This window comes from Coccinella septempunctata, chromosome 3 (genome assembly GCF_907165205.1).
Source record: "Coccinella septempunctata chromosome 3, icCocSept1.1, whole genome shotgun sequence".
Taxonomy (NCBI): Eukaryota; Metazoa; Arthropoda; class Insecta; order Coleoptera; family Coccinellidae; genus Coccinella; species Coccinella septempunctata.
The window spans coordinates 39,851,152-39,995,330 of NC_058191.1; the positions used below are offsets into that span (position 1 = coordinate 39,851,152).

General features: G+C 36.5%; 7 protein-coding genes across 14 annotated transcripts; 3 read left to right on the top strand and 4 right to left on the bottom strand.

Annotated features, from left to right (window-relative positions):
* The first annotated feature begins 3,693 nt into the window (after nt 1-3,693).
* On the top strand, nt 3,694-54,376 carry LOC123309783 (ras association domain-containing protein 9-like). Its single transcript, XM_044893051.1, has 7 exons — nt 3,694-3,812; nt 36,181-36,212; nt 52,036-52,235; nt 52,679-52,804; nt 52,885-53,105; nt 53,210-53,432; nt 53,761-54,376. Exons 3-7 carry the CDS (start codon nt 52,050-52,052, stop codon nt 54,274-54,276), a joined length of 1,272 nt encoding a protein of 423 aa, XP_044748986.1. The 5' UTR covers nt 3,694-3,812; nt 36,181-36,212; nt 52,036-52,049; the 3' UTR covers nt 54,277-54,376.
* A 187-nt stretch (nt 54,377-54,563) lies between these two features.
* Nucleotides 54,564-63,367, bottom strand: LOC123309782. Of its 2 annotated transcripts, XM_044893049.1 has the most exons (7): nt 63,006-63,367; nt 57,082-57,224; nt 56,587-56,985; nt 56,018-56,110; nt 55,250-55,465; nt 54,856-54,999; nt 54,564-54,792 (listed from the first exon to the last, which is right to left on the bottom strand). In XM_044893049.1, the coding sequence occupies exons 1-7, from the start codon at nt 63,225-63,227 to the stop codon at nt 54,615-54,617; spliced, it is 1,395 nt and encodes a 464-aa protein (XP_044748984.1). In that variant the 5' UTR covers nt 63,228-63,367; the 3' UTR covers nt 54,564-54,614. The 2 variants fall into 2 exon arrangements, with proteins under 2 accessions (XP_044748984.1, XP_044748985.1); XM_044893050.1 differs by lacking the exon at nt 56,018-56,110 and having other exon boundaries at nt 63,006-63,364.
* A 1,371-nt stretch (nt 63,368-64,738) lies between these two features.
* On the bottom strand, nt 64,739-79,115 carry LOC123310582 (protein croquemort-like). 6 transcript variants are annotated; one of them, XR_006537378.1, is made up of 9 exons: nt 74,849-75,151; nt 72,768-72,893; nt 72,224-72,538; nt 67,849-68,058; nt 67,580-67,791; nt 67,141-67,308; nt 66,884-67,081; nt 64,935-65,346; nt 64,739-64,880 (listed from the first exon to the last, which is right to left on the bottom strand). XR_006537378.1 is itself a non-coding variant. In XM_044894128.1 (8 exons), exons 2-8 carry the CDS (start codon nt 72,885-72,887, stop codon nt 65,103-65,105), a joined length of 1,467 nt encoding a protein of 488 aa, XP_044750063.1. In that variant the 5' UTR covers nt 72,888-72,893; nt 78,961-79,115; the 3' UTR covers nt 64,739-65,102. The 6 variants fall into 6 exon arrangements, 5 of the variants coding, with proteins under 5 accessions (XP_044750063.1, XP_044750062.1, XP_044750064.1 ...); XM_044894128.1 differs by lacking the exon at nt 74,849-75,151 and adding an exon at nt 78,961-79,115 and having other exon boundaries at nt 64,739-65,346; XM_044894127.1 differs by lacking the exon at nt 74,849-75,151 and adding an exon at nt 76,392-76,693 and having other exon boundaries at nt 64,739-65,346.
* Nucleotides 78,348-83,422, top strand: LOC123310581 (piwi-like protein Ago3). Its single transcript, XM_044894125.1, has 5 exons — nt 78,348-78,547; nt 79,686-80,037; nt 80,116-80,993; nt 81,527-81,873; nt 81,950-83,422. Exons 1-5 carry the CDS (start codon nt 78,542-78,544, stop codon nt 82,977-82,979), a joined length of 2,613 nt encoding a protein of 870 aa, XP_044750060.1. The 5' UTR covers nt 78,348-78,541; the 3' UTR covers nt 82,980-83,422.
* Nucleotides 83,423-83,841: 419 nt separating this feature from the next.
* LOC123309683 (60S ribosomal protein L39) lies at nt 83,842-84,918 on the bottom strand. Its single transcript, XM_044892907.1, has 3 exons — nt 84,780-84,918; nt 84,561-84,664; nt 83,842-83,936 (listed from the first exon to the last, which is right to left on the bottom strand). Exons 1-3 carry the CDS (start codon nt 84,780-84,782, stop codon nt 83,888-83,890), a joined length of 156 nt encoding a protein of 51 aa, XP_044748842.1. The 5' UTR covers nt 84,783-84,918; the 3' UTR covers nt 83,842-83,887.
* Nucleotides 84,919-85,050: 132 nt separating this feature from the next.
* Nucleotides 85,051-86,790, bottom strand: LOC123309212 (leucine-rich repeat and death domain-containing protein 1-like). 2 transcript variants are annotated; one of them, XM_044892198.1, is made up of 2 exons: nt 85,379-86,790; nt 85,051-85,310 (listed from the first exon to the last, which is right to left on the bottom strand). In XM_044892198.1, exons 1-2 carry the CDS (start codon nt 86,577-86,579, stop codon nt 85,150-85,152), a joined length of 1,362 nt encoding a protein of 453 aa, XP_044748133.1. In that variant the 5' UTR covers nt 86,580-86,790; the 3' UTR covers nt 85,051-85,149. The 2 variants fall into 2 exon arrangements, with proteins under 2 accessions (XP_044748133.1, XP_044748132.1); XM_044892197.1 differs by having other exon boundaries at nt 85,051-85,328.
* A 13,988-nt stretch (nt 86,791-100,778) lies between these two features.
* LOC123310430 lies at nt 100,779-107,230 on the top strand. Its single transcript, XM_044893896.1, has 3 exons — nt 100,779-101,100; nt 101,188-107,120; nt 107,208-107,230. Exon 2 carries the CDS (start codon nt 101,916-101,918, stop codon nt 106,677-106,679), a length of 4,764 nt encoding a protein of 1,587 aa, XP_044749831.1. The 5' UTR covers nt 100,779-101,100; nt 101,188-101,915; the 3' UTR covers nt 106,680-107,120; nt 107,208-107,230.
* The last annotated feature ends 36,949 nt before the right edge of the window (nt 107,231-144,179 follow it).

Here is a 144,179-nt window from a genome sequence, read left to right on the forward strand (position 1 = left end):
AAGAACTGTATTCAGCCAAAGTGCCCAATTTCTCAAATTTCACAGATATTTTTTATTTATGAACATCAAATAACTCGAAAACGGCTCATTATTCGAGAAAGTATGAAGAATACCTACTTTTATTTTACAATACGTTCAAGTATTCATTATATAGCGTCCAACTTAGTTTCAAGAGTTGGGTTCTTTGAATTGTTGATATTTTCATGGTAAGTAATGGCCATAATGTGAAAACTGGAAGACGTAAGTGATATCTTGTGTTCGAAAGATTCAACAAATAAATGAAAAATTATATGAATGAAATTCATTTCATTCAGTAAAACCGTTTTTAAGGTTTCAAACCAAGCCTATTCAGAAAAAATGGTGAAAGAAAAAAGCGTTTCTTTTGACCTCCAGAATCTATTGTTGAAATATTTGTACGAGTCAAAGACTCACCCTGTATATAAAGGGCAAGACCTCTTAAAAACTGAATGATATAAATCTCTTCATTTGTGTTTCCTCCAAGTATTTGAGCATCAACTATCATTAGATGGTGGAATAAGAGGAATGCGAGTACAATTTTTGTTCTATCCATTGCTTTCTCTTCTGAATATCAAATCCACGAAGATTGTATAGGCAAGATATAACACAGCAATGTTGAATGTGTTGCCTCTCAACCATTTGGCGCGGCGTATAATAATGAGCTCTACCAGAGACATTGTATAAAGACCGCTTTATTCAATGCCAGAGACAAGACCCTTTCTCTGTGGTCTATAAGGACGTTGAGCAAGTTTAAGGGCAAGTTTAAGGTATAGCATGAAGTTATTGCACTGAACTGCATAAGACTTCTCTTACTTCTTCATCTTTATTTCATAATAGGTAATCAAGCCATGGTGTCTAGATTGAAGGTATGTTAGGTAAAATCAGGATTTATATTAATTTACTGCTCTTTGATTTAATTTTTTTCTGAGATTTTGAATTTTGGTGTATTATTTCTCCGAACAAATGTTTGGAGAGCACATGGGCGTCCCCAGGTAGGAGCAGAAGAGCTGCTGGCCCCTTATAGATACTCGAAACCTTTGAACTTTTGAATCAGTATTAAAATATGAAAATCACAGTACGTCTTTGTGCTGATTTTTATTTCGAGCATTCACTTCTTCTATACAGTTCCCTAAAGAAGGCATTATTGGCATTTGGAGAGAAATTTGCAATTTTCTTCTTGAAAACCAGAAAATTTGTTTTAGTTCGCATTTACCAATTTATAGATTTCAGAATTCGATTTAGATAGTCAGTTGATAGGTTCAGCTCGAAAACTACTGCATGTTACTAGAAATATGTTGCATGAAAATGACGAGAAAGTATAGTAAGTAGTATAGTAAGTAGTAACAACAGTTAATTATACAAAACGATCTACAATTTGGAAATAGGGGAACCGAGCCAATCGTGGTTTTGTTTATTTCATTTTTAATGAGAGAAATAACGAGTATGAAATATACTTGTTAGAAAAGTTTTTCAATATAATTCTTTGGACATTTTTCAATTCACGTGATCACTATGGAAACAAACTCTTAATCTACTACGAACTGATGAACAAAACAGGTTGTCCTGTTGTCTAGGGTATGTCTTCAGAGTGAGATTACATTTTAATCAATTCCGTTTCTCTAACGGCGATGAAAGGTGCAAAATGAGAAATTTCACCCAGAATCCAGCAGAGATACCCAGTAACACTCTTCAATAAACTCAGGGCCGTAAATCAACGAAGTCAGAAGTGTCAATCACCCGATATATGTAATCAATTACGAAGTTGATTTGAGCGTTGTCGCCCCAATAATAAATCGCGAACAAACAGATGGAGGAATGTAGACAATAATTTATTGGACTTTTTGCGGGATAATTGCATTTTCAATGAAAATTTCCTCGGAGGTGTAAGGGGAACAGGTTTATTGATACATGCTATATCGGTAAAACATGGACAAGTTTGTATGGTACTTCTCAATTCGGTTCAGGTTACACAATCGGAGTATTATGTTTTGTTGGAAAACAGGAGGTTTCACAAGGTGCAAAAAATCAGCGGTGCGAGTATGTGGCGTAGGTACTTAAATATTGCCGTATATGGGACCCGATCTTTCGAAATCTATTAAGTTTTTGAATTTCATACTTTTATTCTCCGTGTAGTTCTGCGCAATTAAATTTTATTGGTGCGGCTGAGATAGAACGACGACTGCAATCTGTGTTCGAATAGGTGGTTCTTCATTGTTGTGGCAACAGGAAATGTATACAATGTGTCCCAGGATTAATGGGAACAAATTCGGATAAAGGTTCAGTACCTCAAAATAAGACGAAAAGTACCTATGGAGTCATCCGTATGAAATATTTCTCAAATACACAGTGTGAGTCTTTGACTCGTACAAATATTTTGGCAGTAGATTCATGAGGACAAAAAAACCTTTTTTCCTACACCATTTTTTCCGATTCGGCCCTGATAAAAAGATATAGCAATTTTGAGTTTTCATAATGAGCTGTGCCACCGCTGGAAAAACAAAATAACCTTCAGAATAACTAGCCGAGTGTGTAGATCTTTCACACAGAGTTGAATTCAGCAAAAGTACCCAATTTATCAAATTTCATAGATGCTTTTTGATTTTTGGACATCAAATCACTCGAAAACGGCTCATTATATGAGAAAATATGAGGAATAGGTTCTTTTATTTAATAAAACGTTCAATTATTTCTTATATAGCGTCCAACTCAGTTTCAAGAGTTGGGTTCTTTGAATTTTTGGTATTTTTATAGTAAGTAATGGTCCTAATAAGAAACCTTGAAGACGTGGGTGATATTTTTTGATCTGAGAAAAAGTTTATTCCGAAATTCATTTCATTTCGATAAAATCGTTTGGGAGATAAAACCAAAACAACATTTTTTATAGTTTTTGGGCAGTATCGACTGTATCTTTTGAACCGAGCAAATCCGGAAAAAATGGTGAGCGAAAAAAGTGTTTTTTTTTTACCTCAATAATCTACTGTTAAAATATTCGTACGAGTCAAAGACTCCCCCTGTATATGGTAGCAAGAAGAAAGACTTTTTTTCTGAAACTCTTTAGGGTTTTCACTCCCAATCTCTGGGAGTTATGTTTTTATATGTTTGCTAGAATATTGTGTAGATGAAAGGAGACAGGAGTTACAGTGTGCATACTCCCAATCATTCACAGCAAACAATATTTTAGGTAGACGGAAAACAGAGGATTATGGAAGGTAGTGCGAAGATAATGAGAATCAACCTTTATTTTCTCCCAGCTCCAAAAATCTATGCTTGACATAGAAGAAATGTTTTCAATTCTGTTGGAATCATTATTGGCGTAATTTTTCAGTAACCACAAACCTATCAGTCCTGGGTAAAAGTGTAGAAGACAATAGGTTAGATATAATTTTTTGCATAGATCTGTACTACAATATCTTTTTTCCAAACTGTCCATATCTTGTGCCAATTGTAAGTTGTCTGGAAGGGCAAAAACAGCATCCATTTCCTCATCCATAAATACACACGTAAAAAACATCCATTGACTCGCAATAGCTGGTGCTTTGAATGAAAAGCTCCACAGTTCTGTCTACCGTGACTGATCTGCGTGTTGGAAGTCTTTCAGCGAGACACAGGCAGATCCTACCTCGTGTTTCAGAAGACTCCGGGCCCCGGATTGCCATCAGTTTGTTGTTTTCTTTCGAGCAAAGCGGTAATGCCGATCAGTTTTGTGGCGGTGCGATTTTAACGCGGTGAACTGTCATATTCCGCGATATACTGGATGTTGTTTTTTGTTACTCCTTCAATTTCATCCTCAGAGGGTGAGTTAGACAATTTTATCATTATTTCGAATGTGGAAAAACAGCATTAAATATCGATATCAAGATTTGTTTGAATCAAGTAGAATCGAAATATATTTCTTTCACAATATACTGTGTTATATGATGTGTAAATGACAAGTTGTGTAGATACTCTCCATTCAAACGAACCTTTCTCGAATAGAATAGATAAAATTTCCATTTTTGATCGGTTCAAAATCCCTTTTTCCCATATTTTCCTTGAAATTCTCACAGGATTTTCCGCATACTCACTATCAATCTGATTAGTTGAGGTCATCAAACAGAAGTAGGCGTTAACTGAACATCTTCAACAAGAACCATCGTCATTACAGCTAAGCAATCATGAGATCATCTCAACTCATTTAAATTAGAGGTCCAGTTATCATAATAAGGTTCTGAAACTAATGATGTTCATGTGGGAAATCAGTGTGTGAACAATCACGGGTTGACATCCCAAACATCAACATTTCTTTGTATATGCAACATGATAAATGCGTAATCTGATGAACTTTGATATCTGATAGGAAAATTTGTCTTCTTCCTGATGCACAGGAGAAAAATAACTGATTATAAGTGGACTTTTCCTGAGGGAAGTAACAGTGATGAAGGATTTTCATGTTAATACGATCTCAAAAATGAGAGATGACTATCCCAGTGATTTCTCCAAACTGATTTTTATCCCAACCCATGGGAAATATCAATCTGTATAAGCAAATTGAAACCCTGAATCAGAAGCTTCTTCCAGATGTTTATACTCTTCTTTTCCCTGTCCCCAGTTTCTAAATGGAGTGAGCAATGAAAGATGTAAGAAACCATCGAAGTGACCATTGGAACCTTTAAAAAATGGGACATATACGAAAAAATCTAGTGTCATATAGCAATGAGTAAAGTGGAGCACGAAGAGAACAAACATCAAAATCCAACTACAATCCAGTAGCAGGTCCATCCAGTCTCTCATAACTTCCATTTCCAAAGAATTTTTGGCAAATGAGATGGTTTAAAGTGACGTATGGACATGAATGGAAAAGCACACATATCTCTGCTGTGTATCATGACTCTGGAAAAACCCAGTGTCCCTCCTTTAGACTCTTTTCTAATTTTTTTCGAGGTGTTTTTAGACTCTACCAATAGTTTTCGCTTCGTTTAGATAGCTCTCAATGAACTCCTTCTGGTTCATACTATGACTAATAAGCAAATTATTCTCGTCACTATCGTCCCTTCGACTACGTTTTCTCTGCCCATTTTCCAGATTTCCCCATACAATTTGCAACACTTCCTCTGTTTCAAAACGACTACTCAAATTTCCTTGAGCCCACAAACAATCACAGCCACAAGGAGAAGATCAAACAAGGATCGAGAAACACCGTTAATTCACAATATTAGATGGGTACCAATTAAATTTCTACAGGATTGGGTATGAATCAAGATCCCCAACACGATAAATGCCGAACTTTCTGTTCATAGGTATCTCCACCATTGTTTCCGCGATTGAGCATACAGCACTCAAGGCAAGGCGTACTTTTTCCCAGAGGTAGCCTTCGGCCAATCATCGTGAATTTCGATGAAAAATTGCAACGAAGAATCGTTGACCTACTTAGCGATCGAAGACTGAGCGTTTATCTCCCAATTAACAAGTTTGATTTTCAAATGGTTTAATTGCAGATTTGTGTTTACTGGTAGGAAATGTGGTGAGTCATAAATGAGGATAGCAGAATTCAAGGATATCTAGATGAGGTGCCATCGAAAAAATGGATTTGATGGATGTTAGTTCCTCAGCAGTTGTTTTTCACTTTTCGACTTAATATTGTTGTATTTACTCGAATCTTATCGAGTATTTTGTTACTCAATTGTTAGATTATTGCTGTTTATACGTTTTCTTTTCATTATCCTTTTCATCTTCGAGTGAACTCCTCTGTCAACTATCATTATTATGATTATTTTAAGAAAAGCTTTTTATGATTAGTTACAATTTTTATTTTCAATTTTCTGTGTCTGATATTAAGGGAAAACCAATAAAACTTTTCTGTGAAATGCATGCACCTCTCAAAGTGTCCCTTGATCAATATTTAACGAGAAGAGACTTCGAGTATCATTCATTACCTCTGCTTTTCATGAGTCATGATCCCTTCCAAGACGTGGATCTTCCTACGAGGCTCTTATGATCGGAAACCAATTATAATATCGCAACTAATACGTGTCAAGCCAAATCCTGTAATAAGTGAACACGGTGATTTAAAGGGCAACGGAAACAATAATCGAACAATAAATCACACGGGTCTCTTGTTTAATGCATCATAAAGCTGGGCGATAAGTGGGCAGTAAGACACAAATAATTGTAGGTGGTACCTTTATTCATGGCTCACCGGTACCACCTCGATATGGGATTATGCGTCAACGTCTATGTACGGGGGAATCACCCAGTGGCGTCCCTTTTTTAATATTGTCGCTAGTGAAAAATTAGGGTCAAACATTCACTATTGAGGTAAACGAGAAAGATTCATTCTTCATCACTGAAGATTTCTCGTTACTGAAGCTACTCGTTATTTCATCTGAAAATGATCTTTAGATGCTTCAATTTCATTCTGGTAATAAGTCGTAAATCTTCGGAATGTGAGCTCAAATGATGCGAAGAATATTGTAATTCCATGCGAAAAATAGGCTTCCACCACCTATTATTACTCTTACGTACTTGAAATTTATGTTTGCTGAATATTTTCGCATAGTCTGTAATCTTATTCGATTTGGTACTAACTTAACATCCACATATGCTGTCATCATCTCATTTCGTGATTCTGCGAATCATGAACTCGGTCCAGTTTCGAAATATCCCTTCATTTCTATTTCGACATATGAATATATTGAATGTGAAACACGGCGATGAAGAGAATGTGCTTGTCCCAGAGAAATTGAAGCCGAAAATTCATCAAATCGAACATTACCTATGGCCTTCTTCAGGGAAATTGAACTATTTCCAATAGTTGGATACATTTATTACAGCGAACCTGCAACGTCTGTAGACCTTTCAAAAAAATGTTTCTATTTGTTCTGCAAACCAGACCACCACAGCTTTCAACACCTCTTCGTTGGAAGAAAATTTACGACCTTTTAAATTATTTTTTCCGTCGAGGAAAGAGATGACAGTAGGATGGAGCCAAATCTGGTGAATAAGGGAGATCTTCTAGTAATTCAAACCCTAAATCACGAATTTTTTGCATGACAACATGAGATTCGTGTACAGGGGCGTTGTCCTGCAAAAACAAAACAGCTTTGGATAGCTTTCCGCGTCTTTTCTTTTTAATTTTTTCTGTAGAGTGGTCAGTAATGTCGAATAGTAATCTCCGGTTATTGTTCTACTCTTATCCAAAAACATCAATCATGATTACTGCATGGTAATCCCAAAAAACCGAAGCAAGAACTTTTCCAACAGATTTTTGGACACAAAACTTCTTAGGTCTTGGAGAACCAGAGTGTCGCCATTCCATCGATTGTTGCTTTGTTTCTGGATCGTAGAAATTTACCCAAGTCTCATCCATAGGAACAATTCGGTTCAAGAAGTCTACTTCTTTTTCAAATCGAGCACAGATCGAATGAGATGCTTCTACCCTTGCACGTTTTTTGTCAACATTCAAACATTTGGGGATCCGTTTTGCAGCAATTTTTCTCATGTCCAAATTGACGTGAAGTACCTATATGTTGAACGTCTTCGTGTGTAATATTCAGTGCTTCAGACATCCGTTTTAGCCCAATTCGACGGTTTGATAAAATCATGTAATGAACTGCATCGATATTTTCGGGGACTGACACAGAAACTGGCCTTCCCATTTTTCACGGTCGCATACGAAGGACATTGATCACCAAGGGTATTAAGCATATCTTTATACATCTACTCACCTCTTAACCCTTTTAAATACAGGTACTTGATGATGGCTCGATACTGCAACTTTTCGATTTTCACAATTTCGGTGGACATCTTCTTTCTTTTAATTTATTGCTGGTTTACTTTTTTGACCTCAAACTTCACACTGACACTTCTAATGAGTTATTGTTCGTTGCTATGGTAACGCAATATTTTTTTATGCATGGAACTGGTCTAAGATAACTAGATATCAATACATCCTCGTACATCATCCAAATCCATTCAACTAAGCCAGAGTTAGGTAAACCTATAAGCCCCACTAATCGTTCCGCCCCTGTCCTAATGAACTGATTCGAGCTAAATGAGCCAGCTCGACTAGAAGCCCTTCGACGTTCTGCTAATAACGAATATCCGCTTCCGTTCTTTTTCCACGTCATGCAACAGCAGACCAAGAAAACTTCTTAACGATATTTTAAAACAGAGGTGCACTGAGACTGATCTCTGAAAAAAAGTCAGCGGTGAGATCGCTCCGCTAGCTACAGTCGTCCAGTTCTTCTTCTTCTTCCACGCTCCTAATGTCTTCATCGCTCCTTGGTTAGCGAAATGACATGATAGATACTAATTTGATGAAACGGTCGGTAACCGGAGTAGACTATAGAAAATTGTTGTCGGGATCAGAAATATGTTATTGTGAACACGTTTTTGCGCGAAGTGTTATTAGATGAAGAAGTATATTATATTCCCGCCACATACAGACACGTATTTTCAGCCAGAGTGTCGATTTCTAGGTGTTGGGAATGGGAACTTTCGTTCTTCACCGTATTAACTGATGAAGGTGGAATTGTTGACAATTCTCAGTTCAGAGACGAAGCACAAGTGTCACCTGTGTGCGAAGCATAAGTGTCATCTGTTTGCGAAGCATAAGTGTCATCTATGTGACGATCGATGATCAGAGAAAATTTACACTACTCACAGAGCGGGGTGTTTTACATCGATGAGACTTATGAAGGGGCGTTCATTTTTTACCATCGGAGAGATGGCGGATTCTTTCGACACGTGACCGTTTATCACATGAGGATCTCTCTTTTTCGAAGTTAAGGTGAAAACAAAAGATGTATTAACTGGGACGTAGACCGCCCTCATGCACATAAAGACGATAAAAGATATCTCTCATTGCTAAAGAAATATTCCGTTTGAAAAAACAGCTCCTGCGAGTTAGGATGAAAAATTTGTCTACCCAATATCTTCACAGAAGAAAAACTGAAGGTGAATGTAATTTTGTGGACAATTGACGCATAAATAATGACAGTTTTGACATTTTATAACAGTGAAATCTTCACAAGGTGGTGAAATCATATACTTCGAACTTCGAAGGAAAGGAAGTTAGTATTATTATTATTACAGTAAAATAAACAATAAAAATTCATTTCACTAAATAATGTCTACCATAATAAAATTCAGAGTTCTACGCAGTGTTCAACCATCAAGGTAATGCTTATTTATGGACCTTAAAAATCTATTGTTGTGGTAATACAATTAATGATATGTAGAATTCACAGCTAAATCGATCTCAACACTCAATAGAAAGTAAATACTTATTTTTCTACAATGAATTCATAGTCGATCACCCACAGCTAGTTATTGCGAAACTATTGTTTTCATTATGTGTAAAAAGCAGTAGACAATAACCCGATTCATTCGCGATATATCTGCTACGGTAATTGATCTAGATTTTTCTCCGATTTCTAATGAACAATGAATGTATCACAAGTCGATTTGAAGCTCCACTTCCTAAGGTACTGGCGTCAATTTAGTTTAGTTTAGAGAGATTGAAGTTCAGAAAGAGAACTCTTCAGGAGGTAGGTGGTCTGGCCGCTTCTTAGAAAGCAATTAGCAACTTCGTACCTTCAGATAATGAGAAACGTCTGGCTAGTGCTCTATTCAGGTGATGATAAGGTTATTGAAGGTTATAAATTTAGGGGGCTCCGCAGTATAATCTGGGGAATTTTGGAAATGCTAGTTCTGCTCGTATAAGAAATGATAGGATATGATTCATGAAATTAGATATCCAAGAATTCTTACTCACTTTGCAGTTTCTCTGATTTTATGTTGATGTGTCATTCTAGTTATGAATGCTTATTGTAATAAGAGGATGTATTGATATCTAGTTAGTCTAGACCAGTTCCATGCAAAAAAAAACCATTGCGTTACCATAGCAACCAACAATAACTCATTGGAAGTGTCAGTGTAAAGTTTGAGGTCAAAGAAGTAAACCAGAGTTACGCAATAAATTTAAAAAAAGGAAGATGTCCACCGAAATTGTGAAAATCGAAAAATTGGAGTATCGAACCATCATCAAGTACCTGTATTTAAAAAGGTTTAAAAGGGTAAGCAGATTTACGAAGATATGCTTAATATCATTGGTGATCAATGTGAAAAATTTGACTGCAAGTTTCAAAAGAGGTAAATTTTCCATTGAAGATGATGACCGATCGGAAAGGCCAGTTTCTGTGTCAGTCCCCGAAAATATCGATGAAGTTCATGACATGATTTTATCAGATCGTCGAATTGGGCTAAAAAGGATATCTGAAACACTGAATATTTCATGCGAACGCGTTCATCATATACTTCACGTCAATTTGGACATGAGAAAAATTGCTGCAAAATGGATCCCCAAATGTTTGAATGTTGACCAAAAGCGTGCAAGGGTAGAAGCATCGCGTTCGATCTGTGCTCGATTTGAAAACGATGTAGACTTCTTAAACCGAATTGTTACTATAAGACTTGGATATATTTCTACCATCCAGAAAAAAATTAAAGAAGAAAAGACGCCAAAAGCTATCCAAAGGTGTTTTGTTTTAGCAGAACAACGCCACTGCACACAAATCACATATTGCCATGCAAAAAATTCGTGAAGGGTTTGAAATACTAGAACACCTCCCTTATTCCATCCGACTATCATCTTTTTCCTCAACTGAAAAAAAGTTTAAAAGGTCGTAAATTTTCTTCCAACGAGGAGGTAATAAAAGCTGTGGAGGTTTGGTTTGCAGAGCAAGAAGAAACTTTTTTTTGAAAATTCTAGGGACGTTGCAGGTCTGCTGTAATAAAGGTATCCAATTAAGAGGAGAATATAAATAAAGAATAAAATATTTTGACATTGAAATCTTGCTTGGTTCTATAGTAGTCTAAGAATTTTTCAAAATATCCTCGTACATATCTATAGTTATAATTTTTTCGCCGATATGTCTCATTTAGTTAATGAAAAAAAAACATTGTTGTTTCCTTGTCAGGATGTTGATGAAGAAAAACGGTAATATGAATATTTCACGAATAATTTCTGGATTGAAAATCATCACCGACTATGTATAATTGCCAATAAAGACCCTTAATTATTAGTTTTCTTCATTTCACTTCAATATAAGCAAGAATTCTTGAAATAATATTGAGACTTCAACGTTGGGTTAAGCGACGAAATGTATATTAGTTCAAGTTTAACATGGGTTAAACCAAGTAATGGCATAAATAAATAAAGGAACGAAAATTTAACATTTCTTTTATAATTGTCAGTTCAAGAAGAGATAAATAATAATAATAAGAGATCTCCTTCAACTGAAAATGCAGCCGATTCAGAGTAAAAGCTTACTAATTTCTGTTTGAACCTTTGTCAAACCTTGTCCTTTTCTGAATTATTAGGACTTCATCAGAAATTCGTCTACAGTGTGATTCCATTACTTATTACGCTTTTAGTCATGTTTTTTTTGTTTATTTGACCTCAAAATGCCTGTTTAAATAGGCCAGATAAAACGACCAACAAAATACCTAATATCACCAAGAAGCTTCGTAATATAATCATAACTTATGCACGGAACAAAATAATTCTTTTGTTCTTTAGCATTTAAATGACGAAAAAATTTAATCTCATTTCGATTGCATAAGTTTCGTGAAGAACCAAGATCCATTACGTTCTTTTTCACGGAAACGCTATATAGACAACCATTATCGAATTGTTATCTTCATTGTTTACTCCGCTTAACTGTGAGAAATTTGCTGCATTCGTCAATGGAATGAGGTTATTTTACGTTCTTCGAATGGTGTGAGGAACAAAACAGTTGGTATTTCTATTTTTAGTGAATCGGCATCTGGTTTTTGATTTACTCCTTCCAATGGTGTACCTACGTTTGAAATGGAAAGAAAAATATTAAAAATACCCTCGGAAATGTTCAGTTCTTTTTCACATACCTACTTAGTGTTTCATGTGGCCAGGAACGACGTTTTTGAAAGAAAATATAAGGAGCTCAACACTTGATAGGGATCATGTATCAATTTATCTCTTCTCGTGGTTTGTTTTTTGTAACTTCTGTTATACGTGTGTTCTTTTAGGGAAAATTGGGATATTTTCAGTTCTTTTATCATATTATTTTCTTACTTTATCAATCTCTTGTTCTCTGAAATCGATTAATTGTAGTAATCTGCAATACCATGTGCTGTTTGTTGCTAAACATGTTGTGTTGAACTCACTTTTCAATTATTTAGTTATTTTATTATTTTTGAAGTTTTCTTCTCTATGTCATGCTATGAAGTATAGAGCCTAGGTAGACGAATACATGAGTTATGAACAGTTCCACATCCCAAGACAAGCTAATCAACAAACAAAGCATCCCATGGTTAAATGGCTCAGCAGGTTTTATTGAAACTCTCGTGGATAATTCAATCCGGCATAATAAAACTACCATTAATCATGACATATTATAATAATCCACGAGAACAGATGTCAATAGATCTCATGCTATAAAAACGTCGTATATATTGTAAAGTTGTTTTATTTATATCCTTAGAGATTGTTCAATCCACACAATCCATAGATTCGAGGCTAATAGCTTTACTATCCTTGTGGAAAATATGTGTGAAATGGACTAACTGGAAGTCATTGATAGTGGAAAAGTGGAGAAATGTTGCTGCGGAATTATCGATTGTTGAAGAATTTCCATAAGTCATGTGGATTATGTATATCAGGACGATAAGTATGAGGTTCTTCTGTGATTTATCTCGAATGGTGGTTATTATTCACAATGAACCATTTTCTTCTTTTAATGAGATTGTTCTAATCTACTTTCGTGAGTAGGTTTGTTGCTGTTTCTTTTATTATGGTGGAATATGTATTTCCCTTTCTCACCACAAAAACAAAATTATCAAAATTTAAAATAGACTGTAATTCATTTCAAATCTGCGTCATTCAAACCTTTGCTGTTGGACAAAAATTGGCAGATCAATTTTTTTTACTAACGTCTCTTTCCTTCCAAATTTTCGATAATCTTCATCTTTTAGGTGGATTTTCCTACACAAAAAGGTTCCGGGCTCACAAAAATCTATAAATCTTCTCATTTTGTGATGAAAATGATCGATTAAGCACCAATTTACGTTTATACCATGATGAACGTCCAATAAGTTTGAAAACATCATCCATCTTTTAGTGAAACTACACCTTTGAAAATGTTTTCTTCCTTTGGTAAATAGCAATGACAACAACATTGTATGAACTTCTCTCGAGAAAAAAGTCTCTGATTCGTACAAGTATTTTAACAGTAGATTCTTGAGGTTAAAAGAAACACTTTTTTCCTTTACCATTTTTTCTCCAGGGGCGGCATAGCTCATCATGAAAACTTAAAATGGCCATATCTTTTTATCAGGGCCGAATAGGAAAAAATGGTATAGGAAAAAAGTGTTTCTTTTGACCCCAAGAATCTGCTGTCAACATATTTGTACGAGTCAGTGGCTCATCCTGTATAGTTCCTCTTCAGTATGGGGAAGCTCGTACATTCAGCAAATATAAGACTCGAAGGATATCTAATGAGTCATCTTTGTATTATTCCTCCGATTCCGTAACCTCTACTCGAATAATGATCCAGTAATTTATGAACATCGCCGTCGACTAAGGATGCTTCCAAGCAGAACTAATTTCGCTCTTCCATATCTGGAAATGTGTACACGTAAGATCACTCTAAATGCTATTATGCAACCACTGGTCGTGACGTTATATATTTATTAGTTACTTTTCGCGATCTGTATAATGTTTTTCTTTCGGAATATGTTTCTGTAATTCATTTTACTGAGGGGAGAGAAGTTTTTCCGCATGCCTGACTTATAATTGGGTGCAATATGGCAATCTGCCTATATGTCACGTATAATTAATTCGATGGTACAGATTTTATTGCTTTGGAATTAACATTTCTTGCCATATCGGTGGTTTTCTAGGCCGGTTCTGTAATTATTGTGGATTTTTGACCATCTGAAAGAATGCATATGAGCACCTGACGCTGTATGGTATGTACAATGGTCACCATATTATATTTCATAGAGCCCAAGAACCATACTGACGATTCTCTGTTTACTTTTAAATGGCTTCTCGTTTGACTGTCTAATTTTAACTACCGTGAGAAAAATCATAGAGTTTTTTAACAATACTGTCACTTGTCAGTTGTCAATCGAGCAGCGAGCAATGAGGACCATAATGTTGACCTATCGTTCGAAATATTCTTTCTCCCAGATGAAGACTTTCATTGTAAAAATCTTTCTCTACCCTAAAATGGATTGCTACCAAGATCTCGCTCCTAGATTTTATCAGCCAATATTTAATGCCTTCAAAGTATATCATTTCAATGTTCCGTTCAACTCTCAGAATTCCGTCACGTTTCTTTCACTGCTTACACTATGAGAACCGTAATATAGGTAGCTATGAACTACCTGGTGTATTTCTGAATTTGTCGGGTATATTGACCTTTATTTCCAGACGTGAGTTATGGAAAGTCGGAGCTGCAAATTAGGGACTCATTTGCTGCTGGATGTTCATTTTGTCCACATGAATTATCGGTTTACATGCATAAGCAGTAATGCAAAATGTAGAGATTAATCTTTGCCTACACCTACTTTGCAACTATCGTAATAACATTACACTGAAGAGCGGTAATATGCTAGAAATCAGGGGCGAATTATAAAGGCGAATACCCAATTTTTCCTTGAACTTCACACAGTTTCCCACCACTAAGTCAGAACGAAGCATGACTGAAGTAATTTAACAGTTTGCAATAAGCACACAGTCGTGAGGCATGTCCTTCTATTTCCCTGTATGACTTATGTCACGGTTGACTCTTTTTCAACATAACCATTTGATGTATCTACTCTGGTAATGCTGATCTACTGAACAAATGCTCGTAAAATTGTATGTCTTGCAAAAGAACGAAGTGAATGTGTTCCTATATGGATTGCGCCAGAATATTCGTTGGCCACTTAAACGATGGGACAAGACTGGGTCATGAGATGATTGTTATGAAAAGTAATTAACAGGATTGTCCTAAGTATGATCAATTACGCAGATAAGAGATAATTTACGCGATGACTGCTTGTTATTTCATTTTGTAATCGTGTTCTATTAACACTGAGAATTTGAGAAAACAATGAAGCCATCAACCTGGTTTTTATTGAATTTGAATCTCAACTTGTCGTATGATTATTAAGCTACACTAGATGCAACAAAATTATCTAGAAAAGAAAAAATTAAAATAAAAGTATGGAAATATAAAGAGACATAAAAATAATGAAAATAGACTCTCGATGAGGAGTTGAATTTTCTCAAATGGCACCCCTAACCAGGTGTCCATTAAAAAATCCACCATCCCTGGTATGGATGCATATCCCTTTAATTTTAATGCTTCCGTTAGCCTAATCTTCAGTGCGACAGCTTTGAATTTGATTATGAAGCTGTCTGTTACTCTTTTATATCAGAAGTAGACTAATCCTAGAATTTCTATTGATAAAGTAGATCAATAACTGATTACTGAATCAATGTCCATGGACAGAAATGGAAATTTCTCGTTAAAATGATTAAACCACCTTATGAACGCATCGATCAAAAATAATTTCGACTCTGTTGACGTATAATTGATCTTAATTATTTCAAAGTGACAATTCTCGTCTGCAAACATTTCAATTGCCATTTCACAGCATGAGCTGGCCAGAAAATGTGTTATGTTCATGACTAATAACGCTAATTTTCTGGCCATAAATATGGAATCCAGTCGTAAAATACACTTAATTGCTGAATTTAATTATTCGTTTATGCGTTTCATATCTCAATATTTTTTTCGGGGATTGTAAAGGGCACCAGTATCTGTATAGTTGGAGAAATCCACTGAATTGCACATTTATTCAAAGTGACGTGAATTTATAACGAGCAATCCCTTTCATTCACCATAGAAATACTCATGTTCATGTTATACTGTAAATGAATAATAACCTTTTAACACGAGATAAAACTTGCAATGATGCCACGTTATTATAATATGCACCTTTCACACCACACGTCCGATCCTATAACACATCATTCATTGCTTCTGTTCTACATAGATGTAGGATATCCAGAAGATTAAATTGGTGGCGTACTGCTTCTGAGAAAGTCTAGTTTCATCAGAGCCTCGTTAGATTAATTATTACTCTAGTCTGATTACACACCACTTGACTTGCAAATATTGTTTTTGTTGGGAAAGCACCTTTAATTGCTACCGTGAAGCAACCGTGCTGAAGATATACACAATCATTGACGAACTGATTTGATATACAAGGAATGATTGGGTTTTCGAAGAATATTAATGATGGTTGATAGAACATTTGTGTTTCAATGAAAAGTAGGGGTTTCCATTTGAAGTATTAGATGAGAATTTGCATGAAAATTCGACATTTGTGTATACCAAGTAGGATTTTTTTGACAAATTCAAACTGAAAACATATATAATGGCTTCGATAACAATTCCTGACAATTTATTTCTCCAATGACCCTCTACAACTACAAGCTATACCGCAAGATTGCTCTAAGAATACAATATTGTTGGATCAGCGTGGCATGGACAAGACCAAGCAGCGGTTCCTCAAGAAAATAATTTCAATTTAGATAATTAAAAGATAAAAAGTCAATGGGGAACTGTAAAATGACTTGTCAAATCTAATAAATCACGATTCGGAAAAGTGGAGCAGCCATAATAGAATGATTTAATCTGGATGGATCTGAAGCGACTGAGCATAAACAGAGCGAATTAGATATAATGTGAACAGGTCAGAAAAGCACAGATAATGACAAAAACTCGATTCTATGCATGTCGAGCTCTTATCTAACGCTAGACATCAATTAAAACTGAAATCTCCACTAATCAGAATCAATGTCCTGTTTTTTAGGCTGTTTCCAGATTGTAATGGCATAGTTTGAGAAAAACATTATCGGAGTTCATTTAAACACTTCATTCTTTGGTCTAGCACATTAATTATGCAACATTTTTGTACTAGTCAGTTTTTATATGCTCCTTGAGAGCACCTTTTCGATGGTCATTCCTGTATATGATTCTTTTAACCAGATGATAAAGAAAAAAAGAAGTTTCTCAATTTAAATACTCCTCGACAGCTTGCTTGATGTTCAGTATACAAAGATCTGATAAAATAGACCGTCTACAGAAGTAGTTGGATTTTCAGTTCCAGATATCTAGCAATTTCTCCAAGTATTCAAAACTATACAACTCTTACAAAGTTTTGAACGGCCTATCAAGTATTCGCTGCATTTAATTGCACATTAGATTACTCAACCTACTTCACACAATGATGCATTTGAAAATGGTAGTAAACGATTAACCATTGCGGATAAACTGCTGGAAATTCCGATAAGATATCCAATCTATATTGTTCATTGTTACCTCGTTGTGTTCTCTCTGATTTATTTTGTTCCATTTCAGGATTATCAATCCATATCGCCTTGAACCTACTTTCCATTGTGGATCGTTTTTTTCTATTTCAAGACTGCCGATTGTCTGTGAAAGCAAAAGATACGTTGAAATAACGCCTGGTTATCGAGTACCACTAGGTTTCATCTCAATTAACTGCTCAAGATACGTTTTTTCTTGGGAATTTCAACAGGGGAAGTGGACACGTTACTGACAACGTGATTGTGGAGTACTTGAGTGAATATGTTTTTCTGGAATTTGAGAATTTGCGAGAAAGATCTGAAATATTCTTAAATTCGTTATGATTAATGGTATATTCCATCAAATAAATTCCATTGCATTGAAATGAACGCATATCATATCTCCCAGAAAAATCATCGTAGATCTAAATATGCTACATAATCTAAGAGAGCAACTCTTCCAATAATAAATCTCAGCTATATAGATAGTTCAAAAATACTGATGAGGACAGAGATTCGCAGGTAAAAATATGAAATAGATGGATGGTCCGAGATCCTAAACAAGGTTAGACAGCTTGATTCGATACTATAATTTTTTAATGGACCAATAAATGCAATCTAGGGATATCAGAATGAGAAAAAATAATAAAATTCTTGGTATGTCATTAATTATTTTTGCATAAATTAGCTTTTAATGGCATTTTTCAACGTGCTTCGGAGCTTATGCTAGATTTTTGATTCCCAGAGATTGCGAGATGCCCTTCAATAGTTTTTTAGGCTGCAGAAGTGAAGTTTCATAGACCATAGTTCAAATTCACGTATGGGACTGTTTGACAAAAAGGGAGGTGCTAGGAGTTAACATAAAATTGCAACGAGGCTTTCAACCCACATGATTTACAGCGACATAAAGAAACCTTGTGATTATAAACAACCGCAGGCGTTTATTATTCAATGGACAAAGGTTAGGGATTAGTATATCATCAAATTCGAAGTATTCCAAATGGTTAGGTATTAGATACGGAATTTACAACAGATAATATAGATTTACTTTCATTCGGCCTTCCGTGGATAACCTTGAAGGCCTTCTTCAACAGTCGATTTTGCATGTTAAAAATATCACAGATGATATGATGAAAGTAAGAGGGAGTTCCTCATCAAGATTGTGATTGCCAAACAAATTGAATGCAAGAGGAAATCCTGGGTTGCCAAATAGGAATTCTGCTCTAAGGTGAGAGAACTTTTTCGTTTCGGTTTGTCCTTCAGTTGCGGACTTAGCAGTCCTTGCTTCATTTGAAATTGTTGGAAAATAAAGTTTTTATTGTACTAAATACAGAGTGAACAAAATGTAGATGTAGAGCATCAAATTCATGTCTTGTATTTTCTATAGTGTGCTAGAGCAGGTCGATGTTCATTCTTGATTAAGCAACTTTTCATGTATACAAGGATATATCGAAGAATTTTTAGCCTACTATAGAACCAAACAAAATTTCAATGTCAAAATATTTTGTTACTCAACATATTCTCCTCTTGATTGGATACCTTTATTACAGCGAACATGCAACGTCTCTAGACCTTTCAAAAAAAATGTTTCTTCTTGCTCTGTAAACCAGAACTCCACAGCTTTTATAACTTCTCGTTGGAACAAAATTTACGACCTTTTAAACTTTTTTTCAGTTGAGGAAAGAGATGATAGTCGAATGGAGCCAAATCTGGTGAATAAGGGGGTGTTCTAGTAATTTAAACCCTAAATCACGAATTTTTTGCATGACAACATGAGATTTGTGTGCAGGGGCGTTGTCCTATAAAAACAAAACACCTTTGGATAGCTTTCCGAGTCTTTTCTCTTTAATTTTTTCCCGTAGAGTGGTCGGTAATGTCGAATAGTGATCTCCGGTCATTGTTCTACCCTTATTCGAAAAATTAATCATGATTACTCTATGGCAATCCCAAAGAACTGAAGCAAGAACTTTTCCAGCAGATTTTTGGACACGAAATTCTTAGGTCTTGGAGAACCAGAGTATCGCCATTCCATCGATTGCTGCTTTGTTCCTGGATCGTAGAAATGTACCCAAGTCTCATCTATAGTAACAATTCGGTTTAAGAAGTCTACATCGACACAGATCGAACGCGATGCTTCTACCGTTGCACGCTTTTGGTCAACATTCGAACATTTGGGGATCCATTTTGCAGCAACTATATGATGAACGCGTTCGTATGAAATATTCAGTGCTTCAGATATCCGTTTTAGCCCAATTCGACAGTCTGATAAAATCATGTCATAAACTGCATCGATATTTTCGTGTTTTTGAGGAGATTACAATCACTACCCTTCGAAGAAAAATATTCTTGATGACAATATCAATCACTCCTTAAAGTGTATGACATTGACCTCGAGATATATTAAAACAGTGGAAATTCCAATTCAATAAGTTTCTAGATCTTCGAAGAACTTACAAATCATAAAAGACCGAACCATATCAAGATCTTTCTATACTTAGAAAGCATAAAAATTATCTGATTATGAAATCTGCATATTGAAAAGAATTCCAATATTTTTCATCAGATTTAGTAAAAGATTATGACGCATAGTTGGATACTTGATACAAAAACTGAAAGTGCAATCGAATAACAACTTCGTACGTTGAAAGGGGGAGGAGAAATTACAAATTGAAAAATTCCCGCCATTAAAACGTGAGCGTTTAATCCTCCATAGAATAACTTCCGCGATATAGAACGTCAATCTCCCCTGTTCCCATAAAAACCAAGTGGAAGTCTGTTAAACCGGAAGCGACAGTTGCCCTACGACAACAGGTGTATTTGATTAAATTCAAACCACTCGCTTTCAACCTCCTGGCTAACGGATATAGCATTTCTACAAAACGACCAGTGTAATTTCCCAACAATACCCACGACCAGCTCATCTCTCGTTTTCTCTGAAATTCAAATGGCAGGAATGACGATTTGAATCGGCTACATTTTATAGGCTTCATGACCAAAGCTGCTCGCTAAAACCCATATGGTTCCGTGGCTAACGGTCCATGGACTCGTCGTCCGTCATACTCAGGGTTGCCAAGTCTTTCTGCTGAAAAAAACAATATATTGCAGCCCCAGAAAGCACCCACTGAGAATAGGTCTAGTTGTCAATATTTATATCACAAATATCTACTGCATTTTTCCATGTCAATGATATTCCCTTGGATGTAATGAATTCACTATTACATAGCAGAAATTTTCCTACAGTATGGTCATGCATGACCTGCTTACCCATAAGTACCCAAGTTCTAGTTCAGTCGTTTAATGGGGGTTAGATAGCATTTGACAGTTCGCGGTTCGATGTACTGGTATGATTACATACATCAGTCCCCCACAATAATGATACCAGTCTCAAACAGAGCAGGAACACTTTAAAAATAACTAATTAGATCCCCAGTTTTAGCCATGTCCATGTGCCTTATGGCGCTGTCCTACAGTATCTAATTTCTGTTGAATTTTCGTTTCATGGTTGTCTGACCAGCGTGAGAACTTGTCCAATCCTACACAATCAGGACCACTCAAGTTAGAGTATTCCATATATCCTTCAGAGTTCGTTGGTTACAAAATGCAGAGTTGGGCTTCTCTTGAAGGAGAGTTTACTGTTTTGTTTTTTCAATAGGCAGTTACTTCATTAGGAACTTGCTTTTTATATCATTTTTCTTAATGCAACTCGAATTCAATCGAAATAAACTTCACGTTCAAACAGTGAAGCTTATGAGGAGTAAATCTAAATCAAATTCGGACAGAGATCCTTTGAAAATGTCAATGAGAATGACAAGGCATTTTTTTTAATATCTTCCTTCCTGTACCTCTAATCGTTTCCGTATTCATCGTGAATGTTGTAGATAATAAAATTCTTCACAACTTTTGTCTGAAGCCATTTTCCATGCTCTTAACCGTTTTCGAGTTAGAGGGCGAGGAGCTTAGCCACGCATGCGAAAGGCCAAGGTCAATGTAGAAACCCAGTCTAATGTACATCCATCGCTATATATCTCAAAAACGTTCAAACGTAGAAAAAATTGCTTCGGACAAAATTTGTAGAGAATGTTATGTTCTACAACTTTTATGATAAATGCGAAAACAATTCGAAGCCCAGGAGAGGAGATAATTCAAAAAAACTCATTTTTGTGACCTTCATTATTATTTTTATTGTTTCAGCTTGCTGAAACTGTTAGTTTATATTTTTTCTGTTATTCTCGAATCATATGTTATTATATCACAAATGAGAGATAGTTTAGAAGAAAGTTTTGATGAGTTTTTCAAACTGCCACCAGATGTGCCATACTTTGATCATGTTATCATCCTAGTTAGAAAATGCTCAAGTTACCAGAAAGTAGCACAAATGATGGGAGACAAAGAATTCGAAATCTTGCTATTTATGCCTTGTGTCAAAGGCAAGTTACAAAAAATGAATCAATGCCTGGCTTCAAAAATGGAGTTAAAATTAGTCAGATTCCAAAACGATCGTAGCATATAGCTTACTTTTGTTGAACTCTATACAAATATAATACAAGTTTGTGGTCATCAGAACCTGCAGAAAGATTGCTTCTTCTTGTAGGTGTTTTGTTCTTTCCCCAACAAGAAGCTTATTGTCTGATAGTACATTCAAAAATCTGGTATTTCTGAAAGAAAATTATTTTTTCACCGATTAATCAAGTGGGCTGAATTAGTTTCAGTTTATTTACATAAGACCTGACTGTTTTTTATAATCTGTATTTTGTATTTCAATTGAAAATTGTTGAAATACTGTATTTTGTTAATCCCCACCTGTTGATATAAAGAAAGTACGAGTAGTCACCTAGGCAGTGAGGCATTTCTTCTCTGGCTCTCAACCGAAGTGCCATATATTGGCATACCGCGAATAACTCAAGGATTTGTTTGAGTTACGACAAAAAATGCTTCGAGATGTTCGCGGCTACCGGAAACAACGAAATTCCTCTGCTTCTGGTATTCGCAGGTCTTGAACTACTCGGACAATTTGCAACCCGAGATAATTATTCGCATACACGTTTGAAAAAACATTCGTCTACGAACTTAACATATCCCATGTTATACCCAGACTTGTTCTGAATGCTAAATCCCCTTTATGACAATGGCAGCTCACACCAGGTCGAAGTGACAAAAGAATTCATTATGAGTCATCAAAAAGCGCCTAAAGTGTTGTGTACCTGCCCGCAGGATTGTGTGTGTGTTTGAACACTTCGATAAGTGCAGCAATAAAAATTCTTCGGAGAAGAATGAAATTGTAACATCGACAAACGCGAAAGTTCCTCCAACGTTTGTCTTGGCTGGGCTAGATATTCGTGGTATTTTAGGAGTGTCATCGAAGAATAATAGAAAGAATTCAAATGGGATAGCTACGCTGCAGGCTGATTCTGAATTTGGAAGATATGGATCTTCAATTATTCATTGCGTGAAGGATAATTGAGTTGTCCGATGAATTCAGGATAAGGCGGTGACAATTCGGGTGCTCCGCACAAGTGTTAGATTTCAATCGGGAATTCATTCTTTTCGACGGATTGAGCATGCCTATATGAAGCATGGGAGCATTTTCGGTAATCTTATTCATTGATTAATGATTTGCAGAGAAGATAACATATCTGGCAGTTTCAGTAAACCTAAACAATAAAAATTGGCCATAAGTGGCACAAAAAGAAGTTTTTTTTGAATTATCTGCTCTCCTGGGCTTCAAATCGTTCTCGCATTCATTATGAAAGTTATAGAGTATAATATTTTCTACAAACTTTGTTCGAAGCAATTTTTTCTACGTTCAAAGGTTTTTAAGATATATGGCGATGAATGTACATTGTACTGGGTTTCTACAATGACCTTGGCTTTTCCCATGTTTGGCTAACTCCTCGGCCTCTAGCTCAAAAACAGCTTAAAGTATGTAAAATTACTTCAGATAAAAATTGTTTGGAATTTTAACATCTACAACTTTCGTGATCAATACAAAAATGATTAAAGGTACAGGAAGATAGATATTTGAAAAATGTTTTGTTGTCATCTTCAAACTGTCAGATTGAGAAAACTATCCTTGACTGGTGTCAGATTAATGGGTCAACAGGTCTGCAACACCAAGAATAACCCTCTGTATGAAAATCTGACACGCTAGAGTATGTACAAGTAACGATTTTTCTTTCATCCGCTGTAACCTTGCGTCACGTCCGAATTGTCAGTCTTTTGAAAAGTAGCTTCCTTTGGGTCCAATAGGTTCAATAGCTTCAGAACATTAGAGTTGTTTTGTTGTACTTGATGGCAAAAATCTTCAAATAAAATTATTTCCACTCTGAAAACCATCAAACTGGACCGAACACTTTCAATAATTCCCAAATATTCCGACCACCACAATCAGAACGTTTCAATTCAACCGCCAACAATGCCAAATTCATAATTCATCGTTCCTTCAAAGGTAAAAACAAACACAAAGCTTCTACCTCGTCACGGTATCTTCCCATCTACGTCTTTCCCTTCACGCTTTCTACACCAAGAACCACGAATCCAATATTGCACCATTCTGCGGCACACACTCCGTTGCTTCCGAGATTTCAGCAACGGCCACTTGTCCTGAATGGGAATTATTCAGATTCGGGGAACCACCGGCCGTAGAAACGGCCGTTGCTGTTCGACGGAATGGAACCGAAGAGAATGGCGGGTTATGCTCAGCTGATCGCGAGACCCTTGCTCTTAACGGCCACCTTTTGTTGGTCAACAGGTGCTCTTCCTACAGGGATTCGCAGGTGGTTTTTAAGATTCGTGAGTCCTTGGGCGTTGGATGGGTAATTAGTTTCGTGATCATCTGTGTCGTCACCTGTAAACCGTGGATATGCAACTGCCAAAAGATCGTTGGGTATGGAAATAATCAAGACGATTTGTGAGGTTAACTGCTGCTGCCTTGTTGGGTGACATTATGGACTATTTCGTCAGAAGTTATTTTCTCCTCAGAGATCTATTCTTCAGTTCTTTAATTACACGTTCACTATCGTTCGGCCAGAGGTTGTTTTCCATTTGAGATATTCATTTAGAAACATTGCCATTATAAGGACGAAGAGCTGGAAGCGTCAACAAGACATCGCAGTTGTGAAAATCAGCTGCAAAATTGTCGACAAAGAAGAGAGGTATCTCGCAAACAGATTTTGCCCAAAAACTTCTAAAGGCTTATGAAGTTCAGTTAGTACAAGAGCTCAATCCTATGGACCATCAAAAACGTAGCATCTTGGATGAATGCATGAAAATAAACCTGAATTTCTCTGATAAATCATCAGGTATGGGCGATGATACACAATCAAACATGATTATTGACAATCCTCCTCATAGTAGGTAAAAATGAGCATATGTTGGGCTAAATCCGAAGGTTATTCATGTGACAACGTGAAATTTTGATGATTCATCTCCAAAGAGGAGGAAAAGAACAATAAGTTAAACGACGACAAATTATAACCCCTACCTACCTATTGTCAGTGTCAGTATCACTCTATCGCGAAGTAGCGCGTGCGTTGTTAGCGGTATTTTGGGGATGCGTTGTAAAGGCTTGTCCCGACTATCTAGCGAACCTATTCAGTATTAAGTATTGTTTACGCTCAGGTGGCAGCTCATGTCATACTTATTTGAATCCAGTCGTATTCGCGACCGTCAGTGGTGACAGTAAGCTTGATGGAGAGTTATCGATATAACTCGCGGTATAAAGAGTTTTGAACATTTTGTGAAATATCGTTCGGTTTATGCAAGTGCGTTGGATTTTTCCGCAATTTCTGGTAAAAGTGGAACGATTGAAGGTAGGCTGATTTTACGAATAGTAAGGTAGATTTAATTCAGCAGGTTTTTTTCAATTGTAATTTTGATTGAGTAATTTGAGGGGAAAGTTGGCATAATCTCAAAGGACGCTTCACAACTTGAAATATTCAAGTGGTTGTTGCCAAATGGTAATGGTAAAGGGGATGTTTCTTTCATTGACTTCTCAGTTATACTTATTCTTCCAAATATTTCTTGTTGTTATATTAGTAACCTTCTTTTAATACCTATTATAATCCAGATTCAATTCATACGGTAAACATACTCAGTTATGACCGGATTTTGAGTTTTTAGGAGCGAAATTTAAGAGGATTCAACATGTAAAAAGAGGGGCTTCCTGGCAAAAATAAAATGTCAAATGTAGATTGCGCATTAACTGCAAAAATATCTTCATTGCGTTTCGGAAGAAATAATTTCATGTTTCTTCGAATTAATACCTCCTACCATATATGATACAAAAATGGTCATATTATTGATATAGGGGTGTCCTTCCCCAAGCTGTTAAAGCTATAAAAATTGGAAATTCCATTTGAAAGACAATGATGGGTCTACCTCAGCAGATGAGAACCAATGAGAGGTGAGATTTCTCTTTGAATTACACTATTCTGAAAAATAGAGGGTTATACCCACTTATAAGGTATCGATTTTGTCCGTAAGAAGATTTGAAACCTAATTGAGTTTATTCCTTATGTTAAGGAGATTTTATGTTCCAAGAATTCGCGAATCACCCTACACACTTTCCCTTATAATCTGTCATCACACACCTCTGCTCAATTCACAACTGATGAAAGCCTCACAATAGCACATCTTTGACGAATCTAAACACAGAAGAACGAGATGCAAGCACCACTCGCTCAAAGCTCATCTAAAAAAGATGAGATTTTTAATGGCTGTCTTTACTGGACCTGGTATGGTCGACGAAATAACCTTATGATCGTAGCCCATCTAAAAAGATGAGTAAGATGGTGTTATATAAACCAAAAACACAAAATCTCAGTTTGAACCAAATTGAGATTCACCTGGTATGATCGATGAAACCCTTCGCAAACGTTGTCTTTGAGGAAACGAGAATACTAAGGGCTATCCTGCTGCTCTGAGGCAGATAAAGTTAGACTCGATGTTTTTGGTGTCCTTAGACTGATCTCTGTCATCTAAGGATGAGATTAAAAGGTGATAAACTCACAAAAATCATTTCTGGAGCACAACAGACCGCACGTGTCGTCTGTCTAACCAACCAATCAGCAACAACAACCTGTAGAGAGGTGTTAAGAAGAAGGATATACGATATATCATCTACTGAACCCTAAATTGACGATTTCAGCTAACTTAAGTCGTACTGAAGGACTCTTAACCTAACATAACCGACCCATAAGCATCAACAACCTGTAGAAAGGTGTTAAAAATAAGGATATACCATATATCATCCACTGAAGCCTAAAAAAAAAGAATTTAAGCTAAATTAAGTCTTACTGAAGGACCCTCAACCTAACCTAAGCGACCAATAAGCATCAACAAACTCTATAGAGGTGTTAAGAAGGAGGATATACCATATATCATCTACTGAATCTTAAAAAGACGATTTCAGCTAACTTAAGTCTTACTGAAGGACCCTCAACCTAACCTAACCGACCAATAAGCATCGACAACCTGTAGAGAGGTGTTAAGAAGAAGGATATACCATATATCATCTACTGAAGCCTGAGAAAGACGATTTCAGCTAATTTAAGTCTTACTGAGGGACTCTTAACCTAACCTAACCGACCAATAAGCATCAACAACCTGTAGAAAGGTGTTAAAACGAAGAATATACCATATATCATCCACTGAAGCCTAAAAAAGACGATTTTAGCTCACTCAAGTCTTACCAAAGGACCCGACATGAACCACGATTCAAAACATTATTAACTCATGGGAAGATACCGAAGATTCGAGGTCTAGGCTCCAAGGAATTCCTCTCCATAGTCAAATAAAAATAACCGCAAAAAATGAAGCAGAACTTCAAACCTCTGCTGAACATGAGATGTAGCATTTGGTCAATTGTATGTTGGGTTTCGTGCAGCAAGACAACTGTCTTCATAAAACCCCTCCCACCCATCTTTCGAAGCCAGTAGCCACGTACAGATGTAGTATCAACAGGACGCACCACGCTGTGCTTTGTCTCTCCGGTAATTTCCCATAGCCACGAGGAAAAAAGCCGAAGTCGTCATAACACATGGTTAAGCTGCAATTTGGACTGCCATAAAGTATATTCATTTATGAAACATTGATATATTTCTCCGTTTCTTCACCAACTTACCGGTCTTGCGGAGTGTACGACGGAAAGAAATTGCGCCCGTAATCTATATTTATCCCTGCGTATAATTATGATGAGAGAGGGTTTGCCGGCAAAGCAACATAAATAAGACTGCTTCTGTTCTTTTAATTTTTGGAAGCATTAAAATGAAATCAGTAGTGTGTAATTACTGCGGGCGATCTCTTTCCACGTTTCTTTTGTGCGCTGGTTGAAAACGAAACCTACTGAAAATCTGGATACGTTGTGGGTATGTGGTGCGTGTCTTTACCCATATAATTTTCGTCGGTTATTTGTGCATACACGGTTACCTATGCGATAATTAAATCCGTGTATGAGGCTGGCTGCTGGATTTATCGATTACGATGTGGTAGTTTTGAAAGACGCAGCAATGTCAGTTGTGAGGATCCAACGATTACGATTACGATCTACAAACAGAAAAATTTGGATGCCAAGGGTGATGAAAAATACTGATCTGAATATTTGTAAAGTTTGAAGGTATTTTGTGACCCGTTTCGAAAATAAATTCTACGAAAATGTGTGACGAAACTATTGAATAAGTTACTGTAAAAGGAGCGGCTAATTTATCGTCAGAAAAACAGACAAAAAATTATTTAAAGTGCTTCAAAGAATTTTGTACTTGGTGCCTGATGAATTTCTTAGCAATAGTGTGTTACTAGTATACAGAGTGGCCTAAAATGAATGGATAAGCCTGGTCATAGTAAAGCACTAGACTTCACTCTTTTTAATGTACAGGATGATTCATCGTGATGTCCTATTAGATTTTATGGAGACCTAATCATAATTTTTTGCTGAAAATTTGCATATTGTGCATATTGATTGACTTTCTCCCTGAAATATTTCGAGGTCTTGATCAGTCTACTACTGAACACCACCGAAGAAAACTAAAATTCCGATCAATAATTGTGACATCTCATGAATTTTATCTACTGAATTGTTTGATGAGATTATTCAGAATCCATCAACAATTCATGAAATGTTAAAATAATTAATGGAAACATCGAATTTTCATTTAATTCTAGTTTCTTGAAGCGACAGACTAATCAAGAAGTTGTAAATTGTTGTTTTCCCCTTGTTTCTCATTTTTTCTTGATAACCCCCTCTTTTCCGACATGGAATCGACTGAAATAATGACAAATATTGGTTATAAATTGAAAAAATCTCAAGTTCTGATGGATTCAATTTGCTAATTTTCTCATACAGATGTACATATCCTTTCCAAATAGTCCTCCAATCTCAACCTATATTTTGTATAATTCATTTTTATAGGGATACCACGAAACCTAACTTATCCTAACCTAACCTAAACTATCTTTTGTATGATTCATTTTTATAGAGATCCCACGAAACCTAACCTATCCTATCCTAACCTAACCTATCCTATCCTAACCTAACCTAACCTAAACTATGTTTTGTATAATTCATTTTCATAGAGATCCCTAACCTAACCTATCCTGACCTAATCTATCTTTTGCATAATTCATTTTTATAGAAATCTCACGAAACCTAACCACTCCTAACCTAAGCTAACCTAACCTAACCTATCTTTTGTATAATTCATTTTTATAGAGATACCACAAGAATGTCATCTTCATTCTTCTGTTAAAAATCACAAAAAATGAAAATACCGTTCATAATAGGTATGGCTTTTATCTCTGTTTCGAATAGAAGAACTTCTATAAGTCATATGAAAGTTGGCCATATGTATTAACTCCCAATATACGACTTCCTTGTTCTTCCTAACGACTCTTCAGTTATTAAAGTTGCAAAATAGCGATAGAAGGTGCTAAATTGACGTTGTGTTGAGCGAGCACTTGGCAAATTGAGTATTTAACTGGAATCGTTTAAGTAACGGCTAGTCATTTCACTGGAGAATTAGATCGAGGAAGTTAAAATTTATAGAGAGTAATGGATCACCTTCAGTAGATAAGAAGTCTGACTAGTTTGAGATATAATAACTCACTACATTCAAGAAAATTGGTTACTTTTAGAGAATGTCTTTCATCGACAACTGTTATAAGGGCACACTTATAATCGAAAAAGTACAGAATTTAGCAGAATCTGAAACATGAAATTTGATAGTTGCTAATTTATCCGGAAATTTGGGATCTTTTACTGCCTTATAGCATATCAAAGTTATGGAAGTTGTTTCGAGGTTTCCAAAAACGAAACAGTTGACTCAAATGTTGCTATTCTACTCAAAGCTCTCGAAAGTGAACCTAGAAATGAGAAATGGAGAAATGAAGAACTCAGCTTTCTCAAATATAATGCCAGAGATCGGAAACCTTAAGAAAAAAAGTTTTCTCGATCTATTGCAAGTAAAATCATTTTTCATTAGTTCCAAGCCGGCACTGGACGAACTTTGTATCCATATACGCGATAAATGATCGAAAAGTCATGAACAACCATCGTAAAACAACATTGTTATTACAATGGTTTCACCTTTCGCCATCCTATCAATAAAATTTCAATTTTATAGATAGAACAGGTCGATTTAAAATATTTCAACTAGATAAAACCATGTTTACAGTGCGATAGAAGCTTGTTTGTACAAATATTGTTCCACATTCTTGTTCTGCAGAAGATTGCTGTTATTTCAAAACAGAAATACACTTTCCTCGTTTGAATTGATGTCGAATGAAACTCAAATATCCAATAATTCAATCAATAGATTGAATCATACAGGTTGTTTTTAAGGACGAGCCTTTTTTTGAAAGAAGGTAGAATTGGTCCAAATAAACCGAGCCCTTAATTCCTTAGGATACATCTGCAACTCATATTCTTCATCAAGGATCTAACTATGATGTGGGTGTAAGAACGTTGACTCTGAGCAAAATAAAAAAAAATTCGAATCGAAGAATTTGCCTTCTGAACAAACCGTCATGATTCCAGCAATAAATCAATTTCAGTAAGACTTTTATACATTTTTATACTGTGGGATTATCGAGTTGAGTCACAGGGGATACGAATTTTTTTTTAATGACTTCATTATTTATCCAGAAATGACTGAAATGACAACGCCTCAGCCAGAGGCAATATTATCCTTGGTTATATTTCAATTTTTATTGCAGATTGTGAATTCCAACCCTCTTCTGCTCAAGTGTAAATGTGTAGGCATAAACAAATTTATTTTATAAGGTTATAAAATTCGGATCTTAAAATTTTAGGGAGATTTTCACGTTTTCATGTTTTAGAATAAATTGTTTTACCTTCATCCACCTGCAAATGCTATTGTGATACACTTGTCTTGGTTCAGAAATTCATTTTTGTTCAGTTATGGAAAAGTATCCATCATATCAATCCTATAAATCAGTGATCATCTAGAAATATGGAAAATTATCCCAACTCTCTTCTACTAACACTACTAACAGAACATGTTTGAAATAAAATTAGCAAGTTGGGGTGAAGAGAGCTAAGCCGAAGAAAGTTTCCTGTCTATTCGAATAGGCGACAAGAATACGAATAATGGAAAAAATTCCAAAAACATGATTTCTCGAGATAAAAATTTAAATAATTGATATTCGCGACTTTCACTATTTTCACTTGTTCGTATTAGGTACATGTTATTTCTTCATTTAAAAACGCTACATACATAATCATATTTGTCACCGTGGAAAGTGAAAGCCCATCCATAAATTCAATCATTGGAATCCAATCGATATTATACGGGTTTGGAGACACCCTGTCAATCATTAACGACACCGAATGGTAATCAATGCGCTTCTATCTCGGTGGAATAATTCAATAACACGATAAATAAAAAATGTAAATTCCGTCGATCGAATGAATGAAAAAATCATTGAATTGGATTCTTAGGAAACAGGTTTCTTCAAAATCGTACGTTATTAATATTCCCAATTCATTTGCTGGCATCGCTTTGCATTTTGATATGCATTAATTTATTCCTATTTCATTCTGCATTGTGTGGGTACTATACAGTTAGTCCAGTGCTTCGGTCAACTGGCGTATCAGGGAATATAAAGGAGGTATTTGTAACTTTTCGTTTCACTTCTTGGGATATAAGAACACTTGTCTTATAAATAAAATAAAGATCTTTATTCTCTGCTACATATTCGATTATTTTTATAGTTAATCTCTCTCGAACAAAATGAATATAATGAAAAATATTTCAGTTACGAACGAAACTCGACAGCTTTTAAAACTGTGATAAAATTTCTCAACTTCCTTAACTTTTGTGGATATATTATAATTATTATAAAAATAGTGTCGATGGAAGTGAATTTTTTTTTCCGTTTTTGTTTCCGAAAGTTCATAATTTCATCGACGAATAGTCTCCACATTCTTCGAGATGGTTTCGAATGATCGGCTGCCTATAACTCTCGATCTCCTGATTATTTTCAGTAAAAAATGCGAATCATCAGCCTGTTGCAGCATCAAAAGCTACCGACTGATCTGCATTATGACATATCAAAGTAGAAACCATTAAGTTTCCGTTACTAGCGAGATTCATCATAGATTCCTGATGGCTTAATAATTGCCCTGTACAAGATGATGGAAGAGAACACCAGGTTAAGATAATAAATACGGAGGTTGGCCAGAAAAGTAAAAGTATACATATGCTAGATTATACTATCTACAGGTCTTTTTATCTATCGAATATCTTTCAATATTTTTGGAGTCTGCAGAACGAATGTTTCAGGAAAATACCACTCGATTTGGTATGAATAGACAATCCAATAATGGGCTTGAAAAATGACGTTACTTAAAGACATTGAAAACACTTCAAAGTGTACTCAAAAAGGAAAAATGGAGAAACAAAAATATTATTATTTATTATTATTTTCTCCAGAACAGGGCCAAATATTTGAAATTCCGGTATTAAAATATAGGTTTTCGGACACGCTGAATCTATTGCGCACAATTCCGAAAGCTCATCTCCCTTCGTTTAGATTTTCATCGATGAAAGGGCATTTTTTAAAAATTACAAATTTTAATCTGCGATATCTCCTGTTATATTTCTCCGATCTGATTGGGATCTCCGGTTTCATTATCAGCACTGGCAGAGCTTTCACTCTAGCAGAAAAACTGGATTTCGAAAATTTCGATTTTTTGGGTCAAAAATGAGCAAGGGGTTAGACCCCACTAAAATGAGCTATTTGCTCCTCTGTCTAAAAATCAGGGTATTCTATTACTATTCTAGGATATGGAGTGCATGGAAGTTGTTTTCTAGATTCGAGAAAACCAAAAACTTGACGATTCGATAAAGAATTGCACTCTAGAGAGCCCCTCAAAGTCAACTCGAAAATGAAAAGTGGAAAAACAAAAAAAAGTATTTTCTCGTAAACAGTGATTGATATTTGAAAGTTTGGTATGAAAATATGGGTTTTCAAACACGCTGAATCTATTACATGTAATTTCAATGGCCTATTTCCCTTCGTTCAGATTTTCATCGTTGAAATGGCATTTTTCAAAAAATTGCAAATTTCAATCTTCGATATCTCCTGTCATACTCTTCCGATCCAATTGAGATTTCCGGTTTCGTAATCAGCACTAGTCAGGCTTCAATACTAGATAAAAAACTCGAATTCGAAAATCTCAAATTTTTGGGTCAAAAATGAGCAAGGGGTTAGACCCCCCTAAAATCACATATTTGCTCCTCTTTCTCAGAAGTACGGTGTTTAATCATTCCTCCAGAGAAAGAAATTCATACAAATCGTTAAGAAGATTCGAAAAATCCAATGAGTTGATGAGCCAATGCAAAATTGCACTGTGGTCAGCCTTTCAAAGTGAACTCGAAAATGAAAAATGGAAAAACAGAATATTCGTTTTTTTCGAAATCTGCGTCCTAAATCCAAAAGTTTAGTATGGAAATATAGGTTTTCGAATACGCTGAATCTATTGAAAGCAATTTCAAGGGCCTATCTCCCTTCGTTCAGATTTTCATCGTTGAAATGGCATTTTTCAAAAAATTGCAAATTTCAATCTTCGATATCTCCTGTTATACTTGTCCGATCCAACTGAGATTTCCGGTTTCGTAATCAGCACTAGTCAAGCTTCGATATTACATCAACAACTCGAATTCGAAAATCTGAAATTTTTGGGTCAAAAATGAGCAAGGGGTTAGACCCCCCTAAAATCACATATTTGCTCCTCTCTCTGAGAAGTACGGTGTTTAATCATTCCTCCAGTGAAAGGAATTCATACTAGTTGTTTTGAAGATTCGAAAAAACCAATGAGTTGATGAGCCAATGCAAAATTTCATTGTGGACAGCCTTTCAAAGTGAACTTGAAAATGAAAAATGGAAAAACACAAAATTCGTTTTTTTCGAAATCTGCGTCCTAAATCCAAAGGTTTGGTATGGAAATATAGGTTTTCGAATACTCTGAATCTATTACAATCAATTTCAACGGCCCATCTCCCTTCGTTCAGATTCTCATCGTTGAAATGGCATTTTTCAAAAAATTGCAAATTTCAATCTTCGATATCTCCTGTTATACTTGTCCGATCCAATTGAGATTTCCGGTTTCGTAATCAGCACTAGTCAGGCTTCAATATTACATCAAAAACTCGAATTCGAAAATTTGAAATTTTTGGGTCAAAAATGAGCAAGGGGCTAGACCCCCCTAAAATCACATATTTGCTCCTCTCTCTGAGAAGTACGGTGTTTAATCATTCCCCCAGTGAAAGAAATTCATACTAGTTGTTTTGAAGATTCGAAAAAACCAATGAGTTGATGAGCCAATGCAAAATTGCACTGTGGACAGCCTTTCAAACTGAACTTGAAAATGAAAAATGGAAAAACACAAAATTCGTTTTTTTCGAAATCTGCGTCCTAAATCCAAAAGTTTGGTATGGAAATATAGGTTTTCGAACACGCTGAATCTAATGCGGGCAATTCCGAAAGCCTATCTACCTTCGTTCAGATTTTCATCGTTGAAATGGCAATTTTCAAAAATTGCTAATTTCAATCTACGATATCTCCTGTTATATTCCTCCGATCCGATTGAGATCTCCGGTTCTATAATCAGCATTGGCAAGGCCTCCACCCTTGCATAAACTCGATTTCGAAAATCGAAAATGAGCCAAAGCGTTAGACCCCCTAAAATAACCTATTTGGTCCTCTGTCTAAAAATCCTAATACTGTCCTACAGTGCACTCCAGAGAGCCCTTCAAGCACAATCGTCCAAAATATAATTCCTCATTATCATTTACCTAAAAAATGTAATTTAGATTCTCATCCATTCCACTAAAAAAATCATACATCATCTGTTCATTATTTCCTTAATCGACATGCTTGCCACTGAAATGTGAAACTTGTGACAGTGATCAGTGAATCGCCTCTAGTTATTGGTGAAATTGATTGTTAAGTCAAGCAGAAATCTTGTCAAGATCAAATCAAGTCATGCTCGTATCGAAGGATAATCCAGTATCTGCATAGTTTATTGAAATAATGACCTGTGGTTTCAAAATGATGGGAATAGGGTAGGAAATTTCATTGTTTTGAAGAAATTCAGGCCATGTGACTCATTCGATTATGGAGATTAAAAAAAAATCGTCTTCATGTAGCCTCTGAAATTTTGGACAATTTCTTGGTGAAATTTCAACCGAAATTCATAATTTCCATATGTTGAAGACATGAATCTTGTATGAAACGAGGTGTTATGTTTTGCGTGGTTTCAATTAGGTAAAAAAAAACTTATTTCAGTAATATCACTCTAAGAATCTCGATATATTTAATTCTCTATAATTATTGAATTTCTGTGGCCATTACTCCATGAAAATCCACTAAACTAAAGGAACTGAATCATATGCTTTTCATCAGAAAGAGTTCCAGGTTTCAGAGTTCTCTTTCACTGAAGCTGTTGCTGAAAATGTCCTCCGCTTTGCTCACTTCTCACATCTTCTTCTGACAGATTCAAAACTTCATTTAATATGGAAGGATCTGTTTCAAAATTGTGTGATATGTGCCAACAGAGACTGCAGCCACTTAAAATGAATCCCGAACAGATTCTCGTGGAGCTTCTATCATAAATTGATGGATGTGTAGAAAAACATTTCATGATAGTTTTGAGGAACGTTTTCAATGGGTCATGTATATAAAATCAACTTCAAAGCATTCCACGTGTGAAGATAAATGGGTTCTCCCAAAGCAACTAAACTGGCACGAGTGCAATAAGACCAAACGTACTTGGAAAAGGATACTTTATGCCTATAGCTGTAATCAATGACACTAATAATTGCCTTAAACGTACCATTTTGTTTTATTATGTTTTTACGACAGTTTAGGTTCTATTTGTGTTTCCTTTCCAGGTGCGGTAAATATACTGCGGTATCAATCATGTGTTGATTTTCTCTTGTAGAAAGAGCCCCGGCTGTTGAGTACATTAACATGTCGTCGAAATTGTCAATGTTAATTGATGTAATATAAATTGATCCGTTCCTTGATTGACGATGATCAGTAGAAAGTTATCGATACTATAGATCTCTCTATACTTGTACCAATATCTCCTTTAGTCGTTCACAAAAAATATGATGATAATAAACGAGATACAGGACGAAATCTTTCAGCTGATATGATTTTTGCATTCACTTTTTGAATCTGCTGTGTGATTATCTATATAAGTTTCTATTATGAAGGAATTTGAAAGGAATAATAATGATTTTTCTTATTTGTTTCAGGAATATCGAGTAATTGAAAGGAATAACACATGGTGAGTTGATGTTACTTGTCGAAGATGCTTTGAAACTGTTCACAATGGGGTTTTGCCAATTGCTTTTGCCTTATCGATACGTACAACATTTTGCTACGAATTTGGTTGCCTATTTTCCATTGTCAATACCGTTTATAACAGTTTTCGCCAATCGTTGAGCAGTTTCGTTCTTCGAGACTGAATGAATGACATACAGACTGGACTGGTCCGGTCTACAATCTAGAAACCTCTCACCAATTGATCACCCACAGTCAGATGTAGATTTCCCCCATATCCTATTAAAAAAAAACATGAATTCGTTCGATCTTCAATCATGTCGAATGCATGTTTCCTATAACACGCCTTTCTATCTATATGGGCTAGAAATGCCACACAGAGCATGACTTTGTAATTGCAGAATCGTATTGATCCAGACAATAAACTTTTACTTTTTCCGTTGGTCGATTCCACGTGAGATCATAGATCACGAGTTTGCCACTATAAGCCAATGCATCAATAGATATGACGTTATTTTCTTAATGAATGGGAGTGAGCTCTATGCTGATCGTGAGGGGGTTTTTCTTTTTCTTATTTTCATCGAGGGACTTTTACTGTTGACTGAAAGTAAGGGCCTACAGCAACTCTTTATGTTCTAACAAACCAACTACAAGAGTTTTGTTGAAAGCGCTGTGGTTTTATTGGATTTTGAAGGAAATAATGAAATACTGTAATCAAATTGAATCATTTAATTCTCAGTTCAATGTTTAGTAGGTACATAAAGAAGAAAAAGTAAAAAAAAAACAGAAAAACAAAATACACAAAATCATTAACGTTTACAGTGATCTAAATACTCCTGCATATTCTAAGGTACAGTTTCAATGAGGAAATTGAATATTTCTCTTTCAAAATTCGTAAGATTTTCAATTTGTTGCGTGTTTGTATTTCCTAAATTGTTCATTCATATATCTAGATGATATCAAATTTATAAGAAATATCAGATATACAGAGTGAGTCTTTGACTCGTACAAATATCTCAGCAGTAGATTCTTGAGGTCAAAAGAAACACTTTTGTCCTTTACCATTTCTTCCGACTGGGCTCGGTTTAAAAGATACAGGCTGTTGAAAAACCATAAAAACATGCTATTTTCAGTTCCATCTCACAACCGGTTTATCGAATGAAATGAATTTCGAAATATAGTTTTTCATTTATTTGATGGATCTTTTTCGAACACAAGATATCACCCACGTCTTCTAGTTTTCACATTATGACCATAACGTATCATAAAAATAACAAAAAACTCTTGAAACTAAGTTGGACGCTATCTGAGGAATATTTGAACGTTTCTTGAAATAAAAGTACCTATTCCTCATATTTTCTAGTTAATGCGCCGTTTTCGAGTAATTTGATGTTCAAAAGTAAAAAATATCTGTGATATTCGCAAAATTGGGTACTCTGGCCGAATGCAACTCTGTTTAAAAGATCCACAAATGTGTAGTATCATAGATTTAACTTCTTGTTGTTGACAAGTGTTGTTAAGACGCAACCTTCCCAGAAAAATTCCCGAATACTTTTTTAATATCAATTTCCCCGAATACAAAACATTTGAAATTATCGGTGTCAGCGAACTAGATACATAACAGATTTTTATCTGAACGAATCGAGCTTTCGTTATTGGTCTATCACGAAATATCATGAAAGTATCCCGTTCCTTCCTAGAATTCGCACTAGCAATTTGTAACCACAAGAAAACTAAATAATTATTGCCTCGTAATTATGAAAACATGTTGACGAGCACGTACAGAAGACGATCATCTCTACAAACGGTCGTAGCCTAGGAATCATCGAGCCTTTAACTCTGAGCAGCTCAGTTCCGAGCCTTGATTTGACATAAATAGGACGATTTGGTCGTTTATTTACGAACATCGAACGGTAGCTAGAAAACGTCAAGTTTTTGACGTTTATCGTTGTTTATCCGTGTTCCCGTCAAAAGATATGGGTATCATGTTTAAGATGTTGACGACAATTTGTACGTGTAGTATTAGCCAATTAGGGTAATAAGGAAAATGCAGTCGAATGTCAATAAGGATATTGATCTGGTTGACGTTAAGGCAGATATGTAAAACGTTTATGCTGATTTCGCGAAATTATAACGGTTTCCAAGATTGATAAGCAGTTTATGATCGGTTGATAGAGGTGTTCATATCTGGAAGGCAGTGAACCTTGCAATAAATAAGATATACAAGTTTTTCACTCACCTACCTGAAATTTACCACTCGAAATCAAGGAGAAACTCGAGACTTGTTTTCTAAATACTCCACACATTTATGTGTTCGCACATTTCACGAATACCAAACAAGCGATACGCCCCCTGGTGTCAATTTTTGTAAATAAAAAGTTAATGCACTTCTGTTTGTTTACATCGAGGAACGAAGAATTTTTTGATGTTTTAATAAGAGTTTTCATGAAAAATATATATTAATCTGTTGAAAATATCTTCATCTATCTCGTGACAAATGGGAAAGCGTAGTGAAGTTGTCAAAATTTGATTCCTTTGAGCAAATCTTCGATTACGACTTTCTTGTGAAGCTGATTTTACTATTTTCCACGATTAAATGAACGTTTAGTCAATGTTTGGACATATATATCTCGTCCTTATAGCACGGTAAATTTTTTGTACATTTCAAATTGGTTACGAAGAATAGAAGGAGGATTTACTGAACTTGATATATAATCTCAAAATGAAAGGATTTACACAAAAAACAAATCTGTTTAGCCCAAAGAGGACTTTTCCACCTAGTAAGTTGATATACATATGAATTTTGATAGTATGCACACGAAATTCATTCAGATAATCATTTCAAATTTCCAGTTCAACTTGGACAAGTTTTCTTAGTATCAATGTTGCAATTTTAGCCATTATATATAATGGAAAAGATAAGCTCTCATAGTTATGGCTCTCTATATAATCAATTTCCTTCTATAATGTAAAGAGCTAAAAAGTTCGAAATCAAAAAGTATTGCTCTCTTTCATCAGCTGATTCAGAACATAGTCGGAATTTATCGATGAATACTAATACTTCATAACATTTATTGACCTAAAATTGATAATAATTAACACACTTGAACCCAGTTTCGACAACCAATCATCAAAATTGAGAAAAAACGACTATAAACTGAGAAAAATGGAAGAACATCTCCAAATCTCCTTCAAAAATGACAATGACTAAATTAACTTTTTAGTTCGAACTGTCATCACCATGTCGCTGCAATCTACATTTGAATTCCCAATAGTGGATGATGTTTGTCCCTCATTCACACTGCTACAAAATAGATAGGGATCTCGTATACATTGTATATTCTTGTCATCTGTTACAAAGAATACAAAGATTTATAAACAAACTCTATAATCTTTGATCTGTTATACATAACATACAGTGGGTTTCATAAAACTTTGATTGTAAGATCAACGATTTGACAGTCACTCGATTTCTAAAACGAAATTACTGAAACCTTTTCATTTCTGAATATATTGAAGAAGTAGCAATTGAGAATAATCTAATGGACGTATAAACATCATAATTTGATGCGAGAATGATATTCTGATTGATCATGACTGAATTATCGATTGAAAATAAGTTGACGTCTATTCGTCAATCAAGCGTTGATTCCCCGATCAAGCTTTATGAAACCCGGAGATAAACTGTAGAAACAACATGAATGCATCTCTAACAAAACGTTCTCATCCATTAATTTATTCCATCAATCTATTTGAGTAATTTTGTTCTATGACTATAAATGGATGGAAAAATTGATATCGATTTATCTCTCACAATATATGTATATAAACAGTTGAACTTATCATTACTGGAACAACAACTATAATCACCTACTTAAATACTTAATCAGGAATACAAACCCTCAGCTTGCTAGAAAATCAAGCAAACATGTTCGAAGGATGTTTGTTCATGAACGGACATTTATTATTAGGGAATGTGGTAAATAAGATAGTCGTGATCGGGAAAAGAGAAAAAAAAACATTTGTTTCGTTTACGGGCACGTGCCTTTTGCTGGCCGCCTACGATGTAGTGGTAATATTCACCTAGAGGCCATCACGGCAACATCTATGATCTTTATCATGACTCTTTGATTTCCTAGCCGGGTACGGACCTAGTTTCGGCCACAGGGCCGGCCCAAGGGGAAATCCTGCGAGAACAAACATATCTGAACAGTATAATGAGCTAATTTGAAACAGAAAGGGCTGACGATGAAGAATGGGGAGCTTCGATGTAAAAAATTTAGTTTTTCTAGTGGTAGGATTTAATTGGCTATTTCCTAACCGAAGAAGGTTTCCTTTCCAGTTAAACTTCATTACTGTATTAAAGAAATAAAAAAGTATATGTATGTCTTCATACGGTTAGAGAGCAAGACTGCTTCAAAGCGACAACATAGTAGAGAAATGAAAGAAAGGAACGCTTTTGGCTATTTCACGCTGAGTCCGATTCTGTCACCCCAGCTTTCAGTCCACTATAAATCTCTTTTCGCCAAAAATGAACTGAATTGTATACCTATACCTGGACCTCTCGTCTGTGAATATTAATTTCGCTGACCTTAAGCACTCTCAAAACCGTTACTATAAAAAAAAATGTTAGATGCTCTATTACATCTTCCAAATAAGGCACGAATACGAAAAATGTTATAAATCAAAACAGAGCCACTCAGCTGGTAGAACAATGGAACCATGATGAACAATAGAGAAAAGATTTGAAGCAATAAATATCATTTCACCATCACAACAAACTTTGAAAACCTTCTATATTGCTTTCAATTGAAATCATGACTCGATAAAAGAATTTCATAAGTTAGAAAAAATCAAAACTGATATTATCTATAAAAAATTACTTAGGGTTACTGCACTCTCTCGTAAATGACAATTACCTTATTTGAACTGTCTTTGAGGTAGTAATTATAGCGGGTACAATGATTCATCAATCAATTCTAACCTTATAATTATAACTTGAGTTGCATGTCAGAAGTATATACTTATTCGAAAAAAATCCAATCAAGGATTTCCTTTCTTGGGTGTGAAAATACTTTCATACTAACCGACCTCACGTTTGAGAAATGTTGGACATATTCAAAAGATTTCTAGGAGGAAATCGAAATATTCATTCAACCTATTGAAATGCTGCCCATATCTGGATAAAACGCAGCATTTAATTACATGATTGCTATGACAATAGCTTCTTCAGGTGCGTGAAAGTAATAGATTCATATAAGCCAAAAAAACTCTTAATTAGATCACATTTGGTTGCAATATGGTCATCATCGACTTGTTCAGTAAGGCTGCAACTCATTTGTATTAACATAATTTTCATCTTCCATCTCATTTGTACACCGAGACGTGTTCTACCAATCAGAGAGGTGAAACCCATTGATTATTCTTAATTACGAACATATTGCATTTCGATAATTGGTTGTTTACGAACGCGTCTCACCTGATTAATATTCAACGTTTAAATTTAAGCATATTTTATCACGCATTACATTACGAGAACTGCTTCTTACAAATGGCCACAATAAGATCATGATCAGAAATGGGAGTTTTTACATGAGAACGAATGAATTGGAATTTTGCAACTTGACCCAATCCATATTTGCCATTTTAGTCCATATTTTTAACATTTATATTCATAGTGTCGTATTCGATGTTTCCCAAAGAGATTAATTCGTTATATTTCAACAATCTCCATGGTGGCTACTCCTATAATGAATATTTATGATCGAAACATTTTTTTCGTGTTTATAGATGAAAATAATTATGCAAATGCGTCGTTGACAAAGTCCACACTTTCTGATGGATTAGGATGCAGATAAATAATCCTGTCAGCGTTTAACAACGCGGACATTTTCATTAGTAGAGTCGTAAAGAGAAATATGTTGTTGAATCGAATTAAGTCATAAATTCACGGTTTGTTTTGCATAACCCGTAGATGCAATTTTATCGAACATGCAAATTTCGTCCCTGATATGATTTCGAAATTGATAGGATCACTTTAATTTAATTGCTACGGGCTTTTTCCTTTTTCAATCGAAGTTTTGAAAGAGCAAAATTGAGTGTTGGATTTGGAAAATACTGCTGTAAAAATTATGCTATATGGAGTAGCATGTCGAGTAAACGTAAAAGCAATGAGCTAGATTTTCGTGTGGAATTTCATGAAACCAATCAACGTCACAAAAATAATAATACATCGCATACATTTCGTCCTGTTTTTCGATGCTAAGGCATAATCACGTGAACTTTAACATCGAGTTCCAGATCTTCAACCTGAAATGCAAAAAGAAGATACCAGCAGATGGGGAATTCATGGATATCTTCGATGACCCAACCCAGTGACCTATGGAAGGGAGATAAAAGAATTTACTGAAAGTATTTTGAGGCTATATCATCGCTACTTATCATTGGCGGTAGGGAAAGAAGAGACTGTTTTCTTGAGGGCATGAACTTAATGAACACTGAACGAACAGCCAACTTTTTGAAACAGTATTTATAATATACTCCATTCACTTTTATTTTAGCACTCGGTTGGCCATGGAAATTTGACACATTTCACTCTGTATAGTGAAAATGTGGGGTTATGACGCTTGTCAAAACATTTTTGGGTTTTAAATCAACGCTATGTTGCCCGTTCTACGTGAAAGTTTCTGTTATTACGTATTTTATCACAATGTCGAATCTCTTCGGAAAATATGTGACGAACATAATCGAAGTTTATAAGTTTATACAAACTGATTGAAGCCATACCAAATCCAGTTATTTGCATGGAAAATACAAGAGATCAGTATAATATCATAATATGCTTAAGCTTGAGGGGAGTTAATGTTCGTTATCTTCTTTGGCTAAAGTTTGAATACGTTACATCAGTTGTAGATTTCAAAAATATTAACCCGAAGATGAAATGCATATGATGCAGTGATTGGGAATGGGTATCTCCTGAAGGAATTAACAGATAATTACAAGAATGTTAAATTCTTCAACAAAAATCATCTTGCATCAATACAAGTAAAAGTAAGTTTCAAGTCAAGATGAACTTCACCTTTGAAAAAAAATTTCACATGAATGAGCAATTAACAGGACAACTGGGGCGTACTTGTGGATGTTCATCTTAATACATCGATATAATGATAATAATTTGGTATTTATTGGTACCTTAAGACATTTACAATGTATAGGACAAGTCGAATGAAAAACAGAAAAATCAATTTTCGGGAACTCATTCTACGATAGCATTCATCGAAAATCCTGTAGTAAACTTTTCGCATTAATTGAGTCAAACATAAAATTCTCAAATGCCACCACTTTTTTGGGTCTTCCGATAGAAGGAAATTCTTTGTCATCCTCTTCATTCACAATTTTTCTGATTGTGGAAATATTCAGCTGAAATAAATATAAGTCGTTCAGATTCAGATGAAACATTATATAAATTCTCTTACATTGAATAAGTTCGCTACCGTCTGACGTATTGTGGATTTTAGAATATAGGTAAGGGTATAACTATTTGAATGAGCGAACCTGAATTCTAAATAGCACTTCCTGAAACCCTGTCTCTTTTTTCAATCACTTTCGGCATTTTCGTAATAAAAATTGATATTAGTTGTGGCAACGGCGTTATGACATTAACAACATTTCATGAGTGCCAACCTTACTCCGTTCTAGTTACAAAAACTTTAGAAAATTATTTCATGGCCAACCGACTGCTAAAATAAATGTGAATGGACTATAGGTACTTCGTATTTGAATATAAAATTCTGAACTTCACTAAAATTGATTAATCATTTGTATTTCAGAAACCTTCATTTGTAATTCAGAAAGTATAAAAAGTTCGAAGAGTATCCAAGGTTATGTACGTGTTATTTGTCTTCAGAATTCATTCGGAAGCTCACCTACATGGTGATTATGAATGCCCCTTCCCTCTCTGTAATTTTTTTGTGCCAATTGATCATGTATTTCTGAATTACAACTAGAAATGGCTCAGAGCTTGTCAGAGTCAAAACTTTGATGTAATGAGATCTTAAAAACTTTTTGAATGTGGGTTGATTCCAAGTTTGAAGCTTTTATTTAGAAATACATTTAAGTAGAATCCGTACACCTTGTAAAATCGGCATTCCAGCTATATTGAACGTTTAAAATCGTAAATTTTGAGTAGCACAGTTACGGTAGCATATTTTAAACTGCACAGTGAATGTTCGTCATAAAGTCTGGAAGGATAATTGATGATTGGGTGGAAAATCCAATTCTGCTGCTAACAACGACGGTTTACCATTATTAATCGAATGATTTGGTGGCTATCAATGGTGAAGACATAACGATATTTTTGCTTCACGTTCAAGCTTGCCGGTTATACCGTTGGGTTTTATCACTGGTAACTATACTTTTATTAGAGGTTATATCGTTAGACGTTATGGTCATGACCATATCGGATGAAATATTCCAGGAAGGGAAATTATCAAATCCTCATTTTCGATTTTCAGTTTGATATACGGGATGGCAATGACTGTGTTATTGTCAGCTGCGTATAGTTGTACGTAGACAGTCCATTCTTTCGTTTCTTAGGATATATCCAGCTGAAGAACCAATTGAGAGAGAATTACATGAGTGCAGCCCTTATTCACCAGTGGAGTGTAGCCTGAGGTGGCCAGAATTCAATTAATTGGAAACATTCAATCATTCATTTCCCTTTACCTTAGCGAGGAAATACCCCAGATGTCAGTTCTGATAATAAATCGAATTCGAAATCGTGAATAAACAGAATTCCTGAGAAAATATTCGCCCGCATGTTCATCTACACCCACAACAATCCCAACAGTATCATTTTTATAGATTATCTACCGTTGTTAACGTTTGTTTTACCGGGAAATGATCCGTTGTTAAGTATGCCATAATATTCGAGCAATAAAAAAGCCATTTTGGCCTTCTCAACCCACCCGCCTACACGATTAACAAGAGCGGGCTCGCAAAAATTCCCCGGTCATTTTTATCGCCGAATTTATGTCGGAAATTATTGTTGTTGGGCATTGTGGGATAAAGTGGAGTCATTTTTATCGGCTCGGATTTGGGTCAGAGTCTCCACCTCGGCCTTTGCGCGAGGAGGTTATGGATGTCGGTATTCTTGCGATCGAGAGATACGGTTTATCTGATTGCTTTCTGCGTTTTGCGATTTTTTATGTTGGCCGGAATGTAAATGGACGATTTTATGATTAAGTCGATATCTCAATTCGGCTTTGATGGTAGTTTGAATGGTGGTTTCGTATTGAACAACTCGACAGGACTGAAGATTCGGAATTGGTCGAATCATTTCACCCCAAAACCGGCCGCAGTCAATTTCAGCTTCATTGAAAGTTTGGATCGTATCCACGTGTTATTAGATGTGGTACATAAATACACAGAAAATTCAAAGAACCCAACTCTTGTAACTAAATTGGATGCTATCTAATGAATACATAATATATAGAGTCATTCGGGGCAACTGTGCGCACTTTTGCCTTTCAAGCCATACCCTGTTTCAATTGTTGAAGCTAGGAAAATTAAAACATATTCATAAGATAGAGAATTTTCTAATCTATAAAAAAACATCAAAAAGCAAACAAACAAAAATGTTTTCTTTCCGCAAAAAAGAATTTAATAGAGAAAGTCGGAGTACGTTCACATGCCCCGTATTGCGGGTAAGTGTGCTCACCCTCACGGGGTAAGTGAACGCAGTGCTTAGTGAACCACATAATCAAAACAAATTACAAAATAATGTCATCAAAATGTTACAATATTAGAGAAATGCTGTTAATTGTCAATACAGAAGCGCCTTTTTACAAGCAGTGCATTATTGTTCGTGCCACAATTCTTGGTGAACACAACACTTGATACATTCCCCTGTTGGTGGCTGGTGGCTCTTCATATTTTTCTGAACAAATAGGACAATATTGATCGAGTCTTAACCAAGAAAATCAACAATGTCATAATTTATTCCTCACTGAACTAATGCCCATATAATGAATCTATGCGCACACTTACCCGCGCACACTTTCCCCAGTAAGCCAAAATTTGAATTGACGCTCTTATAGAGTTGAGCAGCTAAGTGAACCTAAAATTTTTTATTATATATTTAGATTGATATGACCATGATCGAATAAAATATTGTTTAACACTGAGGGACTCGGAACTTGGACCTGGCAGAATGTGCAGAGATGCTAAAAATGAACAAGAAAACTAGTGAATTTGATTGATTTCAAATGAAAAGTTAAAGAAACGTGGCACGGCGCACTCCTATGAAAAACTAATATGGCGATTCTGCGCCCTTGCTTCACCCAAATGAACCCCTCTTTCATACATTGCATAGTCGAGATATACGCACTGCGCACACTTACCCACTGCGCTCAGTTACCCCGAATAACTCTAATGATATAATATATAATGAATAATTGAACGTTTTGCGAAATAAAAGTAATTCTTCATATTTTCTCGGGTAATGCGCTGTTTTCGAGTAATTTGATGTTCAAAAAAAAATATCTGTGAAATCCGACAAATTGGGTACCTACTTTGACCGAATGCAACTCTTTTGAAAAGATCCACAGATGTGTAGTGAAAAAAGTGTTTCTTTTGACCTCGCAAGAATCTACTGCTGAAATATTTGTTCGTGTCAAAGATTCACCCTGTATATTCATGTGGAGCTCTTGCCTTTTGAAATCGATTAATTTTAGTAGGCTAGCAGAGGGTGGCATAAGAAACTATGTGGTATTTCTTGCTGAACCTGTTTTTCCTCGTTTGAACGCATAAGCTCGATTTGAGTTGACAATAATTGAAGAAATGATAGCAATATTGATGCATCAGTCAGAAGAAGTTTGACTTCCGTGCAACTTGACCAAATCATACGGTAGATACAGGAATGGTTTTCCCAGAAATATTTTCCCAGATTTACGAAGATATGCTTAATACTCTTGGTAATCAATGTCCTTCGTATGCGACCGTGAAAAATTGGACTGCAAGCTTCAAAAGAGGTAAATTTTCCATTGAAGGTGATGACCGATCGGGAAGGCCAGTTTCTGTGTCATTCCCCGAAAATATCGATGCAGTTCATGACATGATTTTATCAGACCGTCGAATTGGGCTAAAACGGATGTCTGAAGCACTAAATATTTCATACGAACGCGTTCATCATATAGTTCACGTCAATGTGGACATGAGAAAAATTGCTGCAAAATGGATCCCCAAATGTTTGAATGCTGACCAAAAGCGTGCAAGGGTAGAAGCATCGCGTTCGATCTGTGCTCGATTTGAAAACGATGTAGACTTCTTAAACCGAATTGTTAGTTTGGATGAGACTTGGGTACATTTCTACGATCAAGAAACAAAGCAACAATCGATGGAATGGCGACACTCTGGTTCTCCAAGACCTAAAATGTTTGGTGTTCAAAAATCTGCTGGAAAAGTTCTTGCTTCAATTTTTTGGGATTGCCATGGAGTAATCATGATTGATTTTTTGGATAAGGGTGAAACAATAACCGGAGATTACTATTCGACATTACTGACCACTCTACAGGACAAAATTAAAGAGAAAAGACACGGAAAGATATCTAAAAGTGTTTTGTTTTTGCAGGACAATGCCCCTGAACACAAATCTCCTGTTGCCATGCAAAAAATTCGTGATTTAGGGTTTGAATTACTAGAACACTCCCCTCATCAGATTTGGCTCCATCCGTCTATCATCTCTTTCCCCAACTGAAAAAAAGTTTGAAAGGTCGTAAATTTTCTTCCAACGAGGGGGTAATAAAAGCTGTGGAGATCTGGCTTGCAACGCAAGAAGAAACATTTTTTTTGAAAGGTCTAGAGACGTTGCAGGTTCGCCGTAATAAATGTATCCAATTAAGAGAAATTTTGGTTGGTTCTATAGCAGGCTAATAATTTTTCAATATCTTCTCGTATATGGAAGAATGAAACTTTTTTTCACAAAGAAATAGTCCAAAAAATCCTTTTAAACATTTTCGTCATTATTACCACAACCTTTACCTGAAAGAGCTAATCAAGTATCGGCAAAATCATCTTAACGAAATATTTATGATGTAAAAAACTCCATATTTCCTCGAACTCCTAATGAAAAACTATATACCTTGAGAAATACCTCATGAAACACTGCAATAGAATGATATTAATAATTTCAACAGTTGACATTAACGAAAGCCTAATAATAAACATTTCAACAACTCCGAGTCCCATTTAAATCGACAACCATAAAGAGCAATAAATGTGTGATAAATTGATTCGATCAAAATAATCGTTGAGAAAAAACCAGGAAATTATGAATGTATTCATTCATCAATATTACGACCTTTTGATTAACGTGGTACGAATTTAATTATGGCAATGTTGTTCTAATTCTATCGCTGCTTGTCATTATCATTTTCCTTGGTTACGATCGTAACCAATTAGGTGTCTTGGGTTGGTCTTGAGTCGGTGATTTACCGGGTTGTTAACATAAAAACTATTATTGTGGGGGGACTGTTGGTATACGCTGTTTAATTCCTAATATATGCTTCTGGTTATGAGCCATTCTTGCGAGATAAACAAACGAATAGTCTGGTAATGAGGTAGCTTGTACTTCCTTTTGTTCTTGAGCCATTTTTTTATTTCATAACTGTATACGAGTGCAGAAGCAGTCATGTGGATATAACTATGAGAGGTAATTGGTTTTATTCGTGAATTTTTATCTTTATGATTCACAACATACAATGGAAAAAAAGGTCGTGAACTTGGAGATTCAGTTCTGATCCTCGAATTCATTTAGAATCTTCGGGGATTCTTCTTCATTGCAGAGACTATGTATATTCATCAGATAAAATGATGAGTCAAAATTACAGATCCCCTCTTGATCCAATGCTCAATAACTCATCATGTTCCATCTTCGCTGATCATTCCGTGTCTAAGTTGAAACATGTGTTGGCTGCAACGTTACCTTGATGCTCCTTTCGGAGCATCCAATTTTCTCCGTTCAGCTACAACCGCTAATTCACCTACCTATAATAGCCATATCCTGACTATCTTTTAATTTGAGATCGCACCGAAGTGAAACAGTAGCTATAGGTAAACATCGGAAATCGCGTGTTGGGTCCAAGGTTATGGTTGAATGTTTTGCTCATCTGCATAAATGGACCAGATCTCGTGTCAGTTTGTGGTAGTCCCAAGGTATTATTGCCAGTTTTTTAGATGTTTCGTTCTTTCACGAAAGGTCTTCACTAGATGATTTTTTCTTTGGGAGCATAATGGGTTTTGAATTGGCAAACCCTACCCTCCTTGAAATCTACAAGCTTCAATGAATCATATTTAGGTTTTTAGTTTTAGAATTTTAAAAAGTTTCGATGGTGCTGGAGTTTCAATGTAAAAGTGTTTTTCATGGAGAATCCCACGTTTAGTTTATAATAGAAGTCTTCCATTCCACACTCGGTTAAAGCATTTTCCAAAAGGTTCCAAGACACCTGTATTAGTTTTCTTTCGCATTATACCGGATACCGAAGATGATATTAATCTGTAAACCCAATTAGTACGCTGTTGAACTACTGTTGTAGACCTAACTTGTTCGAAGAGGGCATTTCTCATAAGGCTGGTAATCCTGTAACAAGTTTTTATAAATTATGTATTAAAAGTTGCATTTTTACGCCTATACTGTGTCTACAATATTGCAGATCTACGAGGTTTAACTCGGGGAGATTCTTGATTTGCATTTTGTGGCTGAAAACTTGTATCAATGATAAGATAGGTGAGAAGCTAGCAGTTTTTCGAGTGCGTTAACAATGAGTTCAGTCCTTTGACAGCCAAAACTGTCAAATCTACGATGAAAGAGGCACATTTTATTAAAAAAAACCTTTGGTTTTAAATCGTTCATAATGTTCTTATTATACTGAGGTGATCACAAACGATAATCATCCCTTAATGATTTATTTTGTGAAATTTAATGTTGACCAATTGTTACTCTAGTCTGTCCAGTTTCAAAACTCTCTGATATTTTGTTTTTTGCGAAATTTTCTTTCAAATTTCTACAATTCTCAGGGGTGGTATATCTCATTATGGAAAAAATTGCTATATCTTTTTATCACAGCCGAATCGGAAAAAATGGAATGGGAAAAAAGTGTTTCTTTTGACTTCAAGTTGAAATATTTTTACGAGTTAAAGACTCGTCCTGTATATAAAGCTCTAAATCACTGTAGCTGAAAACCTTCTGATCCAAAATATACCCTAGAATTTCTTGCAGAAAAGTACTTATTCTATACATTACCTCTTTTTGCCGAGCACAGCTGAAAATTTAGGGTGCTTTTAAAAATGCAGTGGGCAGTTTTAAGTTCAAAACCGTTCATCAAGGAGCAGTATAGATCAATTAAATGCCAACTGCTTGTTTGTCAGAATAAAATTTACGAAATTCTTTTCACTCTTGATTTCCCTGGTAGATAGTTCACATTGGGTTGACGACCATCAAGATCCCAAGATTGAATGCCATATTTTTACTCCTCATTTCTAATCGATCAACCGTGTCTTGTAGATTATAAGAACGTCAATAAATATGGGAACCTAATATAAATTCCCACCGCGTACACCGGAAACACGTAGAGAAGTATTCTTGGACAGAGATAAGTCTCACACTTTGGTATCCATTCATTCATGAAACATTTTGATGGAATACTAAATTGTTCGACGATTACTCGTCTAAGGAAAGAAGAAGTTATTGTCTTCTACTCAGAAAAGTCGGTGAGAAAGATTGATTGTTTCAGAATAATATCGATGTCTATCGATATTTTTGAAGATGATGGAAAAACTACGTCATAAATAGGTAACTAGTAGCGTTGTCAGACAGTCGAAAGTATCCCTCCATTGTTCGAATTAACATCAAGTGAATACTGGAATACCCCAAGGCTCTGTTCTGTTACCCACCCTCTTCCAGGCCTATAAAAACTATCTTTTATATTCAATTGAGACCCACATTGCCAATTGACGGCTTCATTCATCAGGGACAACATCGAATCTCACCATCATAGATACCTGCAAATCGATTGCATGAACGTAGATTTCAGGAAGAAAACAAATAGGTCTAAGAAATTCTGGTCTTCGAGAATCCAGGTTAAAGAGACCTTGTTATCCTTGCCTATTTCGTTGACTACTTTGTGACATATAATACATAATATTCTAATGGACAACAGTGGCTGGTGCAGTATATTCCTTCAATTTTGAGAAAAATAAAAAATACCTAATGAGATGAGAATTTTTCACCTCTTACGGTTCATCTTGTGATACAAGCCTGCAAGTATTTTCCTTTAGGCTAAATATGTTTTACACTAACAAAGCTCCGAGTTAATAACATAACCATTTCTTTCAATAATTCTGCGGATCATTTAAATTCAATCGAGAAATTGTTGATCGACAAATCACTTCCTTGTCTAGCGGAATTGTGTCCCCAGGAAATAGGTCCAGACTTGCAATTTTGCTGTTACGCTTCAGAGGTTTGAAAACCCAAAGATTTTAACAATTAGATAACGAAAATCATCTACGTTATCTGTGATATATTTATGGATATTTCTTTTAGTTTGGGATGAATTTTGTAGATATCTGTTAGCAACGATAGTATGAATAGAGAGAGTATACTTTCGTTTTTGGTTCATTTATAATTGTTTCTGAAACATGGGTACAATTTGGGCAAAATATATTGTTTATATTTGATCGTGTTTAAGATATTCAGATAGAAAACCCATAAAAAGTTTATGTGTACACGTTCATTCGCTCAGACTATTTAAATGAATATTATTTTGTTTCAGATACGTCCACCAAGATGATGTGGCTAGAAGACAACAAGAATATTACAAATATCGAAGATTCTGACAGTGACGAGAGTGATTGCAGCACTGAAGAAATTCCTATTTGGGTGAGGGGAGAACAGAGATGGGTGTCAGGAATCATTCCTGAAACTACATGCCAGGAGGTTGTCCAGGTTCTCATACAAAACGAAAAACTAAAAGTGAGTAAGACTGGATAGTTATCAAAACACTTCTACAACCTATCTACCTATCTATAACTCTCTACAAGTACCTCCCCACAAGTAGTACAAGTACCTCTCCTCAAGTGCCTCTCCACAAGTGCCTCTCCACAAATACCTCTCCACAAGTACCTCTTCTCAAGTATCTCTCCACAAGTACTACTCCAGAAATGGCCTCACAGAAATACTTCTCCAGTAGCACTTCTGCAGAAGTACCACCCCAGAAGTACCTATCCAGAAATACATATTCAGAAGTACTTATCAAAAATACATATCCAGAAGTAGGTACATATCCAGAAGTACATATACTGAAGTACCTCTCCGAATGGATAAAGCTCTGGCCAGTTGAACATTATTAGATATATTCAAATATCAGAAAATTCTCGATATGAATTGGGCTATATTGAACGTATGATTTTTTTCAGGGTAAACACATCGGTGAACCAGAAGAATACCATATCACAGAACGATGGCGGGGTGTAGAACAGCCCTTGGATCCAAACTCAAGGATTCTGGACATTTGGAACGCTTGGTCTTCAGCTCAAGAAGAAGTAAGCATTAGTGAATACCTACATACATTAGTCTGGAACACTTTTCACAATTTCGAATTCTAACGAAATTTTATCTTCAGATAAAAATATCGCTTAGGAGAATTAGAAGTGATAGGACATGCAATAGGAGAATGAGAAGGACAGACTCTGCCACGTGGTCAGACAGAAATTCCTGGAAAACGCTACATCCAAAAAGATTGGCAACTTTGCAGAATGAAAAGGAACCGTCCAATACTGAAGAATTACTCAAATTAGTTTTGGCGCAAGGGGAAGTTATAAGAAGGCAACTGAAGAAATTGAGGTATGTCAAGTGATCTCTTCAACACAAGTAATAAAAGAGAATTCCCAATTATTTCAAGAGGATTTTACCGTTATAGAGTGAATAATTTAATTTTAATTTCACAGGCATAGTGAACATCAAATTGGGTATCTCGAAGATAAAACTCACAGGGCTCGTGTAAGAAAACATGGAAGTAACTATCTCTTGGAAACTTACCTGAAAGGCCTTCCAGAAGCTGTCAATCCAGAACAAGAAGAACACGCCATCACAGACAAAAACAGTGACAGCGGGGTGGTAACAGAGGGTGATAGTGAGCAGTCAAACAACGTGAAAAAATCCAAGTCAGAGGTAAGAAAAATTTGGCAGCACTGTTTATGAGCGATACTTTCGATCTATTCATTATCAATATTTCCTTGCTTATTTGACAAAATTGGTTCAGTTTGTGAGCAAAAAGTTTTACTCTTTCACTTGCAAGGATACACTTCAAAGGTAGACCTATTGTCTCGTTTAGTTTCATTTTTTCCCTTCGTATGAAGATATAAACTATTTACCGATGGTTTTTAAAACGTTTTTCGCCAGGTGGCGCTAGGTTATTCATAATACTATTTACTCTCCTCCGATGAGAGCTGTATTTTTGTATATTATTGTGATTATTCAATTCATATTTTTGTTGTAGAATACCATGGAGAGGTTTTCACCATCCTCCGAAGAATTCGTCCAAGAGGACATAAAAGATGACGATTCTAGTTCGACGGTTAGTGTTTCAGCTCTGAGAGAGCATCGAGAACTCATGAAAAAAATCTCCAAAGTGAACAAACAGCTTCTCAAGCAGGAGGAATGCTTAGTGCGGTTAGAGGTGAATTTAAAAAAGTACGAAAAGTATAAAAACGTCACCGATGACGTTACCGAGTCTCTGACGAATCTCAGAACAGAAATGGCGAAGAGTGCTTGTGAAATGCAACACAACGAGGTGGTGCTCGAAGAAACGAACGAGCTCATCAACTCCAGGAGGCATTTCCTGGAGAATCTACATAAGGACATCATGAAGGAGGAGCAGGAGCACGAGATGCTTCAAGCTTTGCTCTTCAGTGCAAAACATCAGAGGCATCCCGCTCCAAGCCAAAATTTCATTCCCCATTCCCATAATTATAAAAACCACAATACCAAAGAAATGTTAGATACCTTAGTTTAAGATAAAAGATCTATTTATACCAAAAATGCTGTACCTAAAACCCCAATGTCATTTGTTTTATGTTGATGAATGAGATGTATAATAAATGTTTTTAAAAATGTTTTCTTGCTACCCAGGTTTCATATCATCACTTGGATCCTAAAAAACAACCTACACCACATAAGAAAGAAGTCACTGATAAAGTTCTTCTATAATTTATCCTAATACAGATTCATATTTTCTGGTCTGATAATCCGAAAGTCTATTTTCTCCTTTAGGTACACTTAGATTCACAAAATTCAAATTGATATAACGTAACAAACTTTATTCGAACACCTTCTACACTCCTATACAAAACGTCATCTTTTGGAAAGCTGCAGTTCGAATAAAACATCTGACATAACTATCAAAGCAAAACAAAAACAAAGAACAGCACAAATGTAAAAAATTTGCGATAGACATCCTTCATCACTCCAATTTTTGTACGTCCGTCCAACTTTCCGCTGAAGGAAATTCAGGAAATTCTCGGGTTGTATTCTGTAAAGAAAAAATTAAAACAATTACTTCAGGGTTTCGTGAATGAAGGGATATTATCCTAACCTCTTCTCAATTTGTTCTTTGGTTTCATTAGGTTCGTCGGAATCATCACAGCCTGTTGCGTTTTTTTCACTTTGTGAATCAGAAAAGTCATAGTTGTTCTCGTCCACCATTCCTTCTTTGATTTTGTTCAGATCAACGCCCAAGCTGGAATATGTAAGAATTAGTATTGTTGAATCCATAAATTAATTATCAGGTTGTTTTTTATCATTTCTAAGCAATTACGAAGTTTACGATGCATGCTTTTTCAAATTTATTAGCGAATATATGATCTGAATATCTACTCCCTCTTAAAAGATGATAATTATCTCCCTAACGTCTATGTTATGCTTAAATTAATGTTCTTGATATCGTTGAAATACAAAAAAAAAGGTTGGAAGTTACAGCAATGGCTTACTCCATCCGACTAGGCTTAGCCAACTTCTGCGTAGCACTTGTCCGGAAAACTAACTCAGAAGTCCTCCTCAAGAAATTCTTTTCCGAATTTCTCTGTTCTTGAAGCATTGCCAGTGATATGCTGGCTCTTCTCTTCGTTGAGAAATGATGGTGTTGAGATCCTTTATCATCCTTCGAAAGGAGGTCTGTCTTTGAACTTGAACCCTGGAGCATTTTTCTGAAAACATAATCTCTACTGCAATCGGCTCATTTACAGAAATTCAGGAATAAAATATACTGAGAGACATAGAAAACAGAACATCCAGTATCGATATTTCTAGAAATATGTTTGCTTAAGTCAGATCATATTCTGTTTCCTATGTCAGTATATAGAAAAATATTTCCGAGAATAGTGAAGCTGTACTAAAGCACAAAGTCTGTTTAAACATATATACCTATATATGATATACTTTTAACTGCAGAATTTCACATCAACTTCTTCTATTATACAATATATAACTGTTCAATCAATTCTGACCTAAAAATATTCACCCTAGGTGTCCAAATGGAGCTGCAAAAGCTTGAGTTTGAGATAAGATCAAAATTTTCTCTAATGAGTGTCTAGTTGTGCGAAAATCATGCGGTAAAAAGCATTATATGAAGCATTTTTCTGACAATACGCAGACAAACCCCAAACATATATCCTGCAGCCTCTGGATACAATCTCTATTCACAGCAGCAACAAATAAAGGCACGAAACTGTAGAACAATATAAAGAAAGTGGATCTACCTTCGACGTGGATCAGAAGATCTGCATATATAATGCAGTGGCGTCGATACAGATGATTCACCAGGGCCAGGAGGAGAAAAAGGACTGAAATTTCTGAAATACCCGAATTCCACATTACATGGCAGTGTCGCAGAATAATACAATAAGGAAAAGAAAGTAGAAACTCTTCGATTCGAAAATATCTTCTCTTAGTGTGGCATTCATCTCGCTATTTGAAGGGAATGGGCCTTGTTTTGAAGATGGAACTATACCCAGAGATGAAAAGTATTTACCCTTTCATAACCTGAAGTGAAATTCATTCTAGAAGAATATTTTCAGCGAATTTAAAAGGTTCCGCCAAGGTTCATCCAAATTGGGAACTTTATCATGAGTATCTGTAAGAATTTCCCTTACCCAAATTTCGAAAAATCCCACCGAATGTTTCGGCTAGTATAGATTGGAAATGAAGAGAGATAGACATATTATGCATAGATATAATCAAGGACAACGGGATACAAACATCAGGATGTTTGTCCCATTGTGCATAATCTAGGCCGCCCTTTGTTAAGTTCATATTCAAATTTACCCACTTCGTGTATTGAAGCTGCTTCCGGCTGAGATCTCTCTGCTGCTTCAAGGTGTTCACGTGATTGATCATCAGCTGGACCGCGTCCGCCAGCCTCTGCTCGTGCTGCACGGCCCCGTATCGCTCAGCAGAAGACGCTGCTAAGGCAGAAGCGTTCGTCACGACATCTATCTGCGCCAGCAGCGAAGCCAAGAGTTCCGTCGTTTCCATGTTCACGCACAACTTCGTCAATTTGTTCACCCGTTGCGTCAGTCTTTCGATTTCTTTGGCTAGGTTGTCTTCCGTCTGGTTTCTGTACCTCTTCTGCCGCTCGCATCTGTCTGTTATGGTGTTGGAGTCGATGGAGAAGGCCAGCGAGAGGGTGGCGAATTTCTGTTCGAGTTCATCTTCTGTTTGCAGTTTCCTGTAAAGATATCATGGGAGATTAATGATACATCCACCAGAGGTCGTGAAATAGAAAGTACTGACTAGGGCTAGGCTATTCTCAGTCTTATCTCACCTTGCTTGCTCCCTTGTGAGTCCCATTTCTTCCAAGACATTATCAGGTAAACTAGGGAATATTTCTACAGGTTCTATATCGTTCAATTCCTCACTCAGTCCGGAACATGAATGCGATCTCTCTTCTCTATTGTATTCTGGAAACTGAAACACAAAACAGAATAAATTTTGATGATTACGAATAATGTATGACAATTCAAAGATGATAACAATGTATTTTTTCAAATATCTCCCTCTCTGTATCTCTTATGATTTTTGTATTCATTATGAAAGTTGTAGATAATAAAATTTTCGTTGGAAGCAACTTTACACACTCTTAAACATTTGCCAGCTAGAGATGAGAAGCTTAGCCATACATGCCAAAGGGCAAGGTCAATGTAGAATCCCAGTCTCATGTAGGTACATTCATTGCCATATATCTGAAAAACGTTTAGACGTAGAAAAAATTGCTTCGGACGAACTTTGTAGAAAATATTATTCTCTACAACTTTTATAATGAATGCGAAAACGATTTGAAGCTCAGGAGAGCAGATAATTCAAAAAAAACTTATTCTTGTGACATTCATGACTAACTTTTATAGTTTCGGCTTGCTGAAACTGTCAGATTATATCTGACAAGCTCGACTATATCCCGAATTTCACTATTGGGCTCCCGAACTATATTGAATATTGTTCCTCTTAAACTTATGCTTGGTAGAAAAGACAAATTTAACCTCAATACTGCGAAGCACTGAAGCTGAAGCACAAAAACTACTAAGCTCCACCAGGGTCACTTCATTGGATTTACTCTTCCAATTCCACCTTGAAAGCAAATTATATAGTTAAATATTTGAGATATGCAAGCGCACAATTTTTCTTAATTTCCATCATACATGAAAATAGATAGATCCCAATCTAAAATCGATTGAGTAAACACATCTAAGAATTCCGACACACACACTGATCTTGCTAATCGAAGGTTCGAATAATAAACAGAATGAATTTCGGACGCATCCCAATTTTTTAAAGGTCTATTTCATACAACGTATTTATAAACCGGCAGAGCGTTGACAGATATATTTCTTTCTTGGTAGATCAAAGGGCGAATCAATGAAAACGATGAAAGTGTGGATGCTTTGATATCTGGCCACTTTCTACATGAATTGTTGTTCAATTCAATTCCAATGAACTGTCGTTCACATAAATATTAAAATAGTGATGGTAGTAGTTTCCTTATTCAGGCAACACTGCAAATTTTCTCTGGAGTTTCCTTTTCAATTTTTGAGCAGTGTATTTCTCTTCAATTTCATGATAATAAAGAAGCTTCAAAAAAAGAAGATCATGATATAAGCAGAATATCGTCGGACGTTTGATCGTAGTTTAGGAAATGATACAACATTCAAACCGCCATTTCCTGTTTTATATCGCTTCATAAAATAAGTTCATAAAATAACCAGTCCATAATCCTGACAAGTAAAACGAAAATAGAAGGGGACCAGTTTTAAACAAACGTTTTCCAATTCTTTCCAATTTATTGTAACCTTCATTTTTCTTCAAAACAACTCCAATATGAAAAAACGAGATTTGAGATTGATAGGACTGAGAGCATCAATATTCATTCATAATTTACTTTTCAATTCAATTCAAATCAACAACTGGATACAAAAGTGATTGAAGCTATGTACACTAGAACTGTTCTCTTTCCTATCATCCAATGATGTATTTCCCGAATCTACAGATATCTTTCATAAACCCCTCAGAAAACCTGTATATCTATAATTATTCCTGCTTCTATTTGTAGTGCCTAGGTGTTGAATTGAACCTGCACACTCTGGTAATTATTCCTCAAACATAAAAGTAAATATATGTGATTATTTCACTGAAGATGATAAAAATTCGTACATTCAAATATTTGTCGAGGAATTAGACAGTTCAGTTTTGTCTCGATAAGTTGCTGGAGCAAATTATCTTGTATAGTTTCTTATAATTTATGAGTTTCAATTTGGAAAAGTCTTGAATTTCAAACAAACTCTATCAGTTGATTTTCTGTACTGGAAAAAGATTGAAACGAATTTTCAAATTCATGTGGAAAAATGCTATATTAACAAACCAAAGAACTGATAATGACTAATGACCTCAATAATGTTAAATCGACTCGAGCAGTATAGTAAAAAGATTTTGATTAACTAGCTAATTATGTGTATAAATCGCTACTAAACATCCTTGATGAGACGTATTAAGCATATTATTCACTGTGTTATCTCTATATGTAATTTCGTTGTAGAATGAAAATCAAAGCAAATTTCCCCCCCCCCCTTTGCATTGCTTGAGGCAGGTAAACATTTTCAGTTATCAAATTTTCAATTCTCGGCAATATGTTAATTATTTAATTAGTTGATAAAAGCAACAACTTCGACCAATCATCTAAGGGATAGTAAGCTTTGAATTATTCAAAGCATTACTATGAATGAATAATTATTAGATTCATTGGAAGCATGTTAAATTTTCATATCAAGTTATTTCGACTGCAGGTATTTCACCTCATAAGAGTACATTCATACAAGCCCAGCTCAAATACTCAAATTGCTGATTTGTTTTTGGGTCCAAACTTTGATCAGAGGAAGTTTGAGTTTGTTTTCATCAGTATTTTCCAAATATTTGCTCATCAAGAACGCATGATCCCACCAGGATGTCAGATTGTGTTCATATTTTCCGTCCAAGTCCAGACAGATTGCAAAAATGCGAGATAAGACTTAGATGATTAAAAGGTCATCACTTAATCAATATATCACCTCACATGAGGTTAATTCTTCTCATTCATTATTGGCTAAGATGAATCACTTAAGAACGTACGAGTGTTTATCTTACAATAACAAGGGAACTAAAATTCCAAGGTGGTCATAAAGTTCGAAAAACAATACCCTATCTATGGTCTGATGAGTTGCAGATTGAGAAGAAACTCAGTATGGTTAGCAGGTTAGTTCATATCAGATGGACATGTTGAAAAAACAAATTTCACTAAAAGTTCAATCACTATCGATGTCAAAGCAATGTCAACAATATTAGTATTTATTTGATGAACATGCACTCATTTAACTGACATGATTTTTATTGATGATAACGAATTTTTCCAATTCAAAATGAATGAAAGGGTATTAAATTGAAAATTATAATTATAAAAACAATAAAAAAGAATGTAACACGAGAACAGGCTTGTAGAAGCTCCAATAAATTAGTTAACATTGGAAATGTTTCACAGAATTTTTTTCCAACAGAATTTCCTGTCTTTATTTTAAACTATGATACAAACAAGGTATCCTGGAGTGGAATAATACTCTCATATAAATGAAAATAATTGAAAACTAATAGGAACTAATCTCAGCACTAATTGATTCATATGTAAACTACCTGTACTCAAGATTTTTAATGCTGGATGCAATATTTTTCAAATTATGTTTAATTTTCAGTGTCGTTCATCTTCGAACGAAGCTTACTACGTCCGGAAAATTATTCAAGAAATTGAAAAGCGCTGTTCTAATTGCACTAAGTTCACTCGTGTAAGGTATATATCAAATTGTTTTACTGTGAGGAAATTTACCAGCCCATTTAAGAAATTGCATGTGGATAAATGGTAACATTTAAATGCAATAATTAATACCTTGACGAACAGGTGGGAAATCATTGATTTGCGAAGGTTTTCTGTATAAAAGGGAGTTATTCAATGCAATCGAGAATGCGATATCGAATGAATAATATGTAAACATTGGTATTGAGTATCATCTCATTTCAATGTGAACTCACCATAGCCAAATTCGAGTAATCTAAATGTCGGAATGGACACAGTAAATTCACGAAAATCTAATACTGTCAATAGCTATTTTTCAAATACAAACCATATAGCGGGAGCTGTTTTCTTAGTTGGAAATATCAGTGTTAGATGCCATTAATTCCTCATTAAGATCTCAGATTTCTAATCGAATTGAAGAGAGTAAATGCATTCTGTAACGTACAGTTACTTCCAAAGTTCAATGATATTGATTATCTGTTTATATGTGTAATAAGATCGGGTTGTTAGTGGGTATTATTTTCTTGTGTTAGATTCGACGAGAACGTTTGCGAAGATAACGGAAAACTGGAATACTTTTTGACCCCAATAGCAACTCATTTTGGAAAGATCCCAGCAAAAATATATACTTGACAAAATAAACAATAACAAACTCGAACAGAGGGTGACCGAACACAGTTTCTTTCTATAAATGTTCAGGAGAAGATTAAATTTTTTTCGAACACTATTGCAAGAATCACTGAGTGAGTCTAAAAAGCTCATGTCATGCGTGTGGTCTTTTAGAAAAGCGAACAATTTATATTTTCTGTGTGCAGAGAATTCAAATGAATTTGGATGAAAAGAATATTTCTGAGGATGACAATTTCAAACTTATATAAATGAATTAAAATAAGAACTATAAATGAAAAAGTTTTAATTGAAACTCGATAGAGAGAGCAATTTTCATGAATATCGTTAACACATTCTACTGAATGAATTCAATTCGAAAGTAACGCAAAATATTCAACATTGAATTTTTAATATTCGCACCTATTCGTATTTCATGAACAATAAGGTTATTCTATTGTTAGATTCCAATGAAGCCGGCCAGTTTTCAGCGTATTCCCTGTATTCCGATGATCTTTGAGATTTTTTGGAAGGAATTGTGGTATTATATGATAATGAGTTCTCAATGATAACACGAGATAAAAGGCAATGTTTCTAAATGAACTTGGAATTTTGGGAAATTAAATCCTATAAATCAGTTTTTGTGATATGATACCTAAGCATTCAAATTTCAAGGGTGCTTCTCAATTTCGCTCTTTGTGTGTACCTAATAAGATGATCAGTGAGTGGACAAAATTCTTTCGATGGTTTCGGAGTTAAAGACGCGTCTAAAAGGCTCTTTTAATAAATATATATTAATAAATATAAATTTAAAATAGCTATACGATGCAATTGAAATTCAGTAACTATAGGTCAGATACAAGGAGAGTGAGAGATTTCATGATTATGCATCACTGAAAAATGGAAAACTCTGTATCTAAGGGCCTTCTGGAAGTACAAATTAACTGACAAAATGCCTGGCCTTCTGAGGCGATCCAAGCTGAGATTCAATATTCTATTTCTGCGACAGAAGTGACCTGCTGAGGTGCTGCATATGTAGAAGAAACCAGTCATCATAAGGGCTGTCATAGCACCTATCAACGTCTCACTGTTCTGTTCATAAGGCGCTCATGCTTTTGAATGATTCCCATTGATTTCAAATGTACGGAAAATGCTTATGCATGATTCTGTAAGCGCCCCTTCAGATGACTCGGATATTCATCTAGTAATGCCTCCAATTCTTGGTCTTCGAGTTTATTATTTGCTGTCCTGAGAAAGGCTTGTCTTCAACACTAAAATCACCATTTTTAAATGGTTGAAAGCATTCCCTAAATAAGATATCAGTTGGGGCATTGTCACCATAAACTTCCACAAGCATTCGATGCATTTCAGCTTCACTGAAATATGGAATATCCCGCAAATGCTGTTTAGTTGGAGCATAATCTACCAATATATGCAGTTGCATGAAATTAAAAGCCATTTAAACTGAATATTATGGACCGCTGTCTAACTTATCTGAAACAACCAAAAAACTGCCACTGTGAGACATTATAGTATCAGTCAAAGCCCTCATTTCTCAAAGGATCGAACTAATTTATACTGCTAACAGTATAGATGGTTGACGCTAAAATTTTAGTTATATATTTTCATAGTCGAATGTCATTTATCAACTTTTAGAAATATTAGGAAAAAAGTTCCTTTTGTGCTTATGAATTCAAACGAGTTCACAAAATACGAGTGTATTTCCTCCTTTTTTCTTTCACCTCTCTTCATCTTTCATTCTAAACAACACTCACGTCAAAGATATCCCCTCTGGAGTCGAACTCCTCCGAAGATCTCCTGGATGAACAGTCTTCACCTGAGCAAGCCGCCACGCTGGATACCCCACTAATCAAAGATTCGTTAGAATCGAACATCCTCCTATTCGAACTGTTATTATTCTCCCTATTATTGTTCATTTCCACGGCGCCAAATTCCGATCTCGGCTCTTTCAAATCGCCACGGTCCGATTCCCTCATATTATTATAATTCGCGAGATTGGTAGACTGAATTGATTCGAACACTCGCGCGCTACCTCGAGTACGAGCACAGATTACAGAGTACGAGCTTCTGAGCCAGGAGCCGATAGAGCTGCCGCTCTGTCGATTCCTGGAGAATTGGAGTGCGGGGATTCGCGATAAGTCTGTATAAGCGTGTTCAGGAAGTCATCCATTATGCAATAGGAATTATTTGTATTGTTCTTTATCGGCTAGACTCCATGCAAAATCGGATTTGGGAAAAATGTACGTCTGGTATACGAGGGGAGGTGGAAACGATGCCTAGCTGGGCTATTCGACACATCAAAATCGTCCTAAGATAGTAAGGGGCATTCACTCATTATCGCCCCTTTTCCTCATCAACGATGAAATGATCCTAACGTCAATTCGACAAATAAACCAATCAAGGAATCAATTAATCGCTCATTTCCAGATTTCATTTGATATAGAACAGACGTTTGAACTACCGCTTCTTTGAACTACAGCGAATTCCACCTACCACATATTGGAACTACCGCGTATTGCTTCTACTAGTTGCCAGAACTACTGAGTTTCACCCTATCAATTCGCAGCCAGCGGGATCTTGTAGACAAGATCTGAACCTTGAACCTTCCAGGGTTCACCCTGCTTACCATCTAAGAACGGTCAATTCAGACTCTCTGCTGTTTTGCCGATTTTAGTCTAGAAATCAAAGAGAATTGTGAAATCTGATGGCTCAGGTCCAACAAGGATTCTTCAAATCATAGTGCATATCAGATTCGATTATAAATTGTGTGTGAACATTGTCAAATTCGAATGAATTGAAATCAGAAAATAAATGAGAGTGGGAGGTATATTCAGTTTTGTTGATTATGAAATACAATTCGAATTTGTAGAACAAAACTGAAGGAGGACGTTGACACACATGCTTGATCCAAACGATTTAGTGGCCAACATCTCGTGTGCACAGTTCTGACCTTGGCTTCGATTCTCATCTCCAAGTAAGCGAAAATGGAGACATCATAGTAAAACTACCTACCGATTATGTGAAATTACCGGCTATATAGCCGGTAAATTGATAAATGTTTATCGATCTATCGAAAAGTTAATCATCTAGTCTTGTAGAAGAGTGAATCTACCGGTTGAGATTTTCCAGTCCTACCTCCTACAACGATCTATCAAGTCAAATTGGTAGACTATTTTGAAAAAAATTGGTTACTGCACAGACAGGTGCGCCATCTGGCGTTCTCTGTTGGAAGAAATTGGGGAACCTAAAGGAGAATTGCCCTGGTAACAATGCACGAAGACAGATGTACAATGTTAAGTAGAGTAATAAACAAACTGCAGCCTGTCGTGGATTATACATAACGAGAGCTGTAATGGAAGATGTTTTTTTTCGTACTCTTTTCTGTTTTTGTTGGATCTGATGATGATTTGAGCTATGAAAGGTTTAAAACTTTTGTATTTTCTAGGTTGTCGGAAACGAATCCAGTTCCCCAAATAAAACGAAAATGTTAAAAATAGTTAAGTAAGTATTTATTTTGATCGACTTAAAACAAATTATTCTCAACAAAGATTGCTAAAATAAAGGTTGAACGATTTGATTCGTACATCTCAAGGTAAACATAATAATTCGATATGGCAACAATGGTTTCCCTAAAAAACAAATTCAAATATACCTTACTATACCGAAAATGTTCAAATACATACATTCTCGTATTTTTGGTCTCTCATCGACTTCTCTCAGATGTCTGTACAAATATCAATCTCAGCAATAAAGTATCAAATATCACAGTTTATAGCTTAAAATAATTCGTCAGTGAGCCTTGGCAATCTAAAATTTAATATCACCCGCTACTGTAAATCATAGAGGGAAAGTTAAAGGTGGTTCTGCGTTAGAGGTTCCTCATCTTCTGTACCTCTCCATCCTTGTCGTACAGTGATGAATGAACCTATAAGTAGCAGAAGACAACCTAAGCCTATTACTCCGTAAGCTGTGTAAGTTCCGATGCTTGGTAAAAGGATCAGCGTCTTCGCCAGATCGGCAAGGTTTTCTGTGATGGCTGCTTCTTGGCGGAACCAAAGTACCGGCATCATTGTTGTATTAACATTCTCGAATATGCTGCAAGAGAAGTAACAGAATAGGAACTAACTTCAACAAATATCAGCGAAGATCATAAAGAAGGAGTGTGATAAAAACAACTTAAATAAAAATAAATGGCATTCCGACGAATTTCATTCCTTAAAAATATACAATGCTCAAAAATTGAAGAGTTGAAAGCCACACGATGGAAGTAAAACTCTGTCTACTTTTGCCAAAAAGATCCCAGTACATATCCGTTTCAACTTCAAAAAATAATTTCGAATATATAGCTTTCCTAACACGCTGAATCTATTGCGAGCAATTTCAAAAGCCTATTTCCCTTCGTTTAGATTTTCATAGTTGAAATGGCATTTTTCAAAAATTACCGAATTTCACTTGAGAATTCGTCAAGACCGAACGGCTGTGCCGAAATGGATAAAATTCTCAGATTTATTACTAGAAGAGTTGCTCTTTCAGAATATGTATCACGTTTAGATCTGCGATAATTTTCCTCGAAGATTAATTTCTCGACAGATGACCTTCGAAAAATTCCAAAAAAGTTGGGTTCAGTTAAAACTTCCTCAAGACCGAACGGTTGCGCCGAATTGGATAAAATTCTCAGATTTATTACTAGAAGTGTTGCTCTTTCAGAATATGTATCACGTTTAGATCTGCGATAATTTTCCTCGAAGATTAATTTCTCGACAGATGACCTTCGAAAAATTCCAAAAATTTGGGTTGAGTTAAAACTTCCTCACGACCGAACGGTTGTGCCGAAATGAATAAAATTCCCAGATTTATTACTAGAAGAGTTGCTCTTTCAGAATATGTATCACGTTTAGATCTGCGATAATTTTCCTGGAAGATTAATTTCTCGAAAGATGATCTTCGAAAAATTCCAAAAAAGTTGGGTTCAGTTAAAACTTCCTCAAGACCGAACGGTTGCGCCGAAATGGATAAAATTCTCAGATTTATTACTAGAAGTGTTGCTCTTTCAGAATATGTATCACGTTTAGATCTGCGATAATTTTCTCCGAAGATTAATTTCTCGACAGATGACCTTCGAAAAATTCCAAAAAAGTTGGGTTCAGTTAAAACTTCCTCAAGATCGAACGGTTTTGCCGAAATAGATGAAGTTCTCAGATTTTATACCATAAGAGTTGCTCTTTCAGAATATGTATCACGTTTAGATCTGCGATAATTTTCCTGGAAGATAAGTTTCTCGAAAGATGACCTTCGAAAAATTCCAAAAAAGTTGGGTTCACTTCCTCAAGACCGAACGGTTGCGCCGAATTGGATAAAATTCTCAGATTTATTACTAGAAGAGTTGCTCTTTCAGAATATGTATCACGTTTAAATCTGCGATGATTTTCCTGGAAGATTAATTTCTCGAAAGATGCCCTTCGAAAAATTCCAAAAAAGTTGGGTTCAGTTAAAATATTTCAATTAAGCCATCATGAGGACCATATTTTGTGTGCTGCCTCTCTACATGGTATGTACACCAATTTTCGAGCAGTGTATTCTGCTTATTTCAAATTACAATGAGCCGCCGCTGCGTTTGAACTGAAAGACTCACCTTATCCCTTTTATCCTCTCCAAATACAAACTGACTTGCAAGCTGGCGTGAACTTTGAGAGGCAATCCAGTATTTGGTTCTAAGGCTAAATAAAAATTGTGATTACTTGGATCTGGACGCAAACCTTCCACCGCATTCAGATAGGAAGGATCGGCCATATAAAAGTGAGGCATGGACATGAATGCAGGTGCACCAAACCTGAAATTGATAATGATAATATAGTACCCAGTAGCAGAGAAATGAACAGTTCGACTTACTTGCACTGAGATACATTTCTGACACCTGTGGGCAAATGCACCCCTGGACTGAAGCAGTCCATTTCCTGATATTTGGTACCATTATCAAACAATCGCTCAGTCTGAGCAAAAAGTTTCCCTTCCACGCCAAAAGTGGAATAAGTACCATTCGCTTCAAGGGTTAAAGTGCTGAAAATTGAAAATGAGGTTAGAATCGATTGATAACCGCTTCGAAGTATCAAGCGTGCGAAGACGATAATTTGAAATTTGTGTCAGGAAGCTATCACTCCACTTACGGTCATCCAGAGTATGGAGAATTCTAGAAAAGTTATCGGGGAAGGTTTTGAAATATGTAGAAGTTAAAGGAAAATCCTGGAAGCACGTTTTTCGACTGGGAAAAAAAGTTATGGTGCCAAATTCCAGAATTTTCCCAACCTTTCCGCACATTAGTTCATTTTACCTGCAAGTATCTGGTGTGAATATGGAGACCTTCTCCGCGTCCTTCAAAGGATACCACAATTCTCCTGAGGTTCCATTGACCATACCACAGTAGCCAGGGTACTCTGGCGACCTTGGGCTTTGATTCCACCTCGTTATAATTCCCAATTTCTGTATGTCATCCGCTCCCGTATACATGGTGAAATTCCCATCATAAGTACTGGAACCATTCCTCTACGATTTTTTGAATATTAACGTATGTTCACAGGTCTAGGGCAAAAGTATACGTACGTTATAAAACCATCCAAATTTATCGAATGGAATATCGATACCCTTCAGGTGTATCTTCTTCAGCAGAGTCAACAAAGTGTCGTTATAACCCTCGAAAAGGAATTCCTTGGCCGTCTTGGTAACTGTCAATTCCACACGTTTTTCTTCCAGAAGAAAATTCACGCCTCTCCGTATAATCAGGGATTTATGCTTGACTATATTTCCGACAGTCTAAAACGAGGAATGAAATGATCGTCAAAAACAATATGCTGAATCTATCCCAAGTAATTTCGTGAGCCTATCTCCCTTCGTTTAGATTTTCATCGTTGAAATGGCATTTTTCAAAAATTGCAAGTTTCAATCTGCGATAACTCCTGATATATTAGTCTAATCCAATTGGGATTTACGGTTCTATAAATCAGCGTTGCCAAGGCTTCCACCCTAGCACAAAAACTCGATTTCGAAAATTCCGATTTTTTGGGTCAAAAATGAGCAAGGGGTTAGACCCCCCTAAAATTACATATTTGCTCCTCTGTCTAAAAATCGGGGTGTTCTATTACTATTCTAGTACACGGAGTGCATATAAGTCGTACTGTAGATTCCATAAAACTAAACAGTTCATGCTTGAATAGAGAATTGCACTCGAGAGAGCTCTTCGAAGTCAACTCGAAAATGAAAAGTGGAAAAACAAAAAAAATTATTTTCTCCTAAACAGGGACAGATATTTGAAATTTTGGTATGGAAATAAAGGTTTTCGAATACGCTGAATCTATTCCAAGCCATTTCGTGAGCCTATCTCCCTTCGTTTAGATTTTCATCTTTCAAATGGCATTTTTCAAAAATTGCAAATTTCCATCTGCGATAACTCCTGATATATTAGTCTGATCTAATTGGGATTTCCGGTTCTATAATCAGCGTTGCCAAGGCTTCCATCCTAGCACAAAAACTCGATTTCGAAAATCCCGATTTTTTGGGTCAAAAATGAGCAAGGGGTTAGACCCCCCTAAAATGACATATTTGCTCCTCTGTCTAAAAATCAGGGAGTTCTATTACTATTCTAGGATATGGAGTGCATAGAAGTCGCTCTGTAGGTTCCATGAAGCCAAACAGTTCATGCTTGAATACAGAATTGCACTCCAGAGAGCACTTCAAAGTGAACTCGAAAATGAAAAGTGGAAAAACAAAAAAAATTATTTTCTCCTAAACAGGGACAGATATTTGAAATTTTGGTATGGAAATATAGGTTTTCGAATACGCTGAATCTATTCCAAGCAATTTCGTGAGCCTATCTCCCTTCGTTTAGATTTTCATCTTTCAAATGGCATTTTTCAAAAATTGCAAATTTTAATCTGCGATAACTCCTGATATATTAGTCTGATCAAATTGGGATTTCCGGTTCTATAATCAGCGTTGCCAAGGCTTCCATCCTAGCACAAAAACTCGATTTCGAAAATCCCGATTTTTTGGGTAAAAAATGAGCAAGGGGTTAGACCCCCCTAAAATGACATATTTGCTCCTCTGTCTAAAAATCAGGGAGTTCTATTACTATTCTAGGATATGGAGTGCATAGAAGTCGCTCTGTAGGTTCCATGAAACCAAACAGTTCATGCTTGAATACAGAATTGCACTCCAGAGAGCACTTCAAAGTGAACTCGAAAATGAAAAGTGGAAAAACAAAAAAAAATATTTTCTCCCAAACAGGGACAGATATTTGAAATTTTGGTATGGAAATATAGGTTTTCGAATACGCTGAATCTATTCCAAGCAATTTCGTGAGCCTATCTACCTTCGTTTAGATTTTCATCTTTCAAATGGCATTTTTCAAAAATTGCAAATTTTAATCTGCGATAACTCCTGATATATTAGTCTGATCAAATTGGGATTTCCGGTTCTATAATCAGCGTTGCCAAGGCTTCCATCCTAGCACAAAAACTCGATTTCGAAAATCCCGATTTTTTGGGTCAAAAATGAGCAAGGGGTTAGACCCCCCTAAAATGACATATTTGCTCCTCTGTCTAAAAATCAGGGTGCTCTATTACTATTCTAGTACACGGAGTGCATATAAGTCGTTCTGTAGATTCCATAAAACTAAACAGTTCATGCTTGAATAGAGAATTGCACTCCAGAAAGCTCTTCGAAGTCAACTCGAAAATGAAAATTGGAAAAACAAAAAAATTTATTTTCTCCTAAACAGGGCCAGATATTTGAAATTTTGGTATGAAAATATAGGTTTTCGAACACGCTGAATCTATTGCGAGCATTTTCGGGAGCCTATGTCCCTTCGTTTAGATTTTCATCTTAGAAATGGCATTTTTCAAAAATTGCAATTTTCAATCTGCGATATCTCCTGTTATATTCGTCTGATCCAATTGGGATTTCAGGTTCTATAATCAGCATTGTCAAGGCTTCCGCCCTAGCACAAAAACTCCATGTCGAAAATTTTTCTGGGAGATACGCGTGTCGATACGTGATCATCTAAAAATTCCCAACAAGATGGGGTCAGTTAAGAATGAAATGAATGAAATCTTGAGATTTGTTACAAGAAGGGTTGCTCTTTCAGTATAAGTATAACATTCAGATCTACGATGATTTTCCTCAAAGAAATACTATTACTGTCCCAGAATATGGATGAAGTTGTTTTGAAGATTCTAGAAAACTAAACCGTTGATGATTCAGTATACATAATATTAATTCGTACCCTTGAGAACATCCCGTTGGAAGACATCTTCAAAAGTGCAAATTCTCTCATTTATATTACCGTTCTTACGGTACAATGTCAACTAAAGGTCGAACGGCTTATAAATATAAATATCTAAACTATTTGAACGTATATCGTACTTTCTTATTAACGGAAATTCAACGAGTAAATGCAAAATCGCAAATACGTACGCCTCAGAAAAATGAACGGGCTTGACTAACTGCCTTCATTAAGGATATAATGTGTGAAAAATTCCTTCCAGGAAAAGGAGTTGCGAGTATTTTCGGGAGCCTATCTCCCTTCGTTTAGATTTTCATCTTGGAAATGGCATTTTTTCAAAAATTGCAATTTTCAATCTGCGATATCTCCTGTTATATTCGTCTGATCCAATTGGGATTTCCGGTTATATAATCAGCGTTGTCTAGGCTTCCACCCTAGAGTTAGAACTCGATTTCGAAAATCTCGATTTTTTGGGTCAAAAATGAGCAAGGGGTTAGACCCCCCTAAAATGACCTATTTTCTAAACTGTCTGAAAATCAGGATGTTTTATTAGTGTCTTAGGATATGGAGTGCATAGAACTAGTTTTGAAGATTTTAGAAAACCAAACAGTTGATGATTCAATAGAGAATTGCACTCCAGAGAGCTCTTCGAAGTCAACTCGAAAATGAAAAGTGGATAAACAAAAAAAATTATTTTCTCCTAAACTGGGCCGGATATTTGAAATTTTGGTATGAAAATAAAGGTTTTCGAACAAGCTGAATCTATTGCGAGCAATTTCGAAAGCCTATCTCCCCTCGTTCAGATTTTCATCGTTGAAATGGCATTTTTCAAAAATTGCGAATTTCACTTGAAACTTCCTCAAGAACGGTTGTGCCGAGATGGATAAAGTTCTCAGATTTTATACTAGAAGAGTTGCTCTTTCAGAATATGTATCACGTTTAGATCTACGATAATTTTCCTGGAAGAGAAATTACTCCAAAGATGATCTTCGAAAAATTCCTAAAAAGTTGAGGTTACTTAAAACTTCCTCAAGACCGAACGATTGTGCCGAAATAGATGTAGTTCTCAGATTTATTACTAGAAGAGTTGCTCTTTCAGAATATGTATCACGTTTAGATCTGCTATAATTTTCCTGGGAGATAATCGACTCGAAAGTTGACCTTCGAAAAATTCCCAGAAAGATGGGTTCAGTTGAAACTTCCTCAAGACCGAACGGTTGTGCCGAAATGGATGAAGTTCTCAGATTTACTACTAGAAGAGTTGCTCTTCCAGAATATGTGTCAAGTTTAGATCTACGATAATTTTCCTGGAAGATTGATTCCTCTAAAGATGACCTTCGAAAAATTCCCAAAAAGTTGGGTGCAGTTAAAACTTCCTCAAGACCGAACGGTTATTCTTCAACAGGGCCTAGATAAGATGACTCAAGACAAGTTCACCTTCGACATAAAGAATTACTCACAATTTTTATCGTAATGCAGTGATATGCTCAAGTAACTATGTAATCAGTTTTCGAGATAAAATGTCATGAATTCCATACCAACATACCTTACCATGAGATAATAAGAACCCAGTTCCTAATTTTCCCTCGAAAGGAGCGTAATTTTCATTCCTACTTCGCTCCCCTACCTTGCAAGTTAAATATTAATCATTTGACACCTATCATCTTCACTTAGCCAATGTATGAATTTGACACTCACCAAAGCGATAGCGTTCAACGTCGTGATATTGTCGTCTAAGGAACCCACGGTTTTCTCAGGTACAAAGTGCCACGTTCGTACAGTATTAAAATTGACGGTATTATTATCATTATATTTAATATTGACTCTGGAGTGATGCTCCTTGAAGGTGTAAGGCCCCAATTGTTGAAATTTCGGCTTTTTGGTCCACGGTTCTCCTGCTTTGAAGTCCGCCGCGTTCGTCCAGTTGAACAGGTATATTTCTAGAAACATAGGGATAGGCGTCTCCTTCCAGAACTTGAACTGTTGGGTGTTCTCATTCTCCAATGAAAGTTCCTGTGGAAAATCGAAAGTTTATTGATATCAGCCGATAATATTGCTTAACAGTAGTGTTTGAAAATAGAAACTAATTTTTAACTGAAACGATAAAATTCCATCCAGAGAAAATCTACAATAATAATCAAATTAATTAAGATGCATAACAATACAATATTGCCATTTTCTTCTTAATCATTAGTCCATTTTCAATTTTCATGGGAGCAGCAGAAGTTTAACATGAACTCACCGTTTTGACGATATTGTTGTATATATTATGCCATGTCAAAGCCAGAACGATACCGAAAACCAAAAACACCACCGAAAAGAGGAACAGTGTCCCTTTCTGGCATTTCCTGGAGCAAACCATGTTCTTCTGGAAAAAAAATTAATCTTTCAGCTCAAGAAATACCATCAATTGAGACGCGCAGTAAAGTGAACAACTTGTTCACTTTGAACAGACCTATACGAAACTGATTCTTCGGCGGAACCGTGTGATTCACTCGGTTGATCAATAAAAGAATGCAGGCCCTTATCTGTTGTTATGTTGTGCTGTTAAAATTTCGATAAATAAGCTACTGATACGTATTACATGATCGATGCTTCTATCAGCAAGCATAAATTAATTTTTAGGTCATCACCGCCCAAACGATGCGCCATTTTCATTCTCACTTCTCCATATTATCGAAAAACTGAACAAATTGGAGGATACACGAGTAAACTACAATAATAGGAATTAACATACCACCCGCTGATATGAATATCAACAAGTGTTACAATCTGAATAGAACTACCCAATTTGCCATCGTCAGGACAACTAAATGGAGAACGTTCCACCGAAGATGAAGAGTAGATGCTGACCATGGTTCATCATCAGTAAACTAGATTCAAAAAATCGTTTCTCCATCCATGTTTTAAATTAATTGAACAAGACGTGTTAGTTGCACTTGTGAGAGCAGCATTGAATTTTTCCCAGGAAAAACCATTACATAATGATGAAATGATGACAACCTTAAAAACTTGTTTTCATTGCTGTCTGTATTATCGTGGTAAATTTATGCTAATATTAATGGATAAGAACATAAACGGTACCTAATATATCCCCATCTAAAATCAATTATAAATAAGTTCTGATAATTGGTAATCTTTCTGCACCCACATATATCTACTCCTCAGTAAATGAAACAGGATAGAAAAAAAATTCCTTCATTCTCTAATATAGATTCGGTTCATAGTATTCTTTCTAGTCGAAATTTTACTCAATCTACAGGATAAACCCTCAAAATGAACCACCTATTCGAACTCAACGATAATATCTCTCTATACTAACTCTGAATAAGTCTCACCTATGAAATTATGAGAATATTAGCAGTCTGCTGTATCAGATAAGGCAGAAAAATAATATTATCATTTACAAACACTCTAGGTACATTTTGTTATTAGAAACTTCACAGAACACTTCTGAACTTAACCACTTCACGTTAATCACTCAAATATGAATGGGTGATTCTGTAATGAAGAAAATTTATTGGAAAACGAAAAAAGTTAGATAACCATATGGATTGGAAAATAATAAATTTTTACTCTTCGTATCCTTTTGTTTCGAATATTATAGTTTACTTTAAAATTTCGTTAGTTGTATCAAAAATGCACTTATAATGACTTGAAATTTTAGTTCTGAGAAATAGTTATACCTATACCAACCACAAAAACTATTTTAATTCAAGTGCGCACCATTCCCTCAACAATTCGAAAGCTACCTCATTATATCACACTTTTTTTCTACATCAAACCAATTGGTATCGTTCATGACCTTCAGCCTGTAATATCCCAATTACACCATTATTTCGAAAATGACTATTCCGATAAGTTTCGAAATGGATACTCAAATTTTTCCACGCCAGAATTCATTTCAGTCTCGATTATAATCTGACAGCGTTGAGACTTGTGGTCGACGAGATGAAAACTTATGATCTGCCGAACAAAACGTATTTTGTTGTCTGACGATGAACGATTAGAATTAGATATAACGAAGATAAAGTTTAGACACAAAATTCTCAGACAATCATAAATATTCCAATGAGAACAGATCCCGATTTCATTGATTGAATTTTCACCCTTAGTAACCATGGTCAACCCCTTTTAGAAAATGAGCATAAGTGCTCAATTGTTGAGCAGAGTATATCATTACGAATAATCTCATCAAACTGTAATGCAACGCATATCACTCTCCTGTTCTGTTCTTATAAAAAAATAATAAAAGAAATGATTAATTAGGTAATGAACCGATAACACTGGATCTATATGAATGAAATTTCAATCAGATACTACCTTTAAACTGTTGAAGGTCCGTGATAAGTTCGTCAAAAACTTCCTGATACCTCTGATTTTGCTATTTCCGTGTCTCTGATCATATAACGAACGATTAAAAGAATTTATTTCAACCAAATCAAAGGATAAATTCGAAAAAACATCTATGAATGAATAGCATATATCCAACAACAGATCGATTGTTGATGCACAAACGGAAAATAATAAATGAATAATTGGTAGCTCTGATAATCGAGATCTGACACAATGTTTATTCTTAGCTTCGTTGAAATCAGTAATTTGAGTCATATTACTCCTTGTTTGGTGCATTATTATCGAAACTTTTAAAAATTGAAACATTTGGTCACGTTTTAGATGGTCGTGCGAATAGCTTATCAAAATTTTTCATTTTCCACCAACTAATCATCGTTACATTTTAATTATTCTTCTTTTCATAACGATAGCACTCGTCCATACCTATTTATTAGTTAGATTATACCAAAACGTTCTGAGATGGATGGAACAGTCAACAACTTCCATAAAATCACGAACCACACATCACTGTTCACATTGACATTGACTTTAACATCCAACGACCAATTTACTTTCTCTCCAATTCACACACATCGTATGTAGAGTGAAAAATATGAGCTCTGATGAGATAGTGTGAAGTAATAGAAATGAATGGAGTAAATGCTCCTACTTCAAGTGGTGCTGATATATTACATACATTCAGAGCGATGGAATTGGGAAAGCATTATCAAGTTGCAAAAATGCTGCTCCAAATATTTCCTTCATTTCCTACGATTTTGAATTTATCTGGAAGATACTTCCGGGTATCATTGGAGTTCATTGGTCTATATTTTAGACTCTATACTATGTCATACTGAGCCGATTTGTTCTAGTGAAATAATATATGTTAAGAAGACGCTTTAAATTCTACAAAAAGCCACATTATTCTAGGAAAGTCTTCGATATTATCCAAGTTTCAATATAATATTAAAGAAAATACGTTGATACAATGAAATTCGGGAACTCCTGGCAAAAGTCTCCTCTTGGTTGATATGTTACCAAATTGTAATTATTCTACCGAAACATGTTTCGAGTATATAATTTGTGTAACGTTCAATTCTTCGATTCTCAACTTTCAAACACATAATTAATTTGAAGCCACAAGCTAGTAGGATAGACCTCAATTTTCGTACCAAGTATAATCAAGTGATCTCCAATATGTTCCATTGGTTCCTATTCATCTCAAAACGTAAACAGTGATAATTTTTGTTTTGAAGTGGTAAATGCTTCTTCAATAAACTCATTCAAGAATCAATACGACCGATGGAGAAATGACATGTTTAGTATATAGATTATTATAGATTATTCAGACCATAGTAGAATACTTTTAATTTTTTGTAACACAATTAAGTACAAAGATATAACCTCCACTCTTATTGTAGTTATAATATTAATAATAACTTTTGCTGCTTGATTTCTTAGACTTAGATTCAATGAACCTCTGGAGGGCTTGACAAACTTTTGGTTAGTTGAAAATCATCCAAAACCTTACGTTTTTAAGTCCATTTTCCACATTTGCTGATGATTTCGGACTTTCATCCGATTTCCCTTCACTAGATGTAACAGCCCTCTGCCCTTTTTCGATTTCCAAACTACAATTATCACTGTCCATCTCGATGCTCAACTACATTCGATTCCGGTCGATTGATTTTTAATTCACAATGTTGTATGCACAACACTCGACATGTGAATGAGTACTTCCATTAGAACAGAATAATTTAGCATTACCAACACATATTACTCATTTATTCAAGGAAATAATAATAGCTATTTATCAGCAGCGAACGACATGGCAGGGGTCAGATGATGTTTCTTTCGATTTTCAGTACTTTGATCCGAACATATTATACACTGAACAAAAAATGCTTAAAATATCGCACATTGGTTTATTATACTAGATGACACTAGAAGTGTTACACCCAGAAAGAATAATTTTTCTAACTCAATTTATTAGCAATGTGGTAAGCTAATGTTATAAGAACGTTAATTAGCATGTAACCCGAATAAGAAATCGAATAATAACTTTTAGCTAAATGTGCTCCTGTAACATGTTTGTGGAAGGTGATACAAAGTCTCTTGCCATAATATCCCACACGTATTCACCACAGTGAATAGGGTTCGCCACAGGCCACAGCAAAACACCTGCTTCTTGTATAGATCTTAAGGTAGCAGTGCAATGTAAATTCTCAAAAGATCTACAATCCCTAAACAGATGATTTGTCTTCACACTTCAGTTTTAATGGCTCACTAATTCATTCACAAGACATTGTGAGCCATTAAAATAGAAGTTTGAAGACAACTTATGTGTTTAGAGTTGGATACTTCAGTAAGATGAATTTTAGAGGTATTATATTCTACAATCCACTCGCGTCTTGTAGAAAGTTCATAATTTGACGAGCAATATGCTTACGTACTTTGTTTTGCTAACAGATTATGGAATAAAGAAGCAGCAGAGTGGTTCGTAGGGCATCAACGTAAAACACAGCTCTTGAAGAAGGCAACAGCCCCAAAAACCTTGTTCAAATAACCCCTTCATTATTCATTTCTGTGTTGCTTTCTATATTTCATTTTTTTTCGTATTAATCAAGAAGATATACAAATGAAGTGCAATTCAGTTCAAAGTCGATTGGAAAGGTAATGACGTAGAAGGTGGCAAGGTGTGACGTGGCGTGTGTGCAGAGTACTTCCGATCTCCTTTGCTATATCTTCTTGGTATCAACCAAGAATTAAACGGTGAGGTGCTAACTCGACTAACTCGTGAAAGTATCTTCAGCACGTCCAATGACGTAGCCATTAGATAAAGAACGTTTTCACATAAAAGTAGAAGATATTTCGAATCATCTTCTTTCTAACCTTACCACCCTATGTCTATGCTATGCCACTGCTAACGAACCGAGTTCTGTCAGTGGGCTTGGCCTTGCCACCTTCAACAGCATCACCCTTCCAATCGGCTTTGAATTGAATTGCACCTCCTTTGCTGTATCTTCTCGCCATCCGGTAAATAATTGAATAGACCAAAATAAATGATAATTTCCATTGAAACAGACATGTGACGCAGCCATTAACCTTGGCTTTTGAATTTTGACTGACATTCCATTTTAAGATGCAGAAGCTGATATAACAATTTGAAATTATACAACAAATTAAAATTATAATGATGCAGTGCAGATATTTTATGAATCTCTCATAAAATAAGGAAGATTTTCAACGAAATCCTACTCAAAAGATGTAAATTGCAGTTATTGTCTATGCTTATGTATTTAAATTGTTTTTGTATTTAAATATATATCAAATATTAATGATCAACAAAGCTAAGCTTGAGGTCATTGGTTGCCTTCGATACAAATGAATTATTAGTGTAAATTATATGTACTCAAGTAGCAGCATATAAATTTTTGTCCATAGCCATATGCTTCCAAACTGAGTTTTTTGGAAAAAAGGCTGACTGCAGAAAAAGGCACAGGCTGAAATTGTATAAGGAAGAAATGACAAGTCATCGAAATAGTTCTACATATATGGAACAACTGAACAGATAACAATTAATGACAAATGTCAATGACTTGGCATGCATTAATGTTGATACGTAGATGCATGATAAATTGTTTAATGTTACATCATTCCAAGGACAGAACAATTTGAAAAATGAAGGTAAGGTGTAACAAATATAACCTTATAATACATTTGATATTTTTTCTCGAAAGAATTCTTCATTCTCATGAAAACTTGTAGTTGCATAGATTCAAGTTGCTCAACTTAGAACCATACTCAATATGATATAAGGCTGTACACTGAAATTGAAGAAAGTATTAGGGCTGGGAATTAGAATTAGATGGCCTAACACAACCATGCATCATATTTGTAAGAATAGGATTGATACTGATATGACTGAAGAATTCTTTGAGCTGTTGAGAACTACCATGAATAATTTACTATTCATATTCCTCTCAAAAATGCATCATATATTTAAATATAGACATAAATAGAAAACCAAGGGTAATAGATTATACTATAATCTTTGTAAAAACATTGAATTTCTTATCAACAAAAGGAAGTTTACTCACTTTTTTACCAACTTTGTCAATGATGATGAAAATTCATTACATTATAATTGTCAATTTTCGCTATTCGCTGGGGCATTCGAATGAGAAATAATAAATGGCTAAACAGATTATTGCATTTTCATAATTTTTTTTCTGATTCATAACCTCAATTTTTAAATTTGAAGTTAATGACATCGACATTTCTCAAATGCTCAAATGTCACAAAAATTTTTTGAAAGGATGGAAATATTCCAAATATTTCATATTAGACCTAAATTTATTTTTCTTCTAAAACAATTCATGTTTTTCGTCTTGAACAATTCAATTCCGATATGAAATCAGTGTTTTAGAATTTCATCAGATTATAAAAGACATATAAACACGTTATCAGCAAAGATCTCTCTGTTATTAGATATATGGTTTATGCTCCTATGATTTTCTGATTTCCTCGTTTTTTTTTGACACTTTTTTCTTCACCATCTGGATGAAAAAAAAAAGTTTTTGTGATTCATAGAAAAAAAAGTGAATGACTAACCTCAAATTTTCTGTTGGCGGATATTTAAAATCCTTGTGCTTTGTGAAAATACAAACCAAGCCAACATTGCGTAAAAATACTTGTTGACATGTTTTTGTATATGTAGTAATATAGTCTTCAGTCCATTGTATCAACTTTTTTTTCAAAATTTAGGCTCGCAGACGCATTATCTTAATTTGCTCGAAAGTTTTCAATTTCTCGTTGTTGTTAGTATCCAGAAAGTTTCAACATGGGAGAGTCACAGGGTCCAAGAGGCAGAGCAGCCCTTTTAGAAAAGCTGAGGTTAAGAAAGATCCAGCAAGTTGGAATACAGCCTACGGAACCTACACCTCCTGAGCCTGAACCTGAACCTCAACCAAAGCCCACAGGTAGAGCTGCTCTACTCAAGAAGATTCAGGAAAATCGTCTAAAAAAAGTTGGTGCAGAACCAACACCAGCAGTAGCATCTTCTAATGTTGCATTACCCTCACAAAGTACAAGTTCTACAAAGGATGTTTCTAAAGTGGCTGAAGATGTTTCAAAATTAAGTATAAGTAAAGAACGTGAAGCAGTTTCCTATAGAGGTGAGTTCAACATAGAGTTAAACAGTATGATAATATTTTTATTTGGACAGGTTTACTTTATTTCACACTTCATTTCAGGTGAATCGGGAAAAACTCTGAATGTCACCTCTAATTATATAAAATTAAACATTGAGAAAGATAAAGGTGTATTCGAATATGAGGTTAGATTCAATCCAGAAGTTGATTCTAAAAGTATAAGATGTAGGATGGTGAACCAGCACATGGCTGAAATGGGAAAAATAAAAATGTTCGACGGCGGATCTGTACTTTACCTTCCAAAACTACTGACAGATGATGTAGTGCAATTTGAATGTTCACTTCCAACAGGGGAAGCTGTAGTTATGGATGTTAAATATAAGAAGAAAAAAATAATGGCTGATTGCCTTCATTTATACAATGTTCTCTTCAAGAAAGTTATGAGAGTATTGATGTATTCACAAATGGGAAGGAATTACTACAATATGAAGGAAAAATATTCTATTCCCCAACATAGACTAGAAGTATATCCTGGATTTGCTGTAACGGCAGATGAACTAGAAGGTGGCCTCCTCCTATGCCTCGATACACAACACAGAGTTTTGAGGTGTCAGAACGTTTACGAATTGATGTTAGATTTACAAGCCGCCCCGAATTTCAGAGAAAATTTCACAAACTCCGTCATCGGCGCTTGTGTATTGACACGATATAACAATAAAACCTACATTATCGATGATGTTGCTTGGGATACTTGCCCAAGAGATAAATTTCAATCGAGTGATGGATCTGCGGTTTCCTTTGTTGATTACTACAAGTCACAATACAACATCACGATATTGAATGATACTCAACCCCTATTAGTTAATCGGAAATCGATTAAATCGGCTGATGCTTCTGGAAAAGTGGATAGAATGATTTGTTTGGTACCTGAATTGTGTTTTTTGACTGGACTTACCGATAAAATGAGGGCCGATTTCAAGGTTAGTTTCGCCTTTAAAATATGCTTCTAGAACCACCTATGACAATCATGGAATCTTCCTTCATGTTTCTTTCCTCCAAAAAAACTGATAAAATGCTGTAGTATCAAAAAAACCTTGAAAGATGCTAAAACAACACGTCATTGGTCATTTTCAATCGTGAATGCCCAATCGAATGTTACGCCCATGTCTGCGCCGTTCTCGAGCTAGCTTCACGTCTTTGAAAGCACAATCGGCGTTAGTGGTGTAACGTGAAGTTAGCCGATCCCGTAAATTCTATGGTTTCATTGGATGACTTATGAGATTTCGAATATGGTCCATTTTTGAAATTTTTTTTAAACAATTTCATTCAGCGTTAGTCGGCGAAAGCATTCGTCGACTTGTAAAACTACTTTGTACCGGCGAAAATTCCATGCAACACAAATGAAGACACTTTTTCAACTTCTCCCATCTTCTATTCATTGCAGATCGAGAAGTGACTTCTGATATCAATATTTTCGTCATATTATCCATATTAATGAAGATATCAATTTTAGGTGATGAAAGACGTAGCAGAGTATACCAGAATCACCCCCGCTCAAAGGATGAATGCACTGCGAACTTACCTAAGAAACGTGGCCAATTCGGCTGAAGCAAGGCAGATCTTGAGCGATTGGGGGTTATCGTTGGATTCTGACACTATCAAGTTAGAAGGGAGGATATTGGGTAACGAAACCATTCTTTTCGGTGACGGTGAGGAGTTCAGATGTAGGAACAATGCCGATTGGACTAGGGCTCTGTCCGAGAAGAAGATAACTTTACCTATTGATTTAATGAACTGGATTGTATTCCACACCAGTCGGGATAAGAATTCTGCAGCGAAATTTGCAGAAACAATGACGAGGTAAGTTGGATTCAGTAAAAGTTGTGCATCGCTTTTGTCGTAAATCAAAATATTCAATGTTTTTCTGTCTTTTCAGGATAGGATCAGCACTGGGATGCATCATCAAACGGCCACAGTTGGTCATGCTTAGGGACGACCGAAATGAAGCCTACATAGACGGCATAAAACAACACGTAAGACCTGACACGCAATGCTGCGTTTTCATTTGCCCAACGTTGCGTTCAGACAGGTACGGTGTCATAAAGAGGTTGTGCACCTCCGAATTTCCGTTGGCCAGTCAGGTGGTACTGTCCAAAACGCTGGCCAACGAACAGAGATCTCGCGCTATAATTCAAAAAATAGCGCTCCAAATAAACTGTAAATTGGGCGGTACGTTGTGGACGTTGAGGTTCCCGTTCAAGAACTGGATGATCATCGGGATCGACGTCTACCATCCGCCCAAGGGTTCGAGGAGCGAATCGATCTGCGCCGTCGTATCCAGCCTGAACGAGAGTTTTTCGAGATGGTTCTCGATGGCGGTACCTCAGAAGGGGGAGCTGAGCGAATTTTACAAGTTGGTGTTCACGAAGTCCCTGGAGCAGTATCAGAAGGTGAACGGTACCTTCCCTGCCAAGATTGTTATATTCCGGGATGGTGTCGGGGACGGTCAGTTGGAGCATTGCAAAAGGCTGGAGATACCCCAGTTCGAAGATACTCTGAAACAGTTTCAACTGGACGTTAAGATTTGTTTTGTTATCGTCCAAAAAAGGACCAACACTAGGATATTTCTGCACAATAATCAGGGTTTCGAGAATCCGGAACCCGGTTCTGTGGTTGATCACAGTATTACTCGTAAATATCACTCCGATTTCTTTTTAGTACCTCAAAATGTAAGGCAGGGAACTGTTAATCCCACGCATTATATTGTTCTGCACGATACGTGCAACTTTAAGCCCGATCATGTCCAAAGGTTGGCTTTCAAATTATGCCATTTGTATTATAATTGGTCGGGAACAGTCCGAGTTCCTGCCCCTTGTCAGTACGCTCACAAACTGGCTCAACTATACGGGCAACATATCAATAAACCCGTTGCACCAGAGTTGGCCGATAAATTATATTACTTGTAATTTAATATATTTTTTTCACTATGTTTGATTCAACATTCGATTTTCTTGAATGCCTTAAAATTTTTGACTGAAATTCTATTTTTAGAAAAGTGTTTTATTTTGTTACGAATTTTAGAAGAGACTTAAGAAAATGCATTTTAATATGTATGAAATATGAAATAAATATTTCGTTTGTGCTTTAACGATGTGAGCCCATTTCATCTCATTATGTAGTATATTTGTCTTGTTTACAGAGATTAAGAAACTAAGACTGATGTATTATTTCGCTTCAGTCTTTGTTTCAGATATATGATTTGTCTCTTTTACGTTCCCGAATGAGACATATCGTGTTACAATTTCTTTAGAGGAATATTCCATTAATTTGTATTATATAACTACCACTGTTATGAATGTATGCGATGTTCAACTTGATAGTTTATTTTTTATTAAATTTTCACGTTTGTGATGGAAGTCTTATTTCTGAAAAATGTGACTTTATGCCCCTTACATTTGAATAGAAAATTATTCTATTCTTTGTATAGAAAATGTGGGGACGTAAAATGGTACAGGGCAAAATTCAGACAGTTTCAAAGGGTTCGCAAATTTTAGCTTATCGAAGGTTCTTTCGTTTAACTAGATTGATAAACTAGCAATGCTGTGTATCCGAGCATATTGTGGATTTTATTACGTGCATTTTCCAAAAATTAGAGTTGTAATTTTTCAATTGAATGCTTTAGCAGGCAAAACAAATCTGCTTGCGTTCATAGTTCGTTGAAAGCTGTTCATTACAAGTAAGAAGGTCCTTGAAAATGCCTCTAGATGGAAAGTAATAACGAAAATTTACATATTGTTAGATACCCATTTATTCAAATAAAACTAGATGTAATTTACATGAAAACTTTAATCATTATAAGGGTTGTTGTTACAGATTACAACTTAAGCTTGGTTCTACGCCAGTGACGCCTCTTAGCATTGTATCTGAAAACATAAAATTATATTAGCACATGTACATAAATATTGAACATCAGTAAATTTGCGATTTATGCCCTATTTTTCGAAAATAATCGTATAGTATGAATTTTGAAGTGCATTCGACATTGTGGCCACCTATTGGTATGTTCTTAGATGCAGTACGAGACAGAAAACCCATTTTCGAAAAAACATGACATGCAGTAACATACTTATGGGGCTCAATAGATCTTGAGGATGCAACCCCCTTTAAAATCTAGAATAATAGATATATATATACGTAAAAATTTTATATTTTCACTAATGTCTTCAAATGAAATATTTAAAAAATATTCACTGCCCTTACTAAGGTAACCTAACCTATAAAATTAACCTCAAAATTTTTCAGTTTTATTTTCATCCAAAATTGACCAATTTTTCACAATTTCACCAATGGATTAATTCAAAACTCCAATTCGTTGAGTTCTGTTGAAAACACAGGAAGGACAAAATTGCAAAAAAATTATAGTGGTTGAACTGTGAATTCAAATTATACCATTTCATAGACTTCGAAGTTTTATCTTTAAAATTATCATCAAAATCTACGATGGGGCATAAATCACACTAGACCCAAAAACTTGACTAATCACTCACCTAATTGTATTTCCTGTCCTCATGCGGACCCATTGGGGAATAGGCCTGTTTTGTTTCAGCTTTTTAGCCAATTTCCTCTTTATGATAAAAGTCTTATGAGCCGACTGAAAACAAATATAAGATGATTATAAGAACAAAATAAAAAATAGGATTAATTTTCAAGACTAATAGTTTGAGAATTGCGAGGGATTTCTCAGATGAAAAATGATTTCAACTCACCATTTTGTCGTTGTCTTTCGAACTCACAAGAAAAGAGAATCGCTCGAGAGTGAGGTTACAGTTGACAACCCAAATATCATAGAATATAGAATGTCATAGTCATAGATTGTGAATGAACAAAGTGTGCGTTCAGAAAATAACAATCTCCACCTTCATGTAAAAACCAAAATGAAATAAATATAATTTTGATGTAATGGAAATATTGATGCCCATTATGAATATGTTGAAGTCGAAGCACATTTTTGAATATTTTTGGAAAGTAGGACAGAAGAAATATAAAAAAATAATTTATTGTTAGAAAACTACAGAAACTGAAACAATAAAATATTTCAAAGAAACGCAAATAACAAATCAAAAATTTTTGAAAAAATTAATCTGCATCACAAAAAAGTACTTCATCATTGTAAATACTTGGTTTTTCATAATGAGTTATTGGAATGTGCGGTAATGTAGGGGATTCTCCAGTCCATTCATTGTCTGATGCTGTTATTTGTTCACGAAGATTGATTTCCTCATCCCAATCTTCCAAAACTGAAAGAGGAGCATCATCTGCAAAAATTCAGTAAATTTTGTGTTAAAAATATTATAACATTTTTTACCTCCAGAATAGCTGTAACTCTCATCATCAGAAGATTTCCAACTATTTGTCTCAAGTTGTGTGGCTCCATCATATCTTTTTTCTTCAGGAATTCTCATTCTCAATTCTTTTTTCATCTCCTCATAAGTTGCTAGATTATATTCTTTCGTGTCAAATAAATTCATTTCCAAGTCAAGGCACTTTAAATTTGTACAGACAAAGTTTTGACTGAAATTTTCTAATTTATTGCTATATAGATCCAAAATTTCCAAACTTTTCATTTTTGTGAAGTCACATGTCTCTTCCAGTGTATTATAGCTTAAATTTAAAACCTTAAGGTATATTAGCCATGTGAGTTTCTCTGGAAGACATGATATGGAATTGTGTGAAACATTTAACACTTCTAAATTCACAAAAAACTCTAGGCCATCTTTTGGTAACCAGACTAAGTAATTATTTGCTAAATGAAGTTCTGTCAACCCCTCTAGCCAAGTGAGGGCATCAGGAAATACTGACAAAGATAAATTATTCATCTTCAAAATGCTAAGATTTTTCCAATTTGGTTGATATAACAATTTATCGACTGCCTTTAAAGAATTAAGATTTACAGAACTTTCAACTGAATTACTTATATCTAATTCTTCCAAATATCTACAGTTCTTAAGGAAGTCAAAGTCTTCATCTCTCACGTAACAGTTTCTCAAACTCAATTTTGCTACAGAGAATAGCATAGTCGATCCAAAGATACATCGCAAAGATGTAATTTTATTGAGATCATAATAGAGTTCTTTCAATCTAATTGCACGGTGATTCATTATCCATTGCGGTATATCTTTTAGATTATTTGAACATAAAATCAAAACTTTCAATGTACTACAACAATTGGGTTCAACATCAAAACTGTTGATCTTATTGTATGATATATCAAGAAACTCCAAGATTTCCAGACCTAAATAGAAACATCTTGGTACCTGAGTCATCTCATTCTTAGATAAGTTGAGTTTCCTCAATTGTAGTTCTTTCAGGCCACACGTAATATCAAACAGTTTACAATTCGATAAATCAAGTTCTGATATTCCTTCAAGGCTAGTCACATTTGGACTCTTGTATAATTTCAAAATGTTTTCGAGTGTCTCCTTTTCGAGTTCAGTTTTTTTTCTGGAATTTCTCATGTGAATACCGCTGGTTGCTATTCTTATAAAATGCTTTTCCATATTTCTCATCACTAGACCAGAAAATTTGACATAATGTAAGATACGTTTTTCGTTATTCTTGATTCAGATCAAAGGGGCATCTCTGTTTCAATGATAGTTATAAGGGAGATTTATTTTTCTTCTCGTTCTCCCAGTTCGAATAGGGGTATAAAAACTTTGAATTTGAAAGTTGCAGAAAGCTCTAGTTGCGCTGCCTAGACTAGAATGAGGTTATGTCAGCTTTTTGACAAACAGCTGTTCGAAAAGTAAGTTCATAGAAATTTGAATTTGTCGTAGCTTAGACCTTTTTCATGTCTGGTCTAAGCAACGCTCTAAGCATAGTATGTATTTCCTCTTGGAAATACAAAGTTTTTAACATTAGTTGTACTTGCTACATGAAAGGTTACAGTTAATAGATCCCCTTCTAATGAATTTCTGTTCATTATTTCCTCCTCCCTGGAATTTTTCATTGATTGATATTTCAATACATGTGTGTATTGAATTAATTTTCAAAATCCCGGCAGTTTTCCAAATTCTACTATCCCAAATTGTCATAACTCTGATAATATCTCTACGCTGTTTCATGACATGATTTGAAATAGTTCAGTTCACTTTTTTATTAATGTTTTTGAAATAATGGTTTGAAATTTTGAGCGTTCAGGTATATATAAGAAATAAGGATAAAAAATCATATAAAATTAAAACATTTATTTTTGTAATAAAATGGACAACAATGTAGAGAACCTTATTCATTAGACTATTATATCTTGAATTGAAAATAATTTCCAAAAAGTTACTAATGGAGATGCATCAGGTACAAATTTGATGTCATGAAATAATGCTGTACAAAAATATAAATGAAATGTGAAACTCACAACTCATAGAAAGCAATAAACAATAAAATATAATAATAATGAATCAAATATTAAATAATATATGTTATGTACTAAAGAAACGTAATAGATGTGAAAAAAATAATGAAGGCGATTTTCATGTTAAATAACAAACAATATGAAAATGGCGCTCATTAGTTAGATATGAATGAACAAAAATGAAAATCAATGTGATAAGTGAAAAACAATATATTGACAGATAAATTAATAAACTGATGACAGAGAAATAAATGAGATTAAAATAATTAAAATTGAGATAAACCAAACTACAATTTTTAAGATATTGGCAAATTATAAAAACTGATGAATTTTTGGCAAAAGAACAGTTGTATATGAGATTTTCAAAAGTATGGATGAATGTGGTACATCCAAAATAAAGAATTTAGATGTTGAAGTGATGATTTAATGCAATTTTAAGTATTTTAGTGTTGAGTACATAACACTTGTTAATGTTGTCAAGAAACTTTTTACATTAGGAATTTCGATTCAGTTAATGTAAATAAAATTGATGTGAATTTTTTAGAAATAAAGTAACTATACTTATTTTAGGTATCACAAGTGTTGGACGGGCCGGTCGTATCATATTAGTTATGAAATCATTCGTCTTTTTTTTTCAGGGGAATTTTCTCGACTTTTTCCCAACTCCCAGTCATCGGTCTTTTCGCACAAATATACGGTCACCTTCCTCAAATTCGAGAACAATCTCTGGTAAAACGGATCCTCGTCGGCCCTCATCTCTTTGGCCAATCTGTCGATTTTGGACAATCCGTTCTCGATCCGTTGACGTACACTCTCCTCTCGAGAACTGTCATTCTGTCTGTCTGTCTCATCTTGGTCCTCCAACGAGTCCACGGAAAATACCTGGCTGTCTTCTGAAACGACCTCCCCAACTGATTCCGTGGCAGATCCAATGGCTTCATCAGGAGATTCGTCGGAAAATATTTGGCTGTCGTCTGATTCGTACTGTTTGACGGTTTCAGCGGTGAAAACCTCGACCGAGGAACACGTGGCTACTTGCAACACTTCCGTCACGTCGGTACAGGTGGCTACGCAGGTTTCCACAGGTGGGAGATAGTCGACTACCTCGTTCATACCCTCCAACTCTCCAATGACTCCATAGCATAGTTTGATGGGGGATTTCGACACGCTTTCGTTCGATGAACTTTGGTTAATTTTTCCTACTCCCGAACTGGTAGAAACGGTGGTAGTGTAGCTTGAAACGGAATTGGTAGAACTGTACCTCTTGTAGCTCCTCAGGGTTTTCTGGAACTGCTCTGGACTTTCTGACCGGCGGTTTTTCTTCATGAGGGAACTGAGGGTTGGTTTCGTGAATCCCGCGTTTTCCAAATCTCTCCTGGACATTTTTCGGCTGCTGTTGAATCGACTTGGAGATTCTGGTGTTGGTTCTTTGATAGGGGAATTGTTGCAACCTTCACACTTCTTATGGCCACCACCTACCTTAGGCTCGCTTCTAAACACCGATAATTTCTTCGCTTTTTTAGTCTTTTTTCCATCAATCTTCTTTCCAAGAATCCATTTTGGTATGAAACACTTCGCTACGAAGCATGACAATTTCAGCAACGCCCAAATTACGTACACAATTAAATCTATAAGCAACATTTTGATGCAAGAGTACACGTCTGACCTTTGAATTTGTGTACACACGAACAGTTTGTCTATGCACACGAACTACAAGACAAGTAACATCGGTACTGGGCAAATTGCAAGCTAATATACCCTCAAGAATTGTACCTGCTAAGGGCTGAGGGGTGGGGCTTCCACTGTCACTCAAGGATTCAAATTCTGAGAATCTAAACGACGGTTTCGAAAATTTCGATCGATGTTTACAAAATTGGACATTTTCGAACTGAAACAAACGTGTGGATTGATGTGATATGTTGGCATAGGATTGTGTTTAAATATGTTAACCATAAATGGATTATTACAAGAAGTGCCTGTCGAAAATGTGTATCTACGTATGTTCTTCGAGATTATCACCTTCAATAATTTGATTCAGCTCGTTTTTGTGTTCTACTTATTGCATTTCTGTTTGGTTCAGTTTTAGAGAAAAATTTGCTTCGTTGAAGTTTGCAGCAAGTTTTCATCTTTGTTTCCAAGAGGGAGACTTTTTTTGTTTTTCAAAATCCACACACTTTTCAAAATATTAACTGTATCATTTAATTTTCATGAAGAAGAGTTCCACATAAATGTTTATTACTTCGAGGGTTTTTTTGGAACAATTTTAGGTATCCAAGTGGATCAAAATTGGTACAGAAATCGGGTACCATTATGAAAGGGTTCTGACCATTTTTGGTTACGATGAACTCAATTCAATCAAGTGTGGATCTTCTCAGAATGGAAATTCAATCAAATCAACAGCTAAGGAATTCGATGTCATTTTTTGAATGTCTCACAGTTATCTCCAAGAATTTTTATTATCATTTATATTTTTGATTATCCAAAAAACCTTTAGTATGCGGAATTTCGATTGTCTCGGCTAAATTTTGAAAAAGTACCTAATCTCCAAGGTAATAAAACTGAGAAAAAGGGGCTAAATAAGTCTTCATTGGTCTATTTTAGGATGTAGGCTGACAATATTCCCATATTTTTACTCTAGGATCAGGTTCAGAATTAGGACTCTGTAAAGTGAGCCAATATTTTACGAAATTCTATCGTTTGCAATTTTTTTATCTTAGCATAATGAACTAGGTAATTCATCGAATTCTCTAGATGGTCTGATGAATACACGAAGGAATATCAATACTAAAATGCATGGCGAATTTCATTTTTAATATTCTGTGTACGCGAATATTTTATTCTGCATAAAATATAACCAAATATGTTCTTGAAAGAAAATAAAAAATTTAGTGTGAGTGCGAAACAGTCCTCAATACCCATAAAAGGAAAAAAATGTGAATAACGATGAAATATTTCATACAATCGATGGATTATCTATTCACGGATAATTTAGAATCCTTCCTAGTACTGCACCTCTAGCTGTCAGGAGAGTAATTAGGGTTCCTCATTCAATGTAGGTAATCCCTTGAACCCTTTATAACGGCAACTTTCAAAGTGACTAAATGACCTGACTTCACTAACTACCTATTCATATTTTCACTTCATCAAAGGCGAGGAAGGCTGTGTTGTCTTGGATTTAGAAAGGCTGGCTTCTTAGCTTTAACATAATAACATTTAAGGGGTCAATATAGATATGAGAAATTTTTGCGAAGTTTGGGATTTCCGAATATCACCCTTGACTTGAGTCAAGTCAATTTAACTGAAATTTGTTGTTTACAACACGGTGTAATAAACCAATACCGGTATTTGTGTCGGTTTATTGAAGTGGAAGAAACCTTCCTTAGAAAATTCCGAATTTCTCATTTTAAACTTTGCTTGTGAACGAAATACATTAAAATTTTGTGGGCTGGGTTTGAGGCAAAATTTTTTCTGAAATAGATTTTCATACAAAGTCAACAGTGTGATTGATCGATATTACACTTGTTTCTGGGATTCAATATTCCATCCTACTATGAAAATTGCCAAGAAACTCTTTCTTTTATCGTATAGGATGAGGAAACACTGCGCCTTCTGTTGAATTTCCCGCACCATATGCTTCATAAGTGGAAAACTTCCTAGACGAGATACCGTTTGGCAAATGCCTCGATCCGGCATAGAAGTGATGTGAAAAATTACAGTTTCTAAACATACGGTATCGACATCAACACCTCACATGACGATCTTCGATAGAACTGTTATTATTATTGAAAAGGTTCAATAAAATTCCTTAATAACAAAATTACAACGAAATATTGGAGATTTAGGCAATTGTGGAAGGAATTTTTTCTACTAAGGGTGAGTTTATGAATCGTGCAAATATTTAAACAGTAGACTTTTGAGGTCAAAAGAAGCTTTTTTTTATCCTATTTTTTCTAATTCGGCCCTGATAAAAAGATTTAGCCATTTGAAGTTTTCATAATGAGCTATGTCACCCCTGGAGGAACAAAATTTCCTTCATAATAACTAGCTGAATCTCTGACACTACACATCTGTGGATCTGTAAAAAATAGTTGTATTCAGCATACTTTTATTTTGAAAAACATTCAAATATTCATTAGATAGCGTCGAAATTGGTTTCAAGAGTTGGGTTTTTTGATATTTTTATGGTACGTAATGGTCATAATGAGAAAACTGGAAGAAGTAAGTGATGTCTTGTGTTCGAAAAAGATTAATGAAATAAATGAGGAACCATATTCTGAAACAATTCATTGCATTCGATAAAACCGTCTGTGAACAAGAAAAAAAAATTTGTGCTTTTTCAACAGCCTGTATCTTTTAAACCGAGCCGATTCGGAAAAGAAGGTACAGAAAAATAGTGTTTCTTTTGACCTCAACAATCTACTGTTGAAAAAAAATTGTACGAGTCAAAGACTCATCCTATATATTGACAAGTTTGGCACATCATATAGTCTACAAGTAGTAAGTTCTATACCTAATCGAATACATTTGTGCGTTACGGCTCAAATAGAATTTTTTTTTTATCTCTTGACAAAACAGAAACTACAGAACTGGACAAAGGTCCTAAAGATAACATAATTCGAAACATTCCGTTCAAAAAATTCAAATTTGAAATTTGGATATCATTCCTGTTGGATACTCAAAATATTGTTTCCCCATAAAAGAATTTTTCAAAACATGCGAATTGAAGTTCTCGATCTCTTTACTCGATCACAGAACAGAATTTTTTTTAGTTTGGAAATATAAGCTAATTTTGCTCCTAAGTGTCCGATTTTACTTATCCAAACATCTTCAACCCGTAATACACCTTATTGCAAAGGTCTGTATTAGGTGTTGCGTAGGATCTACCTTCAGGCGCTGAGGTTATCAGCTTCTTTGAATCTTGATAGATTGTGTTGACTTCAGACTTTTAGTTATGGTGGTTGCTTTCCTAGGAAATTTACTTCAATAGGAACTTCCAAGAAATTCAGTGAGTGATTTGCTTAACTCTGTTTAAGCTACAAAAAACCCTCACAGCCATTGTATGTATAAAAATATATTAGTATCCTCATATATCATAATACGATGCCCTAGTGAGTCTAAAAAAGTGAGTTCTAAACCGTGAAAAATATCTTAGAAATAGGTACATCAAATAAACGTTGATTTACAAGTATTCTGTTCAATTGTGAACGCCCTAGTAGGTAATCACGAAAATTCATTGTCTTTTTTATGGTAAACGTCCAAAATAGATAATAAATTTTGTGAACTGCTGAACAAAACGCAAAAACAGGATAGATATTCTGACAAATATACTTCCTAATACGAACTATCATCAAATTCTGATGGAAAATTAGATCGGAATTTTCTATATCACGTTCACCATAGACAAAAAAGGGAATTGCACGAAAAATGGCATTCCAATTATGCTCGCGGATTAGGAGAATTCGAATTTAATTAAAAATGTGATTAATTATTGGGGGCGAGAATAGGCAATTTCGAGAGGATCGTTTTCTGGAGTAATACCAGGGCATGGGCCATAACTATTTTGTTAGACTGAAAGCTAATAGGTGCTTAAAATATCGCCAGAAACGTTGATTGCCAATAAAACGCCGAATAAAATTCGGTAATTAAGTTCTAGCGAACCACTTCAATGTGCTGCTATTGGGGGAGAATTCAATATAGGTATAAAGAGTTTCCCCTGAAAAACTAGTCGGTATGTGCCAGGTTGAATTCTTTCACACCACTTGCATCAAATATTTCAGCTCTGGGGCTCGTTAATTCGTTTTTTTTTTGGTGACTTTTTTGTCTACTAACCTTTGAAAATTTCAAGTGTTTTGAGCCCCTTGACTGGACATAATTGATTTCGAGCTAGAATTCTTCATCGATGAAAAGAACCCTTTCGTGGGCACACGATTCGACTCTTGACCTGCAATAAAATCCATTGGTACTTCCATTAGCACTTTATCTGAAAAATCCTGTACCGATGGATGTTAAACTTTCACATTATTCTTCTTCGGTAGACACAATCGTAACCCTGGATTATTTTCTACTGTGTTCAAAACCGATTTGAATTAGTTTTCTACTTCAACCTGCCATTCCTAATAGATGTTATCAAAGTTGAGTAATATCTCCTATTCTTTATAATCGATTATTTTCTCTCATAATCGTTAACCTAATTTTTTTTTATTTTCATTATAAGTGGAATGAGTTCAAGAGCATTTTACCCTCATTGCTTGTATAATAGATATAAAACTCCATTTGTGTATTCAACTATAAGAACCGATATTACTATTAGCAGGTATATTTTAACGATGGATTGCAATATTTCTTATTTTTGATGATTTGTTTTGATTGATGGTGAAATCTGTAGAATCTGACAAGTGTAATGAAAGAATAGTGGAGCTCCCACTTTTCACCAATCAGCACATTTCGAATCTTTAGGTCCCGGCATTTATCTATACAGGGTTAGTCATCGACTCATACAAATAATTGAACAGAAGATTTTTGAGGTCAGAAGAAACACTTCTTTTTACCGTTTTGTCTCATAAAAACATAAAACATAAAATTACCTACAGAATAACTGGCTAAATCTGAGACAATACACATCTGTGGATCTTTCAAACAGAGTTGTAGTCAGCAAAGTACCCAATTTTTCAAATTTCATAGATACTTTTTAATTTTTGATCATCAAATTTCTCGAAACCGGCGCATTATTATTATTTTACTAAACGTTCAAATATTCATTAGATAGCGTTCACCTTAATTTCAAGAGTTGAGTTCTTTGAATTTTTGGTATTTTTATGGTACTGGTCATAATGAGAAAACTGAGACGTGGGTTATATCCTGTGTTCGAACAAGATTAATCAAATGAATGAATAACTACACTGCGCAAAAAAATTAACGCACATTCTGAAAATCTCAATTTTAATGAAAGTTAACTCTACATTGACTTTATAACTTATTTTTTATGTTCTCTCGGGACGGTTTTGAACGAAACAAGACACATTAAATGGAAGAAAAATTCAGGATTTCACCGAATCTTATGTGAAAGAAGAAAAATGAACAATTTTCAAAATACTGAAATGCTGATAAGTGATTTAATACTTGGTATTTCCACCCCTTGCATTAATTACAGCTCGGCAACGAAGGTTCATACTCAAAATGAGTGATCTCAAAATGTTGTGATTTAATCCTTCCCAGATTTTTCCGAGTTGGATTCCTAAGTCATTAAGAGTAGCTGGATGATTTTCTGAACTTCTCAGCCTTCTATTGAGGTTGTCCCAAACCTGCTCAATCGGATTGAGATCTGGACTTCTTGCTGGCCATTCCATTCGAGAGACTTCAACCTCTTCAAGGTACTCCTGAACGATGCGCGCACGATGGGGTCTGGCATTATCGTCCATAAAACTGAAATTTTCACCAATGTACGGGGCAAATGGCACTACATGCTCTTCAAGAATGTTCCTTATATACTTATCAGCATTCATAGCTCCATTATCAACGACCACTAGGTCTGTGCGAGCAGTCAAAGATATTCCACCCCACACCATAATCGATCCTCCCCCGAAACCAGTAGTATTCAGGAAATTGCACTGAGCATATCTTTCATGTGGACGTCTGTATACAAAGGAACGTCGATCACAATGGTAGAGGTAGAATCTAGACTCATCTGTGAAGAGAACTTTTTCCCAATCGGCCTCTTCCCAATGGATATGCTCTCTCGCAAAATCCAAACGCGCCCTTCGATGGGCTGGGGTAAGAGCTGGGCCTCTTGTCGCGACACGAGGCCTTAAATCATATTCTCTGAGGCGATTTCTTATTATCTGAGTGCTAATTTGCACCTCATGAGTTTGCTCAAGCTGAATTTGAAGGAGGCGAGCGGTTGCAAACAGTTGTCTCAACGAAGAAACTCTCGAGTAACGTTCTTGAATGTTACCCGTGGTCTACCCTGTCCTTTTCATTCGATAAAACCGTTTGTGAAAATATTTTTTTTATGGTTTTTCAGCAGCCTGTATCTTTTGAACCGTGCCGATTCGGAAAAAATGGTAAAGGAAAAAAGTGTTTCTTTTGACCTCAAGAATCTACTGTTAAAATATGCGTAATTTGAGTTAATTGAAGCAAAGTATGTATTTTGCCAAGCTTTGGTCCCCACCCTGTAGGTACATCATTTTTCAGTTGATTTCAAGTCTCAAATTATCCCAAATCTCCTCTCTTACTGTCCGTTCAGGTATCCAGTACAGGAAATGCTTTTCCCGAGGTATTAATGATAATTTTTTTTTTCCGATCGGCCGTGATTTACCCGAGCGGCTAGCAGCGGGCAATTTCAGGCAATTTTACGGTTGTTATTGGAGTCGGCTCCGGCCATCGAAATCCGAACCCCCCTTATAAATCGCCCGCGAAGATTTATAGGCCCAATTTCAATATTAAAAATTTCCTAGGGATATGATTTATTGAAAATGTTTATATCAGCAGATATAATTAAGATGACGTCGGGAAAGAAAGCGGCCGAAGGTCTGAGAAATTGTTGCCTGTCAGGTTTGTTTATTATCAGCCTGCCTAGTAAATATCGATTTGCCAAATTAAGGGGTTTATTGCATTCTCGAAGACGGTCAGACGGAAATTATGCTGCATTCATCATTCGCATGATATTTGAAAACTTTGGCGGTGCGCAATCTCTTCATCTGAGACAAAACAGTGCAAATATTTTGTATATTCAACTCGAATTAGGTTCAAAACAACATTTCTAGACTTTTCAAAGCTTGGGTTGTCAAAAATAGAGGACTTCGATGAACTGAGAAAGAGCACTCGTGATAAATCTGCAAGATTATAGACAAAATAAAATACAAAGTGATTCTTTGACTCGTACAAATATTTTAATAGTAGTAGTCAAAAGAAACACTTTTTTCCTATACCATTTTTTCCGAATCGGCTCGGTTTAAAAGATACAGGCTGTTCAAAACCCATTAAAAATTTGTTTTTAGTTCTATCTCACAAACGGTTTTATCGAATGATATGAATTTCGGATTATAGTTTTTCATTAAGTTGATGAATATTTTTCTAACACAAGATATCACCCTCGTCGTCCAGTTTTCTCATTATGACCAGTACGTACCATAAAAATATACTCTATTCACTTTTATTTTAGCACCCTGTTGGCCATGGAAATTTGACTTATTTCACTCTGTATATAGTATGAGAATGTGAGGTTATGAAGCTTGTCAAAACATTTTTGGGTTTTAAATTAACGCTATGTTGCCCGTTCTACGTAAAACTTTCTGTTATTATGTATTTTATCACAATGTCGAATCTCTTCGGAAGATATGTGACGAACATACTTGAAGTTTATGCAAACTGATTGAAGGTATACTAAATCCAGTTATTTGCATGGAAAATACAAGAGATCAGTATAATATCATAACATGCACAAGCTTGAGGAGAGTTAATGTTGGTTATCTTCTTTGGCTAAAGTTTGAATACGTTACATCAGTTGTAGATTTCAAAAATATTAACTCGAAGATGAAATGCATATGATGCAGTGGTTGGGAATGGGTATCTCCCGAAAGAATTAACACATAATTATAAGACTGTTAAATTCTCCAACAAAAATCATCTTGCATCAATATGAGTAAAAGGAATTAAAAGTTTAATAGTTTCAAGTCAAGATGAACTTCACCTTTGAACAAAAATTTCACATGAAAAAACAATTAACAGGACAACTGGCGCGTATTTGTGGCTGTTCATCTTAATACATTGATGTAATAATAATAATTAGGTATTTATTGGTACCTTAAGACATTTTCAATGTATAGGACAAGTCAAATGAAAAATTGAAAAATCAATTTTCGGAAACTTATTCTACGATGACATTAATCGAAAATCCTGTAGTAAACTTTTCGCATTAATTCACTCAAACATAAAATTCTCAAATGCCACCACTTTTTTGGGTCTCCCAATAAAAGGAAATTCTTTGTCATCCTCTTCATTCACAATCGTTCTGATTGTGGAAATATTCAGCTGAAATATAAGTCGTTTAGATTCAGATGAAACATTATATAAATTCTCTTATATTGAATATGTTCGCTTCCGTCTGACGTATTGTGGATTTTGGAATATCACATGCAGTATAACTATTTGAATTAGCGACCTGAATTTTAAATAGCACTTCCTGAAACCCTGTATCTATTTTCAATCACTTTCGGCATTTTCGTAATAAAAATTGATGTGAGTTGTGCCAACGGCGTAATGAGTGTTATGACATTAACGACATTTCATGAGTGCCAAACTTACTCCGTTCTAGTTACAAAAACTTGAGTAAATTATTTCATGGCCAATCGACTGTTGAAATAAATGTGGATGGAGTATACCAAAAATTCAAGGAACTCAACTCTTGAAACTAAGCTGGACGCTATCTAATGAATATTTGAACGTTTTGTAAAATAAAAGTATTCCTTATATTTTCTGGTATAATGCGCCGTTTTCGAGTAATTTTCAAAAATAAAAAATATCTGTGATGTGTATTCGGAAAATTGTGTAATAAGGCTGAATACAACTCTGTTCAATAGATCCACAGATGTGTAGTGGGACAGATTAAGCTAGTTATTCTGAAGGTAATTTTGTTTTTTCCAGGGGAGGCACAGTTCATTATGAAACTTGAAATGTCTTTTCATCAGGGCCGGATTGGAAAAAATGGTATAGGAAAAGAGTGTTTCTTTTGACCTCAAGAGTCTACTGTTAAAAGACTCACCCTTCGTAATTCCATAAGCCATCAATTTTAAACGTAAAACACAAAATACAGTAATTCAGTCTTTTCATCGGTCAAAAAAATTCCTTTCATGAGGAAAGAGTGGATAGAGAAATACCATTGATTCCAAATCTAATTTTTCTCCGTTCTAATACGAACCTGCCACGTAAACCCCCCGTTAATTAGATACGGAAGATCAAGCGCCTCGTGGGGTATAGAAAATATACAGAGTCGCACACCCGGAATACAAATGATTAAAAATAAACAGTACGATCGGGAGTCGGCAGGGCGAGATATCGAATGGCCCAGGGATTTCGATTAGGACGCTGAAGATGTCTTTATGTTGACGTTTAACGGGGAAAGTTCGCCGAAGTAAGGGAGGATAGCTGATTGGGGGATCAATTTGAGAGGGAAGGTGTGAGCTTGAGTGCGATTTCAGAATGAAAAGCTGATCAATCAGAGAATAAAATAATAATGTGCTCTATTTTACAATAACTAAGGAAACAAAACAGAAAATTCATCCTTTATATTGTAACTTTGGTCTAACTCTTATTATAATTTACTCGTGAACATTTATTATATTATATTCATTTTAGTAAGGTGGTGGCTCAGGTGTTTTTATTATTTCATAAATAGATGATAGATTCATCAAAATTACACTGTAATTAATTGTGTTAGGTTGAAAAAAAAAAGATACAGATGAGTATATTATGTATACTTCATTCAATTTCATTTTAGCAGTCGGTTGGCTATAGAAATTTGACACATTTCACTCTGTATAGTACGAAAATGTGGGGTTATGAAGCTTGTCAAAACATTTTTGGGTTTTAAATCAACGCTATGTTGCCCGTTCTACGTAAAAGTTTCTGTTATTACGTATTTTATTACAATGTCGAATCTCTTCGGAAAATATGTGACGAACATAATTGAAGTTTATACAAAATGTTTGAAGGCATACCAAATCCAGTTATTTGCATGGAAAATACAAGAGATCAGTATAATATCATAATATGCACTAGCTTGAGGAGAATTAATGTTCGTTATCTTCTTTGGCTTACATCATTTGTAGATTTCAAAAATATTAACCCGAATATGAAATGGATATGATGCAGTGGTTGGGAATGAGTATCTCCCTAAGGAACTAACAGATAATTACAAGAATGTTAAATTCTTCAACAAAAATCATCTTGCATCAATATAAGTAAAAGGAATTGAAGGAAGTTTCAAGTTAAGATGCAACTTCACCGTTGAACAAAAATTTCACATGAATAAACAAGTAACAGGGCAACTTGCGCGTATTTGTGGCTATTCATCTTAATACATTGATGTAATAATAATAATTAGGTATTTATTAGTACCTTAAGACATTTACATTGTATAGGACAAGTCAAATGAAAAATAGAAAAATCTATTTTAGGGAACTTATTCTCCGATGACATTTATCGAATATCCTGTAGTAAACTTTTTTTTTGACATTAATTCACTCAAACATAAAATTCTCAAATGCCACCACTTTTTTGGGTCTCCCAATAGAAGGAAATTCTTTGTCATCCTCTTCATTCACAATCTTTCTGATTGTGGAAATATTCAGCTGAAATATAAGTCTTTTAGATTCAGATGAAACATTATATAAATTCTCTTACATTGAATATGTTCGCTATCGTCTGACGTATTGTTTATTTAAAATATCAGGGTATAAGTATTTGAATGAGCGGACCTGAATTCTAAATAGCACTTTCTGAAACCCTGTCTCTTTTTTCAATCACTTTGGGCATTTTCGTAATATTAATTGATATTAGTTGTGGCAACGGCGTTATGACATTAACGACATTTCATGAATGCCAACCTAACTTCGTTCTAGTTACAAAAACTTGAGAAAATTATTTCATGGCCAACCGACTGCTAAAATAAATTTGAATGAAGTATAGTGCTGAGACAATTGAATATCATTAGGTTATGTGGATTCTATTGTAGAAATTCTTTCATCTTCTTCTTCGTTGCCATACTGTCAAAACCTTGACATTCTCACGTTATCTATACTTAAAGATTATTTATGATTCATTCGTAGTCCTAGTCCTAGTAAAAATAAACGATTACTAGGTACTAGGTATATAGGGTGTCCCTCAGTGGGTGGCATATTATTAGACGTTATCGAAGAACGCATTGTTCTGAGAATCTGGGTACTTTGACTATTGGTAATATGGGTATTTTGACCTCAAGAATTCAATGTTGAAATATGACAAAAGTGATAAACAATTCTGAATTATTTCATTGAATTGATCGAAGTAATTGATATTTGTTAAATAGGAAGGAGGGCAATTTAAAATACTAATCGAACCATCCGATTATAATATATCCTCAACAAAAAAAGTGTCCTCGATTCACTGAATTCATTCCTCTATGTATTCGAATTTCAGCCTCTAAATTCACTTACTGTGTGTACATCAAACTCCCTTTCTGATCATCCTCAAACGTTCCACGAACTAATAGGCCAGTCTTTTTCAACGTGAATGAAATAAAAAATAAACCCGATAATTCGTTCTGCCATTCTGTCCAGTTTTAAAATAACAAAATTCAATATTTACAAAACGTGCCTGTTTGGGAATCTAAATTTCCTAATTCATAAAACTATCAATAAAATTTTGTTATTTGTTTTTATGGGCCAAATTAAATTAAGAAGTATTTGTTTTCCGTCAATAATTTTCGAATTTCGCGGTGATTGCAAGTTACACCACGAAAACATCCGCAACTGCTGTTTTTTCGGACATATGTGGAATCAGTATTGTTCTTACGGCCGAACTAGAGAGTACTCTCGCTCGATAAATTATTATTAATATTTACTACGACAATCAGAAAATACGATCCATTGCTGTGATCCATAGCTACACGACTCCGAACATCCAGGAATCAAGAAAATAACGAGGTAAGCAGTTGCCCTATTTTTTTTCTCTTCGAGGTGTACTTGCTCGTATATTATTTCATAATTATTCTCTTTCTTTTTTTTAACCAGCATTCATTCCTACGTTGACATTGGTCCTTCGTTGCCGGGTTGTTTCCTTCAGAAAAATTCATTCATAATTTAATTTGGCCAAAATTTACCTTTTTTCATTTATTTTTTGCGACATACGTCTCTTGTGAAAATCATTTCATTTCACGGGCAGACCGGTTCAAGGTCAGGGTCACAGCGCGCATGGTGCATTTTCATCTTTGTTTACAACGGGAATTATAAAACGAATGTTTTCAATTTGTCTTCATCTTTTATAATATCTCTTCATTCAAACAGTGGATGCTATTTTGATGACAAATTCAATATTTTCAATTATTCAGTTCAACATTTTGTTGCGGTCGCTGTATTTTGCCTTCGGGAGCTGTTTGAAGTGTATTATTTACATACTTTTCAACTTATCTTTACTTCCTTTCGAATATTATTACTTGCTTTTGATATCAATCGTAATTACTGGGTAACAATTTTCGAATATCATTCATTATTGACCCATATTTACTGCAATTCATCACGTACTTACACCAGATTTCATTTACTATTGTACATTTTGAAAATTTGTAGATCATATTGTATTATTCAACTGTCGACCATATCTTCTGAAGTAAACGCTAGTTTTCCTTTTCCACACATTTATTAATACACGTTTCATAAATCTAGCAATCGATTTACATTGTTCAGTTTTTTATTACCTCGGATATTTATTATATCAGATTATTATATTATATTGATTCATAATGTCCAGCAAATTAACTAGAGCTAATTTACTGCGCCAAACAGCCTATTCGCGTTTAAAGGAAGCTCAAGAAATAGGCATTCAGGCATCAACAAATGAATCTTATAAATCGCAGTTTTTAGCCAGAGCTGATGAAATAGAAGGCGCTTATGAGGATTTTCGATCATCACACAATACAATCATTGGTTTAATTTCAGATGAAGAATTTTCAGAGTACGATAAACTCAGAATCGCGGCTGATCAGGCATATTACTACGTGAAATCAATTAAACATGATTTGTTATTGAAAAATTCTGCGGGAACCTCTTCAAACACTTCATCAAAAACTAGTTTACAACCTTGCAAGCCTTCAGCCAGAATTCCCAAGCTTTCTATTCCAACATTTTCAGGCAATTTTCGAGATTGGCCTAGCTTTTTCGACTTATTCAAGAGCATCATTCATGAAAATACTGATTTGTCTGATGTTGAAAAGTTTCGTTATCTTTTAACATCCCTTAGTCACGAACCTTTAGCACTTATTAAAGGCATTCCTCTCATTGATGCAAATTATAAAATTGCATACGAAATTTTAGAGAAAAGATACCAAAATAAAAGAATACTTGCCAGTCAGTATTATAATGATATTTTCAATGCCCAACCAGTACAGAAACCGACATCTGTGAAATTAAGACATCTTTTAAATATATTTACGGAAAATGTTGCCGCTTTACGTGTTCTCGATTTCCCTGTCGATCATTGGGATTTCTTATTATTTAATATGCTTATGAACAAATTAGATGTTAAAACACGTACTGACTTCGAGTTAGAAAATAGTGTAAATCATGAGATTCCTACTTATCGACAGTTGGTTACCTTTTTAGAGAGACAATGTACAGCTTTGGAATCTGTACAATTCACTACTTCCAATTTGCAATATGCAAACAGTGGGATCCCTCAGCGGGTTTCCCGAGCCCCTAGTAGAGGGCCTGTGGCTAGCTTCGTTGCTTCCGAGTCCCAGCCTGGTCCATCTGGCCAAAGCACTAAGTGTTTTTTATGTTCGTCTTCTCATCCCTTATACAAATGTCAATCATTTCTAGCCAAAACTCCCCAAGAACGTTTTTCTTTGGTCAAACAACATAATCTATGCGTTAATTGTTTGATTTCTCCTCATTCTGTCAGAAATTGTAGTTCTAGTCATAAATGTAGAATTTGCAAATTACCACATCATACTACTCTGCATTTCGATAAATCATCAAAAGGTTCAAGTCCTTCACTTCAGCCATCCAATCAGAGTGAACCCGTCAACTCGGTGGGGGAAACTCAATCTATTGTTCCAACATCTCTCGTCAGTACAAACTCTTCTACGGCTTCAACATTAACAACGATTTTATTATCTACTTGTGTGATACATGTTAAGGATTTCAACGGAAATTTCCAGAAAATTCGCATACTTTTGGATACAGGGTCTATGGCAAACTTTATTTCCGACACTTGTGTTAGACGTTTGGGACTTCCTCGAAGAAGGATATCAATACCTGTGGAAGGGCTAAATGGGATGACATCATCCACCACTCAGGGTACAACTTCTTGCCTTATCAAGCCCTGTGATCAGTCTGGTCCAACTTTCTCTCTTGAAGCCATTATCATACCCAAGGTTTGTTCGAACCAACCCAAATTTCATATTAATCCTCGAGATTTGACTCATATTCATGGGCTCAAATTAGCGGACCCTAAATTTTATCAACCAGGTCCTATAGATATGCTTATAGGAGCTGAGTTAGTTCCTTTCCTTTTGAGGTCCAAACGAATTTTTGGTGGACCCAATCAACCGGTAGCCTTGGAGACCATCTATGGATACGTTCTTCAAGGACGAACCTCTACATCTCCTCAAAAATGCCATTTGACATCTCTTCATTCGTCTGTGGATTTAAATGTGGATCATATTTTGCGAAGGTTTTGGGAGGTCGAAAATGTCCCTCAACCTCCTTGTGTATCACCTGAGGATGAAATTTGCGAGAAAATTTATTCTTCCTTGACTTTTCGGGAGCCTACAGGCAGATTCTCAGTTCCTCTTCCTTTCCGAATACAGAATCCGTCTTTCTGTGATACCTACACTCAGGCCTATAGAAGATTTTGTATGCTTGAAAATCGATTCCTGAAAAATCCAAACCTCAAAGGAAAATACGTGGAATTCATGACAGATTATATCAACAGAGAGCATATGAGTCCAGTCCCAACATCAGAATTTAAATCCCCTACTTCATACTATATTTCACATCATGCAATTTTCAAAGAACAAATTGAAAATTCTTCCGTTATTTACAAAATTCGAGTAGTATTCGACGCCAGTTTACGTGACGTTCAAGGTGTTTCTCTGAATGATACTCTGTATACTGGACCCAAGCTTCAAAAAGATATATCTTGTCTCCTACTTAATTTTCGCTACTTTCGTTACTGCTTTACTTGCGATATCAAACAAATGTACCGCCAAATCAATGTAAATAAAGAGTTTTGGCAATTTCAGAAAATAATTTGGCGATCTGATCCTTCTGAGCCTTTAAGGGAATATTATTTACGAACAGTCACTTACGGTGTTTCGTGTTCACCGTATCTTGCTTTGAAAACGTTATCTTGGGACGAAGAGCTTCCTGAACACATACAGCGAGTGTGGCAACAATTCAAGGTAGAACTACCCGGTCTCGGTAATATAAAGATACCACGATACTTTGGCTTCGATAGGACTTCTGAAGTACAAATTCACGGTTTTTGTGATGCGTCCGAAATTGGCTATGCCAGTGTGGTATATCTCAGGTTCTGGAATTCCAATAGTTTTAAAACCACCCTTGTTTGCGCCAAATGTAGAGTATCTCCTCTGAAAACTCAATCAATCGCAAGATTGGAACTCCTAGCAGCTCTTTTACTTGCTAATCTCATAGCATTCGTGATAGAAAGTTTCAAAGGCATATTCACTTTCAATGACATATATGTCTGGTCAGATTCCATGATTGTTCTCACTTGGGTTACTTCGTCTCCGCATAGATGGAAAACATTTATTGCCAATCGCGTGAGACATATCCAAGAAATAATCTCCATTTCATCTTGGCATCATGTGCCTTCCCATCTGAACCCGGCAGATTGTGCAAGTCGTGGTTTATCACCGGCGCAACTTTCGCAGTTTTCCCTGTGGTGGGATGGTCCAGAATTTTTGTTGAAATCTGAAGAGCATTGGCCTACTCAGAATAACTTTCATTCTTCAAATGGTGTTGAAATTCCGGAAGAAAGAGCGCCCACTGTTTTGTTGTCAAAACTCATTACCACGGAAAATGTTATTCTCTGTTTGCTTTCAAGATTCTCATCTCTTCCAAAAATACAGAGAATAACAGCATATATTTTGCGCTTTGTATCAAACGGATTGAAAAGGAATGATATCTCAATGTTTAACCTTTCTATTAGTCCTCAAGAAAGTGATAATGCGCTAAAGTATCTCATTAGGGTGGTTCAGAATGATGTTTTCGCCGAAATTAGGCTGAAGATTAAACAAAATGAGGTTTTACCAAAACCAATACGCAAGCTTGCTCCATTCATTGATCAATATGGTCTTTTAAGAGTTGGGGGACGATTGCAAAAATCACCATTTTCGTTCGACGTTAAGCATCCTTTACTTTTACCTAAAGTCCATAGACTCACGGATCTAATTATTGAATGGACTCATCAAACTTCTTTACACCCGGGCTTAAAGACAATGCAGTATTTATTACTTCAACGCTTCTGGATTCTTTCCCCTAGAAGTGCGATTTACAGATGTTTGTCAAAATGCATTCGTTGTTTTCGATGCAAACCCAAATCCTATAATCCATTCATGGGAAATTTACCGAGTGTAAGAGTAACTCCCTTACGCGCTTTCACCTCAGTTTGTCTCGACTTTGCCGGACCTTTTCCCTTACTGATGAGTAAGACTAGAGGTGCAAAAACGTACAAGGGCTACGTTTGTGTTTTCGTGTGTTGTAGCACAAGAGCCATTCATTTCGAGGTAACTTCCGACCTCAGTTCCGATACATTTTTGGCGGCATTTAGGAGATTCATATCTCGACGCGGACAATGTTTGTCAATTAGAAGTGATCAAGGCACCAATTTTAAAGGAGCTTATAATGAAATGATCAACCTAGCTCAAGTCACTGCTGAAACCCTCTCAATTACTTGGGATTTCAACCCACCAAGCGCACCACACTTTAACGGCTTAGCTGAAGCTGCGGTAAAATCTTTCAAAACCCACTTTTATAAGGTCATCGGTACCCAAGTTTTGAGTTATGAAGAATTTTACACCCTTATGACTCAGATAGAGGCTGTGTTGAATTCTCGCCCTCTTTGTGCGGTTAGCACAGACCCAAATGACCTCCAAGCTCTAACCCCAGGTCATTTTTTGGTTTTTGAGCCACTGGTCAGCTCCATTCCAAATCCTGACCTGAGCTCTTTAAATATAAATCGACTAAATCGTTGGCAGTTAATCCAACGCATTCAAGGCGATTTTTGGAAAAGGTGGTCCAGAGAATATATTCATTCGCTCCAAGAAAGATCAAAATGGTCTACATCCAACCCCTCACTTAATGAAAATTCGTTGGTTCTGATAAAAGACGACCAACAACCTCCTCTTCGTTGGCCTTTGGCCCGAATCATGAAATTACATCATGGTGATGATGGTGTTGCACGGGTTGTTACACTGAAAACAGCGTCCGGCGGCACTATGCAGCGTCCAGTGGTCAAAGTATGTCCACTGCCTGTTCATTAATCTGGACATTCCTTTATTTCTGAAAAATTAGTTATTTTTCATTATTTATTTCGTGATTGTCTTCATTTTTCGTTGAATTTGGGATAAAAACATTCGTTTTTGGTGGGGGAGAATGTTTGGGAATCTAAATTTCCTAATTCATAAAACTATCAATAAAATTTTGTTATTTGTTTTTATGGGCCAAATTAAATTAAGAAGTATTTGTTTTCCGTCAATAATTTTCGAATTTCGCGGTGATTGCAAGTTACACCACGAAAACATCCGCAACTGCTGTTTTTTCGGACATATGTGGAATCAGTATTGTTCTTACGGCCGAACTAGAGAGTACTCTCGCTCGATAAATTATTATTAATATTTACTACGACAATCAGAAAATACGATCCATTGCTGTGATCCATAGCTACACGACTCCGAACATCCAGGAATCAAGAAAATAACGAGGTAAGCAGTTGCCCTATTTTTTTTCTCTTCGAGGTGTACTTGCTCGTATATTATTTCATAATTATTCTCTTTCTTTTTTTTAACCAGCATTCATTCCTACGTTGACAGTGCCCGTCTATTCGGGTCGTTTAATGTAATATATGGTGATTAAAAAAAGGAATTGATAATTTTGTCTTTTTGTAATTTGGCGAATTCAATTCGGAATTGCATCGTGTATAAATAATGAACTCGTTTGGTCTCGTTTTATATTCACCGTTCTGTCAGACATCGAAAATCGCGATTTGGAGTGGGTCGAATCGTTTTTATTCGAACGAAGTTAACTCGTGGGTTATGTCACCATGATGAAATTTTCAAAATGGTGAAGTTATCATCCTCCAAGTCCAATGCGAATCCTTGCCTTTCTATAAACAGCATTTTTTGTTTGTTTCATGGTGCGTAAACAGATAAAGTACGAGGATTTATCGAGAAATTCTCAGCCTACTATAGAACCAAACAAAATTTCAATGTCAAAATATTTTATTACTCAACATATTCTCCTCTTAATTGGATACATTTATTACAGCGAACCTGCAACGTCTCTAGAACTTTAAAAAAAAATGTTTCTTCTTGCTCTGCAAACCAGACCTCCTCAGCTTTTATTACCTCCTTGTTGGAAGAAAATTTACGACATTTTAAACTTTTTTTCAGTTGAGGAAAGAGATGATAGTCGTATGGAGCCAAATCTGGTGAATAAGGGGGGTGTTCTAGTAATTGAAACCCTTGATCACGAATTTTTTGCATGGCAACATGAGATTTGTGTGCAGATGCGTTGTCCTGCAAAAATAAAACACTTTTGGATGGCTTTCTCTTTAATTTTTTCCCGTGATCAGTAATGACGAATAGTAATTTCCGGTTATTGTTTTACCCTTATCCAAAAAATCAATCATGATTTCTCCATGGCAATCCCAAAAAACTGAAACAAGAACTTTTCCAGCGGATTTTTGGACACGAAACTTCTTACGTCTTGGAGAACCAGAGTGTCGCCATTCCATCGATTGTTGCTTTGTTTCTGGATCGTAGAAATGTATCCAAGTCTTATCCATAGTAATATTTCGGTTTAAGAAATCGACATCGTTTTCAAATCGAGCACAGATTGAATGCGATGCTTCTACCCTTGCACCCTTTTGGTCAGAATTCAAACATTTGTGGATCCATTTTGCAGCAATTTTCTCATGTCCAAATTGAGGGGAACTATATGATCAACCCGTATGAAATATTCAGTGCTTCAGATATCCGTCTTAGCCCAATTCGACGGTCTGATAAAATAATGTCATGAACTACATAGATATTATTGTAGACTGACACAGAAACTGGCCTTCCCGATCGGTCATAATCTTAAATAGAAAATTTACCTCTTTTGAAGCTTGCAGTCCAACTTTTCATGGTAGCATACGAAGGACATTGATCACCAAGGGTATTAAGCATATCTTCGTAAATGTGCTTATCTCTTAACCCTTTTAACTACAACTACTTGATGATGGCACGATACTCCAATTTTTCGATCTTCACAATTTCGGTGGACATCTTCTTTCTTTTAATTTATTGCGTAACACTGATTTACTTTTTTGACCTCAAACTTCACATTGACACTTCTAATGAGCTACTATTCGTTGATATGGTAAAGCAATATTTTTTTTATGCATGGAACCCGTCTAGGGTAACTAGATATCAATACATCCTCGAAGAGGGATTGCCAACACGGGCTACACACAATAGGGAATACTCCTTCTGACGAAAACGATGTATTTTCTATGAAATATCTTTGAAACGTCACATTTTGAAATAACCATTTCAACGTTCCCCAAAAAAATTAAATTAAAAATGAAAAATAAAAATGGGTATTTACAGTTCAAAGCGTTTTGTTAGAATTGTACAAGCTGGCAACATCGACGGAAATATGCCTTGATAATAAAGGACAACAAATGCATTATCTTGATGAGATAGACAAAGATGGCTGTCTATGAAGTCTGCGACGAACGAGGAAGGTCGTAAAATTTTATGGGATTTTTATGGCCGGTTGCAGTTGAAGCTCGCCAGTAAGTAAGCGCCTATAGATCAACAGCTGTTATTTTATAAACAAGCTGATCGGACATTGTTTTTTTCATTGCCTTGTATACGCTGTTGCCAAATCGTAAACTCCGCACAAAGCGATTTAAATTTTAAAACCCCATATTTGAAGCATGATTTTGAATTGTTTCCGCGGTGAATTTGAAAAAATCATGAATGAAACTCATAATTATTCAGTTTAAACTTGCATATGCAGTGATAACCCAAATTGAGGAGAATTCCCGATTCAACGTTCCGACCATGTTTCGAATTGAGAGGCGCTGCAGCCGCCCCCCAAACCCCTGCAAGGTGGCGCCGATAAAGGCGGCTTCGAGAACGGTCTGAAAGTTTTGAAACATCGTCGAATACGTGATATCTGCGGAAGGAACAGCCAACTTCACACGTGCCCGTCAGTCTAAACGCTTTCCAATAAAGACTTATTCGCAGCCGAAGATACTACGTAAGATCTCCGGATTTCCAGGCTCGGCGCTCCGGGTTATTTGGAAATTATTGGCAAACTTCGGCCCGTGTTTGCTCGTTCTGATTGAAAAACAAATGAAGCGACATCTGGCGCGGCCCTGCTTCCCGAAGACGCGCTGGGGGCGAACTTTTTAGACGTGTTTTTTGGGTATGAAAACGGAAGGAGGAAGTTGGATTTTCTGGTGTTTTTTCTTCGCCGATTGCGAATTTGAATTTAAAAGGGTTCGTTCGCCCTGGAGACTGAAGGAAATGGGTTTCGTTTGAACGTGAAACTGGGATGTTATCGTTTAAATTGCAAACAGGTCGTTGTCTCGAACGTCTATTTGGTAACAGCGTAGAATGGGGGTTCAGGTGGAGGAAACACGTCGTGAATCACCTTAAGGAGGTTCAGGGAAGGATTTTAGATTGTCTACCGCCACCCTGTATATAAAACCGATACTATAGTTAGGGCCTGTCAGAATAGTAAAAAAAATCATTGTACATACTCGAGCCTGTCAGATTAAGATATATGTGGTTAATTACATGTTGAAAAGTATATATTCTCTTAATCTGACAATTAAAGCTTATCGAAAATGTGTGGGAGGGCGCCAAAGTTGTAAAAAAAAACGTCACGTGTACATTCTCGTGCGCGGTGGCGTTTTTTCTTATTTTGAAGCTAATGATTCAAGAATAACGGAAAAAATATATTCTGACAGTTTTAGCAAGCCGAAACGATAAAAATTAAAAATCAGTTTTTCTGAATTATCTCCTTCCCTGGGCTTCAAATCTTTTTCGCATTCATTATGAAAGTTGTAAAGCATAACATTTTCTACAAATTTTGTGCCAAACAATTTTTTCTACGTTCAAACGTTTTTGAGATATATGGCGATTGATGCGAGGTGTTTAGCGATACATGCTGAAGTGAAAATTCACTCGTTGGAAAATAGTACATTCTAAGGTTCAGTCACAGACAACACTAAAATTTTCATGACTAATTTCGAAATTGTCATCATAGAAATACCTTGTCATTTTGACAATTGTAGATTAGACTGGGATTATACATTGACCTTGCCCTTTCGCATGTGTGGCTAAGCTTCTTGCTCTTATCGCCCTCTAACTCCAGAACGTTTAAGAGTATGTAAAATTGCTTCAGACAAAAGTTGTGTCGAATTTTATTATCTACAACTTTCATAATGAATACAAAAACGGTTAGAGGTACAGGCAGGAAAATATTCGAGAAAAAAAAGAATTTTTATCATATTAAAAGTGTCAGATTAAGAAAACCCCCCCTGATTAGTGTCAGATTAATGAGTCAACACGTTTACAACACCGAGATTACCCATCTGTATGAAAATCTGACATGCTCGAGTATGTACAAGTAACGATTTTGTTTTACATTTTCAAAAGACCGCTGTGACCTTGCGTCACATCCAAATTGTCAGTCCCTTGAATAGTAGCTTCCTTTGGATCTAATTAACATATTCTCAAAAAATCTGACACGCTGGAATTTTTTTTTTTACCATTTTCATTACTGGCGAGCGGTCAGTCCCACCGCGCAAACTGTCAGATAAGCATGACTTCATTATCAGAGACACGTAGAGCATATACAGTATCTCAATCTGTCACGCTCGAGTATGTACACCTGACGAATTTTTTTTACATCTTTGAGACCCTGCAGATGCTTTTCCCACCGCTGAAAGTGCATACATCATAAAACCTTTTTTTTTCTACCATATTATCTTCAAAATCCACTAGGTCTTCACGACGCTTGAGTAAATTCCCATAAAATGTTAGCTCAGTATAATTTCTGCCAGTTTTCTGGTTTCTGAAGAAAACAATTAAAAATTGCCTTCAGGTGCCATCTTCAATGGCCGGTATTTAAACAGGGGCCGTTCAAAAAATTTCATATGAAAGACTCCCACATTTTCCGTTTAAATCTTCATAGTTAAAAGGCCACAATAGAAAGGAACTGGCCGAATTTCAGGCATTTCGTTTCGACGACGTAAATGATCGACGATCGCTTTCCCTCGAAATATCGGAAACCATAAAACGGGAAATGGAATCCGACGATTCCGGGACAGGGATTGGCATAAAACCAATGACGTCGAAAATTACAGCGTCCGTAGACGTGGAACTCCGCCGAAGAACGAATCAAGTGACATAATGTAACTTTATGTAATTGACCATTCGTTTTCTAATGCTGCCAATTTCGACGCTTCGTATTCCAACGTAACAGCCAATGACCGACTTTGATTCGGAAAAATAACGATCGGCCTTTAGCTGAAACGACCGCGGTGGATTTTACTGCGTCCGGGCTTCATGTGTATCACGGCGGCAATTTGCAAGGAAACGAGCCTTGTATGGAGGGTATATTGGTCTGGACTTATTGTGTCACTATGCGAGGTAGAAATGAGAAAAGTTTCATTATTGTATAGTGCAGTCGAAGTACTGTAAAGTTGATGGTCTCAACGTTAGGTGATGGCGTGCTGTTGTAATGTCTGCAGTGGGTCAGATAAGCGATGTTTCTTCTGGTAACTCCACCAGAAAGCGTTAATGTACGTCAAAATTAAGCTAGCAATCCCCAATTGGCTCTGGGCACACGAGAATGTAGCGCCTTTATCGCTAGCAGCTCAGAGGATCTACAGATAATGTTGGACACCTATAAACTTATATGCGAAGCTTTAGGCCTTAGACTCAATATTGATAGAACCAAAATCCTGATTAGTACGTCAGAAACCCTTCAAACAGATATCAGCCTGGAGGATGGAATTCTAGAACAGGTTAAGCAGTTCAAATACTTAAGCTTATTAAATACTAGGGATAACCTGGACACGGAAATACACAACCGTATCAATTCGGCATCACGAGCATTCTGGAAGCTAAAGAACAGAGTGTTTCAAAATCACGACCTCAATCTGAAGACCAAGACAGCTGTTTACAAAGCAGTGGTCCTCCCAACGCTTCTTTACGGAAGCGAAAGCTGGACGCCCTACAGGCGACATATTAAACAGCTTAAACAAACGCAACAACGTCGCCTAAGACAAATAATGCACATCAAATGGTTCCACAAAGTTTCAAATACAGAAGTCTTGCAACGCGCGAGTTGTATAACAATTGAGACTCAAGTAATGAAGGCCCAACTCAGATGGAGCGGCCACATCCTGAAGATGCAAGACACAAGACTCCCCAAAATAGGTCTGTATGGCGAATTCACAGAAGGAGCTCGGAAACCAGGAGGCCAGTATAATCGGTTTAAGGATATAGTGCATCAATACCTAAAATCAGTGAATGCCAATCATAACTGGGAACAACTAGCGTTAGACAGATCACAGTGGAGGTCTTCGGTCCACAGTTATAATGGACACTCGAGAAGAATACAGCGGCGGCCAGATCCATGCCGGGAGTGTAGAAGGATCTGTAGGTCAAGGTTGGGTCTTTTCAGTAACAGGATACAGGATAGTACACAGTCGCAAGTAGCCCTAAGAAATTATAAGTTTGATCGCACCGATAGTTGTTTTTGTGTCATTTTGTAGATTTATTCTCGGTAACGAGATTCATCAATGAATGAATGAATCCAGAAAGATGAAAGCAGGCTTCACCAGAAAAAAAAGGTTCGTGTTATCAATGAATTGGTTTAGAAATCATTAGCAAAAGACCATCTCAGTTTTGAGATCTTGTGCCAACGGAGATTCCAACCAAATTAGATAAGAACTCAAGTGAGGACCTTGGAGCTTTTGCCACAGGAAACAACTACTGTTTTTGAGTCTTTTTGTAGATTTATTCTCGGTAACGGGATACACCACTGAACTGTATCTTGAATATTTCAAGAAGGCGATTTTTTTTGGATTGATTCATTTCGATGAGCCTTACCTTCTGGCAGAAAAAACTGAATGTATGAAAATTTCGCTAACATTGAATGAATCGATTTTTCTTGGTCTTCAAGTATTATAACTCTAGCTAGGACGAGTGAACCGAAGCGGTAATAAAGGAATCCATGATGCTAATCTCCGATAGATGGCGGAGAGACCGATCGCTTCAATTGGCTCGCAATCATCGGAATTTCCATTTTAAGCTTCTTCCAAGTTGATTAAACAAATAACGCAGCATAGCTCCGAGGTACTTTCTTATTGATTGGGCAGCCTCGTCCACAATTTCATCACGTGGGCGTGATTAATGATAGGAATTTAGCTTCGGTTAACGATTTAAATCTTAACGTCGGCTTCTGAATATGGTGCGAGGCTTGGATCTCTTTAAATTTGATGCTGCTCGTCAGATTTTTGGACGTTGATGGTGCGGAGTATCCCATGCGTAATTCGAGAGGTTGCTGCTTGATATGCATGAATTATTTGATGTATGAAATTAACTGATTGGTTGTCACCTGCAGGGTGTTTTAGATGACTGAAGATTCGATGTTTATTTGGCGAAAAGCGATTAACGCTGATTACGCCCTCCAAACAAGGATTGTGATCAGCACAGCCATTTGTCCATCAATATACCTTGTCCATTCAACACATCACTCAAGCGTGATACATTCTTCCCAAAGCTCTTCTGTCCTTTCGATGCCCTTTATTTTAAGCGATTTGTCTTTGCTCTGCAAATAGATCTCAGTTTCCCACATCGTCATTGGAGCCAACTTTCTTTCACTGGAGCAAAGCTGGTCCATGGTCAGCATCTGCTCTTCTTCGGTGGAACGTTCCCCATTTAGTTGTCCTGACGATGGCAAATTGGCTAGTTCAATTCGAATCGCAGCACCTTTGCTAGTTTTTAGTCACGTTCTGTTACTCTTCAACTGACAAACCTAAGACTTTCCGAAGATTTCCAACCAAGCTACTACAATGTAGTGTTCTCACCTTTTCTCTAGTTTCTCCCAGTTAATCATGGGAAGCGTTTGTTAGGTTCCCCCGTCAAGGGGATCCAATAAATCATGTTAACTCCTAAAAACCCTCCCCTGTACACACACATGGCTATCGGTCCGACCTGTTTGCTCTGGCGACAGATATTTATTGGGGTAAATTTCAATTATTTACCCAACTATTCGAAGTGACAGTACGGCGCGTCAAATAAAAGCGGTCTCTCCCCGCAATCCGTCTTAATAACTAGGGGGTTGTTTGACGATTCCTGTTCACCTTTTGAGCCGAGTCCTGATCCCGTCAACGTTATTAGCTCTGGCGGCGTCCACGACGATCCTACGTCATGCTTTGTTGACACTTTTCGTGGTGGAATTTCAATTCCGTTTTTGCAAGGAAGGAGTCGGGGGTTGTCTTGTCTAACTGGAGAGTTGAGATGAATCGGGGATGTTTGTTTGGATCGTGTATGTTGGTGTGAGGTGTGAGTTTGATGTTGCCTCGCCGACAGTTTTTTAGTTGCCAAACTTCATTCATATCCTGGGAAATTACAAATTTTTCCTGACTCGTGCCGAATTTATCATCATCATTTAGCTGCTGAAATGTTATGTTATGTATTTCATTTTGTGTAACTTTTATCTAATTTCTATCCACTTATTTTACCAGCTATTAACCGACCAAGAGATCTTTCCCTAGTTCTTCACGTCTTATTCTCCAAAAGTCTCTTCGTCCATCAGTCACTCTAGCAACACGTCCAGTTCTTTTTGAAGTGCTAGTCTTATAGTGTCAATATATTATTAGTATTGAATGGGGGTCGGTACTGCGTAGCTCAGCCTTTCAAAAGTGCAATCACTTGGATCCTTTATTGGAGTAGGTCGTCAATGGTATTAATAAAAACAGTGACGTCCTCTGGAGCTTTGGCTGTTACCTCTTTAGAATCCAGGAACTAGATCTGGAGACTTGGAGCACTATATTTCATCTGCTGACTTGACTGTGTGGTACAAAATTCATTTGTAACGTAAGTGTTAGGTCAGCAGCCTAACCATTACTCAAAGCTCAGCTCGTGGCAGCTTCAGGAGCTTTATGGTGTAGGTCAATGAAAGTACCAAGAATCTTTTAGCATGTGAAAGTCCAGGAAAGTTCAGCAAGAGGGTGGTTCTTTTTTTAACCACCATTGTTGGAACCTTGTATTGTATTGGTCTTTTCAAAGATATGGATGACTTTTTTCCAATGAATTTACACAGTTCCTCGCTCTGAGGTCTTAAAAACCAAATCATCAAATCTGAGAATACTGGCAGGAAGTTCATCGACTATTTTCGTACCTCCCAGCAATTCTCCAGGGGATAGTCTTAGTGTTAGTAGCAAACTGCACACCCCTGAATCTAGACCAGAGAAAAATCAAGTATGACCCCAAACTTAGCAAAATTCCAGAATAATACTCGTAGAGACCAGCATTTCAGTGTGCTTTTGGAAAGAGTCTCAGAGGGAGAAGGATTCTTTCTGGTGGAATCTTCCAGGGAAGCATAACTCCAAAAATTCCTCCGGAGTTTCAAAAACAAGATCCAAAGGGTTCGAAAACCACGACAGGGACTGGATTATGCAGGGCTAGCAAAAGATGCTCACTATCGCTAAGCCTCTGTCTAACTTTTTCCCAAGCAGAAATACATATTTGCAATGTACCTACAGTAAGAAATTTCAGGAGATGGAGAATTACTCTTAAGGAATCCTCCGAGACTGGAACACTAAAAAAAAATCCTTGAGAACCTTCTCATTCCATTGTCTCTTCAGAAAGCACCGAATAAGGATGGTTCTAGCAGAAACTGACTAGTACAGATCCTTTGGGGAAGTTGATAAAACTTCAGATCACCTGGTGATAGAATACCTCGCCATTGCTATCCAACGCAATAGAATGCTTAAGACGAGAAATATTCAGGAAGTAACTTCCCTGAAGCCGTCCCAGATATTGGAGTTTCTAAGGACTCTAGATCTGGAGGGCAAGAACAGTTCTGATAGACCTAAACGTTGAGGTGTAACGCAACCACCTTTAAATTCTAGAATCTAGAACAGCTTTTTTCTCTCTTATCCCCGGTTTCACAAAGCTTGATCGGGGAATCAACGCTCGATTCACGCATAAACGTCAATTCGTTTTCAATCGATAATTCAATCATGAGCATTCAGAATATCACTCTAGCATCAAATTATGATCCAAATGCATCAATTCAATGATTTTCTATTGGTACTCTTTCAATATATTCAGAAATGAATGGGGTTTCAGTGATTTCGTTTTGGAAATCGAGTGACTGTCAAATCGTTCATCGAGCAATCAAAGTTTTGTGAAATCGGTTGTTAGCTAGATGTTAGTACCTTCTCAGTTGTGAAATTTTTGATCTCGAAGGTTAATGATTGGCAATAAAACTTCGACAATCATTCTCGTGTCCGAAAGAGCAGCTTCACCAAACCCTGTCAGAGCCAGAAATGCATATAGAGATTATAGAGAGAGCGCAGGGTTTAAATCATCCGGTCCATTTGGACGTTTCGTGGGCACCGTAAAATTGTCGGTCGAAAACGAACAGATTGAGTATTGGTCGCGGCGTGTCATTTCGGTTTATACATGCATTGAAATTTCGTAACCGCAGAATTGCATTTGCGACGGCGATTTTCAGAATTGTATCGGACCGTGTTGTGTACGTGCGGTCATTCCGAAGCCATTGAACTGCTCGAGATATGTTAGTGTTAAATCATTCATTAGGTACAAAAGCAAATTGCACGGAATGATTGCGATTTATTTGGTCTAGCTAGCTTTAAACGCCGATAGAATTTACGATAAGACTATGAGAACAACCGGGGTTCATGTATGAGATTTTATTATGTGTCGTTTATTTATAGATCTGGATTTATTCACTTCTATATGCGGGGACAAATTCTTCCGGCTCTTTGAAGTTGAAACTTCTTTACCACAAGATTTTCATGAGTATGCACTAGATTTCCATGAAATTATCATTAATATTAGATATACATATATTATACTCGATAGCTCTAAAACGTTTTGGACTAGGAGAATGATTCAAACTTTGGCAAAATAAACTCAAATTAGAGCATAAGCCAGAATTATTTTGGACTACATAGGTTGATCCGAAAATGGTGTAACACGATAACACCCAGCTTTTTAAGTTTCATATCATATTCTGAATCAGCATGAAATTCTGATTTCGAAATAACCCAATTTATTTGTGTGCTTTTATGACGTAGGCCACTTTTTCTGCAAAATTTTTGGGTTATGCCAGTTTTAACTGGAAAAATCCAGGAAATCGTTCGTGATATACAGGTTGAGTCTTTGACTCATTCAAATATTTCAACAGTAGATTCTTGAGGCCAAAAGAAACACTTTCCCCATACTGTTTTGTTGGCTTTCTCACAGGACATTGTTGCCTAAAGAAGCATCTGTTGAGAATGGGTTTGTCGGACACTGACGAGTGTAGATTCTGTGGGGAGGAGGAGGAAACTCCTATTCACCTGGTTACGGAATGCTTTGCCATTGCAAGCCAAAGGAAAGAGTGCTTTGAACGAGAAACTTGTAGGAGTGGGGAATTATCCTCGTTGAAGCCGTCCCAGATATTGGATTTCATCAGATATCTGGATCTGGAAGGCGAGCTGTAAAGGGCGCAATGAAAACAGCTCTGTTAGGGGGCACAATAGACCTTAAGGTCGCAGTGAACTGTAACCCCTTCACACTATAACTATAACTATAACTACTGTTTTGTCCGATTCGGCCCTGATAAAAAGATATAGCCCTTTTAAGTTTTCATAATGAGCTGTGCCATCCCTGCAAAAACAAAATTGCCTCCAGAATAACTAGCTAAATCTATGACATTACACATCTGTGGATCTTTTAAACAGAGTCATCAGACTCATCAGAAGTGTCAGTATGAAGTTTGAGGTCGAAAAAGTAAACCAGATTTACGCAATAAATTAAAAGAAAGAAGATGTCCACCGAAATTGTGAAAATCGAAAAATTGGAGTATCGAGCCATCATCAAGTACCTGTATTCGAAAGGGTTAAGAGGTAAGCAGATTTACGGAGATATGCTTAATACCCTTGGTGATCAATGTCCTTCGAATGCGACCATGAAAAATTGGACTGCAAGCTTCAAAAGAGGTAAATTTTCTATTGAAGATGATGACCGATCGGGAAGGCCAGTTTCTGTGTCAGTCCCCGAAAATATCGATGCAGTTCATGACATGATTTTATCAGACAGTCGAATTAGGCTAAAATGGATATCTGAAGCACTGAATACGAACGCGTTCATCATATAGTTCACGTCAATTTGGACATGAGAAAAATTGCTGCAAGGGTAGAAGCATCGCGTTCGATCTGTGCTCGATTTGAAAACCATGTAGACTTCTTGAACCGAATTGTTACTATGGATGAGACTTGGGTACATTTCTACGATCCAGAAACAAAGCAACAATCGATGGAATGGCGACACTCTGGTTCTCCAAGACCTAAGAACTTTCGTGTCCAAAAATCTGGTTCTTGGTTCAGTTTTTTGGGATTGCCATGGGGTAGTCATGATTGATTTTTTGCATCAAGGTAGAACAATAACCGGAGATTACTATTCGACATTACTGACCTTTCTACGGGAGAAAATTAAAGAGAAAAGACGCGGAAACCTATCTAAAGGTGTTTTGTTTTTGCAGGACAACGCCCCTGCGCACAAATCTTATGTTGCCATGCAAAAAATTCGTGATTTAAGGTTTGATATACTAGAACACCCCCTTTTTCACCAGATCTGGCTCCATCCGACTATCATATCTTTTCTCAACTGAAAAAAAGTTTAAAAGGTCGTAAATTTTCTTCCAACGAGGAGGTAATGAAAGCTGTGGAGGTCTGGTTTGCAGAGAAAGAAGAAACATTATTTTTTAAAGGTCTAGAGACGTTGCAGGTTCGCTGTAATAAATGTATCCAATTAAGAGTAGAATATGTTGAGTAATAAAATATTTTGACCGTGAAATTTTGTTCGAATCTATAGTAGGCTAAGAATTTTTCAATATATCCTCGTACTTGACAAAAATTTCAACATTTTTTCTCGCCAAATAGTAAAATCAATTTGGAGCAAGCAATTTCCACAAAATTTCATTTCATACCAAAGATCCGCTTTCAAACTAGACCTTCCCAAATAATAATCAGTAAAACGACATTGGACGTCTTTACGGTTAACTATGTGGTAATCTCTCATTAGTGCGAAACTGGTCCAATTTGACCCGGAGGAGTTTTCCCCAATTAGTAAAGCGCAAGAAAGGCCCAAGTCCCTCGATTACACCACAGTCTGTCCTTTGACCGACTCTACAAGATGTCTGCATTAGAGCGCATAAAATTTGAGCACGAATTTCGAGTGTCTTGTGGAAAGGATTGGTTTCCATTAATTGCTCATTATGCCCCTTTTCTACAATTTTAGGAAAGTAATTGTTGGCAGCGTCACTATGCTTCAACTTCGGTTTGTTGAGACTTGAGAGACAAAAATGTGTATATAAAGTGTCCCAGATTGAGTGGTCAATACCTCACCAATTGTTCATTCTTAGATGGATTATATTCCGTTTGTGAGATAGAACTAAAAATTAAATTTTTTTATGGTTTTTCAACAGCCTGTACCTTTCAAACCGAGCCAATTCGGAAAAAATGGTGAGGGAAAAAACAGTTTCTTTTGACCTCAAGAATCTACTGTTGAAATATTTGTCCGAGTAGAAGACTCACCCTGTATATTGATGTCTTGGATTCTCTGCTCATTTTGATGGAAGTTTGGCAAACAGTATAGAAATAAATCATTACGGAATCATAAAACGTTAATCCGGCAATGAGGTCGCAAACAAAGATATTCAGAATTCACGTGAACTTCATAACATTTCCATGGAATCTGACACGCCAACTATTATTTATAAGCCAGCATATTTCGATATTTCAGCGGCACGCAACAACATCTCTACCCATAAAGATGCCCGGACTCCTCGAATAAAACGTAATTAAATTGCGGAGATCCCGGGCCGTTTCTCTTTATGAATTTTAAACGTAATAATATATTCCATTTAATGACGGTGTGTTCATAGCCTCAGTTTCTGACGCTTTGCGGGGGTAATTATCAGGCTGGGCCTCTAGGCCGCTATAGGGATAGGTTTGAAGCAATCAGAGCTAGTATGCAAAACGAAGAATTCGACCACTTCAAAGAGGTAACGAGTTACCAGACTGAATTCTAGACGGTCGTATTATTGGGTATATCTCGTGGTATTGCTTGGTCTATTTTAAACGAGATGAACACAGCAGGAGAACATGGAAAACAGCCATTTTGCCAGCCTTATCATAGTGCCTAAATGTCTGTAATGATGTATAAGTATAATGCACAATGCAATGTCAGTGTAGATTGAAGGGGGGTTTCATTGCACTGCGATTTTAAGACAGTATATTGTGCCCAGATCAGAGCTGTTCTCGCCATTACTTAGTATGCAGTTCGCCCTCCAGATCTCAAGTTCTTATGAACTCGAGTATTTGGTATGGCTTCAAGGAAATTTCCACCTGCTTTCTGCAAGTTTCTCGCCTTAAGCGTTCTATTCCGTTGGCTAGCAATGGCAAGGCATTCCACCACCAGGTGATCTAGTGTTTCATCATCTTCCCCACAGCATCTGCATTCCATTAGGTGCTTTCTGAAGGGACAATGCTCTGTAAGGAAGTGTAGCATATTCCTTCTTAGATCTAGATACTTCTCGATCTCGTGGTGTAAAGGTTTTCAAGGAAGTGCAGTGTTCCAGTCTCTCCTCAAGAGTGATTTTCTTTCGGTGTTTCCTTCTCCTGAAACTCCCTCCAGAAGGTGCATTGGAAATATTTCTGCCTGAGAGATGGTTAGAAAGTGGCCTAGCAATAGTGAGCATCTTTTGCTTCAGCCCTGAAAAATCCAGTTCTTGTCGTGGTTTTCGAATCCATTGGATCTTGTTTTTTAAACTGCGGAGGAATTTTTGGAGGGATGACCAGACTACGTAGACCAGTATTCTGGTTTCTGGAAAAAAAAATTAAGGTGGTGTTCTTCAGAGGCAGAGGGCTGTATCTAAGTAGGCGCTTTTCAAAAAAAGACTCACACTATTTCTTGACCCCTCAAATTCTATTGGAATCATTCATTCACTATAGGATCTTTTCGCCTATTCCACTAACCTGAGACCACAGACGGAAAGTGACAGAAAAGGCTGATGATTCCACTTCAGCTAATTTGTTTTCGACAATTCTTAATGATCTTGAAAAACAGGAATGATGCAGCGATTTGAAGGAAATTTTTCCCTACATCAAGTCTGCTATACTAGTTGTATTATTAACGACCACGCCCTGTCTGTATTCTATACAGTACACGTTTACAAAATTTATGTCTCCGAGCAGAACCCGCTAAAAGTTTTCCCTACATAATTGGCTCGTATACACTGAGTCGCTGCTCACCCATAATAGAAAATGCTCACGTACTAGTTGAATAAATATTCCTAATTTATAGAACATATTAAACAACTCCTACGCCCACAACAGGAATTGACTACAGTATATAAACTTTTATAGTGGCAATTATCGTAGAAACGTCATATAAACGTCGAAAAACAGTGGAACGCGTCCTGAGCTATTTCCATATCTCGTTACAATAATGAACGTTTTGCACTCTAGTAGCATCAATCGTTTACGGCATTTATTAACACCGTGTTTCGTATAATCCTATGTCTACCTTTGAGATATGATTAGAAGGATCATTATGGAAATTGTAAACTACTGGTTGTTTCCAGACAGTTGTGATTTACCGCTAATTTATGTGGGAATGCTGACTATTTGATTTCGAATCCGTGGATTGTTGAAATTGAGGAAATTATTGGAAAGAAGCATGAGAGACCTTCGGTTTTCCACACATTCAAACGTATATCACACCTATGTGTTAATTGGGTTGAATTTACAGGATATCTTGCTTGTTTTTACAAAAAAAAAGCTTTCCAAAAATATTTATATGTCGATATATCACTACAATCACGGTAAAATTACCATTTTTGTGAAATTTCAATTTTTGATAGAATTCTGTGGAACCATTGACAACAAAATTGTTCACTCTTAATGAATTTTCATCTCTATGATACGAATATGGAGAGTATAGAGAAGGAGATCGATCGCTGCTTTGAGACCACAGAATATTTGTCCCCTAAAATATGTACCAATAGGTAGTTCATGTTTTTGCCTATATCAGCGCTGGCGATCACAGGATGGCGAAATTTTGATTTGAACCAAAAGATATTTGGATTCAAACTAGTTGAAGTTGGCTGAGTGAACTGTCTTCCTGGTGACAGATGATTAGAATACTATTATTTTCGATTTGTGATAAGAGAACAACATTATAACCGTGGTGAAATGTTGAAACGTGCGCCAGTAAAAGAGTTCAGAGTTCATTTTTGAGAGAAAATTGGAAAAAACCTTACCTCAAGCATCTACTCGGAATCAAGTGTCAGGAGCACTTTTGCGATGAAGATATCAAAAAAGATATAAACGAAATTAAAATTGTCATTCCTCGTAAGAAGTGGACGCTTCTGAATAAGAATATCTAACCAATAAAACTACATGGTTCAGAATTGGATGCTCTTGAAGAATTTTGTTGGCATAACATGATATATGGTTTATAACGGTTCTCAGCTGAGTATTGGGAACATAATCTACTCTTATGATAAATCAGAGATTGCTATCTTTCGTTGTCTTGATGAGTTATCAATAAACAATGATAAACCTATATGTAGCTATCATTTTTTTTATCAGTGATTTCTTTTGAATTTCATTGATGTCGTCATTTTATATGAATGAATAATGCTGATTACTCAGTCCCTTTTATAATGTGAATTATATTTCATTGCATATAATTCAAAAAATTCATGTTTATTATAGATTTGAAGAAACGTGTTTGAAAAATCAGCAGAAAAACTTCGATGGCAAACCTAGCGATCGCAGCGCCTCCTATTTTGCCCGTTTCTCGACACATTTTTAGTACGGCGATCGTTCTCCTCCTCTCTACTCTCCATAGTCGTTCCTTTTCTCAACTTTTGGAGCACAAGTGTTAATTGACACCTTTCGAATTCGAATGTTGCCCATAAACGGGTCCCAAATCGCAAAATGCCCAGATAAGAGTATCCGATGATGAGCGGACAATAAGGCATCGTTGTCTGAACGCATCAATTTCACGTGGGTACCGTTCAACATGAAATTCGCCCATTATGTTTGCACGCAGGAAAGTGATTGGCGAAAAGATCGGTATGCGAACGGCATCGCATGTTGGGGCGAAATCCTTAATTCATTTTTATGAAGCAGAAGCCTGTTCGCGTAGGATGCGGTGAATACCGTCGTCTATCCTCTTTATTTTTATCGTGTCAAACATGTAATAGCTATATGTTTTCTGATCATCCGACAGGGGTCCCCTTTCACCTCTTTCCCGAACCGATATTTACGATTATCTCGATTCTGTGCCAGAAATCAATAAAGCTGCTACGGAAAAAATTTGGACCTATAAATAATTTTAACCGATGTTTCAACGATTGCATGTCGAACGGTAATTATACGGACTTTGTTGGGAGTTTGGTAATTGCTCACCACCTACTGTTTTGACGTTGAAAAAGAACGCGCTGAACCGACTGCCAACAGTCAGAACAGATGACTACAAATCGATTTTTTCAACAAGGATCCCGTAAAGATATAAACCGAAGGAATCTCATAAACATATCAGGTGACATAGAGCAGAACACCCAGTATTTTTCACGAAAAACCGAATTCGTAACCTGACTTGATGATGGATCAGGTGCTAAGTCCAAGGGTGTCCATGCAACCTTGACTCTCAATCGAAAACTATTTTGCACCAATTATATTTGAGGTTAACGTCCTCAACGGAAAGTGGTTCTTCTGAAAGTGGCAGAGGTTTTCCTATGAAGAGTTTCAATCCCTCATTATGACCGTAACAGAAGCTGACTAGTGTAGATCTGTCTGTGGGGGAGAAGAGGAAACTCCTATCTTCACCTGATCACAAAGTGCCTCGCCATTTTAAGACAACAAACCAAAAAACGCCTTAGAAAAACACGGCGGTATACCTCTGAGTATTATCTGTTACCCCCGGGGTTTTCACACCAGCAGAAAATTGTACTAACAGTTAAGGTAGAATACAAGGCAAAGGATGGTGAAAGGTGGAGGCTGAGGTTCCCAGACAATAGTATATATAACACTTTCCCGATTTCCCGAGAAAATAGCTCCAAAACCTAATCAATTCGCAGAACTCCAATTTTTGCTGTGATTGCTCATTCCAGAACCCTTCACAAGACATAAATATCCTCGCTCCTACCGCGCCCAGCCAGCAGTCATTGCAATATCGAGAATAGATGACCACAAATGGTTTTTTTTCAACGAAGATCCCAAAAAGATGTAAACCAAAGGAATCTCATAAACATATTAGGTGACATAGAGCAGAACACGCAGTATTTTTTACGAAAATTTTACGAATTCGTAACTTTTGACTTAATGATGGATCAGTTGCTAGGCACATGGGTGTCCATGCAACCTTGACTGTCAATTGAAAACTTTTGTACACCAATTCTAGTTCATGTTGAGGTCCTGAACGGAAAGTGGTTCTTCTGAAAGTGGCGGAGGTTTTCCTATGAAGAGTCTCAATCCCTCATTATAACCGTCACAGAAGCTGACAAGTGTAGATCTGTCTGTGGGGAAGAAGAGGAAACTCCCATCATCACCTAATCACAACGTGCCCCACCATTGTAAGACAGCAAACCAAAAAACGCCTCAGAAAAACACGTCGGTTTACCTCTGAGTATTATCTGTTACCCCTGGGGTTTTCACACCAGCAGAAAATTGTACTAACAGTTAAGGTAGAAGACAAGGCAAAGGCAAAGGATGGTAAAAGGTGGAGGCTGAGGTTCCCAGACAATAGTGTATATAACACTTTCCCGATTTCCCGAGAAAATAGCTCCAAAACCTAATCAATTCGCAGCACTCCAATTTTTTGCTGTGATTGCTCATTCCATAACCCTTCACAAGACATAAATATCCTCGCTCCTACCGCGCCCAGCCAGCAGTCATTGCAATATCGAGAATAGATGACCACAAATGGTTTTTTCCAACGAAGATCCCAAAAAGATGTAAACCAAAGGAATCTCATAAACATATTAGGTGACATAGAGCAGAACACCCAGTATTTTTCACGAAAAACCGAATTCGTAACTTTTGACTTAATGATAGATCAGGGTGTCCATGCAACCTTGACTGTCAATTGAAAACTTTTGTCTAGTTCATGTTGATGTCCTGAACGGAAAGTGGTTCTTCTGAAAGTGGCGGAGGTTTTCCTATGAGGAGTCTCAATCCCTCATTATGACCGTCACAGAAACTAACTAGTGTAGATACTGTCTGTGGGGAAGAAGGGGAAACTCCTCTTTTCCATTGAACACGAAGTGCCTTGTCATTGTAAGACAACATACCAAAAAACGCCCTAGAAGAACACGGCGGTTTACGTTCGAGTACTATCTGTTACCCCCGGGGTTTTCACACCAGCACAATTGTACTAACAGTAAAGGTAGAAGACAAGGCAAAGGCAAAGGATGGGTAAAGGTGGAGGTTCCCAGACAATAGTATATAAAACACTCTGCCAGTTCCTCGATGAAATAGCTCCAAAACCCGATTAATTCGCAGCACTCCAATTTTTGCCGTGATTGCTCATTCCAGAACCCCTCCCAAGACATAAATCTCCCCCCATCCCTACCGCTCCCAGACACCTCCCGAATTAAACAGAAGCAAAACTACCCCCGCCCGCCATCTTGCCGCGTTTACCGCCGAGTCACGTGATAAGGGCGCCGCTTCCGCGGATTATGACATATCTCACGTGCCGACTACGGACAGCTCCATCGCCTAAACAAAATAATTAGTTGGCCCGAATCTGGAATCGCGTCGTTTGCAGAGGTTTGCTCATGGCCCGGTAACAAAGTGCACGTCACAAATCCGCCCCGATCTGGTCGTAAATTCGGTTTTATCGCGACACCCAGTGTTGTTCCGTCAACCGTTATCCCAGAATTATCCGGGTGCACGCCACTGCGGTGAATCAAGTGAATACGTCAGTGGACAGAATGGAAAAATCGGCAAAACGGAGATATCGCGGGTTTATAACTCTGCCTTACGTGCCTGAAGAAGAGATTGCTCTATCAGGGAACGACAACAGTTCGTGGGACTGGAAGGTTTACCCTAGGGAGTGTTTAGGATGATTTTTTCAGAGGCATAAAACCACTATTTGAAATTTAATCTGAACCGGCCCGTATCTCAGGGTGTAGGGGGGCAAACCAGGCCACGTGCCCCTAATGATGTATTCAGTTAGGTTAGGTTAGGCCACGTGCCCCTAATGATGTATTCAGTTAGGTGTCCACATACTGTTGACTAGCCTCGAATGGCAACAGTAAAAAAGACTGCTTCAGAGCGTAAACATTGTAGAGAAATGAACAAAATGAAGATTCAACTTGGTTCCTTCAATTACATCACCTTGAAATCAAGCTTTAATATCGAGTGGAGCCTCCTTTAGCTCTTCGTATTGCTCTTACTCTATTAGGCGTTGTGACTATGCGGCTATCAATGAAAGTTTGCGGAATGTTTCGTCAAATATCCACGTCAAAGCATGAACGAGCTGTTTAAATGTCTGCGGTGGGTCAGGTAATGATAATGATAATAATGATAATGATAATGTTTATTCATCCAAGAACTTATTGTTACAAAAATTGTACAATCAAGGTTGAATACGTCAAATATTAACAGGTAACACAAGAAAAAAAAATAAACAATAATGCAGTTCACGAATAATTAATTCTTACACCAAACAAAAAATTCTGTTAGAGAATATGGCTCGCATTGAACAAGCATTTCAAATAAAGTTCTCCTAAAAATTTTCTGATTTAATGCTCTGAATTTGCGAGGCAGGGCATTAAATAGCTTTAGACCCATGTATAAGGGAGACTTCTCTGTAAGAGACAATGAGTGTCGTGGATACAAGTAAGGCTCAGTATGCCTAGTATTATTACAGGTTAGATAGTTCTTAAAGTATTCGGAATGATCTATCATGAAAACAAGTACTCTGAAAATATATAAGCCGTATACCGTTAGAAAATTATTTGCCTTGAAGTGACCTCTACAAGATTCTCTGAAACTTTACCTTAACATTACCCTCAGCATGAACTTTTGTCTCAAAAAAACTGATTCAATTCCCGCACTACTACCCCAAAAAATTATACCATATGATAAGATGGACTGAAAGTTCGAATAATAGATAATTTTCAAAGTAGGAAAATCAACTCTAGTTTTAAGGACATTGATTGAATAAATAACTGAGTTGAGACGTCCAATAAGCACTTCAATGTGTACGCTCCACTTGAGGTTTCCGTCCAGACACACTCCCAGGAACGTCGTAGTACCAGAGATTGAGATGTTATCATTCAGGTTGCTAGGAATGACAGCTGAAGACCGATCACAACTGAAGATCACACATTCAGTCTTTGTTGTGTTCATAACCAGATTGTTGTCTTCACACCACTTGTTGATATCACTCAGTATAGAGATTGCTCTTTGTACCGTTAGTTGAAGAGAAGGCGAACAAAGCAAAACATTAGCGTCGTCAGCAAAGGAAACAAGTAACGCCGTGAAATTTCTAACTACATGAGTTTTAATTGCTAAGGGAAGATCATTTATATAAATCAAGAAGAGAAGGGGGCCCAGAATGCTTACCTGTGGCACTCCCATTTTCTTTTTTCTTGTTTTTGATTGATAAGTGATGTTATCCATCTTCAAAACCACTGATTGGGGCCTATCCCTTAAGTAGCTCTCCATCAACTTCAATTGTTTGTCCCTAATTCCGTATTTTTCAAGTTTACCAAGCAATATATCTATGTCAACACAATCAAAAGCTTTTGATAGATCTAAGAAGAGTCCTAACGGTAATTCCTTTTGTTCTAACAGGTAAGCGGTGTAATTGCTGTGACATTGCAGGCCATACATGTTCAATACAATCTTAGTCTCAAGGAGCAGCGGGTCGATTCAATGGTCGACAGTCGTTGACAATCCTGGCCCAGTGAGGACGAGAAACAAAATGGCAACAAAACGGAGCTTCTTTGAATCGGTCAATCCGAAAAAATGGATTCCTTTTTTCCCAATCTATTATTTTTTCACATAAGCGATCATCTTTCAGATACCTTCTCCTCCTAACATACCCCCTTTCGCTTCACCGCACCTAACCTCCAAATTAATACACTCCGCCACGAGGCAGTTTCACTCATGCCGAATGATCAGCTCAGCCGTTTGATCCTTTGATGTCATCCATCTATCTGCACACACAACGTTTTTCTCTTTTTCCTACCAATTAGGCGGCTAAATGTTGTGGAGACATTTTCCTTAAGTGGATTAGGCTGCGGGGATTCTTGAGGGCTGTGCGGGGGCCTTAAAGGGCAGGACGAACAGACATGTGCCGCATAATTTCCCTGGAGAAATCAAACACGCACATCCAGCCATAACGCGGTATATTTTGCGGTCGTATTTCATGCCAAACTTCGCCAGTCGCTCCGGAAAAATGAAGAGGTTGAGTACTGAAGATATTTATTCGATCAAAACGTTTCAACACGAATAAAGTTTACGGATTGTGGCTGATCCAGTGAGGCTGAAAGAGATGGATTAGTTTTATCCACCATCGATGCAAAAAGTCATCGTAATCTATTCGTTTTCTTGAGCTCTATGAAGCTCATTAATCACTTGTGATTTATAAGCCATTATTCACTGATCTATATCAAGCTTCCTGGTCACAACTAGTGTCAGAGGCTCCTTACAGGGCATTTTGCCTCAGAAAACACCCAATGAGAATGGGCCAAGCAGAATCTGACCAGTGCTGATTTTGTGGGGAGGAAAATGAAACATCAGTCAATCACCTGGTGCCAAAATGCCTCTGGTCATTGCTAGCCAACGCGAAAAAATGCTCCAGCTGCTGCGGAATCTTTCACCGACAAATTTCCCGATCCAAATCCACTTTCCCCTTATATGAGGATTGAGCTTCATTAAATAAATTCCCTTGGAGCACTAGATCAACCTCTTGCCACTTTTCCCTCGCCCCCTAACCCCCCGACCGTCCCGGGGATGAACCTTCAACGTCTACCCTCATAAAAACGAAAATTTTGATTAATTAAAATAAACGACCTGTCTGCGAGATCCCCGTACGTTTTTGTCTTATTGTAATTAAACTCGGTCGGAAAATCTATTTCCCCACTAATTATCTAACGGAATCCAATTTATATTAAATATATACTGAATTCAATTATTGTGAAATATGAAGTTTCGTTTGAAACGCTGCTGCGCGTGTAATTGGGGTCGTTCCCCTTCGTCTTATGTCGGGAAATTCAAAAGTGGATAGTTAAAATTCGCTGTACGTCACAGTCTGAAAAAATCTACTTTATTAATTCGCTTGGAAGCGAATAAAATGGCAATTTTTGCCGTCGCATTTCGTAAATGACATGAACTGGCATTTTCTCAAGCACTTCAACAGGCGTTGTTTCAGCTCGTGGGAGTCCCCCTCGTAATTTTAGTGGCCAGACCTGTAATCTACCGGATACAGCCAAGTAATGCTACTCTGAGTGCTTCGGCACATTTTGTTCGATGATTTGGCATTTTGACACAATCGTTTCTAGTAATATAACGCTCTAGATCTATACTTGTGTTTCGAATCATCTCTACCGATTGCAATCATCATTAGGGAATTTTCTCGAGAACAACCTGTCTCGTAAATATATGTGTTAGACGGTGGTCAATTATTATTAAATTTTTATTTTGGGATAATTTCTCATTCTCACTGGGATCTCGCCTTTGGGAATATTCCCATATCGGGGATCTTAATGAACGAAGAGAAATGTTCTTTATTGCTTAAATACTTTATTGCGATGAAAGCATTGAAAACTCATTCAATTCACAGATTAGAATACACTGCTCATCAATAGATAGATAGAAATCACCATCCCTATCAATTTATTTTAGGAATATTTCCTTTGTTTATTTTGACGACAAACACCAGAGTATGTTTAGTTGATATTCTTGTTTCTTTACAAAAAATAATGTATAATTTATCTTTTTGGATAACTTGGTCCGAAAAAGCAACTCTTCTAGTAATAAATCTGAGAATTTCATCCATTTCGGCATAACCGTTCGGTCTTGAGGATGTTTTAACTGAACCTAACTTTTTGGGAGTTTTTCGAAGGTCATTTTTCGAGAAATTTATCTTCCAGGACAATTATCGTAGATCTAAACGTAAAACATATTCTAAAAGAGCAACTCTTCTAGTACAATATCTGAGAACTTCATCCATTTCGGCAGAACTGTTCGGTCTTGAGGAAGTTTTAACTGAACCCAACTTTTTGGGAGTTTTTCGAAGGCGATCTTTAGAATAATTAATCTTCCAGGAAAATTATCGAAGATTGTAAAGTTATACATACTCTGAAAGAGCGACTCTTCTAGTGTAAAATCTGAGAACTTCATCCATTTCGGCAAAACCGTTCGGTCTTGAGGAAGTTTTAACTGAACCCAACTTTTTGGGAGTTTTTCGAAGGCGATATTTAGAGTAATTAATCTTCCAGGAAAATTATCGAAGATCTAGACATAAAACATATTTTAAAAGAGCAACTCTTCTAGTATAATATCTGAGAACTTCATCCATTTCGACAGAACCGTTCGGTCTTGAGGAAGTTTTAACTGAACCCAACTCTTTGGGAGTTTTTCGAAGGCGATCTTTAGAGTAATTAATCTTCCAGAAAAATTATCGAAGATCTAAACGTAAAACATATTCTGAAAGAGCAACTCTTCTAGTAAAAGATCGGAGAATTTGATTCACCTCGACACAACCGTTTGGTCTTGACGAACTTTTAACTGTGTCCATCTTTTTCTTTTCTCTAACAATCGTTGAGCTAATGATCAAAGCAATCGGAGCACAATAAACTTTAATAAAAAAATAATAAAATTGCAGTCCATAAGTATGAGTAAGAAATTCAGCCTGTATAGTTCGTAACAAACCATGAAGTCGCTACCTTTATGTAACTATAATGAACGAGGCGCTGTTTCCCTTGGAAGGAATGGAACCGTCTTGTTCGGTTAATTGGTATAAATTTGGTAGATTTAGAGGCTGTACAATTGGAACGAGTAAAACACAACACCGATTGGCTAACGAGATACCTCGTGCTTTACCGTTTCCAGAATTCCCCTCGTCTTCTTCTTTAGCGTTTTTATTATCATCGTCCTCTAGGTATACACATTCGCGCTGAACTATGCTGATTCCAAGGATCGCGTGTTTGGTATTCCACGTCATAAACTTGGTCCTGGGCATGTGACTGTCACACGGGTTTACTGATGAGGCGGACCTGAATTTCGTTAAGGGTCCTTCGAAAATTTAATTATCAGTCCTCTGGTGTTTTATTCCTTCGTCCGCGTCTCGGATAGACGAGGTGAAGTGGGGTGGTCTTGATTCTTGCTTCGCACACGCACAAGTGACTGGCGTTTTGGGAAATTGGAGATGAATTGGCCGCTGAAGGTGAATTTTCACATAACATCATTTTTTCAGAGGTGGAATGTGGGTATTGGTTGATTATTTATTATTATTATATTTCTTATTTGGCCTCACAGAGGATCCTTTAGTTCACCATACGTTTTGAATACGAAAAACCTCAGGAGACAACCTCAAACTGAAATAAGAGAATGACACCCGGACTAGGGTTTCCCTCAAAGAGAACTTTACCCAGAAGGAAGGGTTTACCATAGTACCAAAAGTAGTATGCTGTCGCGCAGAAGCTCCTGACTTCAGTGACTATCAGTGATTCTTTAGAGGCTCTTACTGCCTCTCAAAATATACTTGTAAATTCTCCCTCTTTGCCACCCCAAAACGACGATAGAATCATCAATTCCCTATCTATCTATTGCTATAATCGGACTACTGTTAGAGTGCTATAGGATCCAATTACTACCAATAGAATCGACGTATAAGGCACCTATTGATAATAATCAATGGAACAAAATAAAACTGGAACGTGAAGCTGACAAAACAAAACAGCTCAATCATTGGAGTGAATTGATACGAGCATAATGTGGAGATACGAAGAGATAAGTCATTCAAATCGAATTATGGCAGTTTACTGCGTATAATTCCGAATAACTGAAGTTTCTCAGAATTCTTGCTAATAGGACGCAATCAACGTGAGTGGTTGGTTTTTGTTGAAACGTTTTCAATTCACTTGTTCAAATATTTTTTCCATTGAAATCCCTTTTACTGTTTATTGAGGTATATGGCAGAACTTTCCGAACCAGAAATGATTCGACCATTTTTAAATGAAGGGTGAGTTTTTGAGATATATAACGAGGAATGTACATTAGACTGGGATTCCACATTGACCTTGCCCTTTGGCAAGTATGGCTAAGCTCCTGTCCCTCATCACCCTCTAGGTCGAGAACGGTTGATACTATGCGAAATTGCTTCAGACAAAGGTTGCATAGAATTTTGTTATCTATAACTTTCCTAATTACTACAAAAACGGTAAAAGAAACAGAAAGGGAAATATTTAAAATAATGCATTGTTATCATCTTCAAACTGTCAGATTCAGAAAACCCCCCTGATTAATGGGTCAACACGTCTGCACCGAGATCAACCATTTAATCTTCAAAATCCACTAGGTCTCCACGAGAAACAGAGAGAAACTGTCCGATCGTGAATGTTGGGTTGCCTGTCTCGAGTTTGTCAGGCCTTTTTTGTCCTAGTTGCTAGCGATACCTTGCGGGCAGGAAACAAAACTTTTCGTCTGTCAATCTTCACGATAAAACCAAATTCATTTTCGAACACACCGAAAGTTTTTCTCGTAGAATGAAAGAAATCCTCTTTAATATCGAAAATTATTCCTTTCAATCTCTCGTTTGTGAGATATAACTGGAAATTGAATTTTTTTCATAAGTATAATTGAAAGAATGAGGAATCTCCTGTTGAAATATAGGTACAATTCAAAAACTCAACCTGTATATTCAATCTTATCTCCGCCTCAAGTTCGAATACCACTGAGAGAGTGTCTCGAACCTCCTCCCCCATATATCATCCCTTATCTCACCTCTCCTAAAACTGGCGCACAAGTAATTACAAAAGCGGTCCGAAAGGATTTCAGTACAAGCTGGTGCTTATGACCGAACCTTCGCATTCATCCCATTTAATTGAAGAGCTTACAAGAGACCAACGCTTAATTATAAGTCGCACTACCTGTATTTCTTGGTGCCTGGCTGGTCTGCATATACTTGCGTGAGATCATACGTATGTTATCGAGGCAACATGTCGAAATTTTACTTGTTATTACATGGCCATAATGTCCCATTAACAGTTAATTAACAATGAAGATCGAACGAACACCTCCGGACCATTCCTTCGGCCTCAGGCAGTGTCCGCACTGCGTGAAAGAGAATCGAGGTACTTTTTATTCGTCCGGTTTATCGATTTCTTCTTCAGTCTGCGATGAGAGAAAGAATGAGTTTCAAACGTTGATATGCACTAAGGGCTAAGGGATCTTTGAATCTGAAACAGTATTGTTCTCAAAGCTTCATATCGAAATCTAAGGCTTGTGACTCTACGACGAAGGTTCAGAGACCTCGAGGAACAAACCAGGTGACAATGGAAGTTGAAAGATATCAAGACCATGCCATTGTCATTTCATCAACAGGCCTGAAACAGAAGAAACTACCAGAGAATTCGAAGAAACTTCAGTTGGACGAAACTATCTAGAGAGTCATGCAAAGGGAAGTACAGCTAGGGGTGATGAGAACGCTACTACATGGGAAATGCAGAAGACACCATCCACTTCGACATGATGTGCGGGGAGATCAGGAAACAAGACCCAACGGACATTAGGAAGCCCTGGACTCCTTTTGATATCTGGGATAAGTGAATGTTCCTCTGGAGAGGAATGTGAAACCCATAATGCTAAACTCATGAGGTTTATTTATCCCCTTGGACATTTAAAAAATATATAGGAGAAGACATATAAAATAGCAAAGATCAAGAAAGGAAATTTGCATTCGGCTATTCGGTGAACTCAAATGCTTGCCTCTTGCATGTGTCATCGACATATGCCTGGACATTTAAACTACCACTACCTGGACCATCTTTGGCCAAACTCAACAGCTTTTGTTACATTGTTCGTCCTACATTGTCAATGGACAATGTCAGAGGTATTTTTGGTTGAAATTTTCCTCCCCAGCAAATGCACAATTTTCCTCATCTAAAACCCGGTGTCAACTGACACAGTCAACCACTTAACCTCCCTCTTGAGTGGGGTTACCGGTTATTGGATGATTGAAAAGTAAGCATTGTGAAGAACTTTGACAGAATGTTTTGTAAAAGAGAGGAATTGAAAAAGGGTTACACTGCCCAGATTTCCAAAGTTAATACCATCAAATGGTTTACTTATGGTTCAAAAAACCACGACAGGGGCTGGCGCTGGAATACAATGGCCAAGCACTAATCGTTAGGCTTCTGTTCGAGCTACTTGCAATCGAAAGATGCGTAAACATAAACCTGGAAAGAATGTGACATAGTGATCCATTCCGATAGTCATCTACTCGAAGCTGACATGGGAGTGCCAAAGGAACCTCTATGGAATGGCAAGAAAAACAAGGTCTCTTTAGTCTGGGTTCCAGGTCACTCTAGAATCACAGGAAACGAGGAAGCTCACTCAGTCACCAGAAAGAGAGCACAATAGAGCCACTTACTGGTCTGGGTTCCAGGTCACTCTGGAATCAAAGGAAACGAGGAAGCTCACTCAGTCGCCAGAAAGAGAGCACAATAGAGCCACTTACTGGTCCAGAGTCTTTCTGTGGTATAGGAAAATGCACCTATAGGAAGAGAAGGAGAGGAGAAGGAAGAAACCAAAGGAGGAACACTGTAGAGGAATATTCCAGGAAGGGATCATTCCAAGATATTCCTCAGGAATTTTAAAACTGCGAGATCCAAGAAGTATTTGGATCTGTCCTCACAGGACACATGCCATTTCAAGTTTGCTATCTTGGAAGGGAAAATTATAGGAGGAATGAGGTCTAACCTGCTTGGAGGTATCAACCTCCTTGAAGCCCTTTCAGATGCTGGAGTTCTTTGAAATCCTGGAGCTGGATAGCGAGCTGTAGAGGGCACTTGTGAGAACAGCTCTGATGGGGGACACAATAGACTTTGAGGTCACAATGAAATGTAATCCCCTTGCCAAACTATAAACTATAAAACTTAGTAAGGGATGTGGTTCTATCCCATTTGAATAAGTCAAATGGAATGAATGAATATTGGACCATTTATTGATAAAGCTCAGGTTCCCAACTGGTGAAAGATATGTGTGTCGGATGTTCATCGATGGACACATATATCAATGTGTGAAGGGATAAATTGAGTAGTCTATTGAGTGGTACTATCCATGAAAGTATTCATCTTCTCCCTGTTGAACAATATTTTGATATAGGTGTCCTTTCCTTATTCCTCTATCCTCCATACTTATTTCATTTGCTAAATTGACATAACTGACAGCTGACACCTTCCAACAAATGTCATCAGTTAGTATGGCGTAACAGATAACCATAACCATGGTTACAGCCCCAAAATTTGCTTCTGGTGTTTGTAGCGAAGACCTAAGAAGCTCTTGTTTTTTTTTTTTTTGGTGTAGCAGGGGGAAATCTGCAAACAGACGAACACACCCTCTCCTGAGGGGGAACAGTGTGGGGATTCTCACTCTCTGAGCTCGAGACCCACTAAAAACCCTTAACTGCTTCTTCATAGGTTCCGGGCATTTTGCCTATTAACCAGTTGACTCTTATGGTTTCTGGACTCTCACACGATCATAGTCGTGTTGATATTTGTATGCTGCCTATAGCTTTTATAGGTTAAGCTCTTCTTTGGTTACATTTGAATCCTTAACAGATCTCTGGGTCTTCGGTGGTAGGTTCTTGACCTTCTAGCTTCTTCCGTTGGATCGTAGTCGACTAATCTTCGTAGTTCCTCATTTGGATGTTGTTTGGCTTTGTCGAATATCCTTTCCGCCTTTCTCTTCATAAATTCTGTAACTGGTTCCCATTCCAAGTCCTTGTAGATTTGTTTGTTCCTAACAAACCAGGGTACGTCCATCGCCATTCTAAGGAGTTTATTCTCAGTGGCCTGTATTTTCTTGATGTGGGTCTTGGCTGCGAAGCCCCATGCCGCCGATCCATATGTGAGTTGTGGTCGCGCAATTGTTTTAATCATCGTCAACTTGATGTTCTTATTCATATGACTTCTTCTGCCTATGAGTGGATAAAGTTTACTCATTGCGGCTTTTGTTTTATCAACTGCACATTTGATGTGGTTTTTCCATGTAAGTCCTCTGTCAAGCGTCACTCCTAGGTATGTTGCTTCATTTTTCCATTCAACCTCTTCTCCATCAACTTCAAGGTTTTCTTCCATCCTCAATCTTCTCTTTTGCAGTAATATTGCTTGAGTCTTTCTTCCATTGATTTGGATTTTCCATTTGATGCACCATTTGAGTAATTCATCTATGGCTTCCTGCAGTCTCCGGTGTATGATCTCTGGGCGTCGATGTCTGAACGCTATTCCTGTGTCATCTGCGTACAAGGTGAGCATATTTCTAGCATTCTTCGGGATATTATAAACGTATATTACGTAAAGCAGAGGTCCAAGTACCGATCCTTGAGGCACTCCCGCTTCCAATTGTCTGGTTTGAGAGGTTGCTCCATCTATCTTCACATAAAAGTTTCTATTCCTCAGATAGTTCCTTATAATCTTGCATAGCTTGGTCGAATATCCTGCTTTTTTCATCTTGTAGATTAGGCCTTCGTGCCATACTCTATCAAAAGCTCTCTCGATATCCATCAGAACTAATCCTGTGGCTTGTTTGGTCTGCATTCCTTCGGTGACGTATTCTATGAGCCGTAGTAATTGGAGTTCAGTCGAGTGTTCTCGTCGAAATCCAAATTGTTCGGGTGGAATTATCTTCAACATTTCTGTTTCCTCATTCAGCCTTTTGGCGATAACCCTCTCGACGACTTTTCCTAGTGCTGATAGTAGGCTGATTGGTCTATAATTTTGAGGAAATTTCCGTTCCTTTCCAGGCTTGTTGAAAACTATCATTTCTGCAGTTTTCCATCTTTTTGGGTAGTATTCGGTCCTCATCACTCCGTTTGTTATATTCGTCAAGGCTGCTATTCCTTTTCTAGGCAATTTCTTCAACATATAATTCGTTATCCTATCTTCTCCCGGTGCTTTCCGGTTTTTCAGTTTCATTATTATCTCTTTGATTTCTGTTGGTGAAGCCGGTTTTGGAATGATTTCGGTTTCCGGTGGTTCCATCATCAGTTCTTCGTTTGCCTCCACTTCTTCTTCTAGATCTTCATTGTCATCATCATTTCTGTAATTTATTCTGGCTTCTCTCTCAGTGTGTGATGCAACAATTGGCTCTAGAACTTTAGCCAGTGCTGATTAACGAATCAAAATGATCCTGTCGAATACACCTCGATCTACATCCCCGTCTGATGAAGACCTTCGACGTGAAGCAACGTGACGGCGTTCTGTAGGAATGCCCGTCCACGTTGTGGGTCCAGATGTCGGAACGCTGCGGGATGATGGAAGAGGTGCATCAGGAAACGGTCGGGGTCAGGGGTCGGCCCCGATCAGGCAAGATGACGTCGCCGCAGGTCCAGTCCGGGCCCACTCCGAGTTAATAAATTAATCCCCCGGAATTAATTTATGTTCTTCTAATAATGAACGCCCGAGAAACAAATACCGGAGAAGAGAGAAATGGAAATGAATAAATTATACGTGCGCTGAATTTCAGGACTGGCCAGTGGCGTGCGGGATAGGGATCACGGGCGGCGGGGGTTCGCGAAAGGGTACAACGTAATTTTTTTTATTCATGGATGTAGATATTCAAGAAATTTGATTATCGAAAGAATCATCTGATGAAAAAATCATTCTTATAGTATTTCACTAAGAAAACTCTTTCTTTCGGGTGTACAGAGCAAATTCTTATCGAGCTCACCTCCAACGTTTTAAAGAAAACTGTAGGTATTGGTATAGAAAACTGCGGTAGAGCGAAGTATGATTTTTGCTTGAGCCGATAGGTGTCGTTGGAGAGGATAATATCTTCGAAGTATCCGGCTGCTGTTTCATCAGAAATGTAATTCCAAATCAGAATACTGAACGTCCAGCTTCATCGATGAGAGATGAATAAATATTGATAATGGAAGTAATTTCGGTATAACAAAGATCTAATTAGGGCTTTATAGCTGTGATGGCAATTAAACTGCCCACCAAAAGGTCATTGAAAAGATTTGTGTTTTCTCTTCAGAAAGAGCCAGTTTTCTTTGTATATATGGATAGTTTTCCAGGTTGGAATAATAAAATTTCAAAGAAATCCCACCCAAAAGTTGAACGTATTTCAGTATATGCTACAAAGTTATACTTTGGTTCCAAAAAAGTTCCTCACACATAAAATATAACATCTAATCATTAATTCACATACCATTGCATCAGGTAGGAGGTAAACCCTTGAAATCATCCCTTATAGTGGAATTCTTTAGAACTCTTGAATTGGACAGTTATCTGTAGACGAGGCGACACAATACAGGGTGTATTTAGGTGAGGCTTTTTTGTCAACAGAAGGTAGAACTAGTCAAAATGAAGCGTTTCACCAAAAATCACCTAAACAAAACATTCAAAATGACAAAGTTGAAAATAAAATTGAAAATGATTACTGAAATAGATCCTAATACGACCCTAGACCATTTGTTAACTGAAGCAAAGCAGTGAGAAAAAACTCATCTCCTGATTCGACCCTGCGGTTTCGTTTAGGATATTGGCTCGTTCGATATTTACGTGGTAATGAAAATGTAAACTTAGGATTACCGAATTGTTGTCATTATTTTTAAGTAACTTACACGATTTTATGAAATGGCTCATTTCGATACCAACTGACAGAAGAGACTTAGGACACAAGTGTAAAAATAGAATAATACTTCGAAATCTCACCAATAAAATTCGTGTGAATTATTCACGAATTATTTCACAATGGGCAACACAATCTTCTTATTCGAACATTCTAACAATCGTCGTAAAAATGGGATGAAATTGGGAAACATCATAGCACTTTTTCAACATAACTAACATAAGGACTTTCGAGAAACTGCCTCGATTTTCTACATTTTTTTTCACCCTAAAATGCACGATAAAACAATTATGATTCTCTCAAAAGTGACCTGATGCATCTAATCCGATGAACTTGGTACTGAACCATTCATTGTCCAGCCATATGTTTTTGTTTCGTTTTTGCGATGCCGGAGTTACCTTTCACTTGAAATTCAATGAAATTTTGTCGAACTTCTGGGGGTTGTATTTCAGCCATCTTGGATATTTTATATAGACAATTTTTGGTTAAACGACTTATTTTGTTGAGTTCTACTTTCTGTCCAAAAAAAAGCCTCACCTTTGAAAACACCCTGCATATCTTAAGGTCGCAGTGCAAAACAACCGCTTTAAGATCTAGAATAAGATTTTCAATCTTATTGAATAGAAATCGTGAAATTTCCCTTATTAGAGAAAAATCTACTCTCGACGTTCTGTAGCACTAATGGCTCATTCAGAATCCCATTCTCGCCAAAGCGGAACAATCTTCAACCTACACCCCTGAGATCCTGGATGTGTATATATCATCCGACGAGTGAATTTAAATGTATTCAAACACACACAAAAGCTCCGGTGCAACACTCAGAGTCTGACCGTAAACAGGACTTGAATTAATTAATTCACTGTCAAAACAAAAGAAAAGCAATGTAAACGAAAATGATTTGCAAAATGTTCCTTGGCTTTATTTATGGTTTCAAACTAATTATTGTCGAACAGCAGGGGTGGATTCGGAGTTTGGGGATTTTTCGAGAGATAACATCGAAAATGAGAATATGAATTCGTATTCTGGCTTTTATTTCTGTGGATGTTGAATGCCTTTCCCACATTGAAGTTGGTTATGATTCTTCTCATTGAAGGGGGCATTTTCATGCATGCATTCCAATGAGACTAGTAAATATGTAAGAAAACCCCATTCCTCATCGAAAAGCTTTTTGAAGACAGTCTTTTGTAAGTGACAAGGCTTTTTAGGCTATGCTTCTATTGGCTTAGTGGTTTGTCTTGAATGGCTTATCCATTTGCTCCAAATCAACGGTCCATTTCATCCGAATGAATGACACTGTGCCTGTTTTGATACTCTGTCAAGTGTGAATGGTTATGATACTGTGGATGCAACATGAATCCAGTGGAGTACACCTCTGACCATCTGATTAAAAATTACGACCCGAGGTGGATATGTAATTGTATTTGAAGTCGATTAACTTCATCTGCATATTACAATTTCTTTAATTGATTTAATTGTGACGGCATATCAGGACTTTGGGAGGTATATCGTTCTCGGAACAGGGGCGTACGTGTTACTTTTTAATTGGTCGCATTATTGCGGCTGTGCTCACGACATCCAGATCGACCAAGTTCGCAAAGTAGGCTCACTAGATGCAGGAACTCTTTCGACCTAATAGTTTTGGAGGTATCGATTCAACCCAAGTTAGTGTATTTCAAAACGTCGTCGTTCAGTTGAAACTTCTTCCTCAAGACTGAACGCTTGTGCCGAAATGGATGAAATTCTCAGATTTTTTACTAGAAGAGTTGCTCTTTCAGAATATGTATCACGTTTAGACCTACGCTAATTTTCTTGGAAGATAATCGACTCGAAAGATGACCTTCGAAAAATTCCCAAAAAGTTGGGTTCAGTTCAAACTTCCTCAAGATTGAACGGTTGCGTCGGGATGGATGAAATGTCGAGATTTATCACTTGAAAGGTTGGTCCTTCAGAGTATGTATCACGTTTAAATTAACTATGAATTTTCTGCTAGATACCACCTAACTCGAAAATTGAAAAATGGAAAAATAAAAAAGTTGATTTTCTGGTAAACAGTGTTAGATATCCGGAAGTTTGGTAAGCAAATATAGGTTTTCGAACACGCTAAATCTATTGCGAGCAATTTCGAGAGCCTATTTCTCTGAGTTCAGATCTTCCTCTTTGTAATGGCATTTTCCAAAAATTGCAATTTTCAATCTGCGATAACTCCTGTTATATTAGTCTGATCTAATTGGTATTTCCGGTTCTATAATCAGCGTTTCCAAGGCTTCAACAATAGCACAAAAACTCGATTTCAAAAATCCCGATTTTTTGGGTCAAAAATGAGCAAGGTGTTAGACCCCCCTAAAATGACATATGTACTCCTCTGTCTAAAAATCAGGGTGTTCCATTACTATTCTAGGATATGGAGTGCATAGAAGTCGTTCTGTAGATTCCATAAAACTAAACAGTTCATGCTTGAATAGAGAATTGCACTCCAGAAAGTACTTCAAAGTGAAATCAAAAATGAAAAGAGGAAAAACAAAAAAAATTATTTTCTCCTAAACGCTGCCAGATATTTGTAATTTTGGTATGGAAATATAGGTTTCCGAATCTATTCCAAGCAATTTCGTGAGCCTATCTCCCTTCGTTTAGATTTTCATAGTTGAAATGCCATTTTTCAAAAATTGCAATTTTCAATCTGCGATAACTCCTGTTATATTCGTCTGATCCAATTAGGATTTACGGATCTATAATCAGCATTGCCAAGGCTTCCAGCCTAGCACAAAAACCCGATTTCGAAAATCCCGATTTTTTGGGTCAAAAATGAGCAAGGGGTTAGACCCCCCTAAAATGACATATTTGCTCCCCTATCTAAAAATCAGGGTGTTCTATTACTATTCTAGCATATGGAGTGCATAGAAGTCGTTCTATAGGTTCCATAAAACTAAACAGTTCATGCTTGAATAGAGAATTGCACTCCAGAGAGTACTTCAAAGTGAACTCAAGAATGAAAAGTGGAAAAACAAAAAAAATTATTTTCTCCTAAACGCTGCCAGATATTTGAAATTTTGGTATGGAAATATAGGTTTCCGAATACGCTGAATCTATTACAAGCAATTTCGTGAGCCTATCTCCCTTCGTTTAGATTTTCATAGTTGAAATGGCATTTTTCAAAAATTGCAATTTTCAATCTGCGATAACTCCTGTTATATTCGTCTGATCCAATTAGGATTTACGGATCTATACTCAGCTTTGCCCAAGCTTCCACCCTAGCACAAAAACTCGATTTCGAAAATTACGATTTTTTGGGTCAAAAATGAGCAAGGGGTTAGACCCCCCTAAAATGACATATTCGCTCCCCTATCTAAAAATCAGGGTGTTCTATTACTATTCTAGCATATGGAGTGCATAGAAGTCGTTCTATAGATTCCATAAAACTAAACAGTTCATGCTTGAATAGAGAATTGCACTCCAGAGAGCTCTTCGAAGTCAACTCAAAAATGAAAAGTGGAAAAAAAAAAAAATTATTTTCTCCTTAACAGGGCCAGATATTTGAAATTTTGGTATGAAAATATAGGTTTCCGAATACGCTGAATCTATTCCAAGCAATTTCGTGAGCATATCTCCCTTCGTTTAGATTTTCATAGTTGAAATGTCATTTTTCAAAAATTGCAATTTTCAATCTGCGATAACTCCTGTTATATTCTTCTGATCCAATTGGGATTTACGGATCTATAATCAGCATTGCCAAGGCTTCCACCCTAGCACAAAAACTCGATATCGAAAATCCCGATTTTTTGGGTCAAAAATGAGCAAAGGGTTAGACCCCCCTAAAATGACATATTTGCTCCCCTACCTAAAAATCAGGGTGGTCTATTACTATTTTAGTATATGGAGTGCATAGAAGTCGTTCTGTAAATTCCATAAAGCCAAACAATTCATGCTTGAATAGAGAATTGCACTCCAGAGAGCACTTCAAAGTGAACTCGAAAATGAAACTTGGAAAAAAAAATTATTTTCTCCTTAACAGGGCCAGATATTTGAAATTTTGGTATGAAAATATAGGTTTTCGAATACGCTGAATCTATTCCAAGCAACTTCTTGAGCCTATCTCCCTTCGTTTAGATTTTCATATTCGAAATGGCAATTTTCAAAAATTGCGAATGTTATATTCCTCCTATCCGATTGAGATTTCCGGTCTGTAGTCAGCGTTGGCAAGGCTTTTACCACAGACTTCCAAAATGAAGTTGCACTTAGTCAGCTGTCATAACGATAATAGCAAAGGGCTTGCCAACCTTGCACACTTTCCAACCAATTTAAACAAAGGTTACAAGTTCCTGCTCTGTATGTAACTATTTGTCAATTCTCTTGTATCTTATTGTATATATTCTAAGTTGTTGTCATGAAAGAGGAATGGAATTTATCATTGTTATATGATTTGGTCCCGAAAAATCCTGGCAGATTCTGTCACGTGAACGGAATTGAGTTTTCCAAGTCTGATCGGAGCCGATAATTATTCAAGGAGGTAGCTAAACGTTTTACGATCTGGCAACTCCCATGAGGTGCAATCACAATTAGTATTCCCCTATAATTTCGGTAACAAGTCACCATTCCATGAGTATACTCCTTGCAGATCGCGCAGGCTAGCCGG

Excerpts from the sequence above, each read along its gene's own strand:
- LOC123309683 (XM_044892907.1), bottom strand. Across the intron at positions 83,937-84,560 it reads AGGACAGGAAATACAATTAG|ATACAATGCTAAGAGGCGTC; the intron begins GTGAGTGATTAG and ends TTATGTTTTCAG.
- LOC123310430 (XM_044893896.1), top strand. The coding sequence starts at position 101,916 with ATGTCCAGCAAATTAACTAGAGCTAATTTACTGCGCCAAACAGCCTAT.
- LOC123310581 (XM_044894125.1), top strand. Across the intron at positions 80,994-81,526 it reads AAATGAGGGCCGATTTCAAG|GTGATGAAAGACGTAGCAGA; the intron begins GTTAGTTTCGCC and ends TATCAATTTTAG. Across the intron at positions 81,874-81,949 it reads TTTGCAGAAACAATGACGAG|GATAGGATCAGCACTGGGAT; the intron begins GTAAGTTGGATT and ends CTGTCTTTTCAG.
- LOC123310582 (XM_044894126.1), bottom strand. The coding sequence starts at position 75,136 with ATGACTCAAATTACTGATTTCAACGAAGCTAAGAATAAACATTGTGTC. Across the intron at positions 72,894-74,848 it reads GGACCTTCAACAGTTTAAAG|AAGAACATGGTTTGCTCCAG; the intron begins GTAGTATCTGAT and ends TTTTTTTTCCAG. Across the intron at positions 67,792-67,848 it reads AATTTGGATGGTTTTATAAC|AGGAATGGTTCCAGTACTTA; the intron begins GTACGTATACTT and ends AAAAAATCGTAG.
- LOC123309212 (XM_044892197.1), bottom strand. The coding sequence starts at position 86,579 with ATGAGAAATATGGAAAAGCATTTTATAAGAATAGCAACCAGCGGTATT. Across the intron at positions 85,329-85,378 it reads GAGTTACAGCTATTCTGGAG|ATGATGCTCCTCTTTCAGTT; the intron begins GTAAAAAATGTT and ends GAATTTTTGCAG.
- LOC123309782 (XM_044893049.1), bottom strand. The coding sequence starts at position 63,227 with ATGAGGGAATCGGACCGTGGCGATTTGAAAGAGCCGAGATCGGAATTT. Across the intron at positions 56,986-57,081 it reads CTCACAAGGGAGCAAGCAAG|GAAACTGCAAACAGAAGATG; the intron begins GTGAGATAAGAC and ends ATATCTTTACAG. Across the intron at positions 55,000-55,249 it reads GCTAAGCCTAGTCGGATGGA|CTTGGGCGTTGATCTGAACA; the intron begins GTAAGCCATTGC and ends TACATATTCCAG.
- LOC123309783 (XM_044893051.1), top strand. The coding sequence starts at position 52,050 with ATGATGTGGCTAGAAGACAACAAGAATATTACAAATATCGAAGATTCT. Across the intron at positions 52,236-52,678 it reads TACAAAACGAAAAACTAAAA|GGTAAACACATCGGTGAACC; the intron begins GTGAGTAAGACT and ends GATTTTTTTCAG. Across the intron at positions 52,805-52,884 it reads GGTCTTCAGCTCAAGAAGAA|ATAAAAATATCGCTTAGGAG; the intron begins GTAAGCATTAGT and ends TTTTATCTTCAG.